The following is a 118,010-nucleotide window of genomic DNA, read 5'->3' as shown; positions in this document are numbered from 1 at the left end:
TTGGGACTACATCAAAATAAAAAGCTTCTGCACAGTGAAGGAAACAACAAAACTAAAGCCTACTAAAGGGGAGAAGAGATTTGCAAATGACCTATCTGATAAAGGGTTAGTATCCAAAATATAGAAAGAACTTATACAACTCAACACCCAAAAAACAAATAATCCTTTTAAGAAATAGGCAGAAGATATGAACAGACATTTATCCAAAGAAGACTCACAGATGGCCAAAACACTCATGAAAAGATGCTCATTACTCATCACCAGGGAAAGGCAAACCAAAACCACAATGAGAGATCGCCTCACACCTGTCAGAATGGCTAAAATCAACAGCACAAGAAACAACGAGTGTTCATAAGGATGTGGAGAAAAAAGAACATTCATGCACTGTTGGTCGGAATGCAAAGTGGTGCAGCCACTGTGGAAAACAGTATGGAGGGTCCATAAAAATTTTAAAATAGAACTAACCTATGATCCAGTAATTGCACTACTGGATATTTACCCAAAGAATAAAAATTAAAAAAAAAAAAACACTATTGCAAAAGGATATATGCACCCCCATGTTTAGTGCAGCATTATTTACAATAATCAAATTATGGAAGCAGCCCAAGTGTCCATTGGTAGATGAATGGAATGGAATATTATTCAGCTATTAACAAAAATGAAATCTTGGCATTTGCCATGACAACATGGATGGAGCTAGAGAGTATAATGCTAAGCAAAACAATTCAGAGAAAGACAAATACCATGTGATTTCACTCATATGTGAAAGTCAAGAAACAAAACAAAACAATAAAATGAGCAAAGGGAAAAAAAGAAAGAGAGACAAACCAAGAAACAGACTCTCAACTACAGAGAACAAACTGATGGTCACCAGAGGGGAACTGGGTGGGGCAGATGGGTGAAATAGGTGATAGGGATTAAGAACACACTTACTGTGATAAGTACTGAGTAATGTATAGAATTATTGAATCACTAATTGTACCCCCCAAACCAATAGAACACAATATGTGAACTATACTGGAATTAAAGTTAAAAACTTAAAAATATATATTTTTTAATTATAGTGATATTTTTATGAGCATTTTAAATGATTATGACCACTTTCCAGTATTTGGTAGTGAATGAGTCTATCCCTTTATGAAAGAAGTAGAAACCAGGTAACAGTCCTATATTGTGAGTAGAATATGGAAAAGATAGGTACCCACTGTATGATCTGTTCACTTGGGAAGTCATCATCCTTAGAGATGATATAAGACTCAGCTATAACACACCATTAAGAAAAGTCAAGCTAAGCAAACATCAATAGATGCTATAAGGTCTGAGATACTGAGAGTGGAATTCTCCACCAGTGGGCAAAATTCTAGATGATTCAGAGGATAGAAAAAGCCAAATTTATCTAAAACAAATACCACAATTTGGTCATGGCCTATGAAAGTCAATATCTTAAATTTGTGTCAGAGAGGATACTGTGGTGATGTGAACACAGAAATAATTTTGATGCTATCACTACTAGAAACTGCCATGTATGAAACACCCTGTGCTGTGTACTTTGTCTGACTCATTTCATTTAACACTCAAAACAGCCTGAAGCTGAGTGTTATTACCTGTTTTATAAATGAGAAAAAAATCATGGACAAAAGATAAAGTAGCTTTCCAAGTTGGCATAGCCAGGATATGACAGAGTTGGCATTTGAACTCATGTCCATCTGATTCCAAAACTCAGCTTTTTTTTTTTTTTTTAAAGATTTTATTTATTTATTTATTAGAGAGCGAGCGAGAGAGAAACAGCATGAGAGAGGAGAGGGTAAGAGGGAGAAGCAGGCTCCCCGCTGAGCTGGGAGCCCGATGTGGGACTCGATCCCAGGACCCTGGGATCATGCCCTGAGCCGAAGGCAGTCGCTTAACCAACTGAGCCACCCACGCGCCCCCCAAAACTCAGCTTTTAATCCCCAACAACTACTCCCTTCTGTTTCTAAAAGGACAAATGAATACCAAAAAGTAATATTTTATTAGTTTGCACTAATCCATACATCAGCTTAATATGTACCTTCACATCCTCAGTATCTGTGTGAAGATTCTGTGCTGGGTACTGGAGATATGAAGGTGAATAAAGCACAGTTCTTATTCTCAAGAAACTTACAATCTAACATAAGAAATAGACACAGGCACAATGAAATGTAACATAGAAGCCCAAGAGCTGTGCTTATAATACCACTGACGGATTAATCGAATTATGGATACTTTTAACTGGTATAATCAATAAGACGATTAAGAACTGAGATGAGTACAAAGTGTTATGCCCAACAAGGTAGTTTCTTTTTTTTTTTTTTTAAGATTTTATTTATTTATTTGACAGAAAGAGAGAGAGAGAGAGCAGGAACACAAGCAGGAGGAGTGGGAGAGGAAGAAGCAGGCTTCCTGCGGAGCAGGGAGCCCGATGTGGGGCCCGATCCCAGGATGCTGGGATCATGACGTGAGCCGAAGGCAGGCGCTTAACGACTGAGCCACCCAGGCGCCCCAACAAGGTAGTTTCTAATTCTGTTATTTGTCATTTGTTTCTGTGCAGAGCTCTATATGATTATGAAATATTTTATGAAATATGGTATATCAAAAATGAAGCTGGAGGGTTAGGCTCCTTGCAAAACTGAAGCAGAAAAGCAAGAATGTATTCAATAATGCAATTATAATTATTACTAACAATGAAATTTCACCATTTTAATTAAATCCATACTCCAGGAAATACAGCATTCTCTATTGTAGAGTTGATTTTGTTCTTACATAAAAATTTAAAAAGAAAATGGCTGTGATTTTCAACATGTCATTAAACTATAGGCTAATGTAGTTATAGATAAGTCATTTTTAAAAAGCAATATAGGTCAAAGAACATCAAATAACTTAATGCAACAGAAAATGTGCTCATGGATTGACCAGACAAAAGAACTCTATGAATACCTTAGTAACTAATGATGAATCACATGCTTAATAATAAAAATATCTAAAGATGGTTCTATGAACATAAAGAAATTCTCATTAGGGAAAGAACACTGTGAACTAAAATAATTCAGTTAAATTTATTTTATGTATAAGAGAGATTTATCTTGAAAACATTTGCACAGAGGTGAATTTCAGGAAAGTTTTGAAGTCATGGAGAAATTTTCTATAGGTTTTATAAAGAACTATTGTCTTTATCAAAGAAGGTTAGGCAAAGATTTCATAGCTAGGCACAAAAAAAGCACATAAACTATCAAAGAGAAAATTGTTAAAAGAAAAAGTTGATTTCGGGCGCCTGGGTGGCTCAGTTGGTTAAGCGACTGCCTTCGGCTCAGGTCATGATCCTGGAGTCCCTGGATCGAGTCCCGCATCGGGCTCCCTGCTCGGCAGGGAGCCTGCTTCTCCCTCTGACCCTCCCCCCTCTCATGCGCTGTCTCTCTCATTCTCTCTGTCTCAAATAAATAAATAAAATCTTTAAAAAAAAAAAAAAGAAAAAGTTGATTTCATTAAAATTAAATACTTCTCTCTGAAGAACACTGCTAAGAAAATGAAAAGAAAAGCCACAAACTGGGAGCAAATATTTATAAAACACATGTCAGATAATGGGCTGATATCCAGAATATATAAAGAACTCTTACAACTCAATAATAGAAAGCAAACAACCCAATTAGTAGTGGAAAAGACCTGAACAGGCAGTTCATCACAGAAGATACAGTAGTACACTCTTAGCCATGGGGGTTATATTCTAAGACCCCCAGTGGATGTCTGAAACAGCAAATAGTACCAAACCCTATATATGCTGGGTTTTTTTCTGTACATACATACTTACGATAAAGTTTAATTTATAAGTTAGGCACAGTAAGAGATTAACAACAATAACTGATAATAAAATGGAACAATTATGACAATACTGTAATAAGTTATGCAAATGTGGTCTCTCGAAATGTCTTATTGTACTGTACTCACCCTTCGTTTTGTGAGGATGTGACATGATAAAATGCCCACGTGATGAGATGAAGTGAGGTGAATGACATAGGTATGGTGATGTAGCATTAGGCTACTATTGACCTGACCATTTGTCAGAAAGAGGATCCTCTGCTTCTGGGACCACAGTTGGTTTACCACAAGTAACTGGAACCGTGGCAAGTGAAACTGTGGATAAGGCCAGACCACTGTATACAGATGGCAAACAAGAACATGGAAAGATGTTCAAATCTTATAATTTATGGGGTAACTACTAGTTACAAATAACATCCTTGTTAGGGAAATGCAAATTAAAACCACAGTGAGATAATACTGCATACCTCTTAGAATGGCTAAATTAAAAAGACAGTCTACTACATGTTAGTGAGAATATAGAACAACTGGAAATCTCACACACTGCTGATGAGAACTGTAAAATCATCCACCACTTTGGAAAGCATTCTGGAAATTTCTTAAAAAGCTAAATATATACTTACCACATGACCCAACCCATTTCACTTCTAGGTAATCACCTGAGATATGTAGAAACATATGTCCAGGGGTGCCTGGGTGGCTAAGTCTTGATTTCATCTCAGGTCATGATCTTGGGGTCCTCGGATCGAGCCCTGTGCCGGGCTCCAGACTCAGCCGGGAGTCTGCTTCTCTCCTTCTCCCTCTGCCCCTCCCCCTGCTCATGCTTTCTCTCTCTCTCTTTCAAATAAATAAGTAAATCTTAAAAAAAAAAAAAAACAAACAACTTATGTCCACACAAATACTTCTTTATGAATATCCATAGCAGCTTTATTTGTATGAGCCAAAAACTAAGGGGGAAATGTTCATCACCTTGTGAATGAATAAACAATGTGTAGTATATCCATACAACAGAATATTATTTAATAATAAAAAAGAACAAATGATTGATACATGCAACCACAAGGAGGAAGCTCAAAAGCTTTACGTTAAGTGAAGGAGACCAGATTTAAAAGCCACATGCTGGGGCGCCTGGGTGGCTCAGTTGGTTAAGCAACTGCCTTCGGTTCAGGTCATGATCCTGGAGTCCCGGGATCGAGTCCCGCATCGGGCTCCCCGCTCAGCGAGGAGCCTGCTTCTCCCTCTGACCCTCCCCCCTCTCATGTACTCTCTCTCATTCTCACTCTCTCAAATAAATAAATAAATCTTTAAAAAAAATAAAAAAAATAAAAAAAAAATAAAAGCCACATGCTGTAGGTGCCATTTATATGGCATAATGAAAAGGCAATGAGAGACACATGTCAGTAGTTACTAAGTCTGATGGGGGTGGGGAGGAGGGGGAAGACTGACTACAGGGGGGCATGAAGGAAGTTTCCAGAGTGATGGAAACATTGTATACTTTGATTGTGGTGGTGGTTACACAACTGCGTGTATCTGACAAAATCCATAGAAATGTACATCAAAAAAACAAATTTTTACTGTTTGTAAATTACACCTCAATCAACCTGACTTAAATAAAATATGTATAAAATACTTATTTTATTTATCCTTAAAGTTTAGTAATAGAAAAGTATTTTACACAACCTGGATTCCAACTAAAATCGTCACATGTAGGAAATCATAAACTATCATTTATTCAACAGTAAAAACAAAATTGCTACCTGAATTTACTAATAAATATTTTTAATAGATTTTATTTATTTGAGAGAGAGAGCAGGGAGGGACAGAGGGGAGGGCGAAAGAATCTGAAGTGGACTTTGGCACTGAGCGCAGAGTCCAACACAGGGCTTGATCCCATGCCAGGAGATCAGGACCTAAGCCAAAACCAAAAGTCGGACGTTTAACCGACTGAGCCACCCAGGTGCCCCCAAATTTTTGTATTTTTAAAAAACAATAACCATGAGCTACTGAGCCTCAAAGGTTCCTCACCTATAAAAGAATGTATATTAAACTGAGTGTAGGTTTTTCCATTACACACTTTGAAGTTAGCCATTCTACTTCAGATTCTCATTTTGGCTGATCTTTTGTCATCTTCAAAAAGTCCCAAGTTAGGGGCGCCTGGGTGGCTCAGTCATTAAGCGTCTGCCTGCGGCTCAGGTCATGACCCCAGGGTCCTGGGATCAAGCCCCACATCGCTCCCTGCTCAGCGGGAAGCCTGCCTCTCCCTCTCCCACTCCCCCTGCTTGTGTTCCCTCTCTCGCTGTTTCTCTCTCCATCAAATAAATAAATAAAATCTTTAAAAAAAAAAAAAGTCCCAAGTTATATACTTCTGTTTAGGATTATAAAATAACAGATACCTGAACCAAATGGACTCCACTGGTTACATTTCTGCTTTCTCAGTATGAACAAAATACAGTCATTAGTAGGAGCAGGAGCCCCTTTATGTCATTTTAATCTTAAGGATTATTTCAACCTGGGTGCACGCCATGTGACCTGTGGTCTGCAGCACACTGCCTAATGAGCATTACTGAAAGAGGAATCACACTTTCCTGGGTGAAGCTACTGACTCACTGCTGCAACTGCATGCTCATGAAGGCTGACATCCACAAGATGATTCCAGCTCACCGTGTGCAATCTGAAGCTCAGCAACTGCCTCGGACTGAGAAAGAGTATGACTTCACCTTATTGTTTCTGGGCTTTCTGAAATGGGGTATCTGACTTGGCACGTGAAAAATATACTTCCCTTTCAGTTTATCTTCATCTATTTGTATGGAATATTTCCCATAAAGGACTTAGGAAGGGGTAGGCAGGAAGCTGCTTCAGGCACTGGCAGAATGGCTCGTCATTTAATCTTTTGCAGAGAGCTCAAGGAGGAACTCATAGCAAGGCAAGAACAACAGCTGCCCTCCAGAACAGCTGATGTTTAGCATGGCACTAGGGTGACACATCCATACATCTTAATAAAGCACCGTGCATTAATCTATTAGTAGCAACTCAAGGAAATACTCCAGTGGCCAAAGCAGAGTGGGTATGTGGTCAAGACTAACAAGATAGACAGGAGAAAAGTATTACAAAGAAACTTAGCGGTGTTTTCTCTAATTCTCTATTTTCAAAATTGAGACGAATCCTTCACAGTAAAGGAATTGCTGTTGGAAGAATCAGCTGGGTTTGGTGGGGATTGAATAGGGAGCCGCTCAAGTGAACCAGACGTGTATTGAGGTTATTTGTCCCCATTGATATCCAGAGGATCAGTAGAAACAGCAACTGCCAGTTCCTGGAATGTCAGCAACAGAAAAAACAATGGAAATGCAGTTACAAGGAATGTAACTTAATTTTTAAAGTGTAAAAGAATCATGCAAGCCACATGTGGGGTTGGGACAGGTAGCAGCCGGTTGACCAGTTTCTGTGAGGTCTAGAGTCAAGCCTGTTTGCATAAAACAGATGAGGTCAAGTGGAAGATAGTCACTAGTGCTATAAAGGCAGGAATGCTGAACTTAGATTCAAAAGATTTGCATTTGAATGTCCCTTCCGCTACTGGCTAGCAGAGTGACCTTTGGCAAGTTACTGAACTTCTCTAGAATTAAGTGAAATAATGAATGTGAAAGTATATGGCAATACTGGTATAAGACACCAAGTAGAATTTTGCTTGATCTGTTCACCTACTGTGGAGGCCTTAATGCGTGCAGTTAAGTTTCACGTGGTGAACATTTATTTTTCATTTTTTATGGTACACAGTTCGTTGGCATAGAACTCATCGATCAAGATGTCGATATCTTTCCTGAGTTGGCCCACTCAAATGGAGTCAGTCTTTCAGTTGATCCACCTAAATACCTGATACAGACTGCCTGAACTTGTGTGTACTTGCTGGTAAATTACTTTGTAAGCGTTTTTATGTCTATTCACGTGTGCATGTCCTGACTACTCAATTAAGATTATTGATGTATTGAGCCATAAGGCATTTTTTTTAAAGATTTTATTTATTTGTTTGACAGAGAGTGAGAGAGAGAGCGAGAGCAGAAACACAAGCAGGGTGGGTGGGAGAGGGAGAAGCAGGCTTCCCGCCGAGCGGGGAGCCCGATGAGGGGCTCGATCCCAGGACCCTGGGATCATGACCTGAGCCGAAGGCAGACGCTTAACGACTGAGGCACCCAGGTGCCCCGAGCTGGAAGGCATTTTAAAGAAGAGTTTAGGCCAAACTCTTCATTGTACAGGTGGGAATATCAAGGTTCAGGGAAGCCCACTAACTTGTCTTGAGTCATACATTGATTGGTGAATAAGTATTAGGACCAAGTTCTCTTCATCCCCTGGCCAATGCTTTTCTCCCTTACTCTCATCACAAACTATTCTAAAAAGAAGTATCTGAGGAGAAGAACAAGTTTTGCTGCTATTATTGCTCATCCCTAAAATTCAGTACACATTCACACAACCTAGATGACCAGGGACATTTGAAACTTTCAGTGTTTATAAATAGTTACATTCAGAAACACCAGAAGTATTCTTCCGATGATCAGTTCGTTCTATAAATCCCATTCATTCTTCATCAGGTTAATAATACTATTCTAGGGCGCCTGGGTGGCTCAGTCGGTTAAGCGACTGCCTTCGGCTCAGGTCATGATCCTGGAGTCCCGGGATCGAGTCCCGCATCGGGCTCCCTGCTCAGTGGGGAGCCTGCTTCTCCCTCTGACCCTCTCCCCTCTCAAGCTGTTTCTCTCTCTCTCTCTCTCTCAAATAAATAAATAAAATTAAAAATAATAATAATAATAATAATACTATTCTAGATTACAGGTCTCTTTATGCTCTACAAAACACTTTTGTATCGTCAAATTTGATCAGTTTGGGAAACCTGTGGAGGAGTCAGAGTAGGTAGTATTACCCCCATTTTACAGTTGAAGAAACAGAGGGTCAGAGAGGTTAGATAATTTTCTTAGCTACACACAGCTGCCCATTGGTGGAGCTGGCACTCCAACCAACTCAGGTTTTCTGGTTTAATCATCTAATATACTCCAACTGCACTATGCTACATCATATTGATAGTTACGCTCTCAACAAAATATTAACTTTGAGTAAATGTACTGGATTGGTCAGAATTCTTTAGCATATAAGTGACCAAAACCCATTCAAATGAACTTAAATTTTTGTTTTTGTTTTTGTTTTTTAGAGGGAGAGCAAGAGAGAGTATGAGGAGGGAGGAGAGGGAGAAACAGGCTCCCCGTGAGCAGGGAGCCCGACGCGGGGCTCGATCCCAGGACCCCGGGGTCATGACCTGAGCCGAAGGCAGATGCATAACAGACCACCCAGGTGCCCTGCTTAAGTTTTTTTTAAAGGCAGGGGAGTGGGAGGACTGGTGGGGGATGTGAAATCCATTATTTAATATAACCAACAATGTGCAAGGCAAAGGTGGAGCAGCCTTAATGAACACCCCTAATTCTAATATTCATAGCCTTATCACCAAGTGAAGGGTACCTTTCTCTCCCAGTCCCCTTTGGAAATCCTAAGGAACCACTCTGTTGGAGATCAGGGGCCAATTTGTATTACAGGTTTATTTCTTAAAGTCCTAGACCAATCCAGAGGCTGTTTGAAGATTGTGGGGGCGGGGGGTCATAGGGGATGGAAAACTAGGCAGAAAAATACCAGTACTAAAATACTTGATTTGTAGCATTTGCTTTTCTCTGTGGTGTAAATACTCCTATCATGGCTGATTTTGAGCTACCTACATGACATCAACCAGACACAGAATTCCTGAAAATTTAGCAATTGGCTCTTGTGAACCAGTGTAAACTAGCCTCAGCATACCCAAGCCATGTAGCACTGGTTAACCATACTTAGACCTGAACAGGTCAAGAAATTCACAGAAGCCATGAGTTCATGTCAAATGTTCCTTCCCAGCACTGGAAAGGAGAAACCATTTAAATCGACAAATACTTATTGACTACCTACTAAATGAAAGGCATTGGGCTTGTCAATGTGAAGGTAAAAGATACATTCCCACCCTCAAGGATTTCATCCTCTAGAAGGATGATAGACCAGCTAAAGAGTGAAAGATAATGTGAGACATACTATAATAGGAACTTTAACTCATTCCTTCACAGGTATTTATGGTTCATTAGGTATTGAGCATTATGCTTACATTCAAACGAGAAAAGTTAGACAGTTAATACAAAATTTCTAATGGGGGGAAAGAGGCCCAGGGTAGAAGGAGCATAAAAGGAGAGAAGACAGTAAGAGTTGAGGTCAGAGAGGTAAGCTGGAACCATCGTGTATGAAACAGTGGTTTTCAAAGTGTGGTCCCCAAACCAGCAGCATCAAATCAGCATCACTTAAGAACTTAGAAATTCAAATTCTCCACCTGTATTCCAGGTCTGCTGAATCAGAAACTCTGGGTGAAGCCCAACATTCTGGGGTTTAATACATCCTCCGGGTGATTGTGATATATCCATGTGATACATGCATAGAATTTTATAGATCAGGATAAGTCATTTAGATCTTAGTCTAAAATATGGGGTCAAGATCATTGATGATTTTAAGCAATGGGGAGAGGAGTGTGACATCATCAAATCTGTGTTTTTAAAAAATCACTCTCTTTGGCTTTGTAGAGAGTGGAACATAGAGATGCAAGAGTTCCAAGAAGGGCAATGAGTCAGCAGAGTTTTTAAGACTATAAATTAGGGTAATCTTAGAAATCTGACTGTAAGGATGGAGATGGAGAAAAGTTGATAGACTTAGGATGTTTTGGGTATCCATAGGACTTACTGATGTGGCAGGTGGAAGAAAGTAAGAAATCAAGGATAATGCCCACATTTGGGTCCCAAGCAGTGGAGTAGATTGTGATGCCAATGGCTGAGGTGAAGAAGGCTGAGGGAGGAGTATATTTGGAGGTGGAAATCAAGAGTGCCCTTTTTATGGTATTATGTTTGAAATGGCTAGTAGATATCTATATGGCCGTGTCAATTAGGCAGTTTGATAGAAAGGTCTGGAGTTTCAAGAAAAGATGCCAAAGATTTGTGCTTGAAGTCATCTGTACATTAATTGTATGTAAACCCATGGTATTGGATGACATCACCTGGAGAGAGTCCACAGATAGATTAGAAAAGAAGGTTCAGAACAGAACCCTGGGGCATCTAACATTTACAGATGTCAGAGAGAAGCATGGTCATAAAAAAATAATAATAATCTGTGAGATTGGAAGAAACTAAGAAACTATATGGTGTCATGGAATCAAGTGAACAGAATGTTTAAGAACAAAAAGAGAGCGAGAGAACATCAGCTGTTTTGAATGCTGCCAAGAGATCAATAAAACAAGACAAAGAAATGATCAATGGATCATCCTAGATCACTGGTAACCTTGATGAGAGAAGTTTCCCTGAAATGATAGGAAAGAAACCTCTTAAAATGGATTGAGGAGAGAATGTGAGGTAAAGAAATGGAGGAAGTGAATATAACAACTCTTCATGTGAAGAGAGAGAAAAAAATGGGGAGGAACTTGGAGGCCATTTGGAATTGAGGCAGGTTTGCACAACCGAGTTCATGTCAGACAGACACTGCCTGCCTCAGACAGCTTCACCATACAGCAGGCAAGTCAGGCAAGAAGAAAATAATACCCCCAAATCTAATCAATTACAATTATGATAAATGCATAAAACAATAACATTTACTGAACACCTATGATGCATAGGGTACTGTGGGGAAATGCAGAGATTAATCAAAATGGGAAAATGAATGCAGTTAGGTAATTAAAGTTAAAGCCAGAGTGTGACAACTCTACAGCAGAGGTACAAAGTGCTTTGGGATCAAAGAGAAAAAAGAGATTGATTTTTGTCTGAACTGTTGCTGATCTTCAAGAAAAACAGAGGATTGGGACTGTTTTCATGAAGGATAGAGAATTGACTTGTAGAGGGGCTAGTTTGCTAGACACTAATTAAGAGAATGGTCAGTGGAGCAGTAAAAGTGGAAATATATCAGCTCCAATTACATTCGAGAGAGTAATAACTAATATTATGTAATGTCTTCCTTTAAAATATCTTTATATTTTTGTTCTCTGTATTTATGGAAAATAGAAGGGTTGGTTACCTGCAAGGTGAGAGAGAAGAATAGGGAAGAAATGGATATCTACAAGGAAAGAAATAGATTTATTGAGCATCTATTAACCTATTCTATGCCAACCTTTGTTGTGGTGCTTTCTTATCTATCCATCAACTCATCAAATCTTTGGCCAAACTTGCTTGGCCCCCTTTATTTCAGTACTAATTGGGAAACATTTATTCCTTGTATGATCATTTTAGAGAAAATTACATCCAGTTTCTTCTGAAGATGTCTCCTAATGAGCGTATGTCCTCCCCCAAAATAAGTGAATAATAATAGAATATGATTCTTCCTTAGTTACTAACTGGGCAGCTATTAGTTGCAAGAATCTCAAACGGGGTGGGATGGGGCAATATTTTTTTCATTATGAAGGATTTCTAAACACTGAGAGACTGCAAGAAGTCATTGTGTTCAGTGGTCTCCAAATCCAGTGTACAGCTGAATCCTGGGGGAAGCTTTTTAAAAATGCAGATCACCAGACCTCCCCCCCCACCACCATGGTGACTCTGATTCTGTTGATCTGATGTGCAGGTAAGAAGCTGCAGGGTGTGAAGGATCCCCAGGTTGATGTGCAGCTGGATATGGAAAGCACAACTCTAATACATGCAGTTCTCTCACAATTTATGTTTTCATGACAGGATTTGGCTATAATAGGACTGAAAAATTAGGGCACATTGTTTGCATTGCAAGGACAAGTCTCCGTTTAAAAGGATGTCCAGGAACTCACAATGCCAACGGGGACCAAAAAAAAAAAAAAAATCTGTCATCCACATAGTACGGCAAAAATGCTTTTGCTGACCTATCGCAGCTACTGTATTTGAAAGATCCTGAGCTTTGTTTTGCAATAACATTGAATATAACAAGTCATGAAGTAAAGAGTATGAGATGCTCCGCTAATGAGGATGCTGGTGGTTAAAAGGAAAGAAACTATTTCTTTTTAGAAAATTAAACACTGGATCTGCTCAGTGATATTTGAGGTTTATAATTACATACGTTGCCTATAGAAACACCCTCATTATTGAACATTTTCAGGAAAAATAATCCATTCCATTTGAATAGTTGTTTTGGTAATGCTTTAAAAATAGCACCATGTTTCTTTAATGCAACCGATATTTAATAGCAGAATAGATGATGGTCTCTGCCTCTGAATAGGTATCATAATAAATATGCAAATATGCAAGTGTGTGCTAGAAGTAAGCATAAGGGGCCTCTAATGCTGCTCAGGGGGTCTTAAAAGATTGGTAAGAATTATGTCGAGAAGGTAGGGGGTATATTAAGAAACTACTTATTGCATTTGTTTATCTTTACCTTTTAGGTGTTAAAGAGATTTTCCATTATCTTTGTTTATTCTACAATCTCACCGCTCTACTAATTAGAAAGTTCTTCTTGAATGCTCTAAGTCCCTGTCTATGTAATTGCAATTCATTCCCAAGAGGATGCTTTTGTTGACAGAAATCCTGCTTATAGACATAGCACTTGGATGGTTTGATTTCCCTATAGAGACAGGTATTGACAGGCAACTCAAGGCTCTTCTTTATCCCTCACCCTCGTCTGACTCCTTCCCAAGGATGAGGCAGGGTTGGGGGGAAGACAGGGCAGCCTTCAAGGGGCCGGAGCGCTGATCCAGATGACATGCTTCGACTACAGGCTATGCTTGCAGGGGTGGAATTTTTACAAGTGTTAAAATGTCTTCGTGTTAGCAGGGTCTCTCTCCCCTTTCTGTAGATTTCCCTCAGGTACCAGGCATGGCCAGGGCTGCTTCCAAATGGGAAGAGACCCACCAGCAATGTCACTTCTTGTGTCCCCCTCTCCTAGGGCTGGGCCAGGACAGCCAGGGCAGGAACATCTTCACTTTGGGGCACAGGGGCTTTTTTGTACTCTAGCTCCCATGGTATGGCTTCTCCTCCCAACAGTGGGACAAAGTTCCAGAACTGCAAGTGGACTTCGGGGAAAACAAATAAATTTGGCCATTTCCCCACCCTTGGTTCTCAGCTCTTAACTAAGGCAAAAAGGGAACTCTGTATAGGTTAGCTCTCTCTAGAATTTTGTATTGAGGTTTGAAGACAAATCTTGCTAAACACAAAGTGTTTACTGTCCTTTGCCTCCATTGTGTTTATATCATTCCAAGGGATTTTGTTCAAGTCTTTTCAAGCGACCCAGCCCAATATCATCCCCATTCCTTCTCTTTATAATGCCCCCAGCTCACCTTCCCCACCCCAGTGGAAAACACAAGTCAACACTGGGATCTGTGTTTTCAGCCTCAGTTTCTAAAAATGCTACTCCAGTAACTAAATAGATTCTGGATTGTGCTTCCTACTTCCAAGTAGGAAGCTTTTCTGTGAGTCAATTACTGGAGTCCAGGACTTTCTACCCAGCACCTGCCTATTAATTTGCTATGACCAATCTACAACATCTGTCAACTCTTCTCATGAATTAATAGGTCTGTAATTAAAATCCAACAGAGAGCTCAAAAATTAATTAGGACAGGAAACAGCCGTGTGAGCAGCATGGAACATAACTTTCTATAAAGAAAAGACAAGCCTCATGTAAAACAAGGGTATGCCACAGGCCTCTGTCTATGCCCGCATCAGCTGGTCCCTGAACTGCCTTTTCTGATCTGTAACCTCATTGTGAAGGTGACTCACAGAGGCTGCATGTAGTGGCCATCAATACATGGCATTGACTGTGACTTGGTACTTAAAATACAATCCAGGGGAGTGTATTTCTCCTATTTATAGAAAAAATGGAAATTCAGAAGGATCAAATATCTCATTGTTCACACTTGGGTTTTCTTCTTCAGATCTCCATGCTCTGCACATGGAGAATTCTCTTAAGGTTTCTGAAGCCTGAGCTCATGGGCATAACCCCGTGGAAGCCGGATGGTGCAGTGGTTACATACACTGGAATCAAATGCATCTGCTGCTTACTACAGGACCTTGGACCAAGTTATCAGTATTCTGTGCCTTGATGTCTAGTACATGGCAATTTTGCAAATCTTAGGTATATTATTAATGTAGTTTGGTGCCTAAAAGAATAATAGTAATGATGTCTATTTTCACCTGCTCTCAAGAGGGGATAGCTAAGGGATTCATATTAATAATTTCAGTGTACTGTCAGATCTATAAGAAACAGTTTCCAAAAGCGGAATGCCATGTTTAATGCAATGTTTGGCAACTGGCTAAGCTTTTTTTTTTTCTTAAGAGTAAGAATGAGTCAGTGAAATAAAATACCCTTCAGCATAGCTGTTGGAAAAAAAGACAGGTTAACAAATCCAAGCCCCCTTCAAAAATAAAATACCTTTCTACCCCGAGTAGCTGCAAAAAAATTGTACTTTCCCATTTTGTGGAAGAAAAGGAAAAAAATTTCTTCCCAAATCTGTTATTTTAAGATTGGCAGCCAGAGAATGGGACCATAAAACACTGTCAGAGATGAAAAGGGTTGAATTAAATTCCAGGGACTGTTAACAGCGATGTGAAGGACTCATCTCTGGCCAGGGATAACTGGACATAAAAGAGTATTGATTAATAATGTAACCTTCCTTTAAACCTGTTCCCAGGCAGCCCAAAATCCTTCGCTGCATTCAGGTGAGAAATATGAAAGGTTTCCCCCAAGAACTTCAAAAGAAGCAACAACTGGAATAAACTAGACTTGTCATGGAACAATTTCCACCATATGGAGCCCTAATGCCTCACTGAGCAGCACAGAATGGCTTGGAGGGGAGATACATTCATGCTTGTTCCTCGTCAAATGCCCCCAGAGAAAATGTCTGTGCTTTTTCAAGGGAAGTTTTACTTAGTCTTACTCCATTCAAAAACTAGGGAAAAAGTATAAAACAAATGATTAACAGAGAAATCTCCTAACATAGCCAGCCATATTGGTGATGAATATTTGATATACGACTCTGGTTCCCAACTTACAGGCAGAGGACAGTTTTAGCTAGGCTCTTTGGAGTTCTCAGAAACAGAGATTCATCGAGGTTACCTCTAGCAACGAGAAATCAGCTGTGAGGCTGCATGTGGAACGAAGAAGAATAGAAGTCCCCCAGAAACTCAGGCACGGCCAGACTGAAGCTGGAATATGGATTCAAAACTGTAAGATTTTTTTTCAGGACACACAATTCTCAAGACCCATTGTCTTGTCAGGAAATTAGCATCAAAAATTTGACAACACCCACCAGTGGTAATCTTCTCAGATTCTCTACTATTGGTATCATTAACGAGCTACTCCACCCTCTACTTGGATATCATTTTTCTACCTTTTGGCTTTAGTTTACTGATACTTTCTGACTACTGTTGGCTCCTGCTGTGGCTGATCCTAGTAATAATTTTTGTATCTATCTATCATCTATCTATCTATCCATCCATCCATCTATCAAGAAACATTAATTTATTAAAAAATCTCATGCCAGGTTCCTTCCAAGGCTGCTCATCACCTTGAGACTGGCTAATAGATTTGCCACCCTTTCTTCAGGTGTCCTCTCTCTAGCGAAAATGGTAGCATCAGATGATTTGGAACAGAGATCTGCAAAGTATGGCCCACAGGCCAAATCTGGCCTGCCACCTGTTTTTTGTACTCTGGTTCATTTAAGTATTGTCTATAGCTGCCCTCACACTACAGGGGCAGGCAGAGTGAAGGCGTTCCCCCACAAAGCCTAGAATATTTACTCTCTGGCTTTTTACAGAAAGTGTCTCCTGAGCTCTCATTTAGAACATGGCCAAGTGTTCAAAGCTGTACGTGGGTTTCCTCAGGAAGGGCTCAGGAGTACAGCAGGTATTTTGAGGCTAAAGGCCTCAGGGAGGCTCAGAGTTAAGTCCTTGGGGACAGATTGCACACTATGGACTGAATAAATGGACATACATTTAAATGTATATAGATGATTTTGTGAATAATATATAAATTCACTTAAAAGTGCTATTTATCCTATATTATCTCTTTAACAACTCTTTTTCCCCCTCCGTGAATTGGAACATACCTCCAAGCATGTTGGGGAGCCCTGATACAGAATTATCAAAACAGGACATGATCTGAAAAGTGTTTCTATTTAGCTCTGGGATGAAATTAATGTTGTTGTTTTACTATGCTTTTTAAGGAGCACGTTTGAGCATTCACCTTATAACCTGGGGCTGAGACTAATATGAAATACTATGATTTCTACCACTTCCATCCCAGGCATTCCAAAGCTCATCCTGATATTTTTTTGAGAAGCCAATGAGGAAAAACTGTAATCACTACATTCCAGGACTTGATGAAAACCGAATTTTCCTTCCTTCTGCACAAAGAAATAAGTTACGAGTTCTTCCTTGCTTGTGAGCACAAAGATTGGATTTTACCTCCTTCACATACCACTCATTCCTTATGTGTTTGTAGAATGAAGAAGTGGGGGTGCCTGGGTGGCTCAGTCGGTTAAGCGTCTGCCTTTGGCTCAGGTCATGATCCCAGAGTCCTACAATAGAGTCCTGCATCAGGCTCCTTGATCAGCAGGGAGTCCGCTTCTCCCTCTCCCTCTGCCTGCCACTCCTCCTGCTTGTGCTCTCTCTCTCTCTCTGTCAAATAAATAAATAAAATCTTAAAAAAAAAATGAACAAGTGAATATTGCCATATGTTCTCATAACTCAGCAAAGCTGACATAGAAGGACCTTTAACTATAAAGGACATTGGGCACACCTTCATAACTGCTTTCACCCCTATAGAGATGGAAAAGCTCTTAAAGCAAAATTCTCCCTTTAAGGGAGTTAGAGACAGAGTTTGTGAGATCCAGACTTACTAGAGCTCCCTTCCCTTCCTGGTCATTGCATTATTTGTGCTCAAGGCTACACTAATAGACTTGGCTCTAACACTATGCAGAGCCTTAATCCACGTGGGTACCTAATCCTCCATGCAAAGTTAGTTCCCAGTCTGTGCTCCAGTGGTACTCTGTCCACATACTTAGTCACCACTTAGATTGAATTGCAATTACCATTTACCAGACAGTTTCTCTCACTAGCTGAGGAGTTCATGCTATGCCTCTGTGTGTTAAATTCAATCATGTGTGCTAAATGAAGGAATGAATGAATAAATGATCTAATAAGGATATAAAATACAAGGCTTGATTCTCTCATGTCTTCCTAATCAGCTATTCTAATTGATCATGACACACTTCCATTGCTAAACCCATCTTCAATTTCACATCTTTCTTTTTTTTTTAAAGATTTTATTCTATTATTTATTAGAGAGAGAGAGCATGAGCAAGGGGAGGGGCAGAGAGAGAGGGAAAGAATCTCAAGCAAACTCCCCGCTGAGTGGTGAGCCTGACACAGTCCTCCAGTCCATGACCGTGAGATATGACCTGAGCCAAAATCAAGAGTCAGACGCCATTTAACTGACTGAGCCACCCAGGTGCCCCAACTTCACACCTTTCTTAATGGTGTAGCCTCTCCAGGCAGGCTTTAACGATATTTCGAAGTTTGCACAACTATAGATATGAATTTGTCATCCAGAAGTTCAAATCCTATACATGGCTTTTATTAATCCCTCCCCTCCTGCAGCCACCTGATCCCTGATACATGTCTATTCTCCCACACAACCACCTCCCGTAGACCCCTATCTGCCTGCTAAATAAAGAATACCAGGTTTTACTGTTATGCCGGTTTTACTGCCGATGTGAGACCCCTGGAAAATAAAACAACGAGCAGAATTATTGTGCTTCCCTGCGGAGCAGCTAGCCTTTAGCAGTGAAACCCCTGAAAAACACAGCTGATTGGGGTTCCTGGAGCCCTCCCTCCCCATTCAGTGAAGCATTCTGCCAGAAAGTGGCTGCCCAGCTAGGCCTTTGGGAGAATTTGATAAGTTAAGCAAGGCTGCCCTCTCGTGGTTTAAAAAAATTACCTGTATAAAATAAACATTCTGTTTTCCATACACAAGAAATTCAGGGCACTTTATTGAAAATATGAATAATACTTATAGCTTTTAAAAAGCAGGTAATTTAAAGTACACTGAAGTAAACTTCTAAGATAAAATGAGTGATAAGTAAAATTGTAAGTGAAAAGGTACATTCACAGTTTAAAACCTGCTCTTAGATTGAATTATAATCATCATCAAGTATTCATGACTGGTCCCAGAATTTAAAGGCAAATGGAATAATTGCTTGATACATGGGATTTCTTTCTTTCTTATGTGATTTGTTTTAGACTTTGGTTGCCTTACACAGCAGTAACACAATTTCCATTCATATATTCATTCACTGAGCAATTATCTATAAAGTACTTACTAGGGAATTTCAACAATTCTAAGATACTCTTTTTTTCTCTCATATTTTAACCTTTCTGACGTATTTCTACAACTGTGGTGTGTTATAATTTCTCACCAGGCAGCAGTAGAGATGTGGATGTAGTTGTCATTGCCTGGGCACGTGCAATCTGCTTGTTATTGCTGGGGACTCACGAAACCACTGCAACACCTTGATGCTTTGGTCCCAAATCTGTTTAAGGACCATTTGGGGAGGGATCGAGTCTTGCTCCTTGTCTGAAAAACCTTTCTCGACGCTTTCTGGTAAGATTAAGAAAGCACCACCATTGAAACTTGCAAAATGGGTGTCAACAGCTTAAGAGAAAATACTAGGAGAGAATAGGGGGCACTCTTAAGAAATGCTGTTACCAGTGCTCTTAATGGCCCAAAGGATGATGTGGTGCTGGAAAACGCAGTGACACACTGACATCTCTAAGTCAAAGAGTGAGTCGGGAGAGTTTGATTCTGTATGGGAAGAAAAAAATCTGTGTTAAATTTATTTTGCTTACATTTTCCTTTTCGTGCATGAGCAGAAATCCTACATACCAGAAAAAAAAAAAAAAAAGTCTAGCTCTAATAAGTCTCAAGGGGTTATTTAAATAAATATAAACATTCTAAATGATAAGGAAGCAGGAAGTCATCATTTAATTGGGAACTTTTTTTTATCTTTTAGTAGTCCCTAAAACAACAGTGCATCTTGCAACAGAAGGCGTTTTAGCTTCAGTGAACTATGGAAAGTACTGAGCAAAGCAGTGATGGATGGAACAGACCTTTCTCTGCCCTCACAGAGCCAGATTAGGGAAAGACAACTATAAACATGCAAATAAAGAAATGAGACCATTTCAAATACTAGTAAGTGCTATGAAGACAGTGACACGGAGGAATAGGATAAAGAGAGACCAGCATGGAGAGAAAGGCCTTAGATCAGCACTGCTATAGGAGAAGTCCAGGAAAGCGCACTGTCCTATTGCAAGAGTTAAGAGAACTGTGTTCAGGACACAGGCATGGTCACCTGTGACAGGTGGTATTAGGAGGGAAAGCAAGATGAACTGAGCAGTCTGTCCTTAGTATTCACATTTGAAAGGGACCTTAAAGCTAGACTGAAGTGGGCTGAGGATGAATGGGAGATGTGGATGTAGGAGCAAATATTCATCTTTTTGGGAAGGTCTGCTCTCAGGGGCAGGTCTTACCCAGAGGCAGAGCAAGGTGACTAGAGGGTATGTTTTGCAGTGTAAGGGGTGGCAATAGTAAGTCTTACAAACAGACAACAAGTAAATAATTGCACAAGACAATTTCAGATTCTAATCAGTGTCATAAAGGGCATAACCACGATGATATGGTAGAAAGTCGGGAATAGGAACCTACTTTATCTAGGCTTTGGGCTTTAGCAATTAGCACGAGTGATAGGCCAAGGCATTTGTTAAAAAAAACTAAATGCGTGACTGGCATAATGCTAGTGTGTGCTAATAGGACCCTCTTTTCCCAGACAGGTAACACCTACATATTTAAACATGACGTTTAGGGAGATATTGCCAAGCCTCACTATTTCAGGCCACCTAGTAGGCTGGATGAAAAGAAATGATAACTAGTTAATATTTATTTAGCTTTGTTACATGCCAAGCACCATTTTAAGTGCCTGCATTCATCATCTCATTATTTTTATCATCAGAAAGCTGGGATTTGAACCAGGCAAGCTGACTTGCAAATCTGAGCTAGATTTTCAAAAGAACACACGGGAATTAAATTACAAACCCCAGATGAGTTAAGTGTGAACTGATGAGATCATGAAATCCACAGAAAGACAATTGGCTTGGGTTATGAAAATACGGGTTCCCTTAGTTTATTTTCCAAATAAAACTGGTTTTATGCTTCATGGGAATTCAGCCAACAGATGCCCTTTTGTCCCAGATCTCAATGAAGATCCTTAATTGTAAGGATGATGAGGGAAGCTAATGAAAGCACCTGCATGGTTTAAAGTTCAATACTGGAGCAAGGGTAAATGTTTGAAGTCAATCAATGCACTCTTAGTTGGCACTGCTGGATGAGGAGCACTGGGCTAGATGCTGCAGGTCCTCCTTGAGATCTGTGACATGATCCTTTCTCTGGGGGCAGAGAGATGAAACTGGAAAAGGGTCCAAGCTTTGGAATGAGACAAACCCAAATTCATCACCTGATTCTGAGTAACTTTAGGCAAGTGAGTAGAACAGGAATGATTCTTAATTTATGAGATTATTATGAGGCTTACTGGAGATACCAAAGCAGTTTGTACAGTGGCCAACCCAGTAAAAAGTAACAAGGGTTAGCTTCCACCACTCTTGTGTGCCTTGTCCACTCTCATCTTGGGTCCCTGAGTTTGGGTGAAAGCCCAAAGACATGGAATAAATAAGTGCTTGGCGTGGGGCTTGGGGAGAGAAGCCCTCTCATGGGAAGCTGATACAGGTGATCCCAAGAGCTGGAAGAGAGGGAAGGCTGAGCTTTGAAGGTAATTTCCAGAACCTGGAGTGGCCAAGATTTAGTATATTAAAAATAACTGTGGAAATAAAGTCAACATATCTGTTTGTATCTCTGGTTTTCAAAAATAATAGGTAAATTATTGTATAAAAGACAGTAAATTTTAAAGCTAAATAATACATTTGTAGGTACACAGGGTCTTGGCCGTATTTGGGAGAACCAAGGCTTCAGTCCAGTTTCGTCCCTAAACAGTATTAAGACTTATGGCATTTAAGAACTGCTGGATTGAGCAGTGTCCATAGAGGGGGAAAAAGGCAAGGAGACAGAGATATAAAGAACACACGGTGGGGGATCTATGGAAAGGAAATAACTGACAGAAAGGGAAAAGTTGGGGACTTCAAGGTATTTTATTTGTGGAATAATGGTACCATTAGCCCATCTGGGGACATTTAAAAGTCTTGATGCCCTTGATGCATCCCAGGCTTGTGAAATCAGAGTCTCTGAGGCTGAGACACAGGCACGCATCAGTACTCGTTAAAGCAATCCATGTGACTCCAATACATCAGTAACTGCCTTCCTCAGAAATGTTAGGTAGGATATTGAGATGATAGAGGAAGCAGATGAGTGTAATTCTAGATACATTAAGGTTAGGGTTCTGACAAGGCATCCAGGAGGGAATTAAGGACTGGATCTCAGAAAGAATAGAGAAGCTCAAGATTTAGGAGGGCCATTTATGTATCCAATAAACATTCCTTGAGGCCTGTTGAGTGCTTGGATAGCAAGTCCAGTAAACAGGGTCCTGTTCCCTTGAGGGACTTATATCTCAGAGGCAGGGAACAGATTTCTAAACAAAGAAGACATATAAAGTGTTGTGGGCTGTAAGACACAAATCTATGTGTAGAACAGGAAAGAAAAAGCTCAATTCCCTTGGGAGTGGTCAGAAAAGACTTCATAGAGAAGGGACCAGGAGAAGGCACCCTGAGGAAAAAGAGAGAAAGAGGAAAAGGCAGACTGTGGAACTGTGGCAGGCTAGAGAGGTAAATGAAGTCCAGGGAAGATCGTGAGAAATAGCAGTCAGAAAAAGGAGTGTAGGATAGAGAAGTTCCCTGAATGTGAGGGGTGGGGGGAAAAAGGATGGCTTAATGGGAAGGGCATCAGAGAGTCCTTCACTAGCAAAGTGACTGTGTGAAAATTTGTTTACTTTGGTTTTCCTAATCTGTAAAACAGTAATAATGTTACTGGTTTCATAGAGCTATGATAGGATTAAGTGATGATGCTTGTAATGTATTTAGAACACAGCTAGCATACAGTTCTAGTACAGAAAATACAGCATTCTTGAAGTACAGAAAGAACAACAGGACTCTACCAGCAAAGTATATGACTGCCCCTATTCCTATCTTCTTTGAGAGGTTTCCCTTACAATCAAACAGATTCTTCAAAAAAGGAGGGGATGTCTTGCTCACTGAGCAGATTCACCTAGTGGCAATATACACTTTACAATCAGGCAGCCATTATTCAAACTCTAGCCAAGCTATGTATTAGCTTTATTTTTCTTAATTTCAGATTACATATTTGTAAAAATAAAGTGAGGGCACCTGGGTGGCTCAGTCGTTAAGTGTCTGCCTTCAGCTCAGGTCATGATCCCAGGGTCCTGGGATCGAGTCCCACATCGGGCTCCCTGCTCGGCGGGAAGCCTGCTTCTCCCTCTCCCACTCCCCCTGTGTGTGTTCCTGCTCTCGCTCTCTCTCTCTCTGTCAAATAAATAAAATCTTTAATAAAATAAATAAAAATAAATAAAAATAAAGTGAATTCTACTTGCCTTCAGGATTGTGGAGAATACATTCAGATAGATTTCTAGTTCCAGGTACTTCACATATTTTTTTTTTTAAAGATTTTATTTGACAGAGACAGTAAGAGAGGGAACACAAGCAGGGGGAGTGGGAGAGGGAGAAGCAGGCTTCCCACTGAGCAGGAAGCCTGATGCAGGGCTCGATCCCAGGATCCTGGGACCATAACCTGAGTCGAAGGCAGATGCTTAACGACTGAGCCACCCAGGCACCCCACTTCACATATTTTAAATAAAGGTTATTTTCTTTACTTCCACTTAGCGTTATGACTTACATATAAATACATGTTTAGGAAGTATTCTTTGGAGGGGCGCCTGGGTGGCTCAGTTGGTTAAGTGCCGACTCTTGGTTTTCAACTCAGGTCATGATCTCATGGGTCTGGAGATCAAGCCCCACATCCATGGGCTCTGCACTCAGCAGGGAGTCTGCTTTAAAGATTCTATCCCTCTGCTCCTCCTCCCACTCAGTTTCTCAAATGGATAAATAAATCTTTAAAAAAAAGAAGTGTTCTTTGCAATTGAAATTTTGGTGAGAGTTTTGCTCCTGGTATCCAGAAATTTTACCGTTGTTTCTTCCTGGGATTCTGCCCCTTCTCTGACCTTAACTTGGTTGTGAATTCTACTGTCCTGCTCCCAGACCATGTTAACGTTGGCTGAGCTGATTTGCACCCCTGGGAAGTAGAGGGATCTTGAAGAATGTGGCAGAGCACAGAAAAAGAAGACTGCAACCACCATAACACCCTTCTATGCACGTGGGGAGGGAAAAACTTCTCCCCAGGCATAGCTGAGATCCTGGTTCCGTTTACGAAGCCATAACATCCTGAATACACTTCTTGGTGCTGTTTCTCCTGTTCTCAGTGCCTGATTCTGTAAAACAAAAAAATTTAAAACGAAACCAAACACCTCTCACATAAGTAGCAGAATTATGTTAAAGATCTGCCCAGGGGCACCTGGGTGGCTCAGTCTGTTAAGCGTCTGCCTTTGGCTCAGGTCATGATCCCAGGGTCCTGGAATAGAGCCCCACCCACATCTGGCTCCCTGCTCTGCGGCGGAGAGCCTGCTTCTCCCTCTGCCTGCTGCTCTGCCTGCTTGTGCTCTCTCTCTGTCAAATAAATAAATAAAATCTTAAAAAAAAAAAATCTACCCAGATGGTTGGTTCCTTCCTAGTTCTCAATCCCTGTTGGAAGGCCACTGACATCACCAGCAGCCTACACTAAAGTTGACTTTCTCTTTAAGATTGTTTGATTGTAGGGTTCAGAGAGGGTGAAATATTTTCCTAGAATCTATAACATGGAATGGAGATTAGGTGGGTGATGTCACGAGATTTTTCAACAGTGTCAGCAGGCTGTAGTTATGCCTAAGGAAGTGGATAAATGGCACCATCTGAAACAGCCACTCACCCTGGATAAGCAGGTGGAGAAGATCAGTTACAGGTAGGACCAAACTCATTATAAGGAATACCATCACAGTAAAGATGTTTCATTCTAAATTTTAGAATCCCATATTAGCTCACTTAGGTCAAGAAAAATTCAAAATAACAGAAATAGGAAAAACAAGTCAGTTAACCCCTTGGCACCACTACAATTGGTTTTGAGGTCTATTTTAAAATGTAAGACTAAGGACATAAGTCAGAACAAGCCCTCTTTGATCGCTCTAGTCACCATTTCCAGGGCCAAAGAAGGGATTGTAGAAATGTCCCAAGTTGACCCAAAAAGCAAGGTCTGGAGGGACAGGAAGCCCATCTTATGGCTAATTGCCATCACCTGGAGACACCCGACTCTAGCAGTCTTCGGCATCACTGGAGATTGTTAACATGGCTAATCAGATGTTAATTGAATGCACAGGAAAAGGAAATAAATTCCGCTTCTGAAAGGCAGCTGGAAAGGGCTTGGACTGCTCAGGCTCAGATTTACATTCCAAAGCAGTTCTGAGGCCAAACACACTCCCTGTGGGAGCAGGAGGAAAGCCCCTCTCCTCTCCTCTCCTCAGCTTTACTGGAAAACATAACTCCCGGGAGGGAGGGTGAGGAACCCACAGCTTACTAGGCGGCGCCCCGATGTCCCTCAGGAAGTAAAGGCGAGACAAAGGACGCTGGCTCCTGGGGTGTCCCTAAATTCGAAGCCAATCCCTCTTCCCATATATTACCTCCTTTAAAGGACAAGGAACACACCTACCTCCTCAGGATCTCTGGGGTGAGGGTGGGGATAGGAAGTATTTCTAGTTACTCAATTCATTCAGTGGTTAAGTATTTATTTTGTGGGTGCCAGACACTAATCTAAGCGGTTTACATCCTTAATTCTCACGATAATCCTGAGATCTGTGTTATTTCCTTCTCTACAAAGGGGAGCAAGAGGCGCAGAGAAGAGCAGTAACCTGCCCAGTAAGCGGCAGCATCAAAGCACGGGTCTCTGTGACCCCAGGGCTGCCGGCTCCCCGGGGACGACAAGCCCACCCGGGTCCCCAACCCGCGCGCGCCCCGCGGTTCTCCCGCGGGCTCCACGCGGCGGCCGCCGCCCGCCCGCGCCCTCTGCAGCGGGGAGCGCCGCCTTCTCGCCGCTCCCGCGGGGTACGTGGCAGGTGCGCGGGTGCCCCGTGTCCCCGCCCCCTCGCCCCACGCCGGATGCCCGGCGCCCCGCAGCGGCCGGGCAGGTCGCACAGCCTCGGCGGAGCCCGGGAAGCGCCCGGGCGAAGAGGAGGAGCTAGGGGCACCGAGCGGGTGGAGTCGGGAGCCCGAGAGCGGTGGAGGCGGATTTCCTGGGCCCGGCTCGGTGGGGCTACTATGGCGTTTGGGAAGAGTCACCGGGATCCCTATGCGACCTCCGTAGGCCACCTCATAGGTAAAGAGCGGGGGAGGGAGACGCCAGGGCAGGCTTTGGGGACCCGGGGCCCCTTCCCGCTTGACTGCATTCTCGGCCTCGTCCAAGTTTGAGGAAATCCTTCCCCTCCCCCTGCAACTTTCACAGAGCACCCGAATCCCTCCCCACCCCCACCCCCACCCCCACCCCCGGCCCCTTTGAGGCATTTCTTTATGGCTGACTCCCCTTGGAACCCCTCCTTAAAATCTGCCTCCCTTTTGGTGCTTCCTGGGGCGTGGAACCGAACAGGTGAACCACGCACGGGATTCAGGTGAGGAGTGTTTGGGCCTGTGCAAGGAGAAAGGGTAAACTCCGAGCCAGGGGAAAGTTGTTCGTCAAGTGCGCTGCCCACTGGAGGGCCCAGTGTGGCTGTGTCTGTTTTACCGAGGAGGGAGAGACGTGACTTCACTGTGAGACGCAGGTCCCTTGAAACCAGTTCTCTCTGGCGTCGAGCCCTTAACCTGAGTCACTTTTTCTGGGTAAACAAAGAGAATGAAAATGCTCAGCACTGGAGTGAAGGAAGCGGGGAGTGGGGGAGCGGTCTGGGGTCACAAGAGGGCTCTGGAGCGACCACGCAGGTATTTGCCCAAGTCCTTCCTTCCGTGGCTGTACTCTGAATAACGTAGTGGGAAGCAGAAACCAGGGACCGGACTGTTTTTTACCAGCACCGTCTCCCTTCTTCCGCCTCGCCTCCAAACCCGCCTTGGGAACCGGGTGTGGCACAGTGCATGTGGATGCCAAGCAAAGCGTGATAATGTCAGGAACTTAGTGGGGTGACAAAATCCTGAGAACCTGGTGGTTATAGTAAGAAGACTCCGATTTGGACAGTTTTGCCTGCAGCTCAGTTAACAGGGAACACGCCACTCAACCTGAACCTTATAAGATTCCCCCATCTTTAGAAGTGGGTGAGAGTAACTATCACTAAGGGGGAAATGCTTTCTAAACTGTTGCCGGCTGTATCCCTATTGGATATTAAAATGAACTTTGAGTAGGAATAGATTCAGATTGCCTCTTCATAGGCTGATGAATTATTTAATGCTGTAAATATTTGCTGTCAGCTATATGCCTGGACCTGGATGAGGCAAAGATGAGACATGGTCTCAACCCTCAGGGAATGTGCAATCTTGTAGGGAAGAGGGACACAGGTAGTAACTACAGTACGGTACCTTTGCAATACAAGGAAACCACAAAACACTCAACTTAAGGGATAAATCTGAAGGGTGAATAGGAGTTTTCTAAAATGGGAAGGTGGGAGGAAGCACAGGGAATAGAGAGCAGGGAATTTGGCAGAAGGAACAACAGTATGTGTCTAAACAACACAGTCAGCTTTGTCCATGGAATGCCAAATTCAAATAGCTTTTTTCCTAGATTGGAAGCAGGCTAAGCTTTGGGGTTCACCCAACCAAACCCTATTTCTTCCTCTTCATTATCCTTTTTAACTTTCTCTCCATTCCCCCTAGACCTCCTGTTTTCATGCTGAGGATCTTCTCCTTTCATGAAGGAAATATATTGAGCTCATTTAGGTTGTGTTCTTTTACTCTTCCCAGATGGCATTTTGTATTCTTAAGGAGAATGTGTGGAGAGGGGAAAATATCTAATTGTTTGATGGGGTTCCAGGTGCAGAAGCATTCAAGTCTGCCTAGTGCAGCTTTGGTTAGTACAGGTGCTGGGAGTGACCTTGCTTTAATGCTCAAGGACACAGACAATTTCAGTAGTTCTGATCTCTCTCTTTCTTGACATGCCCCGCCTCCCCCCCCCACCAAGAATAAATGACTTAAAAAAAACAAAAACAGACATCAAATAACCTAAATTTGAATGCTAGTTCTACCTTGTACTGGCTGTGTAGCCTTGGGTAATTTTCTTAACTTTTCTGAACTTCTGTTTCGTCATCTATAACAGTGGGTTAAATGAAGTTGCATAAGATAAAATACTTTGCACTTGGGTTTGTAGGTGGCCGCTCAATAGGTTCTTGTCTTCAGGGAGACAGGCCAGCAGATGGAGATTTAGCCGACCCATCGTGGCCCTACAGCCCGATGTTGTGCCTGCAGCTTTTATAATAGGTCATTCATTACTGCTGTAATGGCAGCACTCTGAACTTGAGTTCTGATTGATTCCGGAATTACTGGGAATTGCTCAGGAAAAAAAAAACTCTTTGCCTTTTGGTAATATAAACTTAATGATACTTGCTAGTGAACCCCAGGCAGATTATTTCAGGAAGACCAGACATTTTTTATTCTGTTGTAGCTCAGACTCAACACAACGGCTTTTTCTTTGCAGAAAAGGCTACATTTGCTGGAGTTCAGACTGAAGATTGGGGCCAGTTTATGCACATCTGTGACATAATTAACACTGCCCACGATGGGTGAGTACCGTGTGTGGTGCACACATTTGCCTCTGATAAGAAGCATCAGAACCACAGCACATTTTCTCTTAGACTCTGGTTTTCTTGTTGAGTGTTTTCATCCCACCTTGGACACCACTATCTTTTGAAGACATGTCTGGTTGAAACGTAAAGACAGCTGCTTATTTCAGCATGTGGAATATCTGAGAATGCATTATCATTTTTCTCTTTGCCTTTTCTTTAATAGTTTTTAAATTTTGTCTTTGGGAAGCTCCAATTCCTTTTTCTTTAAAGAAAGCAGAATTGTTTCCTTCTTTAGAAATTCCCTCTGCTCTGATAGCCAGTATTTTATGCTACCGTAAGTGAAAAATACTATCCAGAAGCTCATGAACTCCTGGTGGTGACCTGTCCTGGGCAGTTGTCATTATTAACCAGGAAATAATGAAGCAGTCTTTTTTTTTTTTTTTCTCGTTATAAGACAATTTTTTCTTAATGTCAACTCGCCCACCTTCATGCTGTGTTCTTCAATGATGTGCTGTCTTTTGTTATACTTTTTAAACTTTAGGGAATTAAAGCTTTAAAAAAAATCAGTAAGGCCAGGGGAAAGGGCGCAGGGTTTGAAACATGGCGGACAACGTGGACCAGCAACAAACTACCAACACTGTAGAAGAGCCCCTGGATCTCATTAGGCTCAGCCTGGATGAGCGAATTTATGTGAAAATGAGAAATGACAGAGAGCTTCGAGGCAGGTTATGTGCTTATGATCAGCATTTAAATATGATATTGGGAGATGTGAAAGAAACTGTACTACTATAAAAATTGATGAGGAAACATACGAAGAGATATATAAATCAACAAAACAGAATACTCCAATGCTTTCTGTCCGGGGAGATGGTGTTGTACTAGTTGCCCCTCCATTAAGAGTTGGCTGAAACAAAGAATTTATCATGTATGGAATATAGGAGCTTTTGTATGATTGCCTTTTTAAATGTAGAAGACATTCAGAAGAGAAACCTGCGTAAATTTTGATATTAAGAAATGACCAAGGATTCTTCCACTCCTGAAACAAGTTGATTTGCGGATAACTAAAAAATTCTTAAGCTAAAGGGCATTTTAATTTTTTTCCAACCCTTTCAATAAATGTGATCACCAAGATGCAGAACTCTTTTTTTTTTTTTTCAGGAATTGATTTGTTCTCTTGTTTTCTCAGACAATTTCTGATTTTTTTCCTTTAAATTAAATTTGATGTTTCCTTTTTTGATATATTTAAAAAAAAAATCAGTAAGGCCAACTATTTGTGACTTTAGTCTGAATTACAGGTTGTTATAAAGGATACAATTCTGTTAATTATCCTGGGCACATTCAAGCGGTAACTGATAGCAAAAAGATTTGGTCTAGTTTATGCTGATTGTTGACGAAGAAAACATTACACTTAATTGTTGACTATATTAATTGAGTGTATTAAGGTTAGTACTTTAAGGTGTTTATGGTGTTTTCCCTATAATCTTGGATCCTCTGAAACTTTTCTTCATGGATAATACTAATTTTTTCATTGATAATACGAAAAGGAATCTCAAAGTAAAGTTTTTCCTTTCAAAAAAGTATCTTTATTCTTAAACCTTTCTAAAAGTTTAATACTAGATTCTATATGCGATTTTTTAGAAATATAATTATATATTTATAATAGTTGTAATTCTATGTAAACATGTGTAATTGTCATATAATAAAAATTCTACCCATGCAAACACAGACAAAATTGGAAGGTAATATGTAAAAAGGATTTGTATTCTTTTTTCAGTTTTATTGAGCTACAATTAGCATACAGCACTGTATAAGTTTAAAGTGTATAGCATAATGATTTGACCTACATGTATTATAAAATGATTACCACAATAAATTAACATCTGTCACCCCATATAGTTTCAAAAAAAATTTTTTTTCCTTGTGATGAGAGCTTTTAGTGTCTACTCTTAGCAACTTTCAAATATACCATACAGCAGTGTTAACTATGGTCATCATATTATATCTTATGTCCCCAGGAGTTATTGATCCTATAACTGGAAGTTTGTACCTTTTGACCACCTCAAAGTAAATTTCGATCCTCTACTTTTACATAAGTCTTTCTTTTATAATGTAAAATGGTAGCTATTAGAAGCTGACCTAATTAGTCATAATTCCTCCTGCATCACCTACCCTGGAGGGTGCTCGGGAAATAGTCTTAATCAAAAATGGTAACCTTCATTGTTTTGGGAATTACATTTCCTGTAAACCAGTTTTGTGCATTGATAGAGGGATAGGGATATGAGTGCATTTCACATGAAGTGCTTTCTAGGTAATACTATTATGTAAATACTCTACTTGATTCTCTCAAGCGGGTAGATAGTATTGTCTGTCTAGATGTATGAGGAAACACGTGTGAGAAATTAAGTAATCTGCTCAAGCAGAATCAGGGCCTTGGTCTTCTCTTTAGCCACTCCTCTTTCCACAATGTACATTGCTTTTCAGAGACTACTTATTTTCAGCAATGCCTAAATTGATGATTTCACTGTATTTATTGCTGTAGGCCAAAAGATGCAGTAAAAGCTTTGAAGAAAAGGATTTCGAAAAACTACAATCATAAAGAAATCCAACTCACCTTATCAGTAAGTACTTTTAATGTTATAATCAAGACCAGGATTTCCTAAGATGTAGACACATCTTTAGTTTTTGGTTAAAAAAAAATATTAGCAAAAATCTATTTTGAGTATGAATTAAAACTGAGAATTACAGAATTGGGAGAGTTTTGCTGATTGTCATAGCATTTAATTTTGTGGAAAGAGTGTGTTCCTGGAAAGTCAGCTTTTCCTGGTCAAGAGATGGGAACTGGTAATACAAAACTTGTAGATACTGAACGAGTCAAGAAGTCTGTGTATGTGTTACCCATGAGGAGAACTGAAGTCTTGAAAAATGCTTCCCTGTTAGCTTTTTACCTTACTTGAACAGCTCTGTGGAATTCTGAGGTGCTGGCAGCTCCTTAAGTTTCAACCAAGCTCTCCTGTGTAGTATAGTTTGGAGACCGTTCTTTGTTGATTTAAACAGTGCTGTACCCCTTATTGTCTGTGACTCGGGTGTGGGCACTTATTAGATGCGTTCCCGTTTTTCCCCTCATCCTCGGCCATATGACCTCTTCAGTCATTTCGGTGAGTTGCCATTTTTACTATGGTATGTTTTGCCAGCCCTGCCTGCTGCCTGAGAGTGAGCCATATGACATTCTCATTTCTCCCGCATGCCTTTGTTTACCTCAGCCAGGCCCCAGGCCACAAGGTTAGGGCCCTAACCAGCCAGCATCACCCTCCCCTGAGGGACTCAGGGAGTGTTTATCCAGAGGACTATGGGGCTGAGGTACACACAACTCCAGTGTTTGAGTTTCATGGGGAAGAAAACTCACCTCTTGCTTGGAGATTAACAGAATGAGAAGAAATGAATTAAATGGTCTTGACACTATCTCTGAAGAAACCCTTCAAGTTAGGATGTGGACATAGTTTTAGAGGCCTTTTCCTCCTTTACCTCTTTTTTTTTTTTTTTTAAAAAAACCTCTCCCTTGTCCTTTATTCATAGCAGCCACCTCAGGGGAGGTCCCAGAATAGAAGAACTTGAGAAATGAGTAAGCACTAAAGTAGAACTACCAGAACCATGGGTCGATGATGGGGGGGAAAAACCTTTGGTACCTAATGGATGCTCTTGACAACCCTGTGGAGTAGTTCTATTCTTAACTCTGTTTCACAGATGAAGAAACAGACTCAGTGAGGTTGTGGGGTTTTCTTTTCCTCCATTATTTAAGAGGCATAGGCAAGATTTCAACTCAGTCCTCAGATTCTAAATCCCAGGCCCTTACGCCATACCACTTTGCTTCTCAGAATGGATCAATCTCCTCTGAAGAACGACTGTGTTTCATTGGTGTCTTCAACTCCTTAGTACCTGGTGCAAAACTCAGTACATCAGTGTATCAGGGACTGAGCCGATTGTCCTACAGCCCCCATCCCACTCTCCTTGTATCCAGGAAGACTCCAGGGCTAATGGAATGTACTGTAGAATTGGGATAGAAAGCGATGTAGCTGTGCCCTAAAATGGAGGGGATCTAGGCTATCTCAAGGATGCTGAAGGTTTGGAGAATTGACTGAAGAAGATAAGGACGGAAGATGAATTTACACCACCTATGTTTATTCTCTTGTTTATTCTGTATAGTGGGTGTGTCTTTTTCTTGTGGTAACCAGCCTTCTTGGCATTTCTGTGCTTGCTTCTTACCCTATCTCTCTATCTTTCTCTATCCTAGTTCCTTCTTCTGATATTGAGCTGGGACCCTTCCCTGAGGAAGCGGCGTTATTCTAGAGTGTTGTCTCTTCGAGCCCTCCATTTCTCTTTGGGTCCCCATTCTTATTCCCTTCAGGTAGTCTGATCTTTCAAGCCATACTAGCCAGCTGTACCAGCTGCCCGTTCCCATTACCTGCCCCACCTCAGATAACTGTACATCTTCCACCTTGCATTTTCCATGCCAGAATGTGAGAACAAACAAATCTAAAACCTGTGCCAAAATAAGGGGGGGAGAGTCATGGGTTGGGGATCAGAATAGCTCCTCACTGTTAGGGTCAGAGTTCATTAAGGTACCTACTTCTTGGGTTTTCTTTAAATAGGCCTTTGACTCTTGATAGCCTCCTGCATATTTGTCCAGTCCCCTCACTTCTGACTACTCACTGCATTGCAGAGGTGTTTTTGGCTTCAGAATGGACTTTAATATTAACTTAAGCAAGACCTAATTATGAGAGAAGTGAATCACAGAAAGAATCATCCAGTGTCTATCAAAGCAATTAAATGTTTACCAATCAGTTCTTTAAAAATGAATCCCCATATATGACACTTCCATTTCATTACTCTGAAGTGATGAGAGCCTGTCAAAGTCAATTATAAATGTTCTTTGAATTATGTGTCATTTGGTTTCTCCACGGACCTGTTAGCCTTGGTCAGGTATTTGATGGGATTGGACTACACTGTGATTTCCTACCATCACTTGGTGGAGAAGTTTTGTCAAGAAGCCAGTAGTTTTATTTTTTAAGAAGCAATTTGTTACCAAGCTTCATAAGTCTTAGCCAGAGGCTAACCCTTTGAATGAGTCAATTGTGATAAGTCTCAGCAAGACGTATTATCATTGTCAAGTGGAAAGCTGTTGAACAGGTTCCTGGAAATCAATTAATTAATAGGCCTTTGTGGACCACCACCTAGGTGGTGAGCTGTAGGGGCTTCAGAATTTGTGTAGTATGTGTCCATTCCTCCACGAGCTCATTGTAGAGTGAGCTCATCCCCTGGCATGGCCATACCTTGGTGGGGTCTTCAACTCTGGATGGCCCCAAAGCCTGGTTTACTGTGCTTGGTTCAGAAATTTATTGCAAGAACTAAAACTACCAAGTGGCTCCTTTTCCAGTCTTTCTAAGAAGAATACTTATATCAGCTAAACAGATTCTCTCCTGATAGGAAATTGTCCATGGAAACAGATGATCAAAATAGTTACCATTTATTAAGGTCCTGCACCATGTCCGCCTCTTCATATGCATTGTATTTCATTAGGCCTTACAAGAAGTCTCTAGAGGGAGATATTATGGCTCATTTTGCAGATGAGAAGACTGAGGCTTAGAACAATAAGCAGCGTCCGAGTCCAGCACAAACAGAGATTAGTGAGGCCTGAAGTCTTACTCTCTTTAATCTCTCTTGGTCCCTTGGGTTCTAGGTTCCCTATCCCCCCCTGAGATTATGGTGTCTTGGTTTTCCTATTTCCAAAGATAGGTTATCTGAACACAATCTGAATACCTAAATCATACCAAAGCCCAATTTCAAAATGTGTAAAAGCAACATATTAATTCTTCCAATTTGCCACAATACTCAGTGGACTCTGGGGTGAAAGAGGTACCGGTGATATAATGAAAGAGGTGAGCTAGAAGTAATTAGTCCTGAAATTCTAGATTCCAGTGGGAAAACACAAAGGGCCATGATTTGTGATCTCCAGATGTTAACTTTCTCAGCATTTCATGTTGATGCTCTGATTTTATGCATGTAACCTCCTGGGAATGTTACCCATTACCATAAAATCTCAGTGATCCAAAGATAAAAATTGGTCTGTGAAATATTTATCAAGAAACTCCCCATACGTTTCACCATTAGAGAAAGTGAGACTTGGAGGCTGTCTTGCCTAATGAGACTGCCTAATGGGTTGGATGAAGTATTTCTGTAAATTCCCATTGAACTAGGGGTTCTTTTCCTCTCCGTATTTCACCTAATAACTCATCATAATGCATCCAGCAAAAGTCATTCATTATGCAACTTTTCAACTTAACTTTCTCTGAACAACTTGCTTTAAAATATTCATCTCAATAGGTTTTGGATTTTGTTTTTATTTTCCTTCGCTTTAAATATTTTCTGTGTTTCAGGGGCGCTTGAGTGGTGCAGTCAGTTGAGTGTCCCTCTCTTGGTTTCGGCTCAGGTCGTGATCTCAGGGTCTTCAGATTGAGCCCCGCATTGGGCTCTGCACTTATAGAGGAGTCTGCTTGAGATTCCCTCTCCCTCCGCCCCTACCCCCCACTTGTGCACTAGCTCGGGCACTCTCTCTCTCAAATAAGTAGGTCTTTAAAAATCAATATTTGCTGTGTTTCAGATAACTAGCCGCATGTGTTCAGTTTCTGTATTTTCTGATTGCCTTCTTAGCCACATTGCCCTTAAAACTACAGCTCTCATACCTTCTTTTTGTATTGCCCTTCTAGTGACACAGTACAGAGCAGGGTGGAGCATCCATTTTCAGGGCTGCTTTTCTGCAGAGATGATCATACCTCTCCTGGTTCCATTATGGGTTTCTGTGACCTCTCTACTTGAGAAGTGGCAGCACGGAAAATGGAGTTTTAACTTTGTTTTTTAGATCACTTGTAGAAATCTGCTTTCTGCATGCAGTTCTTCAATGCCAGCTCCTTTCTTCTTAGCCTTACTTCTGCTCATGTTGCTTAATTGAAAATGCCCCCCAACCCTAATGACCCCACTAACTGACAAACCTAGCTGTGTTTTTCTCCATTCACATCCTTTGCTGTTTTGACACACGATCCTTGTAGAAATTGCCCTCTTTTGACTTTCCCAATGTTATGTTCTCTATATTTTATGCTTCAGTTTCCATTGGTTGCTCTCTGGTTGCCTTCATGGAGTTTCTTCTGGCCGATGTGATAGGTGAACCCCCAGTGTTCTAGCCATTCTTCCCTGCTCCTCACACGCAGCCTTGGTTTCTCATGTTAGGCTCCCTCCCTCCTGAACTGCAGCTGTGCATGGATAGCTCCGTTAAACATCGCTACTTGAATGTCCCACCATCTCTTTTGCCTTCATCATCTTGGGCTGCTATTACAAAAATACCACCTACTGGCTGGTGTAAACAACAGACATTTACTTCTCACAGTTCTGGAGGCTATGAAGGCTAAGGTCAAGGTGTCAGCAGATCCAATGTCTGGTGAGAGCCCACTTTTTGGCTTATAGGTGGCCTTCTTGTCATTGCATCCTCACACAGCCAGGAGAGATCATCTCTTGTGCCTTTTTATAAGGGCACTAATCTCATTCCTCAGGGCTACACGCTCATGATCTAATTACTTCTCAAAAGACCCACTTCCAAATACCCTCAACATTAGGGATTAGGAATGTCAACATATGAATTTGGGAGGGACACAGACATTTAGTCCATAGTACTGTGAAACTCAAAATATCTAAAATTCAACTCATCGGGGTGCCTAGATAGCTCAGTTGGTTAAGCCGTATGAATCTCAGGGTTGTGAGACCAAGCCCCGAGCTGAGCATGGAGCCTGCTTAAGATTCTCTCTCTCTCTCCCTCTCCCTCTCCCTGTGCTCCTACCCTGCCCTGCTCTCATGCTCGCTCGCTCTCAAAAAATAAAAATTAAAAATTAAATTCATCTCCTCATTTTTACCCCAGACCAAGCCTGCAACTCCGTCCACTTCCAAATTTCCATCCAAGGTGCCATCAATCTGCAGAATAACAGCGGCATAACATTCAGCCATCCTTTTCCGCCACACGTCAGTTGTACAGTTCTGCCTTTGTGATTCCTGTCTTTCCTTTCCTTGCACCCATATCTCCCTGGTTTAGGCCTTTCTGCCTTGGTTCTAGTGGGTCTAGGACTAGTAGGTCCCTACTGGATTCTCCATCCTTCCGGGTCCCCTTTGTAGAGTGCTGCTTGAAAACCTTCCTAGAGTATTACTTTGCAGTCCTTAATCTTTCTCTCAAGTTCAGAATAGAGGTATGATGGTGACAAACTAACAAGAACCCTTCACTGGCTTCTTAGTTCAGTGGCCAAACTCTTCCCATTCACTGCCATGCATTTCTCTACAGTCTGCATGATGCCCCTCCATACTTCATCCACACCACCTTCCCAGTGTCTCAGTCTGCCTACATGAAGAATCCCCTACAAACCACAGTACTCATTTTCCTCCTGATAACTTAAATGCTTTGTCATTCATTCATTCACTCATTCATTTAAATACCATTTACCTGCCTGGAATATAGCTCTATACTCCTTTGTACTTAGCTATTATTTAAAGGCCAGCTTAGGACCACCTTTCACTGAAAGTCTTAAGACCACCTGGCCCTAAATTATCACTTGGTGATAATTTAAAGATTTGTAATGAGGATGACTCTCTAATTTATCATCCAGACCATTCCTTCATGCCTTACATACTTCCTCACATTCCCAGAACCTAATGCTTTGCCATCGATTTTAGTAGACACTAAATCCTGTTTAGTTGGAATGCTGGTGGAAATCATTACTTAGCAATTTTTACCTTATATTTAGGAGGTGGTTTTTGCCAGAGATATAATTAAATTTTAATTTTTCTGTCTAATTTAGCTTATTGACATGTGCATGCAGAACTGTGGTCCAAGTTTCCAATCTCTGATTGTGAAGAAGGAATTCATTAAAGATAGTCTGGTTAAGCTTCTGAACCCCAGATACACCTTGCCATTAGACATTCAGCATAGAATCTTGAATTTCATCAAGGTAAGTCTATTGTATGCTTTATGGGATGGTAGACCTCTAAGATGGGAGCTCTAATTATGTACCTCCCAATAGGCTTAGTGATCCTTTACAGACCTAGGATCAAGCCAGAGAGCATTTTACTCTTTCATTCTCCGAGTCATAATAATTTCTTGGTATGGCATGGTGCCCTTTTTCTGAAGAATTTGTAGTTATCTTCCTACTTTCTCTCAGTTTCTATCTTATTCATGTCAGGTAAGAAAAAGAGTAATGTGTACATTTATTTGGCAGACAAACTATGTTCTAGAGTACACAGCGGACTACTTTCAAAGTTATTTGGCAAAGGAACTACTGATGGTATTTTAGAATCTATTAATTCTGGATTCAGTACAGCAAAAAAAAACAATACCTATTCCAGGCTTTCTTTAAAATGCTGAGGCATGGGAATTTGATGATTAAAAATATATTTTTCTAGTCTCTGAAAACATACATTTTTGTCTGTGACATTCAAAACCAGCTCTCTGAGTAAGATACATAATTGTCAATCTCTCATTTTCTGTCACCAGCTTAAAAATTGTGTTTTGATTTTGCTGCTGTTTTAACTCTGGACCCATCTCTTGAATTCAGACTTGGTCGCAAGGTTTCCCAGGAGGTGTGGATGTCAGCGAAGTGAAAGAAGTGTACCTTGACCTTCTCAAGAAAGGTGTTCAGTTTCCTCCCTCAGATGCAGAGGCTGAAACAGCAAGACAAGAGGTAGGATGACTTTCTTGAGCTCATACAGAATTAGATAGTATATTAAGTCTTCTCTCTTTGAAAGGGACAACCCTGCCTCTGTCCAATCTATGCAAAAAGATGAATTTATGAGAAGACCATTGTAATATCTCCTAGAATAACCAAGCCACAAGAAGGTTGGTGTTCACTGGATCTTTGAAACAACAGAGAACAAACCACTCAAATATGACTTGTCTCTCATTGCAGACTAGCTTTTCCCACATAGTTGATAACATAGGTCTTAAATTTCATGTTAGAGCTTTAGCTTTTCAGATTCCAAGCTCAAAAACCTTGGAAAAGGGACCAATCTGGGTTGGTTTCCTACTTCAGAACAAATTAACTGAGGTCATGTAAGAAGATGGTGGCTCCATCTGGAAATCATTTGGATAGAGCAGAGGAGGGGGCAGTTTTCAAAAGAAAGATGTCATGCTAGACAGGCAAGGGTCTCTACCACGGGGAGTCTTGTATTAATAATAATTTTTGCAAATAAGGTTTTGAACTTGTAATACTTTGAGTACTAATTACAGTTCAGCTCTTAACTCTGTAATTTCCATAAGTGTGAAAACAGTCATTCTTCCCTTCTGTAGATTGGTGAGTCCTGGCTTGATGGAAAAGCAGTTCAGGTGTATACCAGAAGTCTCATCTTTGTGGAGGCTTTGTCCAGAAAGCTAACTCTTTTACTTGTACAGTTTGTTCCCTGGCCACTAGCCACCTGCCCCAACCTCGTACCTACCATGAGTCTGTTCACCATGCCTCTTTTAGTCTTTCTTTCAAGGCATAATATAGTGGTGGTGTAGGACCTTGTTACTCAATATGTGATTTGGGGTATATATAATATGGAAGCTTGTTAGGCATATTCCACTGGAATCTACTAAATTAAACTCCTAATTTTTACAAGACTTCTGGTTACTTCTCTGGACCTTAATGTCAAAACTCTGGCCTGAGCCCTGTGCTTCAGGTTCTCTGCTCAAAGTTGGCAATGAGGAATTGACTTTGAGAGGCATTCCTTAGGGGAGAAGGAGGTATCTTGCCAGTTGTGGCCTAAAAAGACTTGGTATGAATTGACTTAGCATTTCTTTTTAAAAACCTAAAGAGAGGGCAGCAATAATCTCACGTGGCAGTTTATCTTGCAGATCCTTGGATAAACTAAGAGCACTTTATTAAATTGTAATTTAGTTACTAATTATAAAAGCCACCTTTTATTGAATACTCACTATATTACGGGCACACTATTAGCGCTCTTCTCAAAAAATGCTGGGCAGATAGCACACTTGATGATTGACTCTGGGCCAACACCCTCTACCCAGGACCTTTGGTTGAGAGAAGTGATTGAGCCATCTAAATGGAAAAACTGGGCTTGGGGTGGCTGTGTTATTCCAGTAGTAATATTTCCATATTTCACATTGATAGGCCACTCAGATCTCCTCGAATCCACCAACCTCTGTTCCTACCGCACCAGCTCTTCCTTCTGTAATTGTTCCCAAGAGCTCTACTCTTACACTGGTCCCAGAACAGGTAACAACAGTGACAACTGTATTTATTGATGACTCACTCTAACTTATCAGCACTTCATATACAGTTTATTTATTCTTCTTCTTTTTACTTAGTGATTTATTTGAGAGAGAGCATGAGTGAGCATGCATGCAGGGGGAGGGGCAGAGGGAGAGGGAGAATCCCAAGCAGACTCCATGCTGAGCACAGAGTCTGACATGGGTCTCGGTCTCACAACCCTGAGATCATGACCTTAACCGAAACCAAGAGTTGGATGCTTAACCAACTGAGCCACCCAGGTGCCCCTACAGTTTGTTTATCCTTCTTAACATTAGGAGGTGGAGGCACATTATCACCTTCACTTTATAGAGGAGAAGACTGAAGCTTAGTGATAATATGTGACTGATCATGGTTCAGTTCTAAGTAGAATGAATCCTATGGATTCTGTCTGATTCTAAAGCCCAAGTTCTTAACCACTGTCCTTGGTTAGTGGCTTTGTCATTGTGGAGGCTGGGCTGTGGAATGGATCTTGTATCAACCAACTGATTCCTGTTACTCCTGATAGGACTGTCCATATCTCGTTTCAGGGAGCTCAGTAAGTGGTAGCCTTATTACTAATATTAATTGTACCAACTGACTTACATTTACTTTTTTTGTTTATATCTGTTTATCAGAGGTCCAGCTAATCAGTTATTATTGACGCTTATTTATGTTCTGCTGAAGGAACTGTCATTTGACTGTATTATTATTCAGTATTCTATAAAAATCCATGTGATTGATTCCTCTTAGAATTCAGTGCAAGAAGAACAAAAGTGTGTTTCTTGATTTTTTTTTTTTTTCCTTTTCTAACACCATGGGAACTAGAAAATGCTCTATTTTTTCCATTGGTTGTGCCACTAACATTTGCCATTTTGTCTAGGTTCCCACTATAGTCACCTTCTCCCTTCTCCGTATTGGTTCTAATCTTTTTTCCCTTCACTTTTAACTTTCTTAGAGCACATTTCTAGCATAAATTTAGAAATTTATTACATGAGAGCTCAAGTCCTTTTAGAAGGCAACAGATTGTACATTTATAAAACAATTAGATATTTACATAAATCTGAAAACATTAAATTTCGCAGAACCCTTTTCTCTACTAGCAAATATCTCCTTGGTAGCAGAAAACAAGGTAACCATTCTTCGTGTCACACTTGTGATTGTGTTGCTCCCCACAGATTGCAAAATTGCACAGTGAATTGGATATGGTGAAAATGAATGTGAGAGTGATGTCCGCCATATTGATGGAGAATATTCCTGGATCTGAAAACCGTGAAGACATAGAGCTTCTGCAGGTGTAGTATGATTTCAGGAGCAGTCAGTCACACAGTCTTTTAAGGTGTCTTCTATCTCAAGGCTCTAAGAATAACTTTAATATTATCTAGTTCATCTTCGCTGATATCTAAACTTAACAAGGAGATGCAGAGATGACTTTAACACAGACGTAATCATTATTTAGACATGGTTCTTACTCTCACAATAAATGATTTAACTACATTAATTTAAATTTATGATTTAATGTAGTTAAATCATTTATAGCCTTGGTCATATATAATCTCTGTTAGTCACTAACTGTTTTAAATGTACAAGTTGCCTTTATATCCATCCAGTCAGCAAACATACTGAATAACAACAATGGTGGTAAAGAATATAGAAGCAAGGAGTCCCCAAGGAACTTAGGTCTAGTGAACAAGATTGTTTTGTCAACAACCAATTTAAATAAGTGTTGTAGGTGCTGTCATAGAAATTTGTTTATCATACATTGGGATCAGTGGTGGGGGCAAGGAGAATTCTGAAGGTTTTTGGAGAGGGTTAGATGAAGGCAGTACTCATGCTGTGGAGGAAGACACGAGCAGTGCATTTGGACCTATAGGAGCATGTGAGGAAAAGCACGAGCGGTTCATTATTACTGAAACCATGGCCCTCCCAGACGTTTCCCTGTGTCTGTACATCCATATACATTTCCCTCTAATAGTTCTCATTCTCAATTTTAGATTTCAACATACACTTTAACACATTAACTTAGAGGGGGGTAATCAATTTGAGTCCTTTTCTTCCTGAACAAGTTATAGAACCTAATCCTATTTTTATGTTTCTCTGACTCCCGCTCCTGGCTGCTCATGTTGCTGTTATCTTTCCTTTAACTTCTTAGACTGTTAGTAGATAACATTTTTTCTGATCATTGCTTATTTGAGAAATAGTAAATTGTAAAAATTTCCTCTTTCAACATTACTACTTGAATATTCCTGCTATGTCATTGAATCACTACTAGTGGTAAACTTCAGGTGTTTGCATGTCCAAGATTGTCTTTTTTCTGCCATAATAAGTGCTGATAGTTTGGCTAGACACAAAATCCCCAGTGCAAAATTCTTCAGTCCTTCCAAAATACTGCTTCATTGTTCTCTTGTACCCAGTGGTGCTGATGAGAAGTATGAGGTTATTCTGATTCTTGAGTCTTTTATAGTGTTTTTTTTCTTATTGCATTTATGAGTTCTGTTTATCTTAATATTTCTGCACTTTCACTATATGTCTAGGGATATATGTGCACGTATGTGCATGTGTGTTTCCTTTATCCTGCTTAGTACTTGATAGGCCTTTTTGCTCTATCACTATCTGGGTATTTTAGTTCTAGGAAATTCTCAGCTCTTCAAGTATTTCTTTTCTACCATGTGGTCTCTTCATATGCAACTTTTCTTAGATGATGAAACTTCCAGTTGTATTTTTCTCATCTCTCAACTTTTTTTTTATACTTTTCATTTCTTCCTCCTGTTGTAGTTCTAGGCAAGTTCCTTCATTCCATATATTTCTCTGAAACTTGCACCTCAGTTAGTCTCTTAAGCTCTTCTAATGAACATTTTATTTCAAAAACTTTTCTCAGGGCGCCAGGGTGGATCAGTCGGTTAAACGTCTAACTCTTGATTTCAGCTCAGGTCATAGTCTCAGAGTTGTGAGATCCAGCCCTGCATAGGGCTCAGCACTCTGCGGGAAGTTGGCTTGAGATTCTTTCCCTCTCCCCCACCTCCCCCCTTTCTCTCTCTCTCTCAAATAAATAAATCTTTAAAAAAATTGTTTTCTTAATCAGTTTGGATCTTTTTGTAACTTTTTTTTTCATGGATGTGCTTTCCCCTTCTGTCTTTCTAAGGATACTAATTATTTTTTGGCTGCTTTTTCCATTTGCTCTTTGGCTTCTCCTTCCTTGAGTGGAAATTCTTCATCACTTCTTTCAGTTACGTTCCTCAGGTATCTGCTGGATTGCAGATAGTGAGCTCATTTTTGTGTGCAATCCCCTGGCAGCAGCCTGCATTCTCTGTGACCCAGCCCAGCTGTGCCAGGGGAAGGACATAATCACAGTGGCATGTGCTTGGTACCGTTTTCAGAGTGTGTGGGATTGGCAGGGAATGATGCTGGGTGGGATATGTTGATAGCTGGTCTTCTGAATTCTATGCTTCCTACTTTTCCTGCATGCTACCAGTAACTGGATATAATACCCCATGTCTCTGCCCCCACCTGCATTGCTCCCACCTGGCAAGTGATACTCCTGTCTCAGCTCTCTGGTCTCAAATGGGGAGAGAGGTGTGGGCCTGCTTGTGCTGCCTGGTTGTTCCACTGCCATCCCTCAGCTTTCTCTTAGCTGCCCCTTGTGCCATCTTGTCCTAGCCTTCATAGTCTCTACGAATGGACATCCTTCATTTTCCTTCCATGTTCTGCAGCAATACTCCTTGTGGGCAGTCTTAGATGTTCTGGATTATGCTTTCCCCTCATCCAGGAGTTAGCAAACTCTGGCCAGTGGGTCACGTGCAGGCCTTTGTCTGTTTTTGTGCCACCTATGAACTCAGAATGGTTTTTAAATTTTTAAAAGGCTGTTAAAAAAAAAAAAATTTCAGGGGTGCCTGAGTGGCTCAGTCAGTTAAGCATCTGCCTTTGGCTCAGGTCATGATCCCAAGGTCCTGGGATCGAGCCCCTCATTGGCCTCCCTGCTCAGTGGGGAGTCTGCTTCTCCCTGTCCCCCTCCCCCTGCTTGTGCCCTGTCTCTCTGTTTCTCTCACAAATAAAATCTTTTTTTTAAAAAAGTTCATTTTGGGCACCTGGGTGGCTCAGTCAGTTAAGCATCTGCCTTCAGCTTGAATCATGATCCCAGGGTCCTGGGATTGAGTCTCACGTCACGTCCCTGCTCATCAGAGAGTCTGCTTCTCAGTCTGCCCCTTCCCCCGCTCATGCTTGTGTGTGCATGTGCTCTCTCTCTCAAATAAATAAATAAAATAAATCTTTTAAAAAATTTTTTAAAAGTTCATTTCTTAAGCTACATCTATGCAGGCCTACTTCCAGAGATCACTAGAGAGTCAGATACACCTCCTAAGGAACTCTACACCACCCCGCACCCACTATTACTGGATTTGAGTTTGTGGTACATCTCAGGTACCCAGGAATAATAAGAGGATTTAAAACCACAGCTTGAGAACATAAAGCCCCAGGTGAGGAGTGGTAAGATCTGGTCTGTACAGGTTATTGAGGACCTTCTATACCATGCCAGAGTGGGCTTTCACTCTGATGGCAGAAGGGAACCCTAAAGGGTTAGAAGTTGAAGGGCGATATAACCAGATAAAATTTTTAAAAGATGCATGTGGTGACATTGAGATAAGTTCTAAAAAGCAAGACAAAATTCTAGGAAACAGTTGAAGACATCATTTACCACTTATACTACATTCTATGTGTGGGAAATTACTTCTGTGGTCAAATAAGTTTGCAAAACGACCTGTTTCTCCTCTTGGAGGTTCATAAGCTTCTTAGTATAGTAAAGGTGCCTAAGAGTCTTTATTTAACCCAACATTTACAAACCAATTTGACCAGAGAATCCCCATTTGCTGAGCATGTTAACACCCTACAGAACATCAGCCTTGAGAAACAAATCAATATTTTGTGTCAGGGGCTGTAAGTTTATTATTTTTAGAATATTTTATGTAGGAACCTCCCATCATTTTGCTAAGGATTCTTGGGGTTCTTGGCCTTGGACAGATCATTTAGGATCACTGGACTTCGTTTCTATATGTATAAAATGAAGAGCTAAGAGGATACTTAACAAACAAAGGTAATATTAATATATGCTATTAGGAGATTAAAAAGAAAATTAATCATTAAATATAGTTCCTATGTAGTAATCCTGTTTTGAAAATCCACAATTGAAGGCTTTTACAGATAATAAATTTTGTGACTCATGATGTGTAACAAGTGTGTTAACTAAAATTTAAAAGTTAAATATCAAAGTAAGACTATGGGACAGGTAGTATTTTTCAGAAATGGCCACAGCAATATTTCTGGTGCCATATGGTCTTCACAGGCCTTCCAGAGCTTCTAAAGTGACATGATTTACAACTTTTCTCCTCTCTTCATCTATCTGCGGCAAACAATCCCTCATTAAAAATGTACGCTGGAGATAGGCGGAGCAAGATGGCGGAGGAGTAGGAGACCTGGATTTCGTCTGGTCTCAGGAATTCAGCTGGATAGGGATCAAACCATTCTGAACACCTACAAACTCAACAGGAGATCGAAGAAAAGAATAGCAACAACTCTCTCATCAGAAAAGCGACCACTTTCTGGAAGGTAGGACGTGCGGAGAAGTGAATCCGAGGCGATATTTGGGAGGATAGACGGCGGGGGGGGGCCTCCGTCAGCCGCTTCTAGCAAGTGATAGAGCCGCCGAGCACAAAATCGGAACTTTCAGAAGTCTGCTCCGCCGAGGGACATCACTCCGGTGGCTAAGCTGGGGGTGGAACCCTCGTGGGACAGTGTGGTCTCAGGACCCTCAGGGTCACAGAAAGACCGGGGATGCCTGAGTGCAGCAGAGCGCCCAGGGATCGGAGCGGGGAAGCCGGCTGCAGAGACAGAGCCGAGGTGCGGGCGCTCACCTTGGGGTTGTCATAAACCGTGATCCACAGCACAGTTGGGCCACTGTTCCTCCAGCAGGGACCCAACAAGCGGCAGATCTGGGGAGACTCACCTTCCTTCCCTGGGAGGAGCAGCGCAGGAGCGCACCACAGGGATCTGCTGGGTTTGGAGACTCCACACCGAGTCGGGTGCCAGAGATAGAAACACATGGTCACAGGCCGGGTGAGCACAGAGTGCGGCCGGAGACCGGGGAGACAGGAGTGACTGCTTTTCTCTGGGGGTGCACTGAGGAGCAGGGCCCCAAGTTTTCGGCTCCTCCGGGACGGAGATTGGGAGGCCAACATTTCACTCTCGTCTGGCAAAGCTGTACCGAAAGCTTGCAGGGAACAAAAGCTCCTAAGCAGATTAGTTAGCCCAGACCTGGCAAGGGCGGGGCAATTCCGCCTCCGGCAAAGACATTTGGGAACCACGGCAACAGGCCCCTCCCCCAGAAGATCAGCAAGAACAGCCAGACAAGACGAAGTTTACCGATCAATGAGAACAGCAGAACTCCAGCACTAGGGGAATACTGCACATAGAATCCAAGGCTTTTTTACCATGATTCTTTAGTCTTTCAAAGTTATTTTTTAACTGTCTTTTTTTTTCTTTTTCCCTATTTCAACCATCATCTTATCAATCCCTTTTTTAAAAAACATTTTTCATTTTTAGAGTCATATTCTATCCCTTCATAGTAGTTACACGTATTTTTGGCATATATATATAAGTTGTTCTCTCTTTAAAATTTTGAGATACAGTTTCTTCTAACAGATCAAAATATACCCTAAATCTCTAGTGAATGGCTTTGTTCTAGTCTCCTGCCTGCTCACATTCTCTCCCTTTCTTTTTTTTTTTTTTAAGTCCTCTTCTTTCTTTTTTCAAACAACTTACCAATTCCTTTGATAAAATTTTTTATAATTTTCATCTTTACAGTCATATTCCATCCCTTCATCATATCAATCCTTATTTTTGTACATATATAAGTTTTTCTTTCTTTAAAATATTGGGAGGCACTTTCTTCTAACGGACCAAAATACACCCAAAATCTAGTGGGTGGCACTGATCTATGCACCAGCCTGATCATACTAGATCATATTCTGTTTTGTTTTGTTTTGTTCTGTTTTTGTTTGCTTTTATCTTTTTCTTTTTTCTTTCTTTCCCTTTCTTTTCCCCCGGCTTCAGGTCTTTTCTGATTTGTTTAGAGTATATTTTCTGGGGACATTGTTACCGTGTTAGCATTTTGTTCTCTCATTCATCTATTCTCTTCTGGACAAAATGACAAGACGGAAAAAATCACCTCAACAAAAAGAACAAGAGGTAGTACCGACTGCCAGGGACCTACTCAATATGGACATTAGTACAATGTCAGATCTAGAGTTCAGAATCATCACTTTAAAGATACTAACTGGGTTTGAAAAAAGCATGGAAGTTACTGGAGAAACCCTTTCTGGAGAAATAAAAGAACTAAAATCTAACCAAGTCAAAATCAAAAAGTCTATTAATGAGGTGCAATCAAAAATGGGGGCGCTAACTGCTAGGATACATGAGGCAGTAGAGAGAATCAGTGATATAGAAGACAAAATGATGGAAAATAAAGAAGCTGAGAAGAAGAGAGATAAACAACTACTGAATCATGAGGGTAGAATTCGAGAGATAAGTGATACCATAAGATGAAACAACATTAGAATAATTGGGATCCCAGAAGAAGAAGAAAGAGAGAGGAGGGCAGAAGGTATATTGGAGCAAATTATAGCACAGAGTTCCCTAATTTGGGGAAGGAAACAGGAATCAAAATCCAGGAGGTACAGAGAACCCCTCTCAAAATCAATGAAAATAGGTCAACACCCCGACATCTAATAGTAAAACTTTCAAGTGTCAGAGGCAAAGAGAAAATCCTGAAAGCAGCTCGGGAGAAGAGATATGTAACCTACAATGGTAGAAACATTAGATGGCAACAGACCTATCCACAGAGAACTGGCAGGCCAGAAAGGACTGGCAGGATATATTCAGAGCACTAAACGAGAAAAATATGCAGCCAAGAATACTATATCCAGCTAGGCTGTCATTGAAAATAGAAGGAGAGATAAAAAGCTTCCAGGACAAACAAAAACTAAAGGAATTTGCAAACACAAAACCAGCCCTACAGGAAATCTTGAAAGGGGTCCTCTAAGCAAAGAGAGACCCTAAAAGCAACATAGACCAGAAAGGAACACAGACAATATACAGTAACAGTCACCTTACAGGCAATACAATGGCACTAAATTCCTATCTTTCAGTAGTTACCCTGAATGTAAATGGGCTAAATGCCCTAATCAAAAGACACAGGCTCTCAGGTTGGATTAAAAAACAAGACCCATCGATATGCTGTCTGCAAGAGACTCATTTTAGACCCAAAGACGCCCCCAGATTGAAAGTGAGGGGGTGGAAAACCATTTACCATGCTAATGGACACCAAAAGAAAGCTGGGGTGGCAATCCTTATATCAGACAAATTAGATTTTAAACCAAAGACTGTAATAAGAGATGAGGAAGGACACTGTATCCTACTTAAAGGGTCTATCCAACAAGAAGATCTAACAATTGTAGATATCTATGCCCCTAACATGGGAGCAGCCAATTATATAAGGCAATTAATAACAAAAGCAAAGAAACACATCAACAACAATACAATAATAGTGGAGGACTTGAACACCCCCCTCACTGAAATGGACAGATCATCTAAGCAAAAGATCCACAAGGAAATAAAGACTTTAAATGACACACTGGACCAAATGGACTTCACAGACATATTCAGAACATTCCATCCCAAAGCAAAGGAATACACATTCTTCTCTAGTGCCCATGGAACAGTCTCCAGAAGCGATCACATCCTAGGTCACAAATCAGGTCTCGAGTGGTACCAAAAGATTGGGATCATTCCCTGCCTATTTTCAGACCACAATGCTTTGAAACTAGAACTCAATCACAAGAGGAAAGTCGGAAAGAACTCAAATACATGGAGGCTAAAGAGCATCCTACTAAAGAACGAATGGGTCAACCAGGAAATTAAAGAAGAATTTTAAAAATTCATGGAAACCAATGAAAATGATAACACAACTGTTTAAAAGATTTGGGATGCAGCAAAGGCAGTCCTAAGAGGAAAGTATATAACAATACAAGCCTTTCTCAAGAAACAAGAAAGGTCTCAAGTACACAACCTAACCCTACACCTGGAGAAAGAACAGCAAATGAAGCCTAAACCCAGCAGGAGAAGAGAAATCATAAAGATCAGAGCAGAAATCCATGAAATAGAAACCAAAAGAACAGTAGAACAGATCAACAAAACTAGGAGTTGGTTCTTTGAAAGAATTAACAAGATTGATAAAGCCCTGGCCAGACTTACCAAAAAGAAAAGAGAAAGGACCCAAATCAACAAAATCATGAATGAAAGAGGAGAGATCACAACCAACACCAAAGAAATACAAACAATTATAAGAACATATTATGAGCAGCTATATGCCAGCAACTTAGATAACTTGGAAGAAATGAATGCATTCCTAGAGATGTATCCACTACCAAAACTGAACCAGGAAGAAATAGAAAACCTGAACAGACCTATCACCACTAAGGAAATTGAAGCAGTCATCAAAAATCTCCCCAAAAACAAAAGCCCAGGGCCAGATGGCTTCCCAGGGGAATTCTACCAAACATTTCAAGAAGAATTAATACCTATTCTTCTGAAACTGTTCCAAAAAATAGAAATGGAAGGAAAACTTCCAAACTCATTTTATGAGGCCAGCATTACCTTGATCCCCAAACCAAAGACCTCATCCAAAAGGAGAATTACCAATATCCTTGATGAACATGGATGCAAAAATTCTCACCAAAATACTAGCCAATAGGATCCAACAGTACATTAAAAGGATTATTCACCACGACCAAGTGAGATTTATCCCTGGGCTGCAAGGTTGGTTGAACATCCGCAAATCAATCAACATGATAGAATACATTAACAAAAAAAAGAACGAGAACCATATGATCCTCTCAATAGATGCAGAAAAAGCATTTGACAAAGTATAGCATCCTTTCTTGATCAAGGTACATACCTCAATATCATAAAAGCCATCTATGAAAAACCTACAGTGAATATCATTCTCAATGGGGAAAACTGAGAGCTTTCCCCCTAAGGTCAGGAACGCGGCAGGGATGTCCACTATCACCACTGCTATTCAACATAGTATTAGAAGTCCTAGCCACAGCCATCAGACAACAGAAAGAAATCAAAGGCATCCAAATCGGCAAAGAAGAAGTCAAACTCTGACTCTTTGCAGATGATATGATACTTTATGTGGAAAACCCAAAAGACTCCACCCCAAAACTGCTAGAACTCATACAGGAATTCAGTAAAGTGGCAGGATATAAAATCAATGCACAGAGATCAGTGGTATTCCTACACACCAACAACAAGACAGAAGAAAGAGAAATTAAGGAGTCGATCCCATTTACAATTGCACCCAAAACCATAAGATACCTAGGAATAAATCTAACCAAAGAGGCAAAGGATCTGTACTCAGAAAACTATAAAATACTCATGAAAGAAATTGAGGAAGACACAAAGAAATGGAAAAACATTCCATGCTCATGGATTGGAAGAACAAATATTGTGAAGATGTCAATGCTACCTAGAGCAATCTACACATTCAGTGCAATCCCCATCAAAATACCATCCACTTTTTTCAAAGAAATGGAACAAATAATCCTAAAATTTGTATGGAACCAGAAAAGACCCAGAAGCCAGTGGAATGTTGAAAAAAAAAAGCTGGCGGCATCACAATTCCAGTCGTCCAGCTCTATTACAAAGCTGTCATCTTCAAGACAGTATGGTACTGGCACAAAAACAGACACATAGATCAATGGAACAGAACAGAGAGCCCAGAAATGGACCCTCAATTCTATGGTCAACTAATCTTTAACAAAGCAGTAAAGAATGTCCAATGGGAAAAAGATAGTCTCTTCAACAAATGGTGTTGGACCATTTCCTTACACCACACACAAAAATAGACTCCAAATGGTTGAAAGACCTCAATGTGAGACAGGAGCCCCTGAAAATCCTAAAGGAGAACACAGGCAGCAACCTCTTCAACCTCAGCCACAGCAACTTCTTCCTAGAAACATCGCCAAAGGCACGGAAGCAAGGGCAAAAATGAACTATTGGGACTTCATCAAGATAAAAAGCTTTTGCACAGCAAAAGAAACAGTCAACAAAACCAAAAGACAACCGACAGAATGGGAGAAGAGATTGGCAAATGACATATCAGATAAAGGGCTAGTATCCAAAATCTATAAAGACCTTATCAAACTCAACACCCAAAGAACAAAGAATCCAATCAAGAAATGGGCAGAAGACATGAACAGACATTTTTCCAAAGAAGACATCCAAATGGCCAACAGACACATGAAAAAGTGCTCAATATCGTTCAGCATCAGGGAAATCCAAATCAAAACCTCAATGAGATACCACCTCACACCAGTCAGAATGGCTAAAATTAACAAGTGAGGAAATGACAGATGTTGGCGGGGATGCGGAGAAAGGGGAACCCTCCTACACTGTTGGTGGGAATGCAAGCTGGTGCAACCACTCTAGAAAACAGTTTGGAGGCTTCTCAAAAAGGTGAAAATAGAGCTACCATATGATCCAGCAATTGCACTACTGGGTATTTATCCCAAAGACAGAAATGTAGGGATCCGAAGGGGTATGTGCACCCCGATGTTTATAGCAGCGATGTCTACAATAGCCAAAGATGTCCATCGATAGATGAATGGATAAAGAAGAAGTGGTATATATATACAATGGAATATTATGCAGCCATCAAAAGGAATGAGATCTTGCCTTTTGCAACGACGAGGATGGAACTGGAGGGTGTTATGCTGAGCGAAATAACTCAGTCAGAGAAAGATATGTATCATATGACCTCACTGATACGAGGAATTCTTAATCTCAGGAAACAAACAGGGTTGCTGGACTGAGGCGTGGGGTAGGAGGGATGGGGTGGCTGGGTGATAGACACTGGGGAGGGTATGTGCTATCATTAGCGCTGTGAATTGTGCAAGACTGTTGCATCTCAGATTTGTACCTCTGAAACAATGCAATATATGTTAAAAAAAAAAAAAAGGTAGCAGGAGTGGAAGAATGAAGGGGGGAAATCGGAGGGGGAGATGAACCATGAGAGACAATGGACTCTGAAAAACAAACTGAGGGTTCTAGAGGGGAGGGGGGTGGGGGGATGGGTTAGCCTGGTGATGGGTATTGAGGAGGGCACATTCTGCATGGAGCACTGGGTGTTATGCACAAACAATGAATCATGGAACACTACATCTAAAACTAATGATGTAATATATGGGGATAATATAAGAATTAAAAAACTTAAAAAAAAAAGACACAACAACAACAACAACACAATGTACGCTGGAACATCCCATTTAAATATGCAAATCCAGTTTTATACTGTGTGCCATCCTGGAGAGCAGGGAAATGTTTTTTGTGTCAGAGTCTTTGGGTACAGATCTTTGGTTGCATTTTGCAAGGATAATGCTAATATGCTGTTTCGATGCCAGTGTTTAGGGCTGTGTGTTGGCTTGAATAATAAGGAGACTTGGGGTATAAATCAACATTAGAATACCACTCATGGCCCATTGAAGCTGAATGGGTTCTGGCACCTGATCAGCTTGGTTTTATGGAGCCTATTGAATGTGTAACTTTATTTCTCTTTTTATGTTTTTCATTAGTAACAGAGAGAGATCTCGTAAGGAGTGCTATTCTTACATTCTTTTGACAAGAATTGGAATTTTTTTCTTGTGCTCTCAATTAGCTCATAAAACTATTTCTCTTCTCATGGCACTTCTGACCCCAAGTATGAGAGGTTTTGTCCCCCCTCATATTAAACAGTTCTGACGCTAACTACCCAGAGTTAGCATAGACCCCACAGGTTAAGGGGTCAGTCCCGTCAGACCATCCCCACTTCAGATGCCTGTTGCAAAAATCTGATTATCCCATACTTTTGACCAGTATGCTGTAAACTGGGGGTTCCCACAACCCCCTCCTTGGGTTGGACCATTTGCTAGAATGCCTCACAGAAGTCAGAGAAACATTTATATTTACTGCTTTATTATAGAGGGTGTTACAAAGGATGCAGATGAATAGTCGGGTGAAAGATATTCAGGACAAGGTCCAGAGGGTTCCAAGTGCTGCAGGAGCTTTTGTTCCCATGGAGTTGGGATGTGGATGTGTTCACCTACCTGGAAACCCTCTAAATTCCTTGTTTTGGGATTTTTGTGGAGACTTTATCACATAGGCATATTGATTATTAGCTCTAATCTTCAGCCCCTCTCCCTACGCAGAGGATGGAGGGTGGGGCTGAAGTTCCAAGCTTCTGATTGTGGTTTGGTCTCTGGTGACCAGCCCCCCTCTAGAAGCCCACCAAGAGTTGCCTCATTAGAACTTAAGATGCTTCTGTCACCCAGGGAATTCCTAGGTATTTAGGAGCTCTTTTTCAGGAACCAGGGGCAGAGACCAATATATATATATTTCTTATTTTACATATCGTTTAGCTTTTTAGGGGTCCTAGCTACATATGGGAGTCTTTGATCCATTGTCCTATCTTGATCAGACCCCAGCCTCTCAAGGTTATTGGATCTTGACAGATGGGTGCCTTTCAAGCCTTGAACCTTTATTGCCTCTACTATCTTGGGTCCTATATGGTTTTTCAGCCTTTGAGGGTTTCTCAATCTTTCTTGAAAGCTTAGGCGTGTTTGTTAAAATAGCATTATGTTGTATCCAGCAGGTTTGTTTTTTTTTTTTTAGGTATTTTGTTATCAGGAAGGTTTTCAGGATCTTGAGCATAATACTGGATCTTGAGTATGTGCTGGAAACCAAAAAGTATACAGCTTGCTTTTTCTAAAACTTGAGGTAAAATTCACATAATAATTAACCTCCATAAAAAAAAAAAAAAAAAAAAAAAAAAAATTAACCAGAGTGCCTGGGTGGCTCAGTCAGTTAAGCGTCTGCCTTCAGCTCAGGTCATGAACTGGGAGTCCTGGGATCAAGGTGCATTGGGCTCCCTACTCAGCAGGGAGCCTGTTTCTCCCTCTCCCTCTGCTCATCCCCCTGCTTATGCACACGCTCATGTTCGTTCTCTCTCAAATAAAATCTTTTTAAAAAAATAAAAAGTAACAGTCTTAAAGTATATGATGTGGTGGCATCTAGTACATTCACAACGGAGCTAGTTTTGGTTCCAAAACTTTTGGAACTAGTTCCAAAAAGGAAACCCCATACCCATTGAGCAGTCTCTCCCCCTTCCTGTCTTTGCCAAGTTCTACCTACCTGCTTACTATTTCTATGAATTTACCTATTCTGGGTATTTTATATAAATGTAATGATGCACTATATGGCTATTGTGTTTGGTTTCTTTCACTTCTACATCACTGACCTCTTTTCAGGGTTCACTCATGGGGCACCTGGCAGAATTGCATTCCTTTAGTGAATAATATTCCATTGTGTGGATATGCTGCATCTTATTTATGCATTTATTAGTTGATGGACATTTGGGTTGTGTTCACCTTTTGGCTATTAATGCTGCTATGAACATTCATCTACCAGTTTTGTTTTGTATTCCTGTGTTCATTTCTTTTGAGCGTATACCTAGGAGTAGCACTGCTGGGTCGTATAGTAATTGTGACTCCGGGTTTAACTTTTTAAGGAACTGTCAAACTGCTTTCCACAGTGGCTGCCCCATTTTACATTCCCACTGATACTATACAGGAGTTCCAGTTTCTCTGCTTCCTTGCCAACACTTGTTATTTTCTGGGGTTTTTTTTTAAATAGCTGTCTGGCGGGTGTGAAGTGGTATCTTATTATGATTTTGATTTGCATTTCCTAATGACTAATGATATTGAGCATCTCTATGTAACTTTTTAAAAGGTAGAGCACCTCATGCTGTCCTTGCTTGGAACCATGCAGTGGCTTCCCGTCACACTTGGAATAAAACCCCAACCTCCTTATTCTGGCCGCAGAGCCCTCCTGACCAGCTCCTGCTACCTCTCCTTCCACAGCCCATGCAGCTCTTCTCTTCAGTCCATGTACACTGGCCACCCTCCTGTTCTGTGGACACACCAAGTTTGTTCTTGCTAGAGAGTATTTCGTGGTCAACCGTCATGCTCCCCCTCTCTTCTAATGGCCAGCTTTTTCTCCTTACTCTGAGCTTAGTATGTTACCTCCTCTGAGAAACCTACCCTGACTCCCCAGGCATTAGACTCTCGACTTTTGTCTCCTGCCATTTCGTCGTCCACCTAGCACTCGGACGCTATTTTTGAATATGTGTTCAGCTGCCTTTTCCTACTAGAACAGAAGCTCCACAAAGCTCATCTCACCTAGTGCTCAGGTTCTGGCTCCCAGAGCAGTGCCTGGCATGATGTAATCACTCAATAAAAATAGCTTGGATAAATTAATGTTTTCCTTCCCCTAGATTTTATGTAGTTTAGAATAAAAATCTTAGGCTCCTGGGTGGCTCAGTCAGTTAAGCATCTGCCTTTGGCTCAGGTCATGATCCCAGGGTGCTGGGACTGAGTCTGCTTCTCCCTCTGCTCCTCCCCCCCAGCTTTGCACTCACTTGCTCTCTCTCAAAAATAAAAATGAAAACTTAAAAATCTTTGGGGCACCTGGTTAAGTGTCAGACTCCAGATTTCAGCTCAAGTCATGATCTTGGAGTTGTGGGATTGATCCCCATGTTGGGCTCTGTACTCAGTGCAGAGACTGCTTCATATTCTCTCTCCCTCTCGTTCACACACACACACTCTTAAATAAAATCTTAAAAAATAAAATAAAAATCTTTATCCTTGCTATGAGAGACGAATCTTCATTTTTTTTTTTCCCAATTAGATGGCTGGTTGTCTAAATAACATTTACTAACAATTCCTATCATCTCCATTAATTTCAAACACTCCTTTTGTATTCTGTATTCTAATACAAGGACATCTTTCTGGAGGCTGTTTTGTTTGTTTGATCTGTTTGTTCAGCCCTGTGCTGGCATCCTACTATTTTAATGATTCTAAGTATGTATTTTCATGCTTTTGTAGGGTTTGTCATTGAAACAAATGGCATGCTCAATTTAAATATTTTGAGGAGAGTTTAGTCAAGGTACTATTTATTCAGCAAGATAATGCAGGGTTTAGGGAAACCACAGGAGCTAGTTCACTATCCTGTGCTATTAACTAATATCCCGAGGCATAAGTAGGCAAGAGGGAAGTTTTGCCAGAACCCAAAGGAGAGAATAATGGAGAAAGCAGCCTTGAGAGTAGAGGTGCTTTTGGTGGACGGAGTAGAGGGAAAAATACCCAGATCTCACTTTCCTTCCTTCCTTCCCATTTCCTGCCAGTGCGTGCTGCTTGCTGAACTCAGTCGGAAGTGAGAGGGCATGGGACCTGGTGAGGTGTTCCCTGCAGGCCAGGCCCCGGGGCATAGAACAGGGCAGAGTGTGTGGATGGTGCATCTGGAGCGCAAACGGCATTCAACACATAGGACAACTCTAAAAAATTCATTGGCTTTTCTCGTACATACACTTTAGCAGTGGTCACAGTCTTAATGTGCAATTTGTTAATGTTAAAACCAGCCTCTGTACTTGGAATCTCTTCTGTTTTGTCTGCGGGTACTTACTTGCTACCAGCTGTTCTGTTAATTGCAGCCCATTCCCTGTCTGTGTCCCTCCATCTGAAATCTGGTATATATGAACTCCCTTATTGGTTCTTCCAGCTCAGGCTAAACAATTAGATCCTGAAGCCCTGCTAACTAGCAGGGCACCTGCTCTTTGTTAGTCTCTTAGGCAGAAAGACTATTTTGTGTAGTAGACACCTTTCCCTGCTTCCATATTGCTCGTGGACTTTGACCTTCATTGGGGGTGGAAACTGGATTTCTTTTAGTTTCCCAGAGTAGGGTACAAAGAGTCTGAGCAGCATCCAGTCTTGAGTGTTGTGATGAGTCAAGAGTTCTGCTCTGGTCACAGGGATGAAATGTTGTGGCGTGAGTCTTTCCTTTGCTTTCTTGGCATTTTACACTTGGCTTTGGGCTACTTTACTCTTACCTTGAATAACTGACTTCCCTGGTACCTCTCATTTCAGTCTTCTCTTTCTTTTGCCTAGCCCCAGTAGGGCAATGAAAGGAGAGAATGATTTAGTCTTCTGTAGAAGAAAGCAAGCTCTGTTTCAGAGTATAACTGGAGATGGGGCACCTGGGTGGCTCAGTTGGTTAGGTGTCTGCCTTCGGCTCAGGTCATGATCCCAGAGTCCTGGGATCAAGCCCCACATCCGGCTCCTTGCTCAGCGGGAAGCCTGCTTCTCCCTCTCCCTCTGTCTGCAGCTCCCCCTGCTTGTGTTCCCTCTCTCACTCTCTTTCTCTCTGTCAAATAAATAAATAAAATCTTTAAAAAAACAGTGTACAACTGGAGAAAGCCTTAGTCTAACTTAGTAGAGAAGTTTAAAATCAGGTCAATCTAAAATTTCATGCTATAAGGATAATTTGTTACCAGTTGTGGGGGGGGGGGCGGGGAACACAGTAAAATAAAAAGTCCTCCACTGGACATTTATTGTCTTTACCATTCAGAAACTTGTGGAAGGGACATTATCTCTGAGACCATCTCCCTTCCTTTACAGTGGCAAGTCATGGAGCTGGAGGGAGAACGTTGTTCTCCTGAACCTGTGTTCTATCCATTATACCAGCTTGCTTCTCATTGACTTTCTAGTATAGATGGCTTACCTGTTTTTTCCCTACCTCTCTAGCTAGGTTGGAAGCAACTTGAAGGCAGTAACCAAGTCATATACTTCTAAATCCATACAACTATGCATGTTTATAGCACATCCTTTGCACACTGAATGAGTTTATTAAATTTCTTTTTTTTTTAAGATTTTATTTATTCATTTGACAGAGAGCACAAGCAGGGGGAAAGGCAGAGGCAGAGGGAGAAGCAGACTCCCTGCTGAGCCGGGAGCCTGACGTGGGGCTCGATCCCAGGACCCGTAGATCATGACTGAGCCGAAGGCAGACTCTTAACCATCTGAGCCACCCAGGCGCCCTGAGTTCATTAAATTTCTGTTGAGTTGAATAGATTGATGATCTTTGTTGAAGAATTAATGACTTTAGGATAAAGGAGGTAAGGAATTACTGAAGACAAAGGCTTTTGGGGAAATAAAATTTTGATAATATTTGGTTAGGAAAAAGAATCAGAAGGACTCTACTGAGTTAATGATCTTTTTGAGTATGATCTTGACCATTAATTTGCTATTTATTCAGCTGGCATCTCTAAAAGAAAAGGACTACAAGCAAGTGACGCTGAGAACTGTTCAGTTTTAGGGTGGGAGGGGTAGTTTTTTATTTTTTTGCAGATAGAGATGTTCTCTGGGGCTCCTGCAGTCTGGGTAGGGAGGACAGATAGGGAGGAAATATGTTATGGGCTGATAATAAGAGTATTGCCTTGCAGGTATTATTTCCAGAGAAGGCTTGCAAGAAACACATTTCTTCCCATTTTCATTTTTTCAGGGGAGATGTTCAGGCACTTCTATTTTTTTCTTTTTATTGAGTTGGACTCTGTTGCTGAATGTGGGCTGCTGCAGTTGGAGTTGAAAGTGCAAAAGGACCTCCTTCCTTAATTCCTGAGTCCTCCATGGAGGACTAGGAGCCATCTGGATGTCAGGAGAAGAAGCTCTTAATGAGCTCTTTTTGTTTTGCTCTAAAGACTTTTGAACTGATTGTTAAATTCCCTTGAACTGAGAAGCCTGCCTTTGCTTTGATATGGTATTTAAGGGGGGGCAATTCCAGGGGCTCTGTGATGGACATATGCACCAGCGGCTGTTACTCTGTGTTTTGACTCTCTCCCCCCCTGGCTTCCCACATCCACAGCCCTGCAGGTGCCTGCTGCGGGGGAACTTCTGACCCATCCTCTTGGTTCATGGTGCTTGATCTAGGCTCTTTCCAGGTGGCATGGCCCTCCTCGGAGACAGACATCAACTGCAAAGATCAGAGTGGGCTGGCTTTTGAAGAGGTTTTTCAAATTCTGCTCTGCAAACCTGCTGAGAAATGTGATGTTCCTTTCATGTTTCTATTCCATCTGTCTTTTGAGAGGGTCTTCTTGTGACCGGGGGCTATTGATGTTGGCTGCAAATTCATTTCAAATTAATTTCTACATTTTTGTCACGGGCATCTAACAACCATTGTATTTCCTTGATCTTGACATGGCTCTAGCAAGGCTGCCAGTGAGCAAGAACAATTTCATTATACTCAGTAATGGAAAAGTTCTCGTTCAGCATGGGGGTTAAGTGCTGTTCTTTGTTCTCTCCTCAGAAGCACATTGGGTCCTGAGTAAAGGTGTAATACAGGGTTGTATTAGCTATCTGGTTAACTTTCCAGTGATACTTCTTATGCAATCATTAATACATTTATTGACTACCCACTGTATGCCAGTCACCCTGGGGTTTCAACTTTACCATTTCCTATTTTTACAACAACCCTGCAAGATAGTTGTTATCCTTGTTTTATAGATGTGTAAAAAAACAAAACTGAATCTAAAATTTAACTAAATCCCATGTCAGGTATGCATATGGGGGTGGCCTTTGGTCTACAGAGTCTAAAGTCTGCTCTCTTTGCACTATTCCAGGGGGCCATAGAAAGCCAAATTTAGCCTAACACCTGTCTTTGTTTTATTAGGATATGGGCACACCCACTTATTTGCATATCACCCATGGTTTCTTTTATGTTATAATGGCAAAGTTAGGTAGTTCTGTTCTCTGACAGAGAACATATGGTCCAGAAAGCAGAAAATATTTAATACTATCTGGGCCTTTAAGAAAAAGTTTGCCAACCCCTGCTGATAGTGGCCATGTCATTAGCAAAGAGGACAGTTTTTCTGGCTGCAGATTGCGGTTACAAAACCCAGAGTCTATCCTTTATCTGTCTGTATCACTTTTTTCCTTTTCATTTCCTTTTGTCTTCCAAATATTTTTGTTAGGATTCTGTAGAGGGTAGTGGCTTTTACCTCTGAGTCCAAATGCCAGTTATTAATGCTTTGATTGATTTCTTTAGAGATTTTCTGTCAGGACTCTTGTAATAGATGGTTTGAGACTCTAAATGGGTTTTGCCGACTATCAGTTTTTCAACAGGTCTGTCTTTCTTGAGGGAAAATGAGTAAGATAGTGGAATAGTCTAACGATCTAGCAAGTTCTGTTGCTCTCATTTTGAAGGTGTTCTTGCCTGACCTTAATATACTATTATGTTTACAAATTCTAGCTGAGGTGGGCTTGAAGAAATATGAATATTTTATGCTCCTCAAGCTTGCCTATAAGGATATAAGTTGTAAGACAGCAGTTTTCAAATTGTCCATGTACATAAAAAACACTTCAGGATGCTTACTAAAAAATAATATATATATATATATATATATGTATTTGTGTGTGTGTATATGTATATATGAATATGTATATGTATATATTCCCAGACCCTCAGCCCTGGGGATTCTGAATCAGTGTGTCAGCTGTAGATGCCCCTGATGCTTATGAGGAAAAGCTAATTTGGGGGTTGCAGTCCTGGCTTAATGCAGTGACTCTGGGTAGTCCTAACAAGGATAGTATTCCTGACCTTTTTTTCCTTCTAATTTTGGTTCGGTTTATGTTGGGATGTGATTTTGTAATTGTAAACTTTAAATATTTAAGTAAAATGTAATAGGAAAATTATGCCACTCTAAATGTATTTTAACTACTCCTTTCTTCTACTATCACTAAAAGCGACAGTAAGCATTTTGTGTTTTATGTAGTGCTTTATAGTGCTAGAGTTCCTCATTATACACATCTCATTTGCTTTTTATATCACCCCTTGAGGTAGATGTGGCAATTAATATAACTTTCATTTATCAAATGAGGAAACAGATTTAGAAAACAAGTGATTTCTGTATTCTGCAGCTAGTAAGCGGTACCTCTAGAATTCCCATACACCACTTCTAATTTCTAGTCTGGTGTTCTGTGCAGTGTACCATCGTGTTCTTATGACACCTATTTTGGTTTTTAGAGGAAAATATAATCATGTGTAACTCATTGCCTTCTGATAAGAAGGACAGGTTGTACATAATTACATACTTCGGTAATCTCCCGTAGGTGACTCATGGAGGAAGGGAGCAACCAGCATTGGTACATGAGTTTCTTTATAGAACTTCCCTACCACAGAAAAAGAAATTTCTCTCCTTTCTTTGACAGAAACTTTATAAGACAGGTCGGGAGATGCAGGAGAGGATCATGGACCTGCTCATAGTGGTGGAGAATGAAGATGTAACTGTTGAGCTAATTCAAGTGAATGAGGATTTGAATAACGCCCTCCTTGGATGTGAGAGGTGAGCTGATGTGCACCCTCCCTACCCTCCTGCACTTGTAGTTTCTCCAGCAGTGGCTCAGCATTCTTATAAGAGTACCTGCTGGGTAAACACTCAGTTAAGACCAGGAACAGCTTCAGGACAAGGCTGCCTTCCTTCCAAGAGAGGGAATATGGTCCTGGCTTTCTGGGAGCTTGTGATACGGCTTGCAAGAATGAGTTGTACATCTACGCAGTGCTGGGGGCATTCTCGGGCAGTGTAAACATCTGACCATAGCAGGGCCTGGATCTTATTCACCTGATAATGTCTGTACTGAGCGCATTGTAGACTCAAACAGATGAACAGTATAAACAGCATCTTGGTAAAAGTGAGGTTTATCCTAAGTTCGAGATGGACAAGAACATAGAACAGTGCAGAGGAGAGGGGAGGATATTGTATATGAAGAAAATAGTCTATACAAAACCAGAGCAGTAGTGAGGACATTTTGTATATGAACATAGGTTTTTTCCTAAATTTCCATTCAGAAAAGTATGAGGACAAAAATTTTAAATATTCATCATTTTGTCACTACATTTTAGTCTTTTTCCTACTTTTTTTTTTCAGTTGTGATCATGTAAAGAACATACACTTCTGTTTCTCCAATTTTATTCACCACATAACAAGTATTTGTGTAGCCTATGCTTTGAATTCCTTTTGATAAGCTGTTATGTTTAAGAGCTCCATAATAGCCCCTTTCCCAGTTCACTTATTTGGAATTTTAGTTGTTTCTAACTCATTTATTCATCAAAATAAGAGTCTTATAATCTACTGGAATAGGCAAGGCTCTAAGTCAGAAAAACACTTCGAGTACAAATAGATACACTTGGAAATTGAAATATGTGCAGTGAAACAAAGTGCAAGAGGTCGGCTTGGTGAGAATATCAGCCAGACCTAATCCAGGTGGGGAGGAGGGGGAAAAGGGGGGCGTCGATGAGGAGGTGCCATTATGGTGAGCACTGCAAAATGAGTGGGCATCGATGGAACAAGGAGCAGTGCAGGAGCTTGGAGGGTTTGTGAAGCTATGGAAAAGCACACAGGCCTGGGGAGAGAGTGAGCAGCCAGGATCCATCCCCCAGGAGCTGGGGCATGCCTAGACTGAGAGGTGACTTTTTCCTTTGTCTTAATGTATAAAAATGTGTGGAATTTAACAAACAAGCAAACAAAACAACCAAGCTCATAGATGCAGAGGAACTTGGTGTGGTTGCCAGAGGTACGGGGGGTGGGAGGTGGGAGTAATGGGGGAAGGGGGTCAAAAGGTAAAAAAATAAATAAATAAAAGGAACAGCAACCAAATGTAATGTGTGGGCTTTACCTGGATCCTACTTTGAGCACACTAACATTAAAAAAACATTTAGTTGCTACTGAGAGAAATTTGACTATGGATGGAATATTAATTAATATTAAGGACTTAAGGGGGGAAAATATAATGGTTAAGTCGGTGGTTAAGTTGGAAAATGCCTTTATTTTTGGAGAACGCCTTCTAAAATATCTAGGCATGAAATGTCCTAAAGTATATAATTTTAAATATTTCAGCAAAAAACATATAAAGCAAATCTGGCAAAAGATACACGGTTGTTAAACTTAGCTGATGAATACAGGGGTGTTCATCATACTGTTCTCTTTACTTTTCTATAGGTTTGAAAGTTTCCTAATAAAAAGTTAAAGTGAGTGAATCTGAGTTAACAATTAATGTCACATATATAAAGCAACTTATTTCAGTGCTTTTAAAATATTGTATAAAACAGTTGTACATAAATGCTCCCAAAGATCTATTATTAGGAACCTTGAAAAAAGAGAAAAAAAAGTCCTACAGCTCCAGGCAAGTCTCGTGATCTCTTTCCAAAACTATCCCTAGGACTTCCTGTTATAGTGATTCTAGAGCATGTGTGCTCCCCACACTTTTTCTAGATCGTTTCTCAATAGGAGTGATGTTGATATTTTGGGTGAGACAGTTTTCCCTTGTGTGGACCCTACTTAGTGGTTCATAAGGGAAATAGGGGAACAGGGCTGGATTCAAAAAAAATATTTTATGAATCAAATCTTGGTGATATCTGGGAAAATTGCTTACCTTTTTAAGACTTAAGTATGTTCCTATTTATTAAAGAGGCTAATATTACCTATTTGCAGTGTTTCGTTTTTGTTTTGAGAACTAAAGGAGTTCATGTATATGAAAGCACCTTGGGGAGTGCTGGCATGTGGACACTCATTAAACATTAATTTCTTCCTCCTCCCCCTTAACATCCCACTGGGCCTTTTAACTTATTGACTTAGAGTTTTTTCTGTTGATCGTGAATGAACGGAGAGAACCAGTGAAATAAAACCAATAGCTATGAAATTAGTTTTTTCCTTTACTGTCTCTTACGTACTGCCTATCAGAGACCACAGCCATTCATTCATATGAAGAGGTGACTGTGCGTTGACTGAGCATGTGAGCCCAGCAACCAGTGTTGTCTGAGTGCTCAACAAACTCAAATTCTTGCCTTTTGTTTTCTGCGGCATAGATCTTAGTAAGTGGAAGACAAGCTCAGGAAAACCACGTAGCTGTCAGCAGTATGCTGCCTTCTGGTTTTCCTTTTGGGGAATTCTATTGCAAACCATTAAGACCACTGGCTAAAAGTTTCTTCTGAAGGGGAATGTCTGATATCAAGAGATTGGGTTCCTTCTGTGAATGGCTCATTCTGATTGAGCCCTGAACCATGTGTGCCAAAAGTAACTGCACTCAATTGTGGGACAGAAACACTGAAGTCCTGAGATTCAGAGAGATATTTTTTTGCCTCTAGAAAAGATAGTAGTCTTGGTATATTAGTTTTCTGTAGCTGCTGTAACAAATTATCACAAAGTTAGTGGTTCAAAACAGCCTAAACTTATTATCCTACAGTTCTGTAAGTGTCCAAAATGGGTCTTGCCGGGCTAACATCAAGGTGTCAATAGGGGTACATTCCTTTTTGGAGGCTCTAGAGGAGAATCCGTTTGCTTAACTTCTGCAGCTTCTCGAGGCTGCCCACTCTCCTTGGCTCATGATCCCTTTCCCCCATCTTCAAAGCCAACATGGTCTGGTTGAGTTTTTTTATATTGTATCATTCTTGCTTCCCCTTCTGCCTTCCTCTTCACATTTAAGGGCCTTTGTCGTTACATTGCTCATCTGTATAGTCCAGGCTAATCTCCCTATTAAAGTCTCCTTATTAAGGCAACCTTACATTTGCCATCCAACCTAACATATTCACTGTTCCAATGACTAGGGTATAGATATCTTGGAAGGGGGGGAGCCCCATTCTGTTCATCACAGTCTGCCCTCTGTCCCCCCAAAGATTCAGATCTATCCACATGCAAAATACATTTGCCCTATTCCAACATCCCCCAAAGTCTCTGCTCATTACATCTAGGGAAGAGTTGTGCAAATAAGAAAACAGAAGTTTGCTACTCGAGGCTTGATCTGTGAGGGTTGTTCTTACCCAGCACATAACTAGCGTACAAAAAGCCAATGCCATGAGGAGGTGGAAGAAAAAACATGTGTTCTAGAAAGGGGAAAAAACCCTTAAACCTAAGGGCATGTTCTAATTTAGTATGTTTCTAAAGCAACTCTTAGTTTGCAAAGCATTTCCACATTCATCCACCTGTATTATCTTTCTAGGGGTCACCCCTGAGAATAACTTTCTGAGGAAATGCTTCAAATGCTGCTATTCTCTTTTAGCGAGAACTGGGGATCAGAAGCTATATCCACGATCCTATAGCTATGTGATAATAAAGCTGACACTTGATCCTTGGACTACTGACTTCAACTTCACTATTCTTTCAAACCTATTTATTTTTATTTTTTATTGTTATGTTAATCACCATACATTACATTACATCATTAGTTTTTGATGTAGTGTTCCATGATTCATTGTTTGTGCATAACACCCAGTGCTCCATGCAGAACGTGCCCTCTTTAATACCCATCACCAGGCTAACCCATCCTCCCACCCCCCTCCCCTCTAGAACCCTCAGTTTGTTTTTCAGAGTCCATCGTCTCTCCTGATTCGTCTCCCCCTCCGATTTCCCCCCCTTCATTCTTCCCCTCCTGCTATCTTCTTTTTTTTTTTTCCTTAACATATATTGCATTATTTGTTTCAGAGGTACAGATCTGAGATTCAACAGTCTTGCACAATTCACAGCGCTTACCAGAGCACATACCCTCCCCAGTGTCTATCACCCAGCCACCCCATCCCTCCCACCCCACCCCCCCACTCCAGCAACCCTCAGTTTGTTTCCTGAGATTAAGAATTCCTCATATCAGTGAGGTCATATGATACATGTCTTTCTCTGTTTGACTTATTTCGCTCAGCATAATACCCTCCAGTTCCATCCACGTCGTTGCAAATGGCAAGATCTCATTCCTTTTGATGGCTGTATAATATTCCATTGTATATATATATACTACCTCTTCTTTATCCATTCATCTGTCGATGGACATCTTGGCTCTTTCCACAGTTTGGCTATTGTGGACATTGCTGCTATAAACATCGGGGTGCACGTACCCCTTTGGATCCCTACTTTTGTATCTTTGGGGTAAATACCCAGTAGTGCAATTGCTGGATCATATGGTAGCTCTATTTTCAACTTTTTGAGGAACCTCCATATTGTTTTCCAAAGTGGTTGCACCAGCTTGCATTCCCACCAACAGTGTAGGACGGTTCCCCATTCTCCACATCCTTGCCAACATCTGTCGTTTCCTGACTTGTTAATTTTAGCCATTCTGACTGGTGTGAGGTATCTCATTGAGGTCAAACCTATTGTTTATTTACTCATCTGTTCCTCTTGTATTCCCAGTGTACGAGCAATGTAAAATTTAAGTTGTAAGGGTGTCATAAAAATGAAGATAAGCTGAAAATATGTTAAATGTATTGGAATTGTTATGGAACATTATTTATAATGGCAGGATTGGAAACAAATATCTGAGATTAAGAATAGTTAAACGTGGGGGCGCCTGGGTGGCTCAGTCGGTTAAGCGTCTGACTTCGGCTCAGGTCATGATCTCGGGGTCTTGAGATCAAGCCCCCATGTCCAGCTCCATGCTCAGCTTGGGGTGGGGGGCGGTCTGTTTCTCCCTCTCCCTCTGCCTCTTCCCCCACTCGTGCTCTGTCTCTCAAACGGATAGGTAAAATGTGTTAAAAAAAAAAAAAGTTAAATGTATGCTACATTCATAGAAGGTAAAATATGCAGCCACTAAAAATTGCATTTCTGAATAACTGGAAAAATGCTCGCAACATAATTGAATTAGGATAAAGAACTATGTGAAATATAATTGCAAAATAAGCTTTAAAATAGATTAATTTACAGAAAAAGATACCAAAAGGAAATACATCATGATGTTAATAGGGACCATTTCTAGGTGATGGAACTACTACTCTTTTTTTTTAATTTATTTTATTTATTTGAGAGAGAGCACGAGTGCATGAGTAGGGGGAAGGGCAGAGGAGAGAGAGAGAACCTCAAGTAGACTCCATGCCCAATGCAGAGCCTGATGTGGGGCTTGCTCTCATGACCCTGAGATCACGACCCAAGCTGAAAGCAAGAGTCAGATGCTCGACCACATGAGCCACCCAGGCACCCCTATTACTAGTTTTTAATATGTATTTTCTCACAGTTTTCCCTAAAGGCATTACAACCCCTATAAACTGGAAAAAAAGATTTTTCTTTTGGAAGAAAAATTTATTAAAGTACTTTTTTGGGAGTCAGTGGGGATGAGGCTGATTGTCTTTGTTTCCAGAATATTCGCATGTTAATAATTTTTAAGGATTATAGCATTTTCATATCTGTTTTCTTTTAAATACTTAAGTTTTGCTCTCAAACAGATTCACTCGGAACCAACAAAGGATTTTGGAGCAAAATAGGAACCAGAGGGAAGATGCCAATGTAAGTGAACAAAAATGTTATAAAAAACAATTGAACATTTTACAAATTGTACAGTAGGGAATAAGGCTTACCTAAAACAAGTCTTAAAACAGAGGAGACATCCATTAAAAATTTGTGGAGTGGTTTTGGTGGTGTAGAGTGTTTGCCTTAACAATTCGATGTTATTAAGTTACTAATAAGAGGTCACAAGAATATTGTCTGATTATGTAGAAACTCATGTAGGTGGTGAGATGTGATTAGTACGAGTGTTGCCTGTTGAACAGAATGTTCTCCTTTGAGATGCATCCAAATAGGATTTTCCTTTCTCAAAAAAAAAAAAAAAAAAAAGTCCCTGGGGAGAAAGCCATGATGAATTACCTGACACATTTTTTCTGAATTGTATTTTTGTTTGCTTTGTTTTCAGACTGCCAGTGAACCTTCTGCCCCATCCTGTGATCTCTTGGGCCTTAGGCTCAGTCCTCCAATGCCTAGGGCCTCTCTGGGAGAACTCAACACCACGAATGCTCAGCTTTCAGACTTAAGTAAATAAGCACATGGGCCTTTCAGACCAGCAGAAGAGCTTGATGTGAAACAGTTCTGCTTGGTTTCATGATTAAATGCAACCTGGGAAGGACTGAAGTCCGTTTGAATATCAGAGAACTGTATCAGGAGATGTAATTATTCCTTGGCAAATGGTTGGGTCAAACCCAGCAATGGGATATGTCTGGGGGGGGGAGGGGGGTTGGATCCCTGAAACTCATCCCCCTGTCTTAGAATCTCATCGAATTCACCTGGCCTGCTTTAATAGAGGTGGTTCAACATCATGGCCAAACTTAAAACCACTCTGAACCACACATGACCTTTGGGTTTCTCTGCTATGCTACAGCATTAGGTAAGGGAATATTTGATGCAGATAGAGAAAGTCAGGAATTAGGAGGACTGATCTACATGGTGGTGAAATGTGGAGAAAAAAACAAGGTTTTTGAGGTAGAAGTCCAAGTTGAAATCCCCTGTCTGCCACATTTTAGCCACCCAACCTTTGAGACTTTCCTACTTTGGGGTGTATCACTTAGGATTATAGGAAGTTGAGAGCTTGGGCAGGAGAGAGTAGAGCTCCATATATGCTCTAGCTTTTTACTTTTGTGCTTGAGAGAACAAGACACACAGAATCCCTTCCATTCTAGATAAATTTGGGATTTCAGAAAACTGGATATAATTAACATTTGTTACCTTCGCAACATCCTCTTTTTGTGGCAGCATTTCTCTTTCCAGTTACCATTAATAATGTCCTTTAATTTCTGTTTGAGGAGGTGCCTCGTTAGCGCAGTAGGTAGCACGTCAGTCTCATAATTTCTGTTTGAGGAAATCATTTTATGGTGGCAGAAATACCTGTTTTGTTTTTTTTGTTTTTATTGTGGAGAATCAAACAGAACAACTGAATGACAAAATGTTTTAAAACCAAACAAGTCCATTTTGTGTTCTAGGTTTCAGCTCTCCAAGTCCTGTTGTAACAAACAACTTGAACCCCAGTCTTCATCCACAGGTGGATTTACTAGCCTTGGAAAATACAGAAACACCCCTGTAAGTATGTCCAGTGATACTCCAGAGGTAGTATCATTTCCTTCTGATTCCTCATACTTAAGAAAGCATGACATAAGAGAAAAAGTAGAGACTTAGGAATCAGACAGTCCTGAGTTAGAATCTCAGCTCTGCTTTCTACCAGCTGCATGATCTTGGATGAGAAACTTCACCAGTGTGAACCTTCATTTTTCTTCTGAGAATACTTCCTAGGATTCTTGTAAAGATTCTGTGAGATGCTATATGTACCTCCTAATACCGTGCTCTAGGTGGTAAGCCTTCCAAAAATTATTTGTTATTTTTCAGTGGTAACAGGAGATGGGGGAAGAACAAAGGGAATTGAATGACAAGGGAGTTAGAACAAATAATGGCCACACCAGTTTACGGAGCATTTGCCATGTGCCAGGCACTTTACTAAGCTGTGTTTGTTTATTCCATTTAATCTTTGCAAAAACTCTCGGACCTGTGCTGTTGTCATTATGCCCATTTTACAGGAGAAAAGGCTGAGATTTAGGGAATAGAAATGGCCCAAGTTCATATAGCTATGAAGAAGCAGGTCAGACGAACTGATAGTTCACCAAAAAAGAGATGCAAATGGCCTATAAACAGATGCAGTGATGCTCAACCTTACTTAAAGTTACAGAAATATAAACTACGATGACTTTTTATTTTTAACTTCGCAGATTGGTAAGAGTCTAAATGTTTGTTAATGTACTTTATTGGCTATGGAAAGACCGATACGGTCACAAAATTATGCAATCCTTGTGAGGGGCAAGTGGCAATATCTGTTACAATTAAAATGCATTTACCTTTGAACCCACCATCTCATTTCTAGGAATTCATACTCATGCAAAATGAGGTGTTCACAAGATTATTCTTGACATTTGGGCACAGCTAGTAATTGGAAATGACTCAAGTATGCATCAGCTGTGGCCTAAATATCTACATAATGTATTACTATACAGCTAGGGGACAAATCACCAATATATTATGAAGTGAAAAAGTGTGCAAAGTAATGTGTGTATACTATCTTAAATTTGCATAAGAAAGTAGGAAATAATATAAACATTTGCCTCTTTGCGTAAACAAACACAAGAAAGATGCTGAAGAAACTGAAAAAGGCACAATTCCCTTAAGGTCAAGGAGAAGCAGGATAGAGTAGATACAGCAAAAAATACACGGAAGTTGGATTTTCTGTACATCAAAGGCTGTTTTTTTTTTTCCTTTTAAATGGAAATATTTTAGGTAATAGTGTATTTCCATGATTCAGGTATCAAAATGATATAAAAGATCTATAAGGACAGTGCTTGATCTCACCCCACCCCCATGCTTCCAGTTCCCCCTCTCCTTAGGTCACATCCTGCTCCTTCCCTGGTAGCCACTTTATTTGTCCTTCCAAAGTGTCTTTAGGTAAATATTGAATATGACTTTTTTCTCCTTTATTAAATACAGCAGACTGTACATACTATTTTGAACCTTGCTTCTGTTTTTCACTTAACATAGCTTGATAAAAATACATACGTTTTTACATCAGTGGATTTAGACATATTTTTAGAGTTGTCCAGTGTTTTTACCTAATGTACCCAATCACTGAATTACTTTTCTACGTTAAAAAAGGAGTTGGGGGCAGAGGGAGGGAAATGAGAAAGGAGAATCAAACTGGGAAGAAAGAGAAAACTGAGGAAAGCTTCATGTGTTGGGAAAGAACAGTGTCAGTGGCTGGGTCATGAACAACTAGTTGGGTCAGTACCTCTGGTCTTGACTAACTGTGATACAAGTAATGTTGCAATGCTGTAGGCAGATTTCCAGGAAGTTGCTTAGTAAATAATGTGATCTAAAGTAACTGATTCTGTTTTCCTTTATCCTGCAAATCGTGTTGTGTAATGAGAAGGAGTGATTATATAGATGAAATACATTACAAAAATGTCTCTATAAAGCTTATAAAAAAATCAAATCCTAGCTAATAGCTGCTTATTTTAATCTGTAATGTCAGGGATCTCATACTTTGGTGTGCATAAAAGTCACTTGGGGGGATTATTAAAAAGTAAAATTGCTGACCCCCAGAAATTCTGACTCAGTAGTAGGCCTCCTCAGTTTTAAAAAGCATCCCAGGAGAATCATAAAGCACTACTTTGCTGATCATACATTAGAAACCCTCTAATGGTTGTCCATCCAACATCAGATATCAAAATAATTACAGTTCTTAGAATTCACTGGAATAAAAGATAATATGTAATATCAGTATTTTGTTTTCTAGACTAAGACTTTTGTATCTGTTTTCTAATTTTCGAAAGAGCTTATACCTGAGTGAAACTATAATTAGACCAGTTTTTTAGTGTCAGGAATTGAAGCACTAGTTACCTAAGACATGTACTGTGGGTTAAATACTGTGCCAGAGATCACGTATGAAAGGCAAAATCAGCCATCAAAAGTATCTTAGAGTCTTGAAAATTTTCCACCCCTCTGTGTTTGTTCACCATCATAGAACAAATGAGTGATGGAATTACTCTAACAGAAAGGAATCTTGAAAAACAATGATTATGGGATAAAGTGTAATAGGTCATATTTATAGTCCACTTACTATCAGGCAACAGGCTAACGAAAATAAGAAAGGTTTACTAATTTCTTAGTAGTGCTCCCAGTAGGACTGGGAAGTAGATATACCGTCATTCTCATTTCTTCACAAGTGAAGAAACCAAGGCAGAAGATTAACCTGCCCAAAGGTGTTGCCCAACTACTGCAGAACAGGTTTCAAATTCAAGTGGGTCTGATTTCAGTGCCTGCTTTCTCTTTTTTTTTCTTCCTGTGCTTTAATTAATTTTATTGTAAAAATGTCCATAAGGTGAAATTTCATCTACTCAAAATTGTTTTTATTTGGTGTGCAGTCCTATGAGTTTTAACATATTTGTAGAATCATGTAACCACCAACACAGGGTACAGGAGTTTATCACCCCCCAAATTCCCTAGTGGTATTTCTTTATAGTCCTACTCTCCCTCACTCAGTCCCTAGCAACCACCAGTCTATTCTGTCACTATAGTTTGTCTTTTCAAGAATGACATCTAAATAGAATCATACAGTGTGTCCTATTTCTAGAAAAGGTTGTGTAAAAGTGGTGTTTGCTTCATGTATTCTGAAACTCTGCTAGTAAGTGCATGTGCATTCAGTATTGTTGTGTTTCTTGGTGAATTGACCCTTAAAGCATTATGTATAGTCCCTTTTCACTTTTCATCCCTTGTGATTTTCTTTGCCCTGATGTCTACTTTGATATTAATATAGCCACTCTAGCTTTCTTTTGATTAGTGTTTGCATGGTATGTTGTTTTTCATGTTTTTACTTTTAACTATATAAAAATATTTGAAGTGCATTTTTTGTAGATAGCATATACTTGGGTGATGCATTTTTATGTGTTCTCAGAATTTCTGTCTTTAATTGGTATGTTTAGACCATTTACATTTAATGTCATTATGTTTGGATTTAGGTTTAACATATAACTTACTTATTCTCTTTGTTTATGTTTTTTTTCTGTTTCCTCCTTCCTGCAGTCTTTTGGATTGTTTGAATGTTTTCAGTATTCCATCCTTTTTTTTTTTTCAGTTCACATTTTTATATCAAGATCCTTTATACTCTCAAAAATTATTGAAGACCTTATAGAGCATTTGCTTATATAGGACATAATCTATCAATATTTTCTATACTAGAAATTAAAACTAAGGGGCACCTAAGGGGCTCAGTCAGTTGAACATCTGACCCTTGGTTTTATTTTTTTATTTTTATTTTTTTTAATTTTTTTATTCTTATGTTAATCCCCATACATTACATCATTAGTTTTAGATGTAGGGTTCCATGATTCATTGTTTGTGCATAACACCCAGTGCTCCATGCAGAGTGTGCCCTCCTCAATACCCATCACCAGGCTAACCCATCCCCCCACCCCACTCCCCTCTAGAACCCTCAGTTTGTTTTTCAGAGTCCATCGTCTCTCATGGTTCGTCTACCCCTCCGATTTCCCCCCCTTCATTCTTCCCCTCCTGCTACCTTCTTCTTCTTTTTTTTTTTCTTAACATATATTGCATTATTTGTTTCAGAGGTACAGATCTGAGATTCAACAGTCTTGCACAATTCACAGCGCTTACCAGAACACATACCCTCCCCAGTGTCTATTACCCAGTCACACCCTCCCTCCCACCCCACCCCCCAGTCCAGCAACCCTCAGTTTGTTTCCTGAGATTAAGAATTCCTCATATCCGTGAGGTCATATGATACATGTCTTTCTCTGTTTTACTTATTTTGCTCAACATAATACCCTCCAATTCCATCCATGTCGTTGCAAATGGCAAGATCTCATTCCTTTTGATGGCTGCATAATATTCCATTGTATATATATTATATCACCTCTTCTTTATCCATTCATCTGTCGATGGACATCTTGGCTCTTTCCACAGTTTGGCTATTGTGGACATTACTGCTATAAACATCGGGGTGCACGTACCCTCTCGGATCCCTACTTTTGTATCTTTGGGGTAAATACCCAGTAGTGCAATTGCTGGATCGTATGGTAGCTGTATTTTCAACTTTTTGAGGAACCTCCATATTTTCCAGAGTGGCTGCACCAGCTTTCATTCCCACCAACAGTCTAGGAGGGCTCCCATTTCTCTGCATCCCTGCCAACATCTGTTGTTTCCTGACTTGTTAATTTCAGCCATTCTGACTGATGTGAGGTGGTATCTCATTGAGCTTTTGATTTGGATTTCCCTGATACCGAGCGATGTTGAGCACTTTTTCATGTGTCTGTTGGCCATTTGGATGTCTTCTTTGCAGAAATGTCTGTTTGTGTCTTCTGCCCATTTCTTGATTAGATTCTTTGTTCTTTGGGTGTTGAGTTTGATGAGTTCTTTATATATTTGGATACTAGCCCTTTATCTGATATGTCATTTGCAAATATCTTCTCCCATTCTGTCCGTTGTCTTTTGGTTTTGATGACTGTTTCCTTTGCTTTGCAAAAGCTTTTTATCTTGATGAAGTCCCAATAGTTCATTTTTGCCCTTGCTTCCCTTGCCTTTGGCGATGTTTCTAGGAAGAAGTTGCTTCGGCTGACGTCGAAGAGGTTGCTGCCTGTGTTCTCCTTTAGGATTTGGATGGACTCCTGTCTCAGAATTTAGGTCTTTCAACCATTTGGAGTCTATTTTTGTGTGTGGTATAAGGAAATGGTCCAATTTCATTCTTCTGCATGTGGCTATCCAATTTTCCCAACACCATTTGTTGAAGAGACTGTCTTTTTTCCATTGGACATTCTTTCCTGCTTTGTCAAAGATGAGTTGACCATAGAGTTGAGGGTCCATTTCTGGGCTCTCTATTCTGTTCCGTTGATCTATGTGCCTGTTTTTGTGCCAGTACCATACTGTCTTGATGATGACAGCTTTGTAATAGAGCTGGAAGTCCGGAATTGTGATGCCGCGAGCTTTGCTTTTCTTTGTCAACATTCCTCTGGCTATGCGGGGTCTTTTCTGGTTCCATACGAATTTTGTTCCATTTCTTTGAAAAAAGTGGATGGTATTTTGATGGGGATTGCATTGAATGTGTAGATTGCTCTAGGTAGCATTGACATCTTCACAATATTTGTTCTTCCAATCCATGAGCATGGAACGTTTTTCCATTTCTTTGTGTCTTCCTCCATTTCTTTCATGAGTATTTTATAGTTTTCTGAGTACAGATCCTTTGCATCTTTGGTTAGATTTATTCCTAGGTATCTTAAGGTTTTGGGTGCGATTGTAAATGGGATTGACTCCTTAATTTCTCTTTCTTCTGTCTTGTTGGTGTATAGGAATGCCACTGACTTCTGTGCATTGATTTTATATCCTGCCACTTGACTGAATTCCTGTATGAGTTCTAGCAGTTTTGGGGTGGAGTCTTTTGGGTTTTCCACATAAAGTATCATATCATCTGCAAAGAGTGAGAGTTTGACTTCTTCTTTGCCAATTTGGATGCCTTTGATTTCTTCTTGTTGTCTGATTCCTGTGGCTAGGACTTCTAATACTATGTTGAATAGCAGTGGTGATAGTGGACATCCCTGCTGCATTCCTGACCTTAGGGGGAAAGCTCTCAGTTTTTCCCCATTGAGAATGATATTCGCTCTGGGTTTTTCATAGATGGCTTTTATGATACTGACATATGTACCCTCTATCCCTATACTCTGAAGAGTTTTGATCAAGAAAGGATGTTGTACTTTGTCAAAGGCTTTTTCTACATCTATTGAGAGGATCATATGATTCTTGTTCTTTCTTTTGTTAATGTATTGTATCACGTTGGTTGATTTGCGGATGTTGAACCAACCTTGCAGCCCAGGGATAAATCCCACTTGGTCATGATGAATAATCCTTTTAATGTACTGTTGGATCCTATTGGCTAGTATTTTGGTGAGAATTTTTGCATCCATGTTCATCAGGGATATTGGTCTGTAATTCTCCTTTTTGATGGGGTCTTTGTCTGGGTTTCGGATCAAGGTAATGCTGGCCTCATAAAATGAGTTTGGAAGTTTTCCTTCCATTTCTATTTTTTGGAACAGTTTCAGAAGAATGGGTATTAATTCTTCTTTAAATGTTTGGTAGAATTCCCCTGGGAAGCCATCTGGCCCTGGGCTTTTGTTTTTGGGGAGATTTTTGATGACTGCTTCAATTTCCTTAGTGGTTATAGGTCTGTTCAGGTTTTCTATTTCTTCCTGGTTCCGTTTTGGTAGTTGATACATCTCTAGGAATGCATCCATTTCTTCCAGGTTATCTAATTTGCTGGCATAGTGTTGCTCATAATATGTTCTTGTAATTGTTTGTATTTCTTTGGTGTTGGTTGTGATCTCTCCTATTTCATTCATGATTTTGTTGATTTGGGTTCTTTCTCTTTTGTTTTTGATAAGTCTGGCCAGGGGTTTATCAATCTTTTTAATTCTTTCAAAGAACCAGCTGCTAGTTTCATTGATCTATTCTACTGTTCTTTTAGTTTCTATTTCATTGATTTCTGCTCTGATCCTTATTATTTCTCTTCTCCTGCTGGGTTTAGGCTTTATTTGCTGTTCTTTCTCCAGCTCCTTTAGGTGTAGGGTTAGGTTGTGTACTTGAGATTTTTCTTGTTTCTTGAGAAAGGCTTGTATTACTATATACTTTCCTCTTAGGACTGCCTTTCCTGCATCCCAAAGATTTTGAATAGTTGTGTTTTCATTTTCATTGATTTCCATGAATTTTTTAAATTCTTCTTTAATTTCCTGGTTGACCCATTCATTCTTCAGTAGGATGCTCTTTAGCCTCCATGTATTTGAGTTCCTTCCGACTTTCCTCTTGTGATTGAGTTCTAGTTTCAAAGCATTGTGGTCTGAAAATAGGCAGGGAATGATCCCAGTCTTTTGGTACCGCTTGTGACCTGATTTATGACCTAGGATGTGATCTATTCTGTAGAATGTTCCATGGGCACTAGAGAAGAATATGTATTCTGTTGCTTTGGGATGGAATGTTCTGAATATGTCTGTGAAGTCCGTTTGGTCCAGTGTGTCATTTAAAGTCTTTATTTTCTTGTTGATCTTTTGCTTAGATGATCTGTCCATTTTAGTAAGGGAGGTGTTAAAGTCCCCCACTATTATTGTATTGTTGTCGATGTATTTCTTTGTTTTTGTTATTAATTGCCTTATATAATTGGCTGCTCCCATGTTAGGAGCATAGATATTTATAATTGTTAGATCTTCTTGTTGGATAGACCCTTTAAGTAGGATATAGTGTCCGTCCTCATCTCTTATTACAGTCTTTGGTTTAAAATCTAATTTGTCTGCTATAAGGATTGCCACCCCAGCTTTCTTTTGGTGTCCATTAGCATGGTGAATGGTTTTCCACCCCCTCACTTTCAATCTGGGGGTGTCTTTGGGTCGAAAATGAGTCTCTTGCAGACAGCATATCAATGGGTCTTGTTTTTTAATCCAGTCTGATAGCCTGTGTCTTTTGATTGGGGCATTGAGCCCATTTACATTCAGGGTAACTATTGAAAGATAGGAATTTAGTGCCATTGTATTGCCTGTAAGGTGACTGTTACCATATATTGTCTGTGTTCCTTTCTGGTCTATGTTGCTTTTAGGCTCTCTCTTTGCTTAGAGGACCCCTTTCAAGATTTCCTGTAGGGCTGGTTTTGTGTTTGCAAATTCCTTTAGTTTTTGTTTGTCCTGGAAGCTTTTTATCTCTCCTTCTATTTTCAATGACAGCCTAGCTGGATATAGTATTCTTGGCTGCATATTTTTCTCCTTTAGTGCTCTGAATATATCCTACCAGTCCTTTCTGGCCTGCCAGGTCTCTGTGGATAGGTCTGTTGCCAATCTAATGTTTCTACCATTGTAGGTTACATATCTCTTCTCCCGAGCTGCATTCAGGACTTTCTCTTTGTCTCTGAGACTCGTAAGTTTTACTATTAGATGTCAGGGTGTTGACCTATTTTTATTGATTTTGAGAGGGGTTCTCTGTCCTTCCTGGATTTTGATGCCTGTTTCCTTCCCCAAATTAGGGAAGTTCTCTGCTATAATTTGCTCCATTATACCTTCTGCCCCTCTCTCTCTTTCTTCTTCTTCTGGGATCCCAATTATTCTAATGTTGTTTCGTCTTATGGTATCGCTTATCTCTCGAATTCTGGCCTCGTGATCCAGTAGTTGTTTATCTCTGTTTTTCTCAGCTTCTTCATTTTCCATCATTTGGTCTTCTATATCACTGATTCTCTCTTCTGCCTCATTTATCCTCGCAGTTAGTGCCCCCATATTTGATTGCACCTCATTAATAGCCTTTTTGATTTCAATTTAGTTAGATTTTAGTTCTTTTACTTCTCCAGAAAGGGTTTCTCTAATAACTCCCATGCTTTTCTGAAGCCCAGCTAGTATCTTTAAAGTGATGATTCTGCCCTCTAGATCTTACATCGTACTAATATCCGTATTGAGTAGGTCCCTGGCAGTCAGTACTACCTCTTGTTCTTTTTGTTGAGGTGATTTTTTCCGTCTTGTCATTTTGTGCAGAGGAGAATAGATTAATGAGAGAACAAAATGCTAGCAGAGTAACAACGTCCCCAGAAAATATACTCTAAACAAATCAGAAAAGACCTGAAACAGTGGGAAAAGAAAGGGAAAGAGAGAAAAAAGAAAAAGAAAAAAAAGAAAAAGAAAAACATATAGATAAAAACAAACAAAAACAGAACAAAACAAAACAACAACTACAAAAAAAACCAGAATGTGATCAAATATGATCAGGCTGGTATATAGATCAGTGCCACACACTAGATTTTGGGTGTATTTTGGTCTTTTAGAAGAAAGTGCCTCCCAAAATTTTAAAGAAAGAAAAACTTCTATATGTACAAAAATAAGGGTTGATATGATGAAGGGATGGAATATGACTGTAAAGATGGAAATTATAAAAAATTTTATAAAAGGAATTGATAAGAAGTTGTTTGAAAAAAGAAAGATTTAAAAAAAGAAAAAAAAAAGAGAATGTGATCAGGCAGGGGAGTAGAAAAAAACCACAAACCAGAGATTTAGGGTATATTTTGATCTGTTAGAAGAAACTATCTCAAAATTTTAAGGAGAGAACAACTTATATGTATATGCCAAAAATATGGGTAACTACTATGAAGGGATAGAATATGACTCTAAAAATGAAAAATAAAAATGTTTTTTTAAAATAGGATTGATAAGATGTTTGTTGAAAAAAGGAAAAAGAAAAATTAAAAAAAAAAAGACATTTAAAAAAAAAAGATTAACTTTGAAAGACTAAAGAATCATGGTAAAAAAAGCCATGCATTCTATGTGTAGTATTCCCCTAGCGCTCGAGTTCTGCCGTTCTCATTGATCGGTAAACTTGGTCTTGGCTGGCTGTTCTGGCTGATCTTCTGGGGGAGGGGCCTGTTGCCGTGGTTTCCAAATGTCTTTGCCGGAGGCGGAATTCCACCGCCCTTGCCCAGTCCGGGCTACGTAATCTGCTTGGGTTGCTCTCCAGAGCTTTTGTTCCCTCTGAGCTTTCCGTACAGCTTTGGAGATGGAGAGTGAAAATGGCGGCCTCCCACTCTCCGCCCCGGAGGAGCCGAGAACTCGGGGCCCCACTCCTCACTGCACCCCCAGAGAAAAGCAGTCAGTCACTCCCGTCTCCCCGGTCTCCGGCCACACTCCGTGCTCACCCGGACTGTGACCGCGTGTTTCTATCTCTGGCACCCAACTCGGTGTAGAGTCTCCAAACCCAGCAGATCCCTGCGGTGCGCCCCCGTGCCGCTCCTCCTGGGAAAGAACGTGAGTCTCCCCGGATCTGCTGCTTTTTGGGTCCCTGCTGGAGGAGCAGTGGCCCGACTGTGCCGCGGAAATCAATTTATGGCAACCCCGAGCTGAGAGTCCGCGCTTTGGCTCCGTCGCTGCAGCCGGCTTCCCCGCTCCGATACCTGGGAGCTCTGCCACACTCAGGCACCCCCGGTCTTTCTGTGATCCTGAGGGTCCTGAGACCACACTGTCCCACGAGGGTTCCACCTCCCGCTTAGCCACCGGAGTGACGTCCCTCAGCGGAGCCGACTTCTAAAAGTTCCGACTTTGTGCTCCGCGGCTCTATCACTTGCCAGAAGCGGCCAACGGAGGCCCCTTCCCTGCCGTCTATCCTCCTGAATATCGCCTCGGATTCACTTCTCCGCACGTCCTACCTTCTAGAAAGTGGTCGCTTTTCTGATGAGAGAGTTGTTGCTATTCTTTTCTTCGATCTCCTGTTGAGTTTGTAGGTGTTCAGAATGGTTTGATCCCTCTCCAGCTGAATTCCTGACAGGAGACGAAATCCAGGTGTCCTACTCCTCCGCCATCTTCTGACCCTTCAGTATTCCATCTTATCTACCACGAATTTGACCGTAACGTTGTGTAGTTTATATTATGAGGAGGGAGGGGACTGGTTGCTCTAAGGATTGCAGTGTACATAATATTTTAGTCTACGTACAGCGAATATTTTACCACATAAAGTAAAATGTTGAAAATTTGGAGATCCTCCATTTATATTGTAGTTACTGTATATTCTACATTGAAAAAAACACCAAGACAATGTTATAATCTTTGCGTGCAGCCCTCAAGTATACTTTAAAGAACTCAAGAAGAGGAGTCTACACAATATATGCCATTTCTGTTGATCTTTTATTTTCTTGTATGATTTCCCTTCTCTCTGAAGAATGTGAAAAATCTTTTATTTCATGTGAGAATGTCTTTATTTCATCTTGTTCCTGAGTGATGTTTGCAGTGGATATATAATTCTGGATTGATGGGGTTTTTTCTTTCAGTTTTTAAACATTCCTCCACCCTCTTCTGGCCTACATGGTTTCTAATGAGAAGTCTGTATGCATTTACATCATTGTTCTCCTATAGATAATGTGTTGTTTTCTCTATGTTACGCTTTAAGAAATTTTTTTCCTGATTTTGAACAACTTGATTATGATATGTCTGGACATGGATTTCTTTTGGTTTATTCTGTTCGCAGTTTGCTGAGTGTATTTGTTTCCTATGGCTGCCATAAAAAAAACCCACCACAAACTAGGTGGTTGAAAACCACAGGAATTAATTTTCTCATAGTTCTGTAGGCTAGAAACCTGAAATCAGCAGGGCCACACTCCCTGCAGGACTCTTAGTGACAAGACATTCTTCACCTCTTCCAGCTTCTGGTGACTGTTAGCAATTTTTTTATTTTTTATTTTTTTGGCTTCCTTGTCTTGGCCCACATCACTCCACTTCCTGCCTCCACCTTTATGTTGCCTTCTCTGTATGTTTCAAATCTCCCTCTGCTTTTCTCTTTAAGATCACTTGTCATTGGATTTAAGGCTTAATTCAAGTAATATACGATGATATCATCATCTCAAGATCCTTAACTTAATTATATCTGAAAAGACACATTTCCAAATAAAGTCATATTCACAGGTTCCAGGAATTAGGACAAGGACATACCTTTTGCAGATGGGGGCACCATTCAACATACTACACTGCATTTCTTGAATCTGTGGGTTTATGTTTTTAACCAAATTTGTGAACTTTTCAGCCTTATAGTTCAAATACTTCTTCAACACTACACGTTCTACTTTCCCTCTGGGACTCTTGATGACACAGATGTTAGATTTGGTATCATTGATAAATCCCTAGAGTTCTGTTCATTACTTTTTTCATTCTTTTTCTCTTTTTGTTTTTATTTTTCCCTTAAGATGGGATAATTTCTACTGATTTAAGTTCAAGTTTGCTGCCTATTTTTTTTAGATAAATCTTTTATTTAAATTCAATTAACATGTATTATTAGTATCAGAGGTAGAGTTCAGTGATTCATCAGTCTTTTATAATACCTAGTGCTCATTACATCACATGCCCTCCTTAATGTCCATCGTTCAGTTACCTCATGCTGCAGCCCCTTCTCCTCGAGCAACCCTCAGTTTATTTTCTATGTTTAACAGTCTCTTGTGGTTTGTCTCCCTCTCTGATTACATCTTGTTTTATTTTTCCCTCCCTTCCCCTATGATCCTGTTTGTTTCCTTTTTTTTTTTTTAATTTTACTGTGTTATGTTAGTCACCATACAATACATCATTAGTTTTTGATGTAGTGATCCATGATTCATTGTTTTCATATAACACCCAGTGCTCCATGCACTACGTGCCCTCCTTAATACCCATCACTGGGCTAACCCATCCCCCCACCCCCTCCCCTCTAAAACCCTGTTTGTTTCTCAGAATCCATAGTCTCTCATGGTTCGTCTCCCCCTCCGATTCCCCCCCTTCATTTTTCCCTTCCTTCTCCTAATGTCCTCCATGCTATTCCTTATGTTCCACAAATAAGTGAAACCATATGATAATTGATTTTCTCTGATTGACTTATTTCACTTAGCATAATCTCCTCCAGTCCCATCCATGTTGATGTAAAAGTTGGGTATTCATCCTTTCTGATGGCTGAGTAATATTCCATTGTATATATGGACCACGTCTTCTTTATCCATTCATCTGTTGAAGGGCATCTCACCTCTTTCCACAGTTTGGCTACTGTGGACATTGCTGCTATGAACATTGGGGTGCATATGGCCCTTCTTTTCATTACATCTGTGTCTTTGGGGTAAATACCCAGGAGTGCAATTGCTGGGTCATAGGGTAGCTCTATTTTTAATTTTTTGAGGCACCTCCACACTGTTTTCCAAAGTGGCTGTACCAACTTACATTCCCACCAACAGTGTAAGAGGGTTCCCCTTTCTCCACAACCTCTCCAATATTTGTTGTTTCTTGCCTTCTCAATTTTTGCCGTTCTAACTGGTGTAGGCTGATATCTCAGTGTGATTTTGATTTGAATTTCCCTAATGTCTAATGATGACGAACATTTTTTCATATGTCTGTTAGCCATTTGTATGTCTTCTTCAGAGAAGTGTCTGTCATGTCTTCTGCCCATTTTTTGACTTACTTGTTTTTTGGGTGTTGAGTTTGAGAAGTTCTTTATAGATCTTGGATACCAGCCCTTTATCTGTAGTGTCATTTGCAAATATCTTCTCCCATTCCGTGGGTTGCCTCTTTGTTTTGTTGACTGTTTCCTTTGCTGTGCAGAAGCTTTTTATCTTGTTGAAGTCCCAAAAGTTCATTTTCACTTTCATTTCCCTTGCCTTTGGAGACATGTCTTGAAAGAAGTTGCTGTGGCTGATGTCAAAGAGATTATTGCCTATGTTCTCCTCTAGGATTTTGATGGATTCCTGTCTCACATTGAGGTCTTTCATCCATTTTGAGTTTATCATTGTGTATGGTGTTAGAGAATGGTCGAGTTTCATTCTTCTGCATGTGGCTGTCTAATTTCCCCAGCACCATTTATTGAAGGGACTGCGTTTCTTCCATTGCATATTTTTTCCTGCTTTCTCGAAGATTATTTGACCATAGAGTGGAGGGTCCATATCTGGGCTCTCTATTCTGTTACATTGGTCTATATGTCTATTTTTGTGCCAGTACCATGCTGTCTTGGTGATCACTGCTTTGTAATATAGCTTGAAATCGGGCAACGTGATGCCCCCAGCTTTGTTTTTCTTTTTCAACATTTCCTTGGCGATTCGGGGTCTTTCCTGATTCCATACAAATTTTAGGATTGTTTGTTCCAGGACTTTGAAAAATGTCATTGGAATTTTGATTGGGATGGCATTGAAGGTATAGATTGCTCTGGGTAGCATAGACATTTTAACAGTGTTTGTTCTTCTGATCCATGAGCATGGGATGTTTTTCCATCTTTTTATGTCTTCTTCAATTTCTTTCATGAGTGTTCTGTAGTTCCTAGCGTATAGATCCTTTACCTCTTTGGTTAGTTTTATTCTGAGGTATCTTATGGTTTTTGGTGCTATTGTAAATGGAATTGTTTCTCTAATTTATTTTTCTACAGTTGCATTGTTAGTGTATAAGAAAGCAATTGATTTCTGTGCATTGGTTTTGTATCCTGACATATTACTGAATTGCTGTATGAGTTCTAGTAATTTGGGGGTAGAGTCTCTTGGGTTTTCCACATAAAGTATCATGTCATCTGCGAAAAGAGTTTGACATTTTTTTACCAATTTGAATAACTTTTATTTCTTTTTGTTGTCTGATTGCTGTTGGTAGGACTTCTAGTACTGTGTTGAACAATAGTGGCAAGAGTGGGCATCCTTGATGTGTTCCTGATCTTAAGGGAAAGGCTCTCAGCTTTTCCCCTTTGAGGATAATATTTGCTGTGGGTTTTTCATAGACAGATTTTATGAACTTGAGGAATGTTCCCTCTATCCCTATACCCTGATCAGGAAAGGATGCTGTATTTTGTCAAATGCTTTTTCTGCATCAGTTGAGAGGATCATATGGTTCTTCTCTCTCCTCTTATTAATGTGTTCTATCACATTGATTGATTTGCGAATGTTGAACCCATCCTTGTAGCCCGGGGATAAATCCCACCTGGTTGTGGTGGATGATCCTTTTAATGTATTGTTGGATCCTGTTAGCTAGGATTTTGTTAAGGATATTGGAATTCATATTCATCAGGGATATCGGTCTGAAATTCTCCTTTTTGATGGGGTTTTGCCTGGTTTAGGGATTAAGGTAATGCTGGCCTCATAGAATGAGTCTGAAAGCTTTCCTTCTGTTTCCTTTTTTTGAAACAGCTTCAGGAGATAAGGTATTATTTCCTCTTTGAATGTTTGGTAGAATTCCCCAGGAAATCATCAGGCCCTGGGCTCTTGCTTTGTGGAAGGTTTTGATCACTGCTTCAATTTTGTTACTGGTTATTGGCCTATTAAGGTTGTCAGTTTCTTCCTGTTTCAGTCTTGGGATTTTATAGGATTCCAGAAAGGCATCCATTTCATGCACATTGCTCAATTTATTGGCATATACTTGTTGATAACAATTTCTAATAATTGTTTCTATTTCCTTGGTGTTTGTTGTGATCTCTCCCCTTTCATTCATAATTTTATTAATTTAGGTTCTTTCTCTTTTCTTTTGGATGAATATGGCCAGTGGTTTATCGATCTTATTAATTCTTTCAAAGAACCAAACTTCTAGTTTCGTTGATCCGATCTACTGTGTTTCTCGTTTCTAATTCATTGATCTCTGCTCTAATCTTAATTATTTCTCCTCTAATACGTGCCTTAAGCATCGTTTGTTGCTTTTTCTCTAGTTCTTTAAGGTGTAGAGTTAGTTGGTGAATTCGGGATTTTTCTATTTTTTTTAGTGAGGCTTGGATGGCTATGTATTTCCCCCTTAGGACCACCTTTGCAGTATCCCATAGGTTTTGGACTAATGAATTGTTTAAGTTCTTCTTCGATTTCCTGGTTCATCCAAACATTCTTTTTTTTTTTTAATTTTTTATTGTTATGTTAATCACCATCGTCACTCATCGTTCGTCTCCCCCTCCGATTTCCCCCCTTCATTCTTACCCTCCTGCTATCTTCTTTTTTTTTTTCTTAACATATATTGCATTATTTGTTTCAGAGGTACAAATCTGAGATTCAACAGTCTTGCACAATTCACAGCGCTCACCATAGCACATACCCTCTCCAATGTCTGTCACCCAGCCACCCTGTCACTCCCACCCCACCCCACACTCCAGGAACCCTCAGTTTGTTTCCTGAGATTAAGAATTCCTCATATCAGGGGAAGAATGAAGGGGGAGAAATCGGAGGGGGAGAAAAACCATGGGAAACTATGGACTCTGAAAAACAAACTGAGGGTTCTAGAGGGGAGGGGGGTGGGAGGATGGGTTAGCCTGGTGATGGGTATAACAGAGGGCACGTTCTGCATGGAGCACTGGGTGTTGTGCACAAACAAACAATCTTGGAACACTACATCAAAAACTAATGATGTAATCTGTGGTGATTAACATAACAATAAAAATAAAGAATTCCTCATATCAGTGAGGTCATATGATACATGTCTTTCTCTGATTGACTGATTTCGCTCAGCATAACACCCTCCAGTTCCATCGACGTCGTGGCAAATGACTAGATCTCATTCCTTTTGATGGCTGCATAATATTCCATTGTATATATATACCACCTCTTCTTTATCCATTCATTTGTCGATGGACATCTTGGCTCTTTCCACAGTTTGGCCATTGTGGACATTGCTGCTATAAACATCAGGGTGCACGTACCCCTTCGGATCCCTACATTTGTATCTTTGGGGTAAATACCCAGTAGTGAAATTGCTGGATCATATGGTAGCTCTATTTTCAACTCTTTGAGGGACCTCCATACTGTTTTCCAAAGTGGTTGCACCAGCTTGCATTCCCACCAACAGTGTAGGAGGGCTCCCCTTTCTCCGCATCCCCGCAGCATCTGTCATTGATTGACTTGTTAATTTTAGCCATTCTGACTGGTGTGAGGTGGTATCTCATTGAGGTTTTGATTTGCATTTCCCTGATGCCGAGCGATGTTGAGCACTTTTTCATGTGTCTGTTGGCCATTTGGATGTCTTCTTTGGAAAAATGTCCGTTCATGTCTTCTGCCCATTTCTTGATTGGATTCTTAGTTCTTTGGGTGTTGAGTTTGATAAGTTCTTTATATATTTGGATACTAGCCCTTTATCTGATATGTCATTTGCAAATATCTTCTCCCATTCTGTCCGTTGTCTTTTGGTTTTGTTGACTATTTTTTTTGCTGTGCAAAAGCTTTTTATCTTGATGGAGTCCCAATAGTTCATTTTTGCCCTTGCTTCCCTTGCCTTTGGCGATGTTTCTGGGAAGAAGTTGCTGAGGCTGAGGTCGAAGAGGTTGCTGCCTCTGTTCTCCTTTACGATTTGGATGGACTCCTGTCTCACAATGAGGTCTTTCAACCATTTTAAGTCTATTTTTGTGTGTGATGTAAGGAAATGGTCCAGTTTCATGCTTCTGAACGTGGCTGTCCAATTTTCCCAACACCATTTGTTGAAGAGACTGTCGTTTTTCCATTGGACATTCTTTCCTGCTTTGTCAAAGATTAGTTGGCCATAGAATTGAGGGTCCATTTCTGGGCTCTCTATTCTATTCCGTTGATTTATGTGTCTGTTTTTGTGCCAGTACCATACTGTCTTGATGATGACAGCTTTATAATAGAGCTGGAAGTCCGGAATTGTGATGTGCCCCGCTTTGCTTTTCTTTGTCAACATTCCTCTGGCTATGTGGGGTCTTTTCTGGTTCCATACAAATTTTATGATTATTTGCTCCATTTCTTTGAAAACAGTGGATGGTATTTTGATGGGGATTGCACTGAATGTGTAGATTGCTCTGGGTAGCATTGACATCTTCACAATATTTGTTCTTCCAATCCATGAGCATGGAACGTTTTTCCATTTCTTTGTGTCTTCCTCAATTTCCTTCATGAGCATTTTATAGTTTTCTGAGTACAGATCCTTTGCATCTTTGGTTAGATTTATTCCTACGTATCTTATGGTTTTGGGTGCAATTGTAAATGGGATCAACTCTTTAATTTGTCTTTCTTCTGTCTTCTTGTGGGTGTATAGGAATGCCACTGATCTCTGTGCATTGATTTTATATCCTGCCACTTTACTGAATTCCTGTATGAGTTCTAGCAGTTTTGGGGTGGAGTCTTTTGGGTTTTCCACATAAAGTATCATATCATCTGCAAAGAGTGAGAGTTTGACTTCTTCTTTGCCAATTTGGATGCCTTTGATTTCTTTCTGTTGTCTGATTGCTGTGGCTAGGACTTCCAATACTATGTTGAATAGCAGTGGTGATAGTGGACATCCCTGTCACGTTCCTGACCTTAGGGGGAAAGCTCTCAGTTTTTCCCCATTGAGAATGATATTCGCTCTGGGTTTTTCATAGATGGCTTTTATGATATTGACATATGTACCCTCTATCCCTATACTCTGAAGAGTTTTGATCAGGAAAGGATGTTGTACTTTGTCAGAGGCTTTTTCTACATCTATTGAGAGGATCATATGATTCTTGTTCTTTCTTTTGTTAATGTATTGTATCACGTTGGTTGATTTGCGGATGTTGAACCAACCTTGCAGCCCAGGGATAAACCCCACTTGGTCGTGTTTAATAATCCTTTGAATGTACTGTTGGATCCTATTGGCTAGTATTTTGGTGAGAATTTTTGCATCCATGTTCATCAGGGATATTGGTCTGTAATTCTCCTTTTGGATGGGGTCTTTGTCTCTTTTGGGGATCAAGGTAATGGTGGCCACATAAAACGAGTTTGGAAGTTTTCCTTCCATTTCTATTTTTTGGAACAGTTTCAGAAGAATAGATATTAATTCTTCTTGAAATGTTTGGTAGACTTCCCCTGGGAAGCCATCTGGCCCTGGGCTTTTGTTTTGGGGGAGATTTTTGATGACTGCTTCAATTTCGTTAGTGGTGATAGGTCTGTTCATGTTTTCTATTTCTTCCTGGTTCAGTTTTGGTAGTTGATACATCTCTAGGAATGCATTCATTTCTTCCAGGTTATCTAAGTTGCTGGCATAGAGTTGCTCATAATATTTTCTTATAATTGTATTTCTTTGGTGTTGGTTGTGATCTCTCCTCTTTCATTCATGATTTTGTTGATTTGGGTCTTTTCTCTTCTCTTTTTGATAAGTCTGGGGTTTATCAATCTTGTTGATTCTTTCAAAAAACCATGTCCTAGTTTTTTTGATCTATTTGGTGTTCTTTTGGTTTCTATTTCATGGATTTCTGCTCTGATCTTTATGATTTCTCTTCTCCTGCTGGGTGTAGGCTTTATTTGCTGTTCTTTCTCCAGCTCCTTTAGGTGTAGGGTTAGGTTGTGTACTTGAGATTTTTCTTGTTTCTTGAGAAAGGCTTGTATTGCTATATACTTTCCTCTTAGGACTGCCTTTGCTGCATCCCAAATCTTTTGAACAGTTGTGTTTTCATTCTCATTCGTTTCCATGAATTTTTTAAATTCTTCTTTAACTTCCTGGTTGACCCATTCATTCTTTTTTTTTTTTTTTTTTTTTGACGCATTCATTCTTGAGTAGGATGCTCTTTAGCCTCCATGTTTTTGAGTTCTTTCCGACTTTCCTCTTCTGATTGAGTTCTAGTTTCAAAGCATTGTGGTCTGAAAATAGGGAATGATCCCAATCTTTTGGTACCTCTCGAGACCTGATTTGTGACCTAGGATGTGATTGCTTCTGGAGACTGTTCCATGGGCACTAGAGAAGAATGTGTATTCCATTGCTTTGGGATGGAATGTTCTGAATATGTCTGTGAAGTCCGTTTGGTCCAGTGTGTCATTTAAAGTCTTTATTTCGTTGTTGATCTTTTGCTTAGATGATCTGTCCATTTCATTGAGGGGGGTGTTCAAGTCCCCACTATTATTGTATTGTTGTCGATGTGTTTCTTTGCTTTTGTTATTTTTTTTTAAAGATTTATTTATTTATTTATTTATTTGAGAGAGAGAATGAGATAGAGAGAGCATGAGAGGGGGGAGGGTCAGAGGGAGAAGCAGGCTCCCCGCTGAGCAGGGAGCCCGATGCGGGACTCGATCCAGGGACTCCAGGATCATGACCTGAGCCGAAGGCAGTGGCTTAACCAACTGAGCCACCCAGGCGCCCTCTTTGCTTTTGTTATTAATTGCCTTATATAATTGGCTGCTCCCATGTTAGAGGCATAGATATTTACAGTTGTTAAATATTGTTGGATAAACCCTTTAAGTAGGATATAGTGTCCTTCATCATCTCTTATTACAGTCTTTGGTTTAAAATCTAATGTGTCTGCTATAAGGATTGCCACCCCAGCTTTCTTTTGGTGTCCATTAGCATGGTAAATGGTTTTCCACCCCCTCACTTTCAATCTGGGGCTGTCTTTGGGTCTAAAATGAGTCTCTTGCAGACAGCATATCGATGGGTCTTGTTTTTTAATCCAGTCTGATAGCCTGTGTCTTTTGATTGGGGCATTGAGCCCATTTCCATTCAGGGTAACTATTGAAAGATAGGAATTTAGTGCCATTGTATTGCCTTTAAGGTGACTGTTACTGTATATTGTCTGTGTTCCTTTCTGGTCTCTGTTGCTTTTAGACTCTCCCTTTCCTTAGAGGATCCCTTTCAATATTTCTTGTAGGGCTGGTTTTGTGTTTGCAAATTCCTTTAGTTTTTGTTTGTCCTGGAAGCCTTTTATCTCTCTTCTGTTTTCTTTCTTTTTTTTTTTTTTTTAAGATTTTATTTATTTATTCATGAGAGAGAGAGAGAGAGAGGCAGAGGGAGAAGCAGGCTCCCAAGGAGCAGGCAGCCCGATGCGGGACTCGAACCCAGGACCCTGGGATCATGACCTGAGCCGAAGGCAAACGCTTAACCATCTGAGCCACCCAGGCGCCCTCTCCTTCTATTTTCAATGACAGCCTAGCTGGATATAGTATTCTTGGTTACATATTTTTCTCCTTTAGTGCTCTGAATATATCTTGCCAGTCCTTTCTGGCCTGCCAGTTCTCTGTGGATAGGTCTGTTGCCAATCTAATGTTTCTACCATTGTAAGTTACATATCTCTTCTCCCAAGCTGCTTTCAGGATTTTCTCTTTGTCTCTGAGACTCGGAAGTTTTACTATTAAATGTGAGCTTATTGATCTATTTTTATTGATTTTGAGAGGGGTTCTCTATGCCTCCTGGATTTTGATTCCTGTTTCCTTCCCCAAATTAGGGAAGTTCTCCGCTATAATTTGCTCCAGTATACCTCTGTCCCTCTCTCTCTTTCTTCTTCTGGGATCCCAATTATTCTAATGTTTTGTCTTATGCTGTTGCTTATCTCTTGAATTCTGCCCTTGTGATCCAGTAGTTGTTTATCTCTTTTTCTCAGCTTCTCTATTTTCCATCATTTGGTCTTCTATATCACTGATTCCCTCTTCTGCCTCATTTATCCTAGCAGTTAGTGCCCCCATATTTGATTGCACCTCATTAATAGCCTTTTTGATTTCGACTTGGTTAGATTTTAGTTCTTTTATTTCTCCAGAAAGGGTTTCTCCAATAACTTCCATGCTTTTCTCAAGCCCAGCTAGTATCTTTAAAGTCTTGATTCTGCCCTCTAGATCTGACATTGTACTAATGTCCATACTACCTCTTGTTCTTTTTGTAGAGGTGATTTTTTCCATCTTGTCATTTTGTCCAGAGGAGAATAGATTAATGAGAGAACAAAATGCTAGCAGAGTAACAACGTCCCCAGAAAATGTACTCTAAGCAAATCAGAAAAGACCTGAAGCCAGGGAAAAGAAAGGGAAAGAAAGAAAAAAGAAAAAGATAAAAGCAAACAAAACAAAGAAAAACAGAATATGATCAAATAAGATCACGCTGGTGCATAGATCAGTGCCACACACTAGATTTTGGGTGTATTTTGGACTGTTATAAGAAAGTGCCTCCTAAAATTTTAAAGAAAGAAAAACATATATGTACAAAAATAAGGGTTGATATGATGAAGGGTTGGAATTTGACTGTAAAGATGGAAATTATAAAAAATTTTATAAAAGGAATTGATAAGTTGTTTGAAAAAAGAAAGGATTAAAAAAAGGGGGGGGGAGACAATGTGATCAGGCAGGAGACTAGAACAGAGCCATACACTAGAAATTTAGGGTATAGTTTGATCTGTTAGAAGAAACTGTATCTCAAAATTTTAAAGAGAGAACAACTTATATATATATATATATATATATATATATATATATATATATATATATGCCAAAAATAAGGGTAACTACTATGAAGGGTTAGAATATGACTCTAAAAATGAAAAATAAAAAAAAATTTTTTTAAAAAGGGATTGATAAGATGTTGGTTGAAAAGGGAAAAAGAAAAATTCAAAAAAAAAAAAAGTTAAAAAAATAAAATTAACTTTGAAACACTAAAGAATCATGGTAAAAAAGCCATGGATTCTATGTGCATTATTCCCCTAGCACTGGAGGTCTGCCGTTCTCATTGGTCGGTAAACTTGGTCTTGGCTGGCTGATCTTGCTGATCTTCTGGGGGAGGGCCTGTTGCCGTGGTTCCCAAATGTCTTTGCCGGAGGCGGAATTGCCCCGCCCTTGCCTGGTCTGGGCTAAGTAATCTGCTGGGGTTTGCTCTCGGGAGCTTTTGTTCCCTGCAAGCCTTCCGTACAGCTTTGTAGGACGAGAGTGAAAATAGCGACCTCCCAATCTCTGCCCCGGAGGAGCCGAGAACTCAGGGCCCCGCTCCTCAGTGAGCCCCCAGAGAAAAGCAGTCAATCACTCCCGTCTCCCTGGTCTCCCGCTGTACTCCATGCTCACCCAGCCTGTGACCGAGCATTTCTGTCACTGGCACCTGCCTCGGTGTGGAGTCTCCAAACCCAGCAGATCCCTGCAGTGCGCTCCCATGCCGCTCCTCCTGGGGCAGGAAGGGGAGTCTCTCTGGCTCTGCCGCTTGTTGGGTCCCTGCTGGATGAGCAGTGGCCCGACTGTGCCGCGGATCACGGTTTATGGCAACCCCAAGCTGAGAGCCTGCTCCTCGGCTCCGTCTCTGTCACCGGCTTCCCCACTCCGATCCCTAGGAGCTCTGCTGCACTCAGGCACCCCCGGGCTTTCTGTGACCCTGAGAGTCCTGAGACCACACTGTCCCACGAGGGTTCCACCCCCTGCTTAGCCAACAGAGCGATGTCTCTCAGCGGAGCAGACTTCTAAAAGTTCAGATTTTGTGCTCCGTGGCTCTATCACTTGCCAGAAGCGGCCGACGGAGGCCCCTCCCCCACTGTCTATCCTCCCGAATATCTCCTCGGTTTCACTTCTCCGCACATCCTACCTTCCAGAAAGTGGTCGCTTTTCTGTTCAGAGAGTTGTTGCTATTCTTTTCTTCTATCTCCTGTTGAGTTTGTAGGTGTTCAGAATGGTTTGATCCCTATCCAGCTGAATTCCTGAGAGGAGACGAAATCCAGGTCTCCTACTCCTCCGCCATCTTGCTCTGCCCCAACCCAAACGTTCTTGAGCAGCATGGTCTTTAGCTTCCAAGTGTTTTTATTTCTTCCAAATTTTTTCTTGTGATTGAGTTCCAGTTTTAAAGCATTATGGTCTGAGAATTTGCAGGGAATAATTTCAGTCTTTTGGTGTCGGTTCAGACCTGATTTGTGACCCGGTATGTTGTCTATTCTGGAGAAGGTTCCATGTGCGCTCGAAAAGAATGAGTATTCTGTTGTTTTAGGGTGGAATGTTCTGTATGTATCTGTGAGGTCCATCTGTTCCAGTGTGTCATTCAAAGCTCTTGTTTCATTGTTGATTTTCTGCTTAGATGATCTGTCTATTGCTGAGAGTGGAGTGTTGAGGTCTCCTACAATTAACATATATTATCAATATGACTCTTTATTTTGGTTAACAGTTGGCTTATGTAGTTGGCTGCTTTCATGTTGGGAGCTTAGATATTTACAATTGTTCTTATTGTTGGATAGACCCTTTAAGAATGATATAGTGTCCTTCTGTCTCCCTAACTACAGTCTTTAGCTTAAAATCCAATTTGTCTGATAGAATTGCTAACCAAGCTTTCTCTTGAGGTCCGTTTTCATTGAAGATGGATCTCCATCCCTTCACTTTCAATCTGGATGTATCTTTAGGTTCAAAATGAGTCTCTTATAGACAGCATATGGGTGGGTCCTGTCTTGTTATCCAATCTCCGACCCTGTGCCGTTTTATTGGAGCATTTAGGCCATTCACGTTGAGAGTGATTATTGAAAGATATGAATTTATTGTCATCATGTTGCCTGTGAAATCCTTGTTTCTACAGATTGGTTCTGTAAATTTCTGTTCTATATCATTCTTGGGGTCTTTCTCCTTTTGTAGAACCCCCCCCCTCCTTAGTATTTCTTGCAAGGCTGGCTTAGTGGTCACATAGTCTTTCAGTTTCTGCCAGTTTTGGAAGCTCTGCAGCTCACCATCCATTCTAAATGATAGCCTTGCCGGATAAAGTATTCTTGGCTGCATGTTCTTCTCCTTTAGTACCTTGAATATGTCTTGCCAGCCCTTTCTCGTTTGCCAGGACTCTGTGGATAGGTCTGACATTATTCGGATGTTCTTCCCTCTGTACGTAAGGAATCTATTCCCCCTAACTGCCCTTAAGATGGTTTCCTTGGTTCTAAGATTTGCAAGTTTTACTATTACGTGCCAGGGCATTTGCCTGTTTCCCTTGATCTTGGGAGGGATCCTCTCTGCCTCTAGGACACGAATGTTTCATTCCCCAGATTAGGGAAGTTTTCAGATATGATTTGCTCAAATATATATTCCTGTCCTCTCTCTCTCTCCACCCCCTCAGTGATCCCAATAATTGTGACATTGGCACGTTTCATGGTGTCACTTGTTTCTCTGATTCTATTTTCATGGATTTTGAGTTGTTTTTCCCTGGCCACCTCTTTCTCCTTTTCTAATACTTAGTCTTCTAGATCACTAATTTGTTCTTCTGCCTTGCTTACCCTAGCTGTAGATTATCTACATTAGATTGGATTTCATTGATAGCATTATTAAGTTCTGCCAGTTCAGCTTTCATTTCTGCCCTTAGAGACTCTATGTTGCCATTAATCAATTTCTCCATTCTAGCTATTGTTTTCACAATTGCTACCCTGAATTCCATTTCCGAGATCTTGGTTATATCTGTATGCATTTGTAAATCTGTGGCAGAAGTCACAGTCTCTGAGTCTTTATTATTTTGGGGGTTCCTCCTAGTCTTTCTGTTGAGGGGTGGTTGAGGGAATATACAGAGTCCACATTATTGACCACAACCCAAGCAAGATGCACCTATTTTATAGGGACCTTAGGGTTGTCAGCCTCTTGTTCTCACAGCCTGTCTTCTGGGGGAGGGACCTGCCGCTCTGTTACTCAGGCAACCCTGTTTGGGCAGAGCTGCCCTGCCCTTTGGCCAGGGGGAGGGATGGGCTCAGTGAAAACCAGTTTTGGGGGTCTTTTGTTCTCTGGCGGCTTTTCCTGGTGGCTTTCCACATCTCTTCCAATAGAGCAGAAGAGATCATTTCCAACCCTCTGCCTCAGAGCAGAGAGATCGCAGTCTGATCTTCAGTGAGCTCTCCAGGCCACACTATCTCCGTTTCTGTCTATGCTGCTAAAAACTGCAGCGTCCTGGGTTGTGCACCCCTCAGCAGGGCTCCTAGTCCTCCCCTCCAGGTCGGGGCATGTCTCTGCCTTTTGTGCTTCTAACACCACCAGCCACCCCCAGTTCGCACACACGGCCCCGCCGCTCCAGGTTTCAATCCGGGGGACTGCCCTAAAGTCCTTTCCCCGCTGGTACTGGTCTGCGAGTCTGTGCCCTGTCCCCGGCATGGGAGGCTATCGCTTACCGGCAGTGCAGGATCCCGACAGCTTGGCTCCCTCCCCCTTTTGTTTATCTTCGGATATGTGCCTGTGGAATGACGGCTCCCCACTTCATACATTGAAACCAACTGCCTGCAATATTCTGTAGAGATCCAGATATATCTTCTTACATCTCAGGCTGATTTCATGGGTCTTCAGAGTGGTCTGGTAGATATCCAGCTCAATTCCGGGGATCGATTGGAATAGGATCCCCTAGTCCTCCGCCATCTTTTTCCCAAAAAAAAAAAAACCTTTTTGAAAAGAGGACTCAGGAAGTTGACTTAACTTGGACAAATCCAAAGCAAAACATCAGAACTTTTGCTTCTCCATTTTTCTATGAATTTCTCTTAATCCTTGACCACCAGCACCAGCTCCCATACCACCTTCTGCTCAAGAACCCAAGGAAGTTTGGGTTTCTGGACTCTGAAGTAAGAAATTAACCTGTTTTGTTTCTTAAATTCCACCTGTGAGTGAGATCATATGATAATTGTCTTTCTTTGATTGACTTATTTTGCTTAGCATAATACCCTCTAGTTCCACCCACATCATTGCAAATGGCAAGTTTTCAATTTTTTGATGGCTGAGTAGTATTCCATTGTGTATATATATATATGTGGCACATATTCTATATCCATTCATCTGTCAATGGACATTTGGGCTCTTTCCATAGTTTGACTATTGCGGACATTGCTGCTGTAAACATTGGGGTGCATATGCCCCTTCTTTTCACTTCATCTGTATCTTTGGGGTAAATACCCAGTAGTGCAATTGCTGGATCATAGGGTAGCTTTATTTTCAACTTTTTGAGGAACCTCCATACTGTTTTCCAGAGGGGCTGCACCAACCTGCATTCCCACCAACAATATAAGAGCGTTCCCCTTTCTCTGCATCCTCACCTACATCTGTCATTCCCTGACTTGTTAATTTCAGCCATTCTGACTGGTGTGAGGTGGTGTTTCATTGTGGTTTTGAGTTGTATATCGCTGATGCCGAGTGATGTTGAGCATTTTTTCATGTATCTGTTGGCCATTTTTATGTTTTCTTTGGAGAAATGTCTATTCATGTCTTCTGCTTATTTCTTGATTGGATTATTTGTTCTTTGGGTGTTGAGTTTGATACATTCTTTATATATTTTGGATGCTAGCCCTTTATCTGATAAGACATTTACAAATACCTCTCCCATTCTGTTGATTGTCTTTTGGTTTTGTCGACTAGTTCCTTTGCTGTGCAAAAGCATTTTATGTTGATGAAGTCTCAGTAGTTCATTTTTGCCTTTGTTTCCCTTGCATTTGGGGACATGTCTAGACAGAAGTTGCTGCTGCCAAGGTCACAGAGGTTGCTGCCTGTGTTGTCTAGGATTTCGATGGATTCCTGTCTCACATTTAGGTCTTTCAACCATTTGGAGTCTATTTTTGTGTGTGGTGTAAGGAAATGGTCCAGTTTCATTCTTCTGCATATGGCTGTCCAATTTTCCCAACACCATTTGTTGAAGAGACTGTCTTTTTTCCATTGGACATTCTTTCCTGCTTTGTCAAAGATGAGTTGACCATAGAGTTGAGGGTCCATTTCTGGGCTCTCTATTCTTCTGTTCCGTTGATCTATGTGCCTGTTTTTGTGCCAGTACCATACTGTCCTGATGATGACAGCTTTGTAATAGAGCTGCAAGTCTGGAATTGTGATGCCGCCAGCTTTGCTTTTCTTTTTCAACATTCCTCTGGCTGTTCGGGGTTCTTTTCTGGTTCCATACAAATTTTAGGATTGTTTGTTCCATTTCTTTGAAAAAAGTTGATGGTATTTTGGTAAGTATTGCATTGAATAGACATTTTCACAATATTTATTCTTCCAATCCATGAGCATGGAACGTTTTTCCATTTCTTTGTGTCTTCCTCAATTTCTTTCATGAGTGTTCTGAGTATAGATCCTTTGCCTTTTTGGTTAGATTCCTAGGCATCTTACGGTTTTTGGTGCAATTGTAAATGGGATCAACTCCTTAATTTCTCTTTCCTCTCATTGTTAGTGTATAGAATGCAACTGATTTCTGTGCATTGATTTTGTACCCTGCCACTTCTCTGAATTCCTGTTCTAGCAATTTGGGGGTAGAGTCTTTTAGGTTTTCCACATAAAGTATGTCATCTGCGAAGAGTGAGAGTTTGACTTCCTCTTTGCCGATTTGGATGCTTTTTATTTCTTTTTGTGGTCTGTTTGCTGAGGCTAGGACTTCCAGTATCATGTTGAACAACAGTGGTGATAGTGGACATCCCTGCCATGTTCCTGACCTTAGAGGGAAAGCTCTCAGTTTTTCCCCATTGAGAATATTTTCTGTGGCTTTTCATCTGTGGCTTTTATGATATTGAGGTATGTACCCTCTATCCCTATACTTTGAGGAATTTTAATCAAGAAAGGATGCTGTACTTTGTCAGATGCTTTTTCTGCATCTATTGAGAGTATCATATTGTTCTTGTCCTTTCTTTTATTAATGTAGTGTATCACATTGATGTGCAGATGTTGAACCACTCTTGCATCCCAGGAATAAATCCCACTTGGTTGTGGTGAATAATCCTTTTAATGTACCGTTGGATCCTATTGGCTAGTATCTTGGTGAGAATTTTCACATCCATGTTCATCAGAGATATTAGTCTGTAATTCTCCTTTTTGATGGGGTCTTTGTCTGGTTTTGGGATCAAGGTAATGCTGGCCTCATAAAAAAGAGTTTGGATATTTTCCTTCCATTTCTGTTTTTTGTACAGCTTCAGAATTTTGATGACTGCTTCAATTTCCTTGCTGGTTATGGGTCTGTTCAGGTTTTCTATTTCTCCCTGTTTCAGTTTTGGTAGTTTATATGTCTCTAAGAATGCATCCATTTCTTCCAGATTACCTAATTTGTTGATACACAGTTGCTCATAAAATATTCTTTTAATTGTATTTCCTTGGTGTTGGTCATGATCTCTCCTTTTTCATTCAGGATTTTATTCATTTGGGTCCTTCTTTTTTCTTTTTGATGAGTCTGGCCAGGAGTTTATCAGTCTTTTTAATTCTTTCAAAGAATGAGCTCCTAGTTTTGTTGATCTTTTCTACTGTTCTTTTGGTTTCCATTTCACTGATTTCTGCTCTAATCTTTATTAATTCTCTTCTCCTCCTGGGTTTAGGCTTTATTTGCTGTTCTTTCTCTAGCTCCTTTAGGTGTAAAGCTAGGTTGTGTATTTGAGACGTCTCATGTTTCTCAAGAAAGGCTTGTAGTGCTATATACTTCCTTCTTAGGAGTACCTTTGCTGCATCCCAAAGGTTTTAAACAATTGTGTTTTCATTTTCATTTGTTTCCATGAATTTTTTTAATTCTTTAATTTCCTGGTTGACCCATTCATTCTTTAGTAGGATGCTCTTTAGCCTCCATGTTTTTGAGTTCTTTCCAAATTTCCTCATGTGATTGAGTTCCAGTTTCAAAGCACTGTAGTCCAAAAATATGCAGGGAATGATCCCAATCTTTTGGTACCAGTTGAGACTTGATACTTGACCCTAGTATGTGATCTCTTCTGGAGAATGTACCATGTGCACTCGAGAAGAATGTTTATCCTCCTGCTTTAGGATGGAATGCTCTGAATATATCTGTGAAGTCCATCTGGCCCAATGTGTCATTTACAGCCCTTGTTTCAAGATGAAACCAGAGAGGGAGACAAACCATAAGAGAGTCTTAATCATAGGAAACAAACCAAGGGTTGCTGGAGGGGCGGAAGATTGGGGAATGGGGTAAATGGGTGATGGACATTGGGAAGGGTATGTGTTGTAATGGGCACTGGGTATAAGACTGATGAATCACAGACCTCTACCCCTGAAACAAGTAATACATTATATGTTAATAAAAAAATAAGTAAAAAATAAAAAAATAAATATTAAAAAAAAAATAAAGTCCTTGCTCCCTTGTTGATCTTCTGTTTAGATGATCTGTCCATTGCAGTGAGTGGAGTGTTAAAGTCCCCTACTATTATTGTATTATTATCAATGTGTTTCTTTAATTTTGTTATTAATTTCATTTTTATAATTGGTTGCTCCCATGTTAAGGGCGTAAATATCTACAATTGGTAGATCTTCTTGTTGGATAGACCCTTTAATTATGATACAGTGTCCTTCCTTATCTCTTAGTACGGTCTTTGGTTTAAAATCTAATTTGTCTGATACAAGGATTGCCACCCCAGCTTTCTTTTGATGTCCATTAGCATGATAAATGGTTTTCCACCCCCTCACTTTCAATCTGGAGGTGTCTTTGGGTCTAAAATAAGTCTCTTGCAGACAGTCTCTTGCAGACAGCATATTGATGGGTCTTGCTTTTTTATCCAGTCTGATAGCCTGTGTCTTTTGACTGGGGCATTTAGCAACTATTGCAAGATACGAATTTAGTGCCATTGTATTACCGTAAAGTCACTGTTTCTGTATATTGTCTCTGTTTCTCTCTGGTCTATGTTACTTTTGGGCTCTCTCTGCTTAAAGGATCTCCTTTAATATTTCTTTAAATTTTTTTTTTAAAGATTTTATTTATTTGAGAGAGCACACGCGCGAGAGAAAGAGAGCATGAGCACGAGCAGGGAGGGGAGGGGCAGAGGAAGAAGGAGAAGCTGACTCCCCACTAAACAAGGAGCCCAATGTGGGACTCGATCCCAGCACAAAGGCAGACGCTTAACCAACTGAGCCACCCAGGCGCCCCTCTCCTTTAATATTTCTTGCAGGGCTGGTTTACTGATCACAGATTCTTTCAGTTTCTGTTTGTCCTGGAAGCTCTTTATCTCTCCTTCTATTCTGAATGACAGCCTTGCTGGATAAAGTATTCTTGGCTGCATATTTTTCTCATTTTACACCTTGATTCCGAGACCACACACACTGTGCCACCTAGGATTCTGCCCCACTTCGCCATCTGAGTGCCTTTCAGGCTGGGATGTCCCTCACTGGAGCAGACTTCTAAAAGTTCCGATTTTGCACTCCACTGCTCTATCACTTTTGGGTAGCTGGCTTACGGAGGCTCCCTCCCCCCACAGTTTATCTTCCGATATATCACCTCGGATTCACTTCTCTGCACCTACCTTGTAGAAAGTGGCCGCTTTTCTATTTGTAGAGTTGCAGCTGTTTTTTTTTTTCTTAGATCTCCAGTTGAGTTCGCAGGTGTTCAGAATGACGTGATAGTTATCTAGCTGAATTCCTTGGACCAGACAAAACTAAGGTCTCCTACTCCTCTGCCATCTTGGACTCCTCTGCTGCCTATTTCCTCTGTCATCCCCATTTTGCTATGGAGCTCATTCTGTAACTTTTTAAAAAGTTCAGTTATTGTATTTTCGACTATTTGGCTCTTCTTTGTATCTTATTTTTCTTTGAAACAACTTTTTATTTTTCCATTTTTTCCCATGAGTGATCACAGTTGCTTATTGAAGCACTTTTATAATAGCTGCTTTAAAATCTGAGATAATTTTAACATCTGTGTCCTCTTGATATCAACTTCTGTTGATTGCCTTTTCTTTTTGCCTGTTGAAACTTTTCCAGTTCTTCACATGCCTAGTAATTTTGGAGTGTATCCTGGGCATTTTTAATGTTAGGATACACTTGCTCATATTTAAATCCTGTTGAGGATGGTGCTGTTTTTGATTTTCGAAGGCAAACAACCTCCTTAGGTTCATACCTCAGCTTCAGCCTGCCGCCTTTGTGCTAGATTTGGTAATATGGAGGTCACTGGTTCCAAAGTAGTTACATTTTCAAAGCCTTTGTGGTGCTATTCCGATCTGTCTCATGTGTGCCACCAAGGTCTGGATGGTTGTGTGTTTAGTTCTCAATATCTTTTGCATCCCAGAGGCAATCAAATCCACAGAGGATCAGATCCACAGAGGCACAGATCAAGGAGTGAGCTCAGGATTTCATAAACAACTTTAAGGTTTTTCTTAATTTCCTCCTCTTTGTGATTTCTCTGGTGCTTTACTTTTCTAGGATTTGCCTTTTTGGTTCTCCAGTCAGAAAGCTGGAGATTCAGTTACCCTACTATATGCCATGCATTTCCTTGACTGTACATGTGTCTGGGACCAAGTAGTGGGACAGAAAAGACAAAACAAACAAGACTGGGTTTGCGCTGTCGTCTGGGATCACAGTTATACTTGTTGGAGAGAAAGGGTCCCTTCAGATGAATAAACTTCTACAGGTCCCTGTTGCTTCTACTGTTGCTGCAGCCACTTTGGGATTGCCTCAGGTTTAGAGGGCAAGAGAACAGAAAGAAAAAAAAGGGGGAAACCTCTATCTTCTTTTTAGAGCATTAAGACTTCTGTTTCCTGCTCCTTGAGTGAGAACAAAAGGGCTTCTCCTAGAACCTTCTGTCTTCACTGCCTACTCTTGGGTTTTAGGCTGCATTGCATTCAGGTTAAGGTATACAGGAGGGGCAAAAAAAAAAAAAGGTAAGTTCACAGTGATTTGGTGATATTCAAATTCCAGTCGTCTTCCCAGCCATCCTGTAACTATTCACTTTTCAGCCCTCAAATATTTGCTCCATGCATCCTGTCCAGGTCTTGTAGTTGCCCTCAGTGGGAAAGACAGGGCAAAGTGTGTGTGTTCTATCTTATATAAAACCAGGGCCCTTCCCACCTCCTTCCTAACCTCTATTCTGGATTGCTTCTCATCCTTCAGGAAATGATGGGGTGGTAGCTACTCTGATGGAAAAATTGATGGCTTGTTCTCACTAGTATATTATGTATACTTCAGGATCTCAGTGCTACCACTGCCAAGCGATAGTGCTTTGTCTTTATTCTCTTTGGTATTTGGGTATCAAAAGCTGGTGGGCACTGAAACCAGATGGGAGTTGTTATATAAAGTTAATATTCCATTGCAGTCTGAAGGTACATTTTAGATTTTGTTTGCAGGAAGTCATCTTTTTGCTTTTGTGCTCTCACTGTAGGGTAATCATGCTGTCTTATCATACTCTCCTAGGTTTGCCCAAAGGACCAGCCAGAACATCACCTCAAGTCCTACATATGAAAGTGTAAGTAATGAAACCCTTCCCAGGCAGCACACCCAGTCAGCAGATTATCATGGCTGAGAAGGAATTCCTGGTCATTGAATCTCATGTTCTGTTCAGTGTTTTGTTTCATGTCCTATAACGTGTTGATACAGCCCTTGTTAGGACCTCTCTTTATCTTCTTTTTAGTCTTTCAAAATAGAGAAGTTGAATCTTACTTCTGTTAGAAAAATGGTTACGGATCAAAATTCCTTTAGTGTTATTTATAGTAGCTGTCTCTTCTTCTTCCCTTCCATCCTTTTTGACAGACTTCATGCAGGCTCTCATTCCTCCCACTGTGCTGGTTTGGCTCTTGTCATGGTCTCCAGTGACCTTCATTATTACCAAATCTAGTACTGCAATTTTCAGTCCTCTTTTTACCTGATTTATCAGCAGCAGGTGACAGAATCACTCACTTCCTCCTTTTTCGCACATGTGACTTTCAGACACCACTCACTTTTGTTTTCTCAATTCCACTTCTCTAGCTCCTTTGCTGGCCCCCACTCCTCTACTGGCCTTCTAGTGTTGCAGACCCCAGGGATTAGGCTTCAGACTTTTCTTTCCACATTCATTCTTCTAGTCTTTTGGTCTCATATCTTAAAGTACCATTCAGACTCTGACAACTTAAAATTGGTATCTCCAGCCCAAACCCCTTCTCTAAACTCAGAACTCACAAATTCACTGTCCGAGTAGTCTCTTTTTGCATTCTTCCCAGTCCTGGCTCTCTACCTGCTTTTCCTGCAGGCTTCCCCACCTCAGTAAAGGACCCCTCCACTCTTTCAGTTGCTTAAGTCAAAACCTTGGAAAACAGTGCTTGACCTCTACCTTTTCACCTTTTCCCTTCACAGCATACACATTATCTAGCCACTTCTCACAGATGGATATTGCAGTGGCCTCCTCAGGTTACCCTGCTTGAGCTTTCACCTCCCTTTCCACTCCCATCCCCATCATACAATCTATTCTCAAACCAGAGCAGTCTGAGGAAGAAGAAAAAAAAAAAAGTCATACGTCACCTAACTGCTCTAAACCCACCTATGATTTTCTTCTGTTTTACTTTGTAAACACCTGAAATGCTGATCTGACCTCTCCCATTACCTCTCTAACCTCACCTCTCTTCCTTGGCTCACTCTACTCCAGCCATCCTGGTCTCCTCTGCTTCGGAGATGACTTTCTGTCCCCTCAGGTAGTCACAGCACCCACCTTAGGGCTGTGCTCAAATGTCTCTAATGGTGAGGCATTCCCTGACCACCATCACAGCAATAGCCCACCCCATCTACCCCAGCCTTTCTTCTCCCTGTTACCCTATTTTTATGTTTTGTTTTGTTTTTAAGAGTACTTGTTATTGGACATCTGTTTACATCTGTTGATTGTCTGCTTCAAGTGTGCAGGGATTTGGCCTATATTTATAGTGCCAGGCGTCTAGTAGGTGCCCAGGACATATTTGTGAAATGAATGAGGAAGTTTACAAGAAGAAAGATATTCCCATTAATCTTTATCAGTCCTGATCCGATGCCATGACCTTATGCCTTTCTGTAGGGTTAAAGATTTACTTGCCTTTTTGAGGCTGCGATTTTTTAGTCAGTGGGAAACAACAGAATCTAGACTGAGCCATATATTTGTTTTGTTTTTTTTTTTAAAACAACATGTTAATTTTACATTTTATATAGGAAATGAGGTACAATGGGCATGGAACCAGAGAGAAAAGTAGTTATAAATGGTTATTACCTAAAAAATAATAGTTCATAATTTCTAATTCCAATTGGGAGTATATGGTTCTTGGAATAGTGCCACTTAGAAGCCTAGGAATCTAAATAACAAAAGAAAAGCTTAATGTAGAATGTTTATTTGAACACTGTGCTCTACTTTCTTCAGTTTCCAGAATATTCAAATTCAGTACTACAGCCAGTTAGTCTGCAGAACATTCCAGCAACACTGTCAAGCCAGAGACTGCCTTCCTTGCCCAGCAATCATCCAGGTACTTGAGACCTGTTACTTGCATTGAGTAAGGAAACGTGAGAATACAGGAGTCTGCCAGAGATTTACTTCTGATTGAAAATAGTTATATAGGAAGAAGAGGACTTCATGTCCTTTTTTAAGCTCCATGAAGTAAATTCATGGCATATAGATACCATTACGACTGACGTTAGATTATAAAAATGCTTGTGTTGTGCTGAATGTTGTATTTGGGATGCTGAGATAAATGAATCTTTAGCTGAAGTTTGGAAGTCCTTTTGTTATATATAGATTTCTTGCATGTGGGAGTAGCATTAGAATACCAGTTGTATTTATTTCTGGTTGTCAAGGTTTCTTAGGGTCTTATGTTTGAAGTCTGAATCATAAAGACAGTATTAATTGTGCATGTGTTCTTGAAAAGCACAATGTGTGTTTACTGCTTAGGGGTTTTTTTTTTTTTTTTTTTTTTGCCTAAAGCAATGACAAAGAATGATCTCCAGCCACCCAATTACTACAAGGTAATGGAGTTTGATCCCTTAGCTCCTGCTGTCGCTACAGAGTAAGTCATTTACAAAATGATTAATTTACTTTTCGTCTTGGTTTCCTTTGGTAACAGAGCTAACAAGGCTTGGTTATACATTTAATTTTGTTTAGGTCTTGGCAGAAATTGATGACCTTATTAAAAATGACTTAGGTTTTATGGAGGCTGTTGCTCTTAATGGTCTTATTGTGCTCGGCTTTATGACTAAAAAATAAAAATGCTGGGGGCTGCACATTAAGAAATAACCAGAGCCATCATGTACATTAATGGGTTCCACGCAGATGCCTTGGGAGAAAGTCAGGTTCTCTCCAGCTTGAGAAGGGCACTATATTCACTGATTGGTGACATAAGTAATACCACATTGATGGATTATTTTAACTGTTCTTTAACTACTAATCACAAAAAAAAACCACTTGTTTTTAGTCTTCACTCTATGTCAACTTAAAATGGATTAATAAAGCATTAGTGTAAACATGTCTTCTTAACTTGAAGTCCATAGAGTATTATTTTATGATTTCATATTGGTCAAGTGTATATATTTATGCAATAGTAGGCTAATTAGAGCTTTAATATACTTTGACGATTACCCCCAGAATTGTTAAAAAGGATTAAAGCAATTTTATAGAAACCATTTTTGGGAAACTGGCAGCCTTTAAGCAGTATCTTACTTACAGCTGTGTTTTGTTTGACATATGTGGAATTTAAACCGTGCATTTAAAAATAAATTGCCAAAAATTAAAAACTGGGATATTGTAAAAAAAAAAAAATATATATATATCTGGAGTTCTGGATTCCTTTGATACTGTGGCAATGCCAGGCCTGCATTTTTATATGCTAGCACTACGTTAGGACTTAGTAGTAGCTGCCTCATTAAGACAAGGTATGCTTTGCAGTTCACCAGGCCCCAACTGGCCCTTTGTCCATTTATTTGATCGGCCCAGCATGTGTTAAGCATTTGAAGTTTTGACCCCTGATTTTAAACCACTAATATAGTGATCCATTTTGGAATAATTTATGAATTTTAACAGACTTAGAGGAGTTCATTAAATATTTTTTCCTAATGTAGGACTGCAAAATTTCCCTAGGTTATTCTGCTTAAGAAAGTATCACTGAATATATTAGTGGCTTAAGGAATTAGAAATCAAATAGCATCCAAAGAGGAAGTAGGAGTTTATTATATTCCAGTTAATTAGGAAATTATAAGTAGATATGACAGTGCAACAGATATTAGATGTGAGAGAGAGAGAAGCTGGAGAGGTGGAGCTTTGGAAATCTCTACCATTGTGGTTCTTACTTTCTGAGGGGGGTAGGGTGTCTCATTCCTTTGAAATTCACCTTAAGAACTTCTCCCTAAGGAAAACCACAAAGTCTTGTAGAAAAAGTTCTGGAATTTTCACATCACTGGTTGTCCATGAACCCTAGGTTAAGAATTTCTGTTCTAGTAGGATGAGTACAATATTTAGGAAGTTGTATACATATATGTACACACGATTCATTTGGCATCCTTGAACATTATGTGCCAAGGACAATGACTGGTGCCTAATTTATAATATTGAACAAGAGACAGGACGTCCTCCCCATCCTCATGGAGGTTGTATCTAGTGTGGAAGAAGAAATCATGGGGAAGCTGGGTGGCTCAGTCTGTTAACTGTCCAACTCTTTTTTTTTAAATTAAAGATTTTTTTATTTATTCATTCGAGACACAGAGAGAGAGAGAACATGAGCAGGGGGAGAAGCAGGCTCCCCGCCGAGCAGGGAGACCGATGCGGGGCTTGATCCCAGGACCCTGGCATCATGACCTGAGCCGAAGGCAGACGCTTAACCATCTGAGCCACCCAGGCGCCCCAGCGTCCAATTCTTGATCTCAGTTCAGGTCTTGATCTCAGGGTAGGGTCATTAGTTCAAAGTCTGTGTTGGGCCCCATGCTGGGCATGGAGCCTACTCAAAAAAAAAAAAAAAAAGGAAAAAGAAATCAGACTAACATGCATTTAGTTTGTGTTAATGGTATGAAAGAACATGGTGACTTGAAAGTTTGTAACAGGAAGAACTAATTTAAATGAGGGCTAGAGAAAGCTTAAGGAAGTGACATTAAGGTTGAGACCTGCAATTATTAGGTGACAAGTTTGGGAATCAGTGTTGTAGACCCAGGGAACAATGGTACAAAGACTCTAAGTAGAGAGAGTTTGGACATATTCAAGGAAATGGAACAGCCAAAGCCAAGAGCAAAGAGAGCAATAGGGAGCCTATTATTAGCAGATGTGGAAATAGCAATTTGGAAACCAGAAGAAGGGAGTGCGCAACTGGGATGAACTAGCAGACATGACAACTGAAAACTAGTTAATTAAGTAGAAGGAAATCCTTGGTGTAAAAGCTGTTTTGCTAGATTGATGGGGACAGAAGCCAGATTTTAGTGTGTTAATAGGAGAGAAGTAGGGATGATCGGTATAGATGACACTAGAAACTTCCACATGAAGGGATGGTGGAAAGTGGCTTGGTAGCTAGAGGTTACTGAGATGATCACTCCAAGTAGACACAGGATTGAGGACTGCCTTGTTTTAGAAAATGAGAGATGCTGGATCATCTGTGAATGCTGACCGGTAGGATATAATAGGGAGGCCAGAGGTTCAAAAAGGGGAAGGACTAAGTGAGTAACATGCTTGAGAAGCCAGGTGTAGGTAGGATCACAGAAGCAGATGGTGGTATAGATGAAGAGAGACTTGGAAGATTCGGTGATAGGGAGATGAGAAAGTTTCCATACCAAGGCATTTAATTTACCTATTAGTGAGGTTTCTGACCAAGAGTGTAAGAGGAGAGGAACCAGAGATTTAAGGAGTCAAAGAAGTTGAAATAGTTTTGTGGAAACACATTAAAATTCCTGGACCATCTTGGGGCCTTGTGACATTGGTGAACATGGCTTCAACCTGCTATGATTTTTTTGTAAGATTTTTTTCCCCAGCCATGCCGTGCTGTACTGTATCAATGTTGTATTTGTAGGTTTAGATGTTTTCTTAGCTACAGGCCATGTAAGACATATATGAAGAACTGCATGATGCCATAAAAAATTACTATAAATGAGGTACAGAGATGACAATTATAAGCTGAAGGGGGCTCAGGAATTTCGACTGTAATAACATAGGTTATTAAAAGGTAGAATGTTAGTACTTTTAAATGTTTAGAAACCTGGAAAAAACTGAACAATTTTTTTTTTGTAAAGCAGAAAGCAAACTGTCCATATTTGAGCCACATTTTTCATTAAGTCACAAGTAAAATGAATTGGTTATATGATATACATATTTATAAGATGCATTGGAATTACATTAGGCTCTAAAAAAGCTATAATGTAAGCTTCAAGGGCAGAGATCTGATTTTATTCACTGATATAACCTGAATACCTAAAATGGCACCAGAGTTTTAGTTAAGGTGTTGGTAGTTAAAAGCCAAAATAGTACTTTGATTTATAGTAACCTTTTTGCCATGATGGTTTGTTTCAGAGCTGTTTATGAAGAAATTGATGTTCATCACCAGAAAGGAGCTCCAAGTCATAGTGACTGTTGAGGTAGACTTCAAGTTATACAACTTACATTCCCCATTCTATAGAATTTCAGTGTAATTGTCACTTTGTTTTTACTATTTACATTTTATAATGGCACTTGAGTGAAATCTTAGTACAAAAGTTTCTCCTAATCATCAAATTGTAATCTTTGTGAGCTTGTTAGCTAAAATAATGAACCTTGGAATGTAGAAGTTGGTTTATGGTATAGAAATATTAATGCTAACAAAAATAATGATCAATAGAAACTTCTTAGCACTGAAATAGACATTTATCTTTTACGTATAGTTAATACCTATTAACTGGTAAAACCCACTCATTGCTCATCCCAGTAGGCCTGGATTCTTCCTATTTGCTGTATTTACTAATGAATGCATGGCCACCAGTAACCCATTAACCTTATTTATTCCCCTCATATCTGCCCCCGTGGAAGTAGTACATTCCCACCTTTCTGCATTAGCTTGTGACTCTCTAGTTATCTAGGAATGGGGGAAGAAAAGGAAAGAATGCAGGGTGGCTATATTCTCTTTATTCTAGGTGAAAGTGGATGACCAGCTCACTAACTACATTAGAGGTGCCAACTCTAAAATGTAGACCCTGTGCAGCTTTGAGGCCCGGAAGACAAGACCTACCAGCACATCAGAAGCTTGGTGGAACATTTTTCCTCGGCAATAATGAAGTTTCACAGAAGAGTAACAGTTCCAGAGGAATATTTACGCTTCCAGACCACAGTTTAAACTTTATCTCAAAAGAATTTGGGTTAACATATATTCACTTAAAACTTCAGAAGAAAAATCCATTGTACTGAGGCCAAGTAGTTTAATGATAGCATCTTAGGTTTCACAGGGCTTCCTACCTTTAGAAAAGAAATCCTCACACAGCTGTGATGAGTAGATGAAGATTTTTATTACAAAATAATTATGAAGACTATTGAGTGCCTTCATTTAACTAAGTTGAATGTAAAAGTCAATTTGTACTTTTTTATAAATAATACTTGTTTAGAATTAGAATTTAACTTGTAAAAGCCTTCATGATTTATATTTCAGGTACCCTGAAGAGGTCACTGGACTGTTCATTAAAGTTGCCTTGAAATATGATTCTTTATAATACTAGATGATCTTTTTTCTCCCCCTTTTACTGTAGTATTTCTATTTGGAACAAACACTACTGGAAAACATTCAGAATAAATTGTGCATTCATTTATGTCATAAATTACAATGACAAATTACTATTAAAACAATACTTTTTTTTTTTTTTTACAGAGTTCGTTCATAGAACTTCTGATGTGAGTCTTCACAATTCCACACTTATATTTTAACATTCAGGGACTTGAACTATCATAGGAAATGCTATAATCCTAGTAAACATTTGTGCATTTTATTTCATTTTCATGATGCCAAAATTTCAGAATATAAAATAGCCCTAGAGCCTAAAGGAAAAATACTCAAATCTGAAGTCAGAATGTAATCTCTGGGCAAGCTGTTAGGGTTAAGTGATTCTTCTTCCATTTTGAGCTTTTAAAGTAGTGACTCCACAGTAAAAGAAAGTAGTAAGCAACTATTTTAGAAATAATAAAAATGGGCAGAAGTTATGACCTGGAGCCTAAAACAGATAACCCTGGGAATAATAAAAATACTCACTGCTACAAGTATGAAGGGCTAGTAATCTGTAAGGGGAGCAAACAGAATTAAACTGAACCATCAAGTCCATGCCTACATATTTAAGAAACAGCAGTTTCTTTTATTATTACTTATCAATATTACTTTTAATATTACTTATATTACTCTATGGTTTTGAACAGTCATACGTTCTAAATAGGCATGTGGATTCCTTATGACAGAAACCGTTCAATTTTAAGTAGGGTAAATTAGTTGGGAAAAAAAAAACAGCATTAAATATTTAAAATAGCTTCACATTACTGTAGAATATTTCTCCCCTGAGAAGACAAGATACAGATACATGATTTTTCAAAAATCACAAATCTGAAGCAAGACTTAGGTGCTGACTTCAATTATAGCCTGGAACCGGCAGCTGCTGCCCCTCCTTTGCTTCAAAAAAAGTATAAGAAAGAGTTATGAGATCAACATTCACCATTCTTGGATCTTCAGCAAATTCAGGATCAATGTAGAAAAACACTGGCATATCTACTTCCTCTTGTGGATTAAGCCTTTGTTCCTCAAAACAGAAGCACTGGAAGTTATAAAAAGGTATTTGTTTAGTTTCTATTAGAATAGAAATAATGGTCCATTTCTTAGCTTTAGTAAGCATACTACAATTAAATATTATAAAAAAATTTAACTATAATCTAAGTTCTGTGACAGAATGACAACATTTGATTTTTGCTTTGAGACTCAATGGGCTCCCCCTGCTCAGCAGGGAGTCTGCTTCTCCCTCTGCCACTCCCCTCCACTTGTGAGCGTGCACATGTGCTCTCTCTCTCTCACTCATAAAATCTTAAAAAATTAAAAAAAAAAAAATTGAGACTCAACAAATTTTGGGGCGGGGGGAGAGGCAGATGGAGAGTGGGGGAGGGAATCTGAAGCAGACTCCCAGCTGAGCACCGAGCCCACTGCCAGGCTCGATCCCATGACCCTGAGATCATGACCTGAACCAAAATCAAGACTCCAACACTTAACCGACTAAGCCACCCAGGCACCCTGTTCCTCTTCTAATTTTAAAAGGAGATACCCATTTGATTCATCTGTTCTAAGCAATGGAAGAAAAGTTTAATGTTCAGAAGAAATGCATTTTCAGAAATTGGCTTCTACTAAACACTGCAGTAAGTTTAGTACTAAAGTTTGCATATTTAAGCTGTACCTGTATTTTATTGAAATACTGTCCAGCTTCAAATGGTACGACATTGTACGTAGAAATTCCAATTACTGGTTTGTCTGTAGGATTCTTAGCTTTATAAAACGCCAGTGCAGTCTCTCCTGGCACTACCTGTTTTAAGGAAATATACATTATCAATACTTATAATCTCACAGCGCCTCCTTTTTCTACTAAAATAGTCATATTATTTTATCTAATCAGACCACAATACTTTATCTAAACTAATATTGAGGGTCAGCAAAATAAATTGTGAATACTACCCATGAATATCTGGTTTTCAAATTTTACTTGTATGTATCAGTGGAACCAGTGCTCTATTCATAATTAATTGTGGACTGTCCTTTTGTATATCTGAAGTCTTCAAGCAATAATCTGCAAATTAAATTATTTAAAATGTTCAAGGAGAGCCAAGCCTATCACAGCCCAAGTCTGACTCCTAAACACTTTACCTAAATACCCTATGACTGACAAAGATTCTTTTTAAGAGGTTACCAACTAGAGTAAATTAAACTTATAACCAGAACAAAACTGACTGAATAGAACTTTTACTTGACCAAAAAGCACGAATACTCTTTTTGAGAGAACACATTTTTTAAAACTTGCAAAGCTTTAAAAAAAATAGATTTCCAAAAGATTCTGTTATTTGTACCAATTCAGCCACTTTTATCTTGTACACTACTATGTGATTAGAATATTAAAAATCATAACCTATAAAACCCTCAATCGTTGAAGAGATTCAGTAATGTTTACTAATCTGGGGGGGGACACCCAACATTTATAAGGGTTTTCCAACAAGGGTCATAATGAAGCTTTTCTGGCTATTCCTCAGCTCATGAAATAATTTCAATTAAATCTTCCAGGATTCCAGTTAGTCAAGATTTTAGGAAACTTTTAAGGTATATCTTTTCTGAAGTTGAACACGACTATTTAATATGATTACTTCAAAGCTTCTCAGTTTTGTTTTTTTTTTTACAGGGATATTTTTTATCTAAATCCATAAATTACTTTTCATTGTAACCAATGATTTTAAACTTTCCCCCCTTATCTATACCTGAAGGAAAGTCAACTACATAGCATCAGAGAGTGAATTCTTAATATGACTCTAATAAGAACAGATGCCATTTTCCGTTGTTCCAAACTGACTTTTACTACAGTATCATATAACTTGAAGTACACTGTTACATTAGGTATAGGGCACTGTCAAAAGTCTGTGAGACAGCGAATATCATCCTCAATGGGGAAAAGCTGAGAGCCTTTCCCTTAAGATCAGGAACACGTCAAGGATGCCCACTCTGGCCACTAGTATTCAACATAGTTCTAGAAGTCCTAGCAACAGCAATCAGACAACAAAAAGAAATAAAAGGTATTCAAATTGGCAAAAAAGAAGTCAAACTCTCTTTTCTCAGATGACATGATACTTTATGTGGAAAACCCAAAAGACTCCACCTCCAAATTACTAGAACTCATACAGCAATTCAGTAATGCTGCACAGAAATCAGTTGCTTTCTTACACACTAACAATGCAACTGTAGAAAGAGAAATTACAGAAACGATTCCATTTACAATAGCACCAAAAACCGTAAGATACCTCAGAATAAACCTAACCAAGGGGGTAAAGGATTTATACTCTAGGAACTACAGAACACTCATGAAAGAAATTGAAGAAGACACAAAAAGATGGAAAAACATCCCATGCTCATGGATCAGAAGAACAAACACTGTTAAAATGTCTATGCTACCCAGAGCAATCTATACCTTCACAATGCCATCCTGATCAAAATTCCAATGACATTTTTCAAAGGGCTGGCACAAACAATCCTAAAAAATTTGTATGGAATCAGAAAACAGCCCGAATCACCAAGGAAATGTTGAAAAAGAAAAAGCTGGGGGCATCACGTTGCCCGATTTCAAGCTATATTACAAAGCAGTGATCACCAAGACAGCATGGTACTGGCACAAAAACAGACATATAGACCAATGAAACAGAATAGAGAGCCCAGATATGGACCCTCCACTCTATGGTCAAATAATCTTCGACAAAGCAGGAAAAAATATGCAATGGAAGAAACACAGTCCCTTCAATAAATGGTGCTGGGGAAATTAGACAGCCACATGCAGAAGAATGAAACTCGACCATTCTCTAACACCATACACAATGATAAACTCAAAATGGATGAAAGACCTCAATGTGAGACCATCAAAATCCTAGAGGAGAACATAGGCAGTAATCTCTTTGACATCGGCCACAGCAACTTCTTCCAAGATACATCTCCAAAAGCTAGGGAAACAAAAGCAAAAATGAACTTTTGGGATTTCATCAAGATAAAAAGCTTTTGCACAGCAAAGGAAACCGTCAACAAAACAAAGAGGCAACCCACGGAATGGGAGAAGATATTTGCACGTGACACTACAGCTAAAGGGCTGGTATCCAAGATCTATAAAGAACTTCTCAAACTCAACACCCAAAAAACAAGTCAAAAAATGGGCAGAAGACATGAACAGACACTTCTCCGAACAAGACACATGAAAAAATGTTCATCATCATTAGCCATCAGGGAAATTCAAATCAAAATCACACTGAGATACCACCTTACACCACTTAGAATGGCAAAAATTGACAAGGCAAGAAACAACAAATATTGGAGAGGTTGTGGAGAAGGGGGAACCCTCTTACACTGTTGGTGGGAATGTAAGTTGGTACAGCCACTTTGGAAAACAGTGTGGAGGTGCCTCAAAAAATTAAAAATAGAGCTACCCTATGACCCAGCAATTGCACTCCTGGGTATTTACCCCAAAGACACAGATGTAGTGAAAAGAAGGGCCATATGCACCCCAATGTTCACAGCAGCAATGTCTGCAACAGCCAAACTGTGGAAAGAGCTGAGATGCCCTTCAACCAATGAATGGATAAAGAAGATGTGATCCATATATACAATGGAATATTACTCAGCCATCAAAAGGATGAATACCCAACTTTTACATCAACATGGATGGGACTGGAGGAGACTATGCTAAGTGAAATAAGTCAAGTAGACAAAGTCAATTATCATTTGGTTTCACTTATTTGTGGAACATAAGGAATAGCATGGAGGACATTAGGAGAAGGAAGGGAAAAATGAAGGGGGGGACATCGGAGGGAGAGATGAACCATGAGAGACTATGGACTCTGAGAAACAAATTGAGGGTTTTAGAGGGGAGGAGGGTGGGGGGATGGGTTAGCCTGGTGATGGGTTTTAAGGAGGGCACGTACTGCATGGAGCACTGGGTGTTATACGAAAACAGTGAATCGTGGATCACTACATCGAAGAAAACTAATGATGTATTTTATGATGACATAACATAATAAAATAAAATTTTAAGAAAAAAGTAGTCTGTGAGAATAAAAGAATTACATTAATGGAGTCTTAGTATTTTGAGATTAAGTTTACATGAGTGTTTCCTAAATTGTGAAACAGTTTAAGTGATGAAAGAAAGTAATTTTTACAATGAAAAAAATAATCTTTTAATAACTACTTTAGTCACTTACATATATTTCTGTTTGCTGCGGTCTAAAATTCCACTGGAGACTTGCATGCACATCTGCATTAAAGGTGACTTTAATAATTCGATCCTTAACAGGCACCATGTTTTCAATCTGGTCTGATGCATGACCTGCTACTGCTGATCCTCCAAGACCAGTAGTCTAGGTATTAAAGATATTAAGAATATTACAGGATAATATGTCAATACTTTCAGGTGATGATTTATTGGATAAAAACAAATTTTAAAAACAATTTAATAATCTAGTAAAAGCCCAGTTTATATACTGTCACTGACCACTTCTTATTAATGTGTCAATGGCTTGACCACCTTTGGGGTGTCAAGGGCCTATATTTATTAGAATCACTTATATTTTTTCAGTAATCACTTGGTTATTGGACATAGTAAAAAATGAGTCATTTGAGAAAGGACACTCCTTACTGATAATATACAGCTCAGAATTTTAGCTTAACTTTCCATTAAACATATTTCTACTTATTGCCAGTGTTTCATATATACTATTAGTCATTAATAGAAGTAGAAATTACCCACGACCCTATCATTTCAATGAAACTAATTCCATTATCCACAGTCCTGTCTGATCCTTTTCCATATCATAACTTTTATAGCATAGATTAGTTTGTAGTTTCACTTCTGTACTCTGCTTTTCTCAAGCATCATAAGTATTTTTCCATGTTGGTAAATGTTTTTGTAACTTTTTTTCTGTACTCGTATAGTACAGCTTTTATAAATATAATTGGTTAATCAGAAAAACTGATCCCTTTGGCACATGAATCAATCACAAGACATCAGAGTAATCTGTGTCTGACATTTCTTGCCTATCTTCATTGCCACTAATTATCTCCTTATCATCAGAGATGTTTAAAAAAAATCCTTACTTCCAGGGTCATCATTCTTCTGATGCTTGAGGTTGCCAGAATTCTGGTCTCCGGATAATTAATCTGTTACTATACTAGGAAAAAAATACCAAATTTGAGGCTAGGGGAAGACTCCCAGCAAAATGTAGTATTACTATCTTCCACGTATTACACAAGTCAATTAACTGCACTCAACTGCCATGCAACATTACTGAATTACATTATAAACCTAAAAGCTGCTAGGGGAAGAGTTTATCCTTGTTTAATAAGTATATTTTCTGCCCTAAAGAGCTATAATGCTTACGTTTTAAGATATAACTCCGAAGAATTTGAGTCACTTGAATAAAGATTCCTTAATGTATTCTGACAGGCAGTCTTTGAATATAGATTCTTCAAATTTGCAAATTTGATAGAAAACTTAAGAACAGAAAAGGGCAATGAGAATATGTCCTGGGCTCTAGTATAGTTCTGCCACTAACTAGCTCCAAGAACTGAATAAATCTTACTTTTAGGGGGCTACACTTTCCATACTCAAAAAAATGTGAGGTCACTGTATTAAACTGTTTATATAATTCTTATTTTTGGTTCTAAAGTTCTGTGATTCCAAAAGTGAAAGGCTCCTTTCAGAATGTCACTATGTAACATCTAACTTGATTTAAGTTTAGGATTACAAATTACAATTTTTATTATCCTGCCCTGCATTTGCACACACATGCACAAAATACTGTCATTCACTTCAGTGTGAAACAGGGTTTCTCAACTTTGCCACTAATGGCATTTCGGGTTGGATAATTCTTTGGGTTTTTCTGGATTTTTTTTTTTTTTTTTTTTTTGGTGGGGAGAGGGGGAATGTCTGTCCTGTGCAGGGGCATCCCTAGCCTCTACCCACTAGGACATCAGTAGCACTCTCCCTGCTCACCTCCCAGGTTGTGACAACCAAATTTGTCTTCAGACATTGCTAAATACTCCCTGAAGAATAAAACTGACCCCTTCTCCCCTCATGGTTTGCGGAGATTTATACTTGGTAATTTTGGATTCAGTTTTATGATTTAACCAACTGCTAGTCGGGGATTCCTACTAGGTCCAGACTGCCCTCTGATGAAAACTAATTCACATTCTATATTCATCCTCCCAAATCAAGCTACTGAATACCCCATAAATGCTAATATTAGGAGACTGAAAAGTCCTTTTGACTTCTGCTGTTTTAGTCATTATGGAAAATAATGGCAAGTTAATCCCCAAAAGGAGAGGAGAAGTTAAGCCAGGCATTAACAGTACTGGCAGTTAACCAGTGATTCCCAAACTTTGCTACACATTGGGATCACCTGAGGAATCTTTAAAAAATTACAAATGCCTGACTCCCACTCGGAGTAATTTAATTGGTTAGGGATGTGACCTGGGTGTCAGGATTTTTCAAAGCTCTCCAGATGTTTCCCCCTCACAACAAAGTTGGGAGAACCACTCTCAAACACTTAGTGAATGAAGTGAATATAGCTCTCACTTATGTTTCTTAAACAAATTCCTGGCCCCTTCCCAGACCTAATCAGAATCTCTGGGGTGAGGGAGCCCTAACATGTTTATTAAAGCAGCTCCACTAGTAAACCTAATGCCTAGCCAAAGCAGCAAACTACTACTTATGAATTAAGGAGAATAGATGTGAAATACGTAAAGTCTGCCATTGTTTATGGTTCTCAAATACTAGTCTGCATCAAAATCATCTAGGGGACTTATTAAAACACAGATTGCTGGGCCCCTCCCCCAGAGTTTCTGATTCAATAGCTCTGGAGCTTGACCCAACAACATACACTAGTTCCCAGGTGATGTGCCGGTGGTTCTCCGTGGGACCACACTTGAAGAACCTCATTAGGGTTTCTGATCTAAAAAGGGCCCTGGATAAGCAGATTACACTTATGTATTAACAGTGGAGGGAAGCCCCAAACGCATAACTCATGCCTCTTTCTATGGATTAAAAGTACTCCCGGTTTAAGCTCAATTTACAAGCATACTCCCATTTTTCCAGGGTTAACCTTCGCACATAAACCATACATGGTTCACAGAAGGAATGCACTAATGTAATTTATATTTTAGAAGCGAACACGTGTGTGAGCAGCCAAAGGGTAAGACAGATTGCTTGGAGAGCAAAGTACAGGCTACGGACGTTTTCGGTGGTGTAGCTCAGAGATACGGAATTCCACGCTGCAGTGTGGTCGGTATAAGCACGACTGCTATAGGGGCTTGGGTTCTTAGCTTTACCACTAACAACTTCTGGTAAGCTTAGGCAAGTACTTTTTAAAGCCTGTTTCCTCTCTGGTAGCCAACCTCAGACCCTTCAACACGACACGGAGGAGCGATCGCTGTCCAGGGACCTGTCCTGCACCTCCGCCCCTCCTGATGACACCGCCCAGGAGGCAGCACCGGCCCCTACCTGGCAATAAAGCCGATAAAGGGGCACGGCGGCGTAGGACGCCCCCAGCATGCCCACGGCGGCCGCGGCCACGTACGTGAGGACCGTCTTGTTCCGACGCCGCCAGTCTTCCTCCTGCGCGCGTGTGAAAGGGTTCGTGCTCTTCGGCCGCCTTGGCGGCTGCAGGGCCAACTCCCGGCCAGGGTTCGGGCACCTCCATGTCCCAAGCCGCCTCTGCCCCCTTTCAGCACTTCCTGTCCCACTCCTTCCCGGCCTGAGACACGGCTCTACCCTCTCGGCAACCCTGGTCGGGGACCCAGGGTGGCTCCAGCGCCAGCCACAGAAAACAACACGCCTCCATGCCAGACGCCAGAGCCCCCCCATAGTGCCGGGAGCGAGCTCCCGCCGTCAGGGACGAGGACAGGTCTCGCGAGGCTGGCCAGTCTCGCGACAACTGGGAGGAGCTTGCCGGTGCTCCGGCTACAGGGCTCCTTAGGTGGCGGCGCTTGCAGTCGGGCTACGGAGGCCGGGTTGCCAGATTACGGGTAAGTTCGCGTTTTGCTTCATGACTGTTCCTCCCACTTTGCTTCCCTCCAGTGCCTATTCAAAGTTACTTTTAGGGAAACGCCATGCGCTCCGCGGGATGAAAACACATCATCATTTGAGCTTGTGTCCCTGGTCTTCCTAAACCCACTCCACCACCCTTTGTCTCGACCTAGCGGCCCTGAGCCTCCCGCC

General features: G+C 40.3%; 2 protein-coding genes and 1 pseudogene across 4 annotated transcripts; 2 read left to right on the top strand and 1 right to left on the bottom strand.

Moving 5' to 3' along the window:
- The first annotated feature begins 26,158 nt into the window (after positions 1-26,158).
- TOM1L1 (target of myb1 like 1 membrane trafficking protein) lies at positions 26,159-108,847 on the top strand. 2 transcript variants are annotated; one of them, XM_021703962.1, is made up of 16 exons: positions 26,159-26,340; positions 28,636-28,720; positions 31,263-31,341; positions 37,612-37,761; positions 38,365-38,490; positions 39,919-40,023; positions 41,214-41,330; positions 61,218-61,351; positions 67,204-67,264; positions 67,668-67,785; positions 68,728-68,824; positions 101,529-101,580; positions 103,468-103,570; positions 104,026-104,107; positions 107,581-107,645; positions 108,177-108,847. In XM_021703962.1, the coding sequence occupies exons 1-15, from the start codon at positions 26,283-26,285 to the stop codon at positions 107,642-107,644; spliced, it is 1,431 nt and encodes a 476-aa protein (XP_021559637.1). In that variant the 5' UTR covers positions 26,159-26,282; the 3' UTR covers position 107,645; positions 108,177-108,847. The 2 variants fall into 2 exon arrangements, with proteins under 2 accessions (XP_021559637.1, XP_021559638.1); XM_021703963.1 differs by having other exon boundaries at positions 26,273-26,340; positions 28,641-28,720.
- Positions 29,324-29,675, top strand: LOC110592817 (annotated as a pseudogene).
- Positions 108,223-117,656, bottom strand: LOC110592816 (cytochrome c oxidase assembly protein COX11, mitochondrial). Of its 2 annotated transcripts, none has more exons than XM_044921380.1 (4): positions 117,294-117,656; positions 113,998-114,153; positions 110,457-110,582; positions 108,223-108,267 (listed from the first exon to the last, which is right to left on the bottom strand). In XM_044921380.1, exons 1-4 carry the CDS (start codon positions 117,654-117,656, stop codon positions 108,223-108,225), a joined length of 690 nt encoding a protein of 229 aa, XP_044777315.1. The 2 variants fall into 2 exon arrangements, with proteins under 2 accessions (XP_044777315.1, XP_021559640.1); XM_021703965.2 differs by lacking the exon at positions 108,223-108,267 and adding an exon at positions 109,466-109,829.
- Between the last annotated feature and the right edge of the window lie 354 nt (positions 117,657-118,010).

This window comes from Neomonachus schauinslandi, chromosome 15 (genome assembly GCF_002201575.2).
Source record: "Neomonachus schauinslandi chromosome 15, ASM220157v2, whole genome shotgun sequence".
Taxonomy (NCBI): domain Eukaryota; kingdom Metazoa; phylum Chordata; class Mammalia; order Carnivora; family Phocidae; genus Neomonachus; species Neomonachus schauinslandi.
The sequence above is the reverse complement of the archived record's forward strand: the minus strand, read 5'-3'. Positions and strand labels throughout refer to the sequence as shown.

What these genes read in the sequence shown, in the direction of transcription:
- LOC110592816 (XM_021703965.2), bottom strand. Translation starts at nt 117,656, where the DNA reads ATGGGGGGGCTCTGGCGTCTGGCATGGAGGCGTGTTGTTTTCTGTGGC. An exon ending in TTTATCGGCTTTATTGCCAG is followed by an intron (nt 114,154 to 117,293) that starts GTAGGGGCCGGT and finishes TTTAATACCTAG; the next exon opens with ACTACTGGTCTTGGAGGATC. An exon ending in CGCAGCAAACAGAAATATAT is followed by an intron (nt 110,583 to 113,997) that starts GTAAGTGACTAA and finishes TCCTTAAAACAG; the next exon opens with GTAGTGCCAGGAGAGACTGC.
- TOM1L1 (XM_021703962.1), top strand. Translation starts at nt 26,283, where the DNA reads ATGGCGTTTGGGAAGAGTCACCGGGATCCCTATGCGACCTCCGTAGGC. An exon ending in CTCCGTAGGCCACCTCATAG is followed by an intron (nt 26,341 to 28,635) that starts GTAAAGAGCGGG and finishes TTTTCTTTGCAG; the next exon opens with AAAAGGCTACATTTGCTGGA. An exon ending in CAAGTCCTACATATGAAAGT is followed by an intron (nt 101,581 to 103,467) that starts GTAAGTAATGAA and finishes TACTTTCTTCAG; the next exon opens with TTTCCAGAATATTCAAATTC.